The sequence below is a fragment of the Hemitrygon akajei genome, chromosome 24 (genome assembly GCF_048418815.1).
Source record: "Hemitrygon akajei chromosome 24, sHemAka1.3, whole genome shotgun sequence".
Lineage (NCBI taxonomy): Eukaryota > Metazoa > Chordata > Chondrichthyes > Myliobatiformes > Dasyatidae > Hemitrygon > Hemitrygon akajei.
Genome location: NC_133147.1, coordinates 713,911 through 844,056, shown reverse-complemented (window position 1 = coordinate 844,056; position 130,146 = coordinate 713,911). Strand labels below are relative to the sequence as shown.

General features: G+C 43.7%; 1 protein-coding gene across 3 annotated transcripts; it reads right to left on the bottom strand.

Moving 5' to 3' along the window:
* Positions 1-11,082: 11,082 nt before the first annotated feature.
* LOC140715788 (uncharacterized) lies at positions 11,083-129,935 on the bottom strand. Of its 3 annotated transcripts, none has more exons than XM_073028176.1 (7): positions 129,149-129,935; positions 36,433-36,594; positions 25,167-25,243; positions 23,291-23,441; positions 21,132-21,248; positions 16,560-20,111; positions 11,083-15,341 (listed from the first exon to the last, which is right to left on the bottom strand). In XM_073028176.1, exons 1-7 carry the CDS (start codon positions 129,318-129,320, stop codon positions 15,292-15,294), a joined length of 4,281 nt encoding a protein of 1,426 aa, XP_072884277.1. In that variant the 5' UTR covers positions 129,321-129,935; the 3' UTR covers positions 11,083-15,291. The 3 variants fall into 3 exon arrangements, with proteins under 3 accessions (XP_072884277.1, XP_072884278.1, XP_072884279.1); XM_073028177.1 differs by lacking the exon at positions 129,149-129,935 and adding an exon at positions 84,714-84,880; XM_073028178.1 differs by lacking the exon at positions 129,149-129,935 and adding an exon at positions 50,377-50,499.
* Between the last annotated feature and the right edge of the window lie 211 nt (positions 129,936-130,146).

The window sequence follows — 130,146 nt, the reverse complement described above, 5'->3', positions numbered from 1 at the left end:
TAAGTGAAGCACGGGTAATGTGACCCAGGTTAGGGTTAGGCTGAAGCTACTGTTGGGGTTGGTCACCAACGCAGATGAATGAAGCAGCTTTGAATGGAGTGTTTTACCTTCTGACAGACATTGAACTGTGTAAAGGGAATTACCAGTTCTGTCACAGAATTGTCTCCAAAGGGGGATGTGGTTAAACTGTGGCAAGGAATCACCTGCTTCCTTGACAGATGGAAGGGATCATTTCAGAGGATCTACATACTGTACACTACTCTGGGAGTTTTTCACCATTTGGTTCATCAGCATATTGTTCCAGAAGATCGTCTTGAAAATATTTCATAAATTCATCCTCCACCTTATTGAAATAAGGTGTAATGTATATGGATTTCAGCAAAGCATTTAACAAGGTACCCCATGCAAGGCTTATTGAGAATGTAAGGAGGCATGGGATCCAAGGGGACATTGCTTTGTGGATCCAGAACTGATTGCCCACAGAAGGCAAAGAGTGGTTGTGGACGGGTCATATTCTGCATGGAGGTCGGTGACCAGTGGTGTGCCTCAGGGATATGTTCTCGGACCCTTACTCTTTGTGATGTTTATAAATGACCTGGATGAGGAAGTGGAGAGATGGGTTAGTAAACTTGCTGATGACACAAAGGTTGGGGGTGTTGTCAGTGTGGAGGGCTGTCAGAGGTTATAGCGGGACATTGATAGGATGTAAAACTGGGCTGAGAAATGGCAGGTGGAGTTCAACCCAGATAAGTGTGAAGTGGTTCATTTAGGTAGGTCAAATATGATGGCAGAGTATAGTATTAATGGTAAGACTCTTGGCAGTGTGGAGGATCAGAGGGATCTTGGGCTCCGAATCCATAGGACACTTAAAGCTGCTGCGCAGGTTGACTCTGTGGTTAAGAAGGCATACGGTGCATTGGCCTTCATCAATCGTGGGATTGAGTTTAAGAACCAAGAGGTAATGTTGCAGCTATATAGGACCCTGGTCAGAGCCCACTTGGAGTACAGTACTGTGCTTACTTCTGGTCACCTCACTACAGGAAGGATGCAGAAACCATAGAAAAGGTGCAGAGGAGATCTACAAGGATGTTGCCTGGATTGGGGAACATGCCCTATAAGAATAGGTTGAGTGAATGCAGTCTTTTTTCCTTGGAGTGACGGAGGATGAGAGGTGACCTGATAGAGGTGTATAAGATGATGAGAGGCATTGATCATGTGGATAATCAGAGGCTCCCAGGGCTGAAATGGCTAGCACGAGAGGACACAGTTTTAAGGTGCTTGGAAGCAGGTACAGAGGAGACGTCAGGGATAAGTTTTTTACACAGAGTGATGAATGCTTGGAATGGGCTGCCAGAGATTGTGGTGGAGGTGGATACGATAGGGGTCTTTTAAGGGGCAGGTACATGGAGCGCAGAGGGCAATGGGTAACCCTAGGTAATTTCTTAGGTAAGAACATGTTCGGCACAGCTTTGTGGGCTGAAGGGCCTGTATTGTGCTGTAGGTTTTCTATGTTTCTAATAACTTTGATTTGCCCAGACTGTAGGTTAAAGTCTTGACATGGCGTGGTAGTGTAGTGGTTAGCACAACACTTTATAATAGCAGCAGCCCAGGTACAATTCCTGACGCTGTCTGTCTGTAAGTTAAAGTCACCCATGAGTGTCCAGTCTGTCAGTTAAAGTCACCCATGAGTGTCCAGTCTGTCAGTTAAAGTCCCCTGTGAGTGTCCAGTCTGTCGGTTAAAGTCACCCATGAGTGTCCAGTCTGTCAGTTAAAGTCCCCTGTGAGTGTCCAGTCTGTCAGTTAAAGTCCCCCTGAGTGTCCAGTCTGTCGGTTAAAGTCACCCATGAGTGTCCAGTCTGTCGGTTAAAGTCCCCCTGAGTGTCCAGTCTGTCAGTTAAAGTCCCCGTGAGTGTCCAGTCTGTCGGTTAAAGTCCCCCTGAGTGTCCAGTCTGTCGGTTAAAGTCACCCATGAGTGTCCAGTCTGTCGGTTAAAGTCCCCCTGAGTGTCCAGTCTGTCAGTTAAAGTCCCCGTGAGTGTCCAGTCTGTCGGTTAAAGTCCCCCTGAGTGTCCAGTCTGTCGGTTAAAGTCACCCATGAGTGTCCAGTCTGTCGGTTAAAGTCCCCCGTGAGTGTCCAGTCTGTCGGTTAAAGTCCCCCTGAGTGTCCAGTCTGTCGGTTAAAGTCCCCGTGAGTGTCCAGTCTGTCGGTTAAAGTCCCCCCTGAGTGTCCAGTCTGTCAGTTAAAGTCCCCCTGAGTGTCCAGTCTGTAGGTTACAGTACTGAAAGCTGAGCTGTAGTCGATAAAGACCATCCTGATATATGCATCTTTGATGTCCAGATATTCCAGGGTTGATTGATGAGCCAGTGAGATGGCATCTGCTGTGGACTTGTTGCAAACTGGAGCGGGTCTAAGTAAATTCTCAGGCAGGAGCTGTTATATTTCATCACCAACCCTCTCAAAACACTTCATCACTGTGAATGTAAGTGCTTCCGGAAGTGAACGGAAAATTAATTAAAATGGAATTGGGCACTGGCTCAGCTATTTCAATCTTTCCACAAAATGAGTTGGAATGGCATTTCAGATATAATGAACTGAAGCCTGCAAATATCCTAGTAAGAGCCTATAGCAGAGAAAAGATAACACCTGTGGGAATGACATTTGGAACAGGTTGAAACCAGGGTCCTATATAGCTGTAACATTACCTCTTGGCTCTTAAACTTAATCCCACCATATGTCTTCTTAACCATAGCGTCAACCTGCACAGCACTCTTGAGTGTCCTATGGACTCAGAGCCCAAGATCCCTCTGATCCTCCACACTGCCAAGAGTCTTACTATTAATACGATATTCTGCCATCATATTTCACCTACCAAAATGAACCACCTCACACTTACCTGGGTTGAACTCCATCTGCCACTTCTCAGCCCAGTTTTGCATACTATCAATGTCCCGCTGTAACCTCTGACAGCCCTCTACACTATCCACAACACCTCCAACCTTTGTGTCATCAGCAAATTTACTAACCCATCTCTCCACTTCCTCATCCAGGTCATTTATAAAAATCTCAAAGAGAAGAGGTCCTGGAACAGATCCCTGAGGCACACCACTGGTCACCGACCTCCATGCAGAATATGACCTGCTTACAACCACTCTTTGCCTTCTGTGGGCAAGCCAATTCTGGATCCACAAAACAAGGTCTCCTTGGATCCCATGTCTCCTTACATTCTCAACAAGCCTTGCATGGGGTACCTTATCAAATACCTGGCTGAAATCCATATACACAACATCTACTGCTCTATCTTCATCAACATGTTTAGTCATATCCTCAAAAAATTCAATCAGGCTCATAAGGCACAACCTGCCTTTGACAAAGCCATGCTGACTATTCCTAATCATATTATGCCTCTCCAAATGTTCATAAAACCTGCCCCTCAGGATCTTTTCAATCAATGTACCAACCACTGAAATAAGGCTCACTGGTCTATAATTTCCTGGCCTATCTCTACTCCCTTTCTAAAATAAGGGAACAACATCCACAACCCTCAAACCCTCTGAAACCTCTCCCATCCCCATTGATGATGCAAAGATCATTGCCAGAGGCACAGCATTCTCTTCCCTTGTCTCACACAATAGCCTGGGGTACATCTCATCCGTTCCCGGTGACTTATACAATGATGCTTTCCAAAAGCTCCAGCACATCCTCTTTCTTAATGTCTATATGCTCAAGCTTTTCAATCCATTGTAAGTCATCCCTGTAATCGCCAAGATCCTTTTCCATAGTGAATACTGAAGCAAAGTATTCATTAAGTACCTTTGCTATCTCCTCCAGCTTCATACACACTTTTCCACTGTCACACTTGATTAGTCCTATTCTCTGACGTCTTATCCTCTTACTTGTCACATTCTTGTAGAATGCCTTGGGGTTTTCCTTAATCCTGTCCGCCAAGGCCTTCTCATGGCCTCTTCTGGCTCTCCTAACTTCATTCTTAAGCTCTTTCCTGCTAGCCTTATAATCTTCTAGATCTCTATCATTACCTATTTTTTATTAACCTTTCGTAAGCTTTTCTTTTCTTCTTTACCAGATTTTCAACAGCATTTGTACGCCACTGTTCCTGTACCCTACCATCCTTTCTCTGTCTCATTGGAACGTACCTATGCAGAACACCACACAAATATCCCCTGGACATTTGCCACATTTCTGCCGTACATTTCTCTGAGGACACCTGTTCACAATTTATGCTTCCAAGTTTCTGCCTGATAGCCTCATATTTCCCCTTACTCCAATTAAACGCTTTCCTAACTTGTCTGTTCCTATCGCTATCCAATGCTATGGTAAAGGAGATAGAACTGTGATCACTATCTCCAAAATTCTCTCCCACTGAGAGACCTGACACCTGACCAGGTTCATTTCCCAATACCAGATCAAGTACAGCCTCTCCTCTTGTAGGCTTATCTATATGTTGTGTCAGGAAACCTTCCTGAACACACCTAACAAACCCCACCCCATCTAAACCCCTTGCTCGAAGGAGATGCCAATTAATATTTGGAAAATTAAAATCTCTCACTATAACAACCCTGTTATTATTACATTTTTCCAGAATCAGTCTCCCTATCTGCTCCTCGATGTCCCTGTTACTATTGGGTGTTCTATAAAAAACACCTAGTAGAGTTATTAACCCCTTCCTATTCCTAACTTCCACCCACAGAGACTCAGTAGACAATCCCTCCATGACTCCTCCTTTTCTGCAGCCATGTCACTATCTCTGATCAGCAGTGCCACGTCCCCACCTCATTTGCCTCCCTCCCTGTCCTTTCTGAAACATCTAAAGCCTGGCACTCTAAGTAACCATTCCTGCCCCTGAGCCATCCAAGTTTCTGTAATGCCCACAACATCATAGATCCAAGTACTGATCCACGCTCTAAGCTCATCTGCTTTGTTCATGATGCATTAAAATTGACACATCTTAAGCCATTGGTCTGAGCACATCCCTTCTCTATCACCTGCCTACCCTCCCTCTCACACTGTCTCCAAGCATTCATTATTTGTGAGCTAACTGCCTCTTCCTCCGTCTCTTCAGTTCGGTTCCCACGCCCCAGCAATTCTAGTTTAAACTCTTCCCAATATCCTAAGCAAACCTCCCTGCCAGGATATTGGTTCCCCTCGTATTCAAGTGCAACCCATACTGTTTGTACAGGTCACGCCTGTCCCAAAAGAGGTCACAATGATCCAGAAATCTGAATCCCTGTCCCCTGCTCCAATCCCTCAGCCACACATTTATCCTCCACCTCATTCTATTCCTATTCTCATTGTCGCGTGGCACAGACAGTAATCCCGAGATTACTACCTTTGAGGTCCTGCTTTTCAATTTCCTTCCTAACTCCCTGTAGTCTTCTTTCAGGACCTCTTCCCTTTTCCTACCTATGTGATTGGTACCAATATGTACCACGACCTCTGGCTGTTCTCCCTCCCACCACAGGATATCTTGGACGCGATCAGAAACATCCCGGACCCTGGCACCTGGGAGGCAAACTACCATCCGAGTTTCTTTCCTGCGTCCACAGAATCACCTGTCTGAACCCCTGACTATAGAGTCCCCTATCACTACTGCCTTCCTCTTCCTTTCCCTACCCTTCTGAGCCACAGGACCAGACTCTGTGCCAGAGGCGCAGCCACTGTTGCTTCCCCCAGGTAGGCCGTTCCCACCCCCTCCCCAACAGTACTCAAGCAGGAGTACTCATTTCAAACAGTTTTGGGCCTTGGAGAGGATTGAAATGAGTTTCATTAAAATGATTCCAGAAATGAAAGGCTTATCACATGAGGAGCTCTAGGTCTGTCCTTGCTGGGATTTAGAAGAATGAGGAGTGACCTCATTGAAACCTATCAAATGTTGTAAGACCTAGACAAAGTGGATGTGGAGAGAGTGTTTCCTATGATGGAGGAGTCAAGGGCTCAAGGGCACAAACACAAAATAGAGGGATGTCTATTTAGAACAGAGGTAAGTAGGAATTTCTTTACAGGTGAATCTGTGGAATTTATTTCCACAGGCGGATGTGGAGGTCAGATCATTGGGTGCAGTTAAGGCAGACGTTGATAGATTCTTGATTCATCAGGGCATGAAGGGATGCAGAGAGAAGGCAAGGGATTAGGGCTGAGAGGAAAATGGATCAGCCATGATCAAATGGTGGAGCAGACCCAATGGGCCAAATGGCCCAATTCTGCTCCTATATCTTGTGGTCTTATGGACTGTTGCCCAACACCAGATGCAGTGCAGTCTTATGGGACCATCTACATATTGATTTAAGAAACCCTTATAACAAATTCTGTACCATCTAAACCTCTTGAATTAAGAAGATCCCAGTTTATATCAGTGAAGTTGAATTTCCCCATGACATCAACACTATTCTTTTACACATTTCCTTACTCTGCCTGCATATCTGTTCCTGAATGACCTAGTGGCTAATGGGGGAATGGGGAGGGGGGGTCTGTACTACAATCCCATCAAGGACTGCATCCTTCCTGTTTCTGAGTTCCACCCATATCGTCTCAGTTGATGAGTCCTCCATTATGTCCCTCTGAGTGCAACTGTGATATTTGTCCCTGATCAGTAGTGCAACTACTTCTACCTTCCTCTCCATTTCTCCACTTTCTGACCTGGTGCTCTGTTCTCAATTCCCCTGCCAAAGAAGTTTAAACCCTCCCAAGGAGCACTAGCCAACCTCCTGGCCAGGTTATTGGTTGCCCTCCAGCTTAGATGCAATCCATCCCTCCTGTACAGGTCACCCCTGCCCCAGAAAAGGTTCCAATGATCCAAGAAACTGTAACTCTGCCCACCCCCCACACCATTTCCTCAGCCACCTATTCATCTGTACTTTCATCCTATTCCTGCCCTGACTAGCACACGGGCACCAGGGATTACTACCTAATTCTACAGGCACACTCTCCTGGGCTCCAAGAGAGAATCAAGAGAATGGGAAGACACAATGGGAAGTGGGGGGGGACACCAGAAGTCATTGTCGAGCCCTCCAGAGAAGTAGTGGGCTAATCAATGAAACATCGAGGAAGGAGGGTGCTCACTTGAAAACCCCTATATGTTAACCCTGTGCCACTCCCAATGTCAAGGCAGTCTCACAACCCCATAGGCACGAGGGATATTAACATCTTACCCTGCATTGTTTGATTTTTTTGCTTAGTATCTTTATATTCCATTTAAATCTCTTCCTATTTATCCAAATTCAGTGGTTGTCTCTTGACTTCTAAAACCTCTGATTAATCATAAAGATATTATCTTTCAAGAGCCTCATGATAATGTTGCAGCTCTATTAAACTCTGGCTAGACCACACATAAATATTGTGTTCAGTTCTACTCGCCTCGTTTTAGGAAGGGTATGGAAGCTTCAGAATTACATTTGGAACATTTAAGAGACTCTTTGATAGTCACATGGATAAAAGAGAAATGGAAACTATGTGAAAGGGAAGAGTTAAATTGATGGTAAAGTAGATTAAAAGGTCAGCACGACATTGTGGGCTGAAGGACTTGTGCTGTACATTTTAAGTTCTATGTTCAATGTCCTATGTATCTGCTTAGTTAAGGCTGGAAGGATAAAGAGTGCTCAAATTAGTAGCTGATCATAACTTGAGATGAGGTGTACCCCATTGAGAAAACTATTCCATTGAGAAAACCCTGCTCTTTCCTATTTTTGAGATGTGGGTGTCTCTCCAGTGCACTGGCTTTGCACCAGTAGGAGATCCCCCGCTATATTATGAGCACCACAGCTTTATTAAGAGCTTGCCTTTCCATTACCACATACCACTTCCTTCTTCACCACTCTGTCAGTATGAGGGTTGAGGGTGATGCTGAGGCCAATATGTAGTCACTATTACTCTATGTTACAGAGGGCCCTGACTTTACAAGAGGGGGCAGTGAATAAGCATTCTTGCAATAATAGAAAATTAAATATTCCACTCCTCCCACCTTCTCCCCAGATAAATAATGGGGCAGGGTGGGGGTTGTGGGGGCAGAGAGATAAGACTGAGTTTCATGCTTTAACAATGCTGGTTTGGAAAATTAAATTCCTAATTACTTGTTTAGTACTGATATCCCCTTCACAAATGAGATTTCTAACCTTGTTGAGAAAATGAATGTAGTTAATGTGACAACAAAACTTTTCTACCAATATAAACGATGTCTCTGATACATGACAGAGGTAGTGTAGGGGTTAGCGCAGGGCCTCAGAGTTCGGAGTTCAATTCCTGTCTCCTCTGTAAGTAAGTTTGTACATTCCTTCCCACAAGTGCATGGGTTTCCACCAGGCATTCCAGTTCCCTCCCACATTCCAAAGATGTACCGGTTAGTAGGTTAATTGGTCACTGTAAACCGTCCTAGGGTTAAATCTGGGAATTGCTGAGTGGTGCAGCTTGTTGGGCCAGAAGGGCCTGTTCCACTCTGTATATCTAAATAAATAACTATTTCCATCTGTCCAATGTGACCATATCAACCAAAACTTCCCCCTTTCTGGAAACTTACCCCTTCCAGAAACTTACCATTTTCATAACTTTCCCCCCTTCTGAAACTTTTCCCCTTCCAAAACTTCCCCCTTTTTGAAACTTCCCCCCCCCCCTTCCAGAAACTGAGCATTGAGGGAATGAGCATCTGCAGTGCTGAACAACCTCTAACTCTTTTAAGACCATTTTTCTATGTTAAAGTACCGGGGCTGCTCCAGAGAAATATGGTTATGCACTGAGTTAAGGGTGAGGATGATGAAGAGCTGCTGAATAATCCTCTAGAACAGCGTATCACTGGCCCAGCAAGGAAGGAGATATTGATGCTATACCATAGGACCTAGGATCTCTGTAGATCCAAAGTAAAAATAACTAATTTTTAATTCTTATTAAAAATCTCACAAGAGATTTTGTATTCGTAATCTCTTTATAGTCATCTAGGGACTCACTCCACCGCAAGCTCCTAAACCCAATGTATCCTTCCTTCTATCTTCCTGGTCAGAGCCTGAATATCCCTTGTTAGCCTGGGTTCTCCAAACTTGTCAGGTTTACACTTCACCTTAACAGGGACTTGCTACTCCTGGACACTCAATATCCTCCATCTTGTCATTCATTCCTGTTGCTCCCCCATTGACCTCTGCTAGCCTGTCTAATTCCCCCAAAATGAGGCCTGCTCCAGTTTGGACCCAACCACTGGACCTTTGCTATTCTCTTCCATCATGATCTTAAAAGTAATATAATTATGGCTATTAGAGCCAAAGTTCTCCCTGACTCACTTTGGCTGCCTGCCCTGCCTCACTATAGGAAGGATGGCTAGGCTTTGGAGAGGGTGCAGAAAGAAGTTTACTAGGATGCTGCCTGACTTATTCCCTAGAGCATAGAAGACTGAGAGGAAATTTAATCAAGATATACCAAATGATTAGGGGTATTTATGGAGAGAACCATCCAGAAAGATCAGCAGGATTGACTACATCTTGTGCCACAGGAGATGGGAGGGGCTTTTAAGGATTCTCCTCTGGGTTTACTGAGTTCAACACTGGGACTCAACTACTGTCCCTAGGGACAAACTCTCGATGCTTACGGCTGCTCGTAGCATTATTAAAGACCCATCCCTTCCCAGGCACGGTCTGTCCAAACTTCTGCCATCTTGTAGGAGACACAGAAACATCTTAGCCAAGACAGTGAGACTGAAAAACAGCTTCTTCCCAAGGGCTGTTGGGCAGCTGAATAATCCAACAGCCCAGCTTGCCAATGACCTTTGAGTGGCATGGACTATGGACACTTGTTCATGTAAATATGGGATTTTTTTTGATTAAGCCATACCACATGCATTGTAACTATCTGTTTTGCACAGTCTGGAGTAGCACCACAATCTTATTGTCTTGAGGAATGACAAAGTTCTGTTCTATTCATCTGGGAAGGAAGTATTTGCAGCCTTACATGGTATTAAGTTAGATCAATCTCCAGGGCCTGACCAAATGCATCCTTGGACTTCGGGGGATGTTAGAAATTGCAGAAGTCTCTGTGGAGATACCTGCTTCATCATTGGCCATTGGCGATGTTCCTGAAGATCGGGAGGTGGTTAACATTATTCCATTTATTATTTTGAGTAGCAAAGACAAGCCAGGGCAGGCTTAGGGTGAGTTGGGAAAGACCCAAGGAGTAGTTTTTTCTCACAGAGGGAGGTGAGTAAAAGTGATGAGATGCCAGAGGAAGTGGTTTTGCCTGGTACACTAGTATCACTTGGATAAGTACATGGAGAAAGATGGGCCAAGTACAGGAAATTGGGACTAGCTGGGTGGTGAGTGATCAGCAAGAAATGGTTGGGTAGATAGAGTGGACAATCATCTGGGGCAGCGATACCAGAGGGCATTCTTTTATGGAGGGATGTCAGAGTTTTTCTTTTACACAGAGAGTTGTGGTTGCGTGGAACACGCTGCCAGGAGTGGTGGTAGAGGCAGATACATTTGGGACATTTAGGAGATAGGCACACAGATTAAAGAAAATGGAGGGCTATGGGCTGTGTAGGAGTTAGATTGGTTGTGCAGTAGGCTACAAGGTCAGCACTGAAGTATCCGTAACTGTGGTGAACTGCTGTGTTCTGTGTTCCATGATATGGTTCTGTCTAGGCAAGGTTCATCCAACTGGTCCTTCTCCAGGTGTGAATCCAGAGGCTAGATTCTAGACTGGGGTCTGAAGGGTTCTGATGAACTGGCTCTTTAGCACCAGGACTGACTCCCTTCCTTATCTAATCATCAAACCCAAGTTCCGTACAACAAGCACTACAAAGCCATCCTTTTTCATAATACAACATCTTTCTCCTTGTGGTTCTAAGGCTCCCAGTCTGCAGGGAAATGCAATTTCAATTCTCTATCTGCAAAAGTTCAGAGAGTGTTTAGAAGTGCATAGGCTTAGTGGAGTAGTTAGTTCTAACTTATTAAAGATATCAGTGGATGTGAGTCCAGGACTGATTGGACATCTGTGATTTTTTCAACTTCCTGTCATTCACAGGATAAATACGTACAGACAACGGGTTTATCTCACATTCAGTTCTTCAGTGCAGACACATTAAAGTGACACAGGTTGGAAATTCATTTGCTAATTTATTATCAGTACAGAAATATATATATATTATGTCATTGCACAAGTGAAATTTCCTAAAAATATTTGAAAATCAGTTTATACCCTTAAGTGATTAAGTTTAAGGCCACAGCCCACTTTAATTCCCAGCTAGGCTGGATCTACAATGCAATATCAAATATACAATGTGCAGAAAATGCTCATTCCTTTGCGTTCATACTGCAGTTAGGACCCAGACCATCGGCAGTGCAGACAGCGGAATGAGGGAGCTGGCCAGTATATCCATCAGAACAAACTGGGAGAACTTTCTCTGCTTATTTTTGTTTACTGATGGGTAATGACAGGGATAATTGTAAAAACATTCACATTCATGGGCAAGTAATTCCATTGATGGGAAATTCCAGTTTACACATTCGGGGGAACGTGAGCATCCCAGTGATTATGGCATTCAAAGGAACCTCTGACAATGATTTGCCCCTCATGAATGGCATTACCACCTAATGGCCCTGAAGAAGCAAATGGATGGAGCTCACAGCAATGTCAGAAGAATCATGAGGCCCAGTCTCTTTGGTGTGAAAAGTAACAACTCCCTCATTCCTTTTGGGAAGTTTAAACCAAATTGCAACCATCGGAATAGTGCAGAGTGTGGAACAAAATATCAAATGATTCTCAATAGATATAACATCATCCTATGGAACTTTTCCAATAATACTGGTTACAGTAGGAAACAGGGAAACCCCATCAGTATATAGCAATTGTAATCCTGAATATTGAGATCTTTCTTTGGGACATCCCATAGTCATGAGTATGGGGAAGGGTTGAACTGTTCACAACCCTGAATCCTGCCCTTTATGACTGTAGTGTGTCAGGAACGGAGTAGACAAGGCACAGCTCTTGAAAGATATCAATTAAAAGGCAGAGTTCTTGCATAAACAACTACTGGTCCACAGAGAGCATGAAAAATTGTTCAATGCAGTATTGATTTCAGGTTGGGAAACTGCCTTGAGCTTTGAAGAGCACCCTGAGAGATTGGGGATTATGTGTCAAATATAAGACATAGCCATGTGGATTAAATTCATCCCACCCCACCCACAGCCCCTGCACTGCCCACCCTACCCAATCCCCAGCCAAATCACATCAACCCTTTGGCCTGTAAACAGTTTGGAAATACTAGCCTGTAATCGTTTGCCATCTGCTGATCTAACCTTGTCCACATCCCCCACATAAATAGGCCTTTCAACTGAAGAAAACAAAAGTTTTAATTAAATATTAATTTATAATAGCCAAATATTAACACTCTTGTAAGTGCATTATTTAAAGAATTTTCAGAACTTGTTGGTACTTCTATTCTGTTCAAGGACCCTGTAAGGGTCAATAATCAAAGTTAGTTTCTTTGACACTTTCTCAGCACTTGAAATAAAATTTAATGTGCCTGAAGAAAAAATAATTCCCATTTTAGCTTAGCAAGAAAATCAATTTACAAAGATGCATGCCCATTATTTAATGAAGGTTAAGCTCTGCTAAAATTATAAGTTCCCCAGAGATAAACCATACCCACTTATAGATTGTTCAAAAGCTAAATCAAACTGAAAAGTTGTAACAAGTTCTACTATACAGAATATTGATTATGTACCTGTATGAAATTTGGCAGTGAGCAAACTCTGGTTCTGGTGTGTATTAAAAATCCATGCATTTCTTGTTTCATTCTTCCACTGAATATTTTGATATGAACATTTTGATAGTAAAGGCGAAGCACAACTGTACGTTGCACAGTAACGTTCAAGATGAACAGAGAGCAGCAGCACTTTGACTCATGTGCATTAACACAATGGAATACAAAGATTTAGATTATACTTCTGAACAAGTTCTCCTGAAGTCCAATCACTCAGGTTACGCTCATACTGAAGCTCCTCCAATATTAAACAGAAAGCTAGTGGGTGTGCTTCAGAACTACTTACTACAAGCTCGATGGTCAGGGTTCCAGGATTATGTTCATAGTTTAACTTTCTCTGTCCCTATTTCTAGACATTTAGCTGATAATCATCATGTAATTCAATTCAATCAGAAGTCTTGACAATAACTCAGGGCTTCATTCAAGACAGGGTCTGGCTGAGTTCTTAGTTACCCCACTGCACATTCACAGAAAATGATAGGAACCTGGGAGGAGATACAAAGGGAAAAGTTCAAAGATACAGCATAGATAGGGTAAACTGAGGTTGAGTGATTCTTGATGGAACTAGAGGTCACAGGTTAAGAGTGATAGGTGAAATGTTTAAGGGGAACTTGAGGGAGAACTTCCACATTCTGAGGGAGGTGAGAATATGGAACGAGCTGCCTGCGAAAGTGGTGGATGTGGGTTCGATTTCAACATTTAAGAGAAATTTGGATAGGTACATGGGCTGGGAGGGGTATGGAGGGCTATGATTCAGGTGCAGGTCAATGGGACTAGGAAGAAAAACAGTTTAGCATAGACTAGGTGGGTCAAAGGGCCTTTTATGTAGAGTAGTGCTCTATGACTGTAAGATTCAAAGGAGGAGACCTAAAGCAAAAGGAAATGACCTTCTGTTCCCACCTGTTTGTAAAGAGGAAACAGTTGAGGACTGAGCACACATGGGGCTTCATGTGTGTTCTCTTTGGAATCTATGAAGTTCAGGAAAAGCTGGTCCATTTTGGAGAGGACCTTTCTAAGATGTGTCGCATCAGTAATGCTGTCTAATCTTCACTGCCTGTCTACAATCAAGGCAAAAGCAGTTGCAATTCTAACTGTGCAAAGTATTTGTATTTCAGGAAGACATAAGTCATTTGCTAACAGAATATAAAGATCAGTAGTGAACGTTTGGTCCAGTTTTTTGGAGTGTTTTCAGAAAGCTCCAGATAGCAGCAGGAACAATTTCCATACCGTTCCTTCTCCAGTTCAACCAGGACACTGGTGAAATAAAGTTTGCACATCATTGGTCCCAACCAACTCCAATTAAAGTAGAAAATTCAGTGAAGGATGAAAAAACTGTATAGCCTCATCTTCCAACCATCTATTAAATGAGATAAGCATTCACATTAAGTTATGTGTGTCAGGTGAACATACCATCCACCAGTTTGTAAAAAAGTCGAGAATTAGTCAATTTATGGCTGGAATTCTGCAGATCATAAACAGCAAAACTGAGCCCCTCACTTAGCTGTTCCCTACAAACTTTGTGCTCACTTAGTAATCAAATGCTTCAGCTCTTTCCCACTGTTCATTTTGAAACACTGATCTCAAGAATCAAACCAACTTGCTACAATCCATTGAACACTGTTAAGTCACTAGTTAGCTAATTGTCTGAAGACATGCAGGCCAGTCCTTAAGCAGATCAAACCTAAATCATTAGGTCTGTTAAGACTGCCAGCTTAAAGCTCTCACTAGCATCAGGCATAGCAGCTTGCTCACCCGTTCACCACTCCAGTGCCCAGATCATCCAATCCTGCAATACTGCAACATAGGTGGGAGACATACCACCATCTTCAGCTGAAGGCACAATGGCAGAGTGGAGGAGCTGCCAGTGGAAAGGACCAGCAGTTTGTGACAGCCCCGTGTCTTTAAACATCTTATTGGATGAGGGTCAGATCGTATAGTGGGCTTGTGGTCAAACACTGGCTCATTAGAGCACCTGACTCCTTGATCTGAACCATGGGGGAACTGTCAATGTGACAGGACATCTTACTTTCCATTTTAAGTTATTAGTTTTTATGTAAAAGTTAATAAAGGCAATAGGTTTCTAAATCATGAGCAGCTGTTGATTCAGACATAAATCAATCCCAAACCCCCCACTTGATAAAAGTGTGCTTCCTACTGATTTTTAAAAAACTTTTGATTTTTTTTTAGGCAAGATATAATGTCCTCAAGGTCTCAGACCAACCGGTCTGTGCATCAGCCGGCAGTCTAAGCCATACCACACACAGCCACAAAGGGGCAGAGAACTGCAGAGTGCAGAACGAAGGGGCAGTGGCTCCCCCAGGAAAAGTCTTTCATCTGCTGAACTGTAACCCCAGCAGTCACTACTCAGAGAATGCATAGCTACAGTATAAAGTCAAAGGTGCAGCAAACATGGCATTTTTTGCATAAAAAGGCTATAATCTTTTAGCAATAAAACTTTTCTGAGAAATGTTTCTTTGGATTTAAGGCCAGGTATTCCAGGGAAGGTGTCTTCTGTGATATCCTGAGGATTGATGTGTCCTTCAGTCACCCTTACACAGTGACACCTCTCCATTGCCAGTCTTCACCTCACCTAAGTAGAGGAAAAATAATCTTTAAATGACAGTGTTCCACACAATCCTACAATGACCAGTCACTCACCGTTACAGCAAACCTAAGTCACCTGTCCATTCAGGCAAACTTTACCTAAACCTGGTTTTGATTATTTTTATGTAGCATCATTAAAATACCAAAGAGTACAGTACAGGCCCTTTAACCTCCTCCAACATAGATCTAACACTTCCCCCTGCATATCCCTCCATTTTTCATTCATCATTGTACCTATCTGTTAAATGCCCCTATTTGCCTCTACCATCACCTACCACTCTCCGTATAAAAAAAACCTCTGACATCCTGACATCCCCCCTATACTTTCCTCCAATCACTTCAAAATTATCCCCCCTCATATTAGCCATTTCCACCTTGAGAAAAAGTCTCAGGCTGTCCACTCAATCTATGCCTTTTATTGTCTTTTAAATCTCTCACCTCTGATCTTATATCTATGCTCTATTGTTTTTAAGCATCCTCTTCCTGGGGAAAAACGCAATGTGCTTTCAGCCTGTCTATGGGCTGAATGGCCTCAATCTGCTTCAATGTCTTATGGTCCATGCCCCTCATGATGTTATACTGAATATCTCCGTCAGGTCAACCAACAATGCTTGTACCAACAAGCATTCCACAGTCAAAGTCACTTAGATCACATTTCTTCCCCATTCTGATGTTTGGTCTGAACAACAACTGAATCTCTTGACCAGGTCTGCATGCTTTGATGCATTGAATTGTTGCCACATAATTGGTTGATTTGATATTTGTATTAATGAGCGAGGTGTGCAGGTGTAGCTAATACAATGGCCATTGAGTGTATACGAAACAGGAAAAAAAGCATTCTTGATCAATTTGAAACATCCACTGCAGAAAAACCATGAAAAACATTTGTCTGTGTCTCCACCTGGGTTTGGGCAGGGAAAGAGAGGGAGAAATGAACAGTATTTGAATGGCAAACAGAGAAGCCAATTCCCAAATACTTAGGAAGCAAGAGATGAGCGTGGTCTTTTATGAACCATCAGCCTCAGACTGAATCCTGGCATTAACATGTGTAGGGTGCCTGATGTGTAAATAAAGTTGCTCTTCTAAATGGAGTTCAGAGCCATGAAGGAATGATGGAGCAGACTTGATGGGTGAAATAGCCTAATTCTGCTACTAAGTCATGTGGTCTTATGGTCTCATCTACACCCTTTACACTGACAATTACCTTTCTCCTCTTGGACATCACTGGTTACTTGAAGGGTCTGTGATGTTTCCGGTGCATCTGTCACTTTGGTTGATGTGGAGGGCAGTCTCTGAGAACCTGACAGGAATGAAGGTTTCTTAGCCACGGGTGGTGGGACTCTGCCAGCTTTCTTCTGTGCCTCTGGGACTGATGAACTCCTGGACTCAGTCTTTGAGGCTATTCGTCCAGACACTGAGGCCAGCTCAGCCATAAAGTTCCTCTTGGCCTGGGCCTCTGCCTCCGGTGATCGAGGGGTTTCGAACACCAGTTTCTTGGGACTGACATTCTTTGAAAAGATGAAGCTGGCGGTGGAAGCCGGAGATTTGAGTGGAGTCTCGTTGTCTCCTGGTTTTAGCAGGGCATGTCCCTGAGCTGCTGCTCCTGTGTTACTGTGGAGCGGGGTCTTCACAGGGAGAGGAACGCTGGCGTTCAATGCAGGCTCCGAGTCAGATGAAGATGATAGTCGCTGGGACAAGGACTTGCGAGCAGGTTTACTGGGGGGAGTCATGTTACTTTTGTTTGGCTGCTTTGCATCATTTTGGCTCCGGTTCATTTGGGGTTTGCTATCTGGCATTCCCACAGCAGAGGCATTCATCTGTACTGAGCGCAATCGAACCATCTGTAGCAACGAGGGGGTGACAATGGGAGCACTAGTTTGTTCATCAGGACCTGCTTGTGATGAGGGTGAAATGTCCTGTCCCTTAGCCAAGTCCTGACTGGGTGCACTTGGTGGCAGACCGGTTTCTGGGAAGCCGGAAGTGGCTCCCTCTACAGCTTGAGTCTTTGGCTGAAGTTGCTTGGTGGCTGAAGATGGAGCTAGTGTGAGGGGCTTTGGCGATGAAGTGGTGGTCCCTGAAGGCAACAGGGGAGGAGGGGGCGGTGAAAGCCCCGTAGGGACAAAGGGTGGGAGCGAAGCAAATACATCTTCAGGAGATCTGTTTCCTTCTGCTGCGTCCTCCAGCAGGGAGGGGGGTGGTGGGGGGAGCAGGAACTCAGCAGCAGCTCCCTCAGTAACTGGCAGCATTTCCCCCAGAGACAGAGGGGGTGGGGGGGGTGGCCAGTCCACAGGTGGATGTTCCAGTTTGGTTGAGGAGGATGGAACTGATGGTTGTTCAGTATCTGTTTTCATTGGTGGTGGAGGCGGATTGTGGGAAGGAGGGGGTGAAGGTGGAGGAGACAACTGCTTCACCTGGAGTGGAATGACTCCGATCTGAACCTGCTCGGTGGTGGAGGAGGAGACAGAGGTGGAGATAGATGTGCTCGGTGCTACACTGGGTCCTGAGGCTGAGGCCAACAAGCCTGGAGCTAGTGAACCAGTGACTATTGGAGCCCCAGATGTGGTGACCAGTGGGGTCACAGTGGGTTCAGAAGTGGTGACCAATGGAGTCAGAGTGGGTGATGATATGGTGACCAATGGGGTTGTAGTAGGTGCAGATGTGGTGACCAATGGGGTTGTAGTAGGTGCAGATGTGGTGATCATTGGGGTTGTCGTGGGTTCAGATGCAGTGACCAATGAGTTTGTAGAGGGTGCAGAAGTGGTGACCAATGGGGTTGTAGTGGGCTCAGACACAGTGACCAATGGGGTTGTAGTGGGTGCAGATGTGGTGACCAATAGAGTAGTAGTGGCTTCAGATGCATTGACCATTGGGGTTGTAGTAGGTGAAGTGCTGACCAATGAGGTCACAGTGTGGGCAGATGTGGTGACCAATGGGGTTGTAGTGGGTTCAGAAGCATTGACCAATGGGGTCACAGTGGATGCTGATGTGGTGGCCAACGGGGCTGTAGTGGGTTCAGATGCACTGACCAATGAAGTTGAAGTAGGTGCAGACAGGGTGCCCAATGCTGTCACAGCAGATGTAGATGAAGTAACCAATGGGGTTGTAGTAGGTGTAGATATGATGGTGGTATGAGCAGATGCAGTGATCAATGGAGTGGTGCAAGCAGGCGCAGTGACCAGTGGGGTGGTGTGGGCAGGCACAGGAACCTGTGGTGAATGAGGGTGTAAAGAGCCAAAAGCTGGGATGTTGAAGAGGAAGGAAGGCCGTTTTGTTGGTGGCAACGGTGCAGGCCCTGGTGGAGGGGGTGGGATTGCCTCTAGTGCCCAGCGGCAGGTCACAGCCGCTGGAACTTTAAATGGTTTTACATTGGGAGGGGGTGGAGCAGGAGTGGAAGGAGGAGGGGGAATTATAAACAGGTGGGCATATTTTGACACAGAAGATGGTGATGGGGCTGAAGATGCAGAGGCAGACCTTGCTGGGGCAGAAAACGATGATGACCTCCCAGGTGCTCCTGGCCTGGACTCTCCAGTGGGAGATGGAGGAGGCACAAGAACTCTCACCGGTGCTGGACTTCCACTAGATGGTGACGTTGTGGGCTCAGACTGACTGGCTGAGCTTGTATCCTGAGGAGGAAGAGACTTCCTGTTGGATGTTTCATTGTAGGTGGGCACCAACCTCTGACTGAGAGCAGGGTTTTCATTGTTTCCTCCTGCTGGGGACTCAACAGACAATTCAAACCTTGAGCCGCTTGTTTGACCAACATCCCTGGGCAGTGCAGGACCCTGAGCTCTCAGCTCTGGGTCCTGCTCCTCCCCGTGCTGTAAGGAATGCATTCTCCTCGGAGGAGCGGGGGGCTTCTTCATTTTCCTGACTGACAGGCTTCTTGTAATGGACCGTTCACTGGTGATGCTCTGTGTATCTGAGATATCAGTGATGCTGCATGTGCTGTGCGCAGGAGAGAGCCACTGGTTAGCATAGCCATTGCTGTGGAGCTCAGTGGGTTTACAGCTAGTGTTAAGCTGAGCAGAGGGACTTTCGGCCTCTGGTAGAGCAGACTCAGCAGTGCACACACTAACCCATCTGCTGGTGTTTGCTCGGTGATCCAGAGGTGTATCTGTCAAGTTATGATCAACCCTCACTTTCTCTCCATCTGTTTCTGTGGAATGATTATTTAATGCAGTTCTGGTGTTTCCCTGTGATGAAATAGTGGAATTGTTTGATACAATGGTTTCTGAAGACTGGGAATTACTCCATGCATCACTGGAAGCACAATCCCTGCCGTCGTAATTCTGTAGGGAAACAGAGCGGGAGCAGGCAGGAGAGGGTGCATACAGCACACTGCTGTTACTGAGCCTGCGCAGGCAGTTCTGGCTATTGCTGATCATCACCATGTCCACCGTGGGGGGCAGGATGGCATTGGGAATGATCTTGGACAAATAGGTTGCCTGAGGTGACATGGACATGACCGGACTTTGAAGCAGTTCACTTGGTACAGATGACTTTGGAGCTGCTAGTGACTTTGGTCTATCGGAAGAATCCATCGGTGTCCAGTTGTGCAGGTAATGAAGTCCTAAGGTGCTTTTAGATTCATTATCTTGCCGTGATGGATCAGAGAAAGTTATAGATCGCAAGGAGCTCCTAACCCGAGAATGGGACAGATTGTTGAAACAATGGTTTTCATCTCCCCTGGATACCAAAGTGGGGCCAGTGCGGTCTGTCCCATCAGCCTTTGAAGGACGAGGCCCTTTTCCTAGCCCTGTGTTGGAACCAGAGATGAAAAATATGAAAACTCTGTGCTATGGATTTTGATATTTTAGTCATTCTCAAACAGAAGTGAAATTCGGCCCACCACATCTGTGTCAACTGCTGCAGCCATCCAATCCAATTTAACCACATTAGGTCATAATTTCTCATTAAAATAACTGGCATTTTGGCCCATCTACTCCATGCCACACTGCTATTCTGCCTTGCTCCTTCAACCTGCATTTGGACCAGAGCCCTCCCATCCATGTACTTATCCAAACTTCTCTTAAACAGTGCAATGTTTCCTGAGGTAAAGCCCAACAGCCACCATTGCTTGGATCCTCGGAGTGCCTGCTCACCAGCCAGGGTTGTGTCCTTTTCCAAAATCTCCACTGAAACTTTGGTTCCCAAAGGAACTGGATTCCCGGGAAGAACATTTAAGTAGAGTACTGTGCAAAAGTCTTAGGCACATAGGCACGTATATTTTTAATATATATAGCTAGGACGTTCAAAGACTTTTGCACAGTACTGTATTAGTCAATGTGGAGTGGAGAGTTACTTTGTAAACCTGGCAGGAACAAAGGATGTTAGGCATGGCGAGGATGGAGCACTGTGAGAGGGGTGTGGGACAGGTGGCAGAGAAGGAATGCCAGGGCAGGGGGTGTCTCAGGTGCAGACACACCCAGCTGTGAGACACCAGGCAAGAGCACTTGATTCCAAACAATCGATTTGTTGATCATTACAGAATGTCTCTCTGGTACTTCCCAGTCCCTCCTCTTACCCTTTTCCCAACCATGTCCCTTTCCCATCCTCAGTCCACAATAGAGACTCGTATCAGTATCAGGTTTATCATCTCTCACGTGTCATGAAATTTGTTCGTTTTTGTGGCAGCAGTACAGTACAATACATAAAATTACTACAGTCTTAGGCACCCTAGCTATATAAATGTGCCTAAGGTACTTCCACTATACTGTACTTACAAAGTACCCCATAAATGCAATCTAAAAATACCCCCAATAATGGGTACACAAACCGAGTTCCTGCTGAATGTGTTGGGGAAGTCCCATTATGGTTGTCCTCCGAATTCGTTTCTCTTTCAGTTTAGGGCCTTTGAAGGATGATTGCATTTTCTGGGGCTTAAATGTTGCTCCTGGTTTATTGAAAAGAAAAGTTCAGAAACTATTCATTTTAAAATAATTAATAATGAAACAAACTATACTTCTCTTTCATCTGTTTGTGTTCCCAGACATGTATTCCAATCTGGGATATAATGTGTCCGTAAATCAAATCTGCTACTTCCCTCACATTGGACGCCAGTCAATGTTCCTGCTGAGACTAGTTTAGCTGATACAGAAAATCCATCCAAGGAAATATGAGTGGGATTCAAGTTCAGAATTGATAACATTTAACAGAGTTGATTTCTTCGGGATTTCCGGTCTGTAGCAACCAGACCGAACCACATTCTGTGAAATCACAGGCTGGCACATCTTTCATTCTTACAGTTAAACCAGGGATAACCCTGGTTTAAGCTCAGGTGTACTTAATGATGAGGCGTTCAGGTCTACCAAATAATGAGCTGAGCCCCACCTTCACCAGGTGATTCTCCCTACCTTCACCAGATGAAACCCCGCCCATCTCACCAGGTGAGTCTTCCTCACCTTCACCAAGTGATTCTTCCTCACCTTCACAAGGTGATTCTCCCCCCATCTCACCAGGTGAGTCTTCCTCACCTTCACCTGATGAAACCCCGCCCATCACCACCAGGTGATTCTTCCTCACCTTCACCAGGTGATTCTCCCCTCACCTTCACCAGGTGATTCTCCCCCCATCTCACCAGGTGAGTCTTCCTCACCTTCACCAGGTGATTCTTCCTCACCTTCACCAGGTGATTCTCCCCCCACCTGCACCAGGTGATTCTCCCCCCATCTCACCAGGTGAGTCTTCCTCACCTTCACCTGATGAAACCCCGCCCATCACCACCAGGTGATTCTTCCTCACCTTCACCAGGTGATTCTCCCCTCACCTTCACCAGGTGATTCTCCCCCCATCTCACCAGGTGAGTCTTCCTCACCTTCACCAGGTGATTCCTCCTCACCTTCACCAGGTGATTCTCCCCCCACCTGCACCAGGTGATTCTCCCCCCATCTCACCAGGTGATACTCCCTCACCTTCACCGGGTGATTCTCCCTACCTTCACCTGATGAAACCCCGCCCATCATCACCAGGTGATTCTTCCTCACCTTCACCAGGTGATTCTCCCAACATCTGCACCAGGTGATACTCCCCCCATCTGCACCAGGTGATTCTTCCTCACCTTCACCAGGTGATTCTCCCAACATCTGCACCAGGTGATTCTCCACTCATCTCATCAGGTGAGTCTTCCTCACCTTCACCGGGTGATTCTCCCCCCATCTCACCAGGTGATTCTCCCCTCACCTTCACCAGGTGATTCTCCCCCCATCATCACCAGGTGATACTCCCCTCACCTTCACCAGGTGATTCTCCCAACATCTGCACCAGGTGATACTCCCCCCATCTGCACCAGGTGATTCTTCCTCACCTTCACCAGGTGATTCTCCCAACATCTGCACCAGGTGATTCTCCACTCATCTCATCAGGTGAGTCTTCCTCACCTTCACCGGGTGATTCTCCCCCCATCTCACCAGGTGATTCTCCCCTCACCTTCACCAGGTGATTCTCCCCCCATCTCACCAGGTGATTCTCCCCTCACCTTCACCAGGTGATTCTCCCCCCATCTCACCAGGTGATACTCCCCTCACCTTCACCGGGTGATTCTCCCCCCATCTCACCAGGTGATTCTTCCTCACCTTCACCAGATGATTTCCACCACCTCTGTGAGGTTTGGCCTGTCAACAAAGCTCAGTGATGTGACTTTGGAAAAAGAAATGTAATATATGAAGAAAAAACAGAAATGTGATTAGCTCATCACCTCTAACAAATTATGTGCACCTTACCTGGTAATATTCCCTATATTGTTAGTGATCACCCTTTATCCTTGCAGAGCCAAGGGCTCATTATAATATCAATTTTGCAATTGCAGATGTTAAATAAATATATTCTATGAGAACAAACTCTAGCTAGTGAGCAAATTGTTTTAATTGCAAATTTATTCAAATCCAAACCTGACAGTCAGTTGAGAATCAGATCTGTTGCCTGTTGTTTGATCCATACCTGTTGAACTGACGGCTGGCTGGATCGCCAGTGTATTCCTCCGGATTTCGTCGGGAGTCGGTGGTGGGAGAGACCGAGTCTTCGTCCAGACTTCATCGCCAGGACCGCCTGATGCTGAATCTGGGAGATCAGGTGAATCTTCATCCTGTGACTGTAGACCACATGTCACAGGAGTCAAACCTTTGAGAAAAATCCAGTCTGCACACTACTTCCACTTCCACTGCCCCCCAGTTGCTGTAGGATTTGTGTAGGATTGGTGTAGGGTTTATGTAGAGTCGGTGTAGGGTAGGTGTAAAGTTGGCATAGGACTGATGTAAGATCGGCGTAGTTTATGTAGGATTGATGTAAGACTGGTGTAGGATCGGTGTAGAATTGGTGTAAGACTGGTGTAGGATCGGTGTAGAGTTGGCGTAGGACTAGTGTAGGATCGGTGTAGTTTGTATAGGATTGGTGTAGAGTTGGAGTAGAGTTGGCATAGCACTGGAACTACAAGAGCCTGAAGACCCCTCTTCTCATTACTACCATCAGGGAGGAGGTACTGGAGCCTAAAGACAAACACCCAGTGTTTCAGGAACAGCTTCTCCCCCTCTACCATCAGATTTCTGAATGGATAACGGTTGCAACACGCACAAAATGCTGGAGGAACTCAGCAGGCCAGGCAGCATCTATGGAAAAAAGTCAATGTTTTGGACAGATATCCTTCGGCATTTTGTGTGTGGTGTTTGGATTTCCAGCATCTGCAGATCTTCTCTTGTCTGTGATTGGTTCTCTACCTCACTATTTTTGCTCTCTTTTTGCACTACTTAGTTAATTTGATTTTTAAATATAACTTATTATTGCAATTTATAGTTTTTTATTATTATGTATTGCAATGAACAGCTGCTTCAAACAACATATTTCACAACGCCTGCCAGTGATATTAAACCTGATTCTGATTCTAGTAAGATTGCACCTAAGTAACTGGAAATCTGATATTTAAGAGCCACATTCCATCTGACATGGGGGGGGGAGGGGAGGTGGCATGGATAAATCTTTTGAATGATCCCAGACTTTAACTTTTATCCCAATACAAAGAAATATCTGTAGATCGTTATTCAGTTGCATGGAAAGGCATTCTTAAAAGAGTTACTTGTATTTAACACAATCATTGATTCCCAAACAAAACACATGAATATAATGGGGAAAACAAGCTCAGCAAGTGTTAGACACATGGTCTTTTTCACAGGGCTGGGGAATCAAGAAGAAAAGGACACAGGTTTGAGTCGAGAGAGATTTCACAGAAACAAGGGGCAACTTTTTTTTAAACACACAAGGTGGGTTGAGGTGGGTACATTACTAACATTTAAAATATAATAGACTACTACATGGATTGGAAAGGCTTAGAAGATTATGGGCCAGACACCGGCAAATGAGACTAGCTTAGGTGGGGCATCTTGCTCAACATGGACCAGATGGGCAGAAGGGCCTGTTTCTGTGCTGTGGGACTCTCTCACTCCATGAACAAACTACTGGAAGAACTCAGTGGGTCAGGTAGCATCTGTGGAGCAGAGGGATAGCCGGAATTTTGGGTTGAGATCCTGTTGTCATGGAGGGTCTTGAAACGTCAACTATCCCTCTGCCTCAACTGATGCTGCTTGATCTGCTGAGGTCAGCCAGTAGGTTGTGATTATGTCATATATTCCAGTACCTGCAGCCTACTGTGTGTCCATGGTGATGAAGATCTATGTGGAACTCCAAACCCAGTCTTCTGCCTGGAACTTTCAGCAGTAGCGTCTCACCGAAACACAGAAAAACACTGGACATCCAACCTGGTACCAACTGTAGATGTGACTGGGAGGTGTGACCGTTAATTCAATAATAGACTGTGTATACTCACAATCTGACTGCAGTTGTCCATGCTGTCCTGGCCATTTCCAAGCCGTAGCTCTGAGCCGCCGTCCAGGGATCCTGACACTACAATCACACAGATGCAGAACAGAGATGGTTTGTCAATGGGTATTTCATTCATTGGTCTACAATGCAATCACAAACCAATCAAAAACCATTGACCGATCAAGATCAATACGTACATGTCATCAACCCTTCTACAAATGCAGGCCTGATTCGTGCCCAACCCCGAATCCTTTGCCCACTGCTGGGGATAATTGTATAGAACTCATGGGCTGATAATATGCAAAACCCTAAAGCACAATACTATATTTCTATCCTCACAGATGCCATGAGACCTGCAGAATGTGTCCAGCAATTTTTAAATTCAATATGTGTTCATTCTATAAACAGAAAACAAAAATATTGAGCAGAGAGAACAAACAGAAACGCAAAAAGCAATTCTGATCCTTTTAAATACAGAATATTGAATAGGGCCTTCACAAAGTCCAATTCCTTCCTTTATTATCACTGACATATGTATCATGAAATTTGTTGTTTTGCAGCAGCAGTACATAAAAAATTACTACAAGTTATAAGAGAAAGGTGCCTGCGTTTGAATGGTCTCTGGCTCGATGATGCTGAGGATGGTATCAGAGTCCTGGGTCTTTGGCACAGTTTAATTGATGCAGTTTGTGGACTGGACTCTGACGGTATAATGTGTTTCTGGTTACTCCGTTTTTTAATTGTTGCTTTGTGCGACTTTGATTGAGACGGACCAGCTCTGCATCCTGTAGTCAATGAATGATACCAAGCTGGATTGAACTGAGCCCAGTATGCCTGGACCGGTTGGATGATTTGTGGTTTGCTGTTTTATATTCTGTGTTTCTCACTCCTTTTTTCACTGTTTGCATGACTTGTTCTTTTTATTGCGCATGGAGGGATGGTTTTCTTTGAATGGCTTTCTTTGTTCCGAGGCTGTCTGCGAGACAAATCTCAGGGTTGTATACTGCATGCATACTCTGATAGTAAGTGAAGTTACAATAAGAAATATTTTTTTAAAAGTGCAAAAGCAGAGCAAAATAGTGAGGCAGTACTCCTGATTATCTAAGAGCTTGTTATTCGCCTCTATCACATCTACATCCAACATCACCCTGGAGTGAGTATTTCAGGCACCCTCTATCGTCTGTAAAAAAAAATTCCCTCGCACATCTCCTTTGAACCTATCCCTCTCATTTAAATACATGCCCTCTAGTATTAGACAGCTCTATCCTGGGAAATAGTATTAAACAGTTAGATAGTATTAGACAGTTCTATCAGCTGTCTATTCTATCTCATCATCATCATGTGCCGTGTCACTGGGTGACCATGATTGTTCTTGACTAATTTTTCTGCAGAAGTGGTTTTCCATTGCCTCCTCCTGGGCAGTGTCTTTACAAAATGGGTGACCCCAACCATTATCAATAGTCTTCAGACTCAGTGGTCGCATAACCAGGACTTGTGATGTGCACCAGCTGCTCATATGACCATCCACCACCTGTGCTAAGTAGGTACTACATCTTCAGGTTAGTGGAGGGAAGGAGTGCGTTACATCTCCTTTAGTAGAGACATATCTCCACCCCACCACCCAACTACTTTATCTCTGCCTCTCATAATTCTGTAAATCATATCACATCTCCCCTCACCCCCACCACTCCAGAGAAAACAACTGAACCTCTCCTTGTAACACATGCTGTCTAATCTAGGCAGCATCCTCTCCAAAGCATCTACCTCTTTCCTGTACTCAGAATTTAAAGCAATATTCCAGATGTGGCCTAACCAGTTTTATAAAGCTGATATAAAATTCCTGACTCTTGTACTCTATGACCTGCGCCTCTGGGTCGGTGAGGGCCGCTGGAATGTACATAGTGATCTAGCAGCAGTGTGTGTGGGGTGGCTACTCAAACCTGACCACAGCCTGGAGACAGAGCACTAACCCTAACCCTAACCCCTCAACAGATACACTGTGAAAGAGCGGACTGAATCTTTTCAAAGAGTGACTCACTACCTGTTAATCATTGAGTAGGGTGGAGTTTTGTCATGCTCTGCATTGCTTGGCTGTGTGAAAACGTGGTCTGTAGATCAGCCACTGTCTTGCTGCCACAAACTTCACTTCCTCAGGAGACAATCCCAACCTTGCAGTCTTACAGCCCACACCTGCTCCCTCTTATGCTAACACCCAGAGCAGGGCTGTCCACGTAGACAGACTGTCCAACACCCACAGCAGGACTGACAATCCAGACAGATTGTCCAACACCCAGAGCAGGGCTGTCCACGTAGACAGACTGTCCAACACCCAGAGCAGGGCTGTCTATACAGTCGGCCCTCCTTATCCACGGGGGATTGGTTCCAGGACCCCCCGCGGATGCCAAAATTTGCGGATGTTCAAGTCCCTTATTTAACATGTAACAGTATGGTGTTCTTTAGGACCCAGCGGAACTCCAGACTTTATTTAATATGTCTCCGTGCGCTGGACATTAGGACCTGGCGGTGCAGCTCTGAATCCGCAGTGTTTCTGTTCACAAAAATAATCACAATCACGATTGAAAATAAGGTGGACGTAATAAAGCCATCGGAAAGAGGTGAAACGCCATCAGTCATTGGAAAAGCGTAAGGCTACAGTCGGTCAACGATCCGAACAATTTTAATGGAGAATGTGAAAGGCCCTGCCCCGATGAAAGCTACAATTATTACTAAGCAACGCAGTGGTTTAATTATTGAAATACATATGTTTCTTAAGAGTTTTATATGCATAGAAAGGTAAAATATGTACTATATACTCAGAAAAATGGTTGACTAACTGACACTAAATAATACCGGATGTACCTGTTCTGACTTCAAATCCGACTTAAAGACTGACTCAGGAATGGAACTCATTCATAACCCAGGGACTGCCTGTACTTTTAAGTCATTTCTAGATTATTTATAATACCTAATACAATGTAAATGCTATGTAAATAGTTGTTATACTGTGTTTAGGGAATAATGAAAAGAAAAAATAGTCTGTACATGCTCAAACAATGAGTGCTGGAGAGAGAACTTCCGGGTTTTCCCAATTCACGGTTGGTTGAATCTGCACATACTGAATCCGCGGATAAGGAGGGCCGACTGTACAGACAGATTGTCCAACACCCAGAGCAGGGCTGTTCATGCAGAACTATTGTCTCCATCCTGATTCAGGGGTTTTGACCCAGTAAGTCAACAAATGATGCTCGACCCATTGAGTTACTCCATAAGACTGTTTGCTTCACAAATTGTTTCAGCTTTTCTTTCTTCAGAGAACTTATTTCTTCCTTCCTTGTCTTCATTCTCATCCTCCCCTAGTCCAGTCCTTTCCCACATCCATTCATGATCCTTCTGATACCCTTCACCGCCTGTCAGTCTCCAACCACCTGTCTCAGCTTACTGTGAGGAGACATCCCTGGTCATCTCCAGTCCACACCAGGAGGGTCCAAGACTCCACACTCATTGAACCGAGCCACTGCTAGCTCCCCCAACTCACACAATAAATCTGATTGACAATTTCAACTGAAAGTACAGAACTGCTACAAACTTTCTGATCACCATACGGAAATCTCAGTTGTAATTTATTTCTTAGCTTCAAGGATTCAAAGCACATTTATTATCAAAGAATGCATAAATTATACACCTTGCAATTTGTCTGCTTACAGGCAGTCACAGAGCAAGAAGCTCGAATAACCCAATTTTAAAAAGGCCAAAATCTACCTCACAGAGGAAAACAGAGGGAAAATAAACTTTGTGCAAACAAAAGAAGCAGCCAGCAGCTTCCTTAACCCGAATGAGTCCCAGGTCCACTCCTGGAGCAGCCAGAGTAGGCCCAAGCCAAGCCTCGGCCCCCAGTTTCCTTACTGTATTGGAAATCTCATGTAAATCTCTACAGACTACTTGATCTCCAATACTGAACAAAGCACCTCCGGCAAGTGCAGCCTTTGTAAAAGCACAGAGTTAGGTGAAGTCTGGTAACTGTTAATGAAATAATTCATCAATTCCCTACAGATGATTTCATTCACCCAGGGCTCTTGTTGGCCTGTGAATCAGAACAACACGATTATAATGTAATTAACTTTGGTTCTGTTTTGAAGCAACTCAAAGTGAGTTTAACCCCAAAGCATTTTTACAGATCTTTCTATCTCTCCATTCCATTGCCTGCCTGGGAGCTTCTATCACAGGGGTTCCCAACCTAGGGTCCACAGACCACTTGTCAAATGGTATTGGTTCATGGCATATTAAATAGCAACTCCTGCTTTATCGGTTCTGTTGGGCATTTGGCTTGGTCTCAGGTTTCAGCAATTTCACAGCACAACAGTGCCCTTGTTTATTTGCTATTTCACAAGAACACTCATCAAACCATCAACCACACGAGTCTGTAAACATTTGGATCACTTTGGTAATCCTGGCCTCACCTATCACAGATATTTCATCATTCCCTCCATCCCTCCCCCACCCTTTCTGCAATTTAGAACTCATTTGTTTTCTCTTTTTCATAGTTCTGATGAAGGATTTCAGATACAAGACATTAACAGGTTCTCTTCAAACAGACACTGCCTGGCCGATTGTGCTCTCCACAGCTGAACCGTTGACATCCACTGTGAATGGCTGGGGCAATTGGTCACATCCTGCCAAATGAGAATGGTCTGGCTATGCTCTCTTTTCATGAAACAAACTAGTGATGTTACTGTCTCCTGTAGGACTCAGCGAACTTGACTTTCGAGAATGAAGGTCCAGGCATTGCTGGGAATCAAAGCACAAGAGTTCAGCACCATTAAAACGTCAAACTGAATTTAAGCATCAAGGCCTGACAGTAGAAAACAAACTGGTGTTCAGTTCCTGTACTTAAAGTACATTTATTACCAAAGTACAGAATGTACACCATATACAACCCTGAGATTAGTCTATCAGTCTTCCCACAGGCAGCCACGAAACAAAGAAACTATGGAACCCATTTAAAGAAAAACATCACCCCGCCCCCACAACATGCAAAACAAAACCAAATCATGCAAATAGTTAAAAAAACGAGTGAAAAACACAGAATAAAAAACACAAAATCGAAAGAGTCCAGGCACATTCTGTTCAGTTCTAGCACTGTGTTGTTTGTTATCTGCAAGTCACCCTGCAGATAATTCTCCAATACTAAACTAAGCATCTCTTAAGTTATTTAACCCATCTCCCTCTCTCCTCACTATTACCATGGCGTGGGGGTGCAGCATTCATGGGTCCCACTCCATCAGGTCTGGGGGTAGTTGTTGCCCTGAAGTCATTGGGCTCCTGGACGGGTATCACTCGCCTCTGCAGCTGAACTTTGAACTCTTTGCTTTTTGTCTGACAACGCTGGACAACAGATTTTTTTTTGAAAGTGTTGCCTCGTCAGAGTTTTTTTTTGTTTATGATAGACCACTTGAAGCTTCACAAAAATATAATTTCAGACTACTTGTATACATAGGAATTTGGAGAAATAAGAAATCAACCTTTATTGAATATAATGTATTTAATTGCATAACAATACTGACACTTTCCAATAGTTCAACTAAGCCAAAAATGTTTTGTTGATGATTTTCATTTGTACTCAGTGTCTGAGGCTTCTCGCTTAAGTGTCCAATTGAGTGAACTCGGCCTTTTCTCCTTGGAGCGAAGGAGGATGAGAGGTGACCTGATAGAGGTGTAAAAGATGATGAGAGGCATTGATCGTGTGGATAGTCAGAGGCTTTTCCCAGGGCTGAAATGGTTGCCACAAGAGGATGCAGGCTTAAGGTGCTGGGGAGTAGGTACAGAGGAGATGTCAGGGGTAAGTTTTTTTACTCAGAAGATGGTGAGTGCGTGGAATGGGCTGCCAGCAACACGGGTGGAGGCGGATACGATAGGGTCTTTTAAGAGACTTTTGGATAGGTACATGGAGCTTAGTAAAATAGAGGGCTATACGTAAGCCTAGTAATTTCTAAGGTAGGGACATGTTCAGCACAACTTCGTGGGCCGAAGGGCCTGTATTGTGCTGTAGGTTTTCTATGTTTCTAATCAGCCAGCACTGATGGATTCTAGTTGTAACAGGGGGTGGTGGATAAAAACATAATTGCAATGTTTGAAAGGGACTTGGACAGGGACCTGGGTAGGAAGGGAGCAGAGGGGCTATTCGCTAATGCAGGCAGATGGGATCAGTGTAGGTAGGTACTATGGTCAGCATTGATAAGAAGGATCAAAGGGCCCATTTCTCTGCTGTACAGCTCTGTGGCTCAGTAAGGATCCTGGACAAACCCACAGAGGCTATGAACCAAGTGTGGTGTAGAATGGCTGGCATTGGCACAATGGGCCAAAGGGCACATTTCACTGCTGTAGAACTCATTATCTCTAGAGTTAGCCACAAGGTCCATGAAAGTTGACTTCAGTGCAGAACTGAACTTCAGACAAGTAGGTTGAAAATATCACAGAACACATTTCTAGTTGTACCATCTCCAACCTCGAAATCTAATCCCAATGGAACAATGTAAGATCTGGGCCATGGCAAATCAGATCATCAGTACATCTCATGGCATTCATTCCCAGAAACACTGTGACTGCCGGGATCCCTGGTAAATCTCAATGGGAACATTCCCAAATGGGTTAACAAAGTATGCGTTCAAAAATAACTCTTCCCAATTCAAACCAATGAGCTAAAAACGGGCTTTCTTAACCTTCTCCACAACCTCTTCCGGCTGGTCAAGACCTATCATTTCGTGGCTTCTCTCTTCCTGAGAACCAATTGCTTGATTTGATTAGGACTGAGATTGAGTGTGACCCCATAATCAATATCAGACAGAGGCCCGACCTACACGTCAATGGAGAGACACACAAACTGGAATGGTTTAGTAGATTATAGCAGTGAATTATCCCAGTTCAAACATTTAGTCATTCCTGTCAGTCGTAAACTACAACATCATGGAACAAGACTTTCAGCACATGCTGACCAAAGCACCCTCCTTGTTTGTCCCAGTTTCCTGTGTCCAGCCATAAATTTCCAAACCCCTCCCCTCCATGTACCTACCCAAATACTTTAAATATTTCAATTGTACCCACATCGACCCCTTCCTCTGACAGATCATTTCGAGTACTCACTACCCTCGGTGCAAAGAAGTTACAGAGATCTCAGGTCTCTTTTAAATCTCTTCCTTCGTATCTTGCAGGGCCCTTAGTATTATCAAAGATCCCACCCATCCATCCAACATCCTCTTTGACTTTCTACCATCAGGCAGGAGACTACAATGCATAAAGACAAGACCAGTCAGAAGGGGGTATATCCTGGCCATTCCCTCTGAACTCCCAGCCACATCATATTCAAAGTGTTATTGGTTAATCTGTTCCGTACCTTACAAAATATAATTTATGCACTTTAGTTCCTTATTTTTATGTGATTCATCTATAGATTTTATCATTACCTTCATAAGGTATTGCATGTTCTGTGTACTACTGTGCTTTACACCCTGGTACAATAAGACCATAAGATATAGGAGTAGATTAGGACATTTGGTCCATCGAGTTTGCTCTGTCATTTCATCATGGTTAATCCAACTTTCCTCTCAGCCCCAATCTCCTGCCTTCTTCATGTATCCCTTCATGTCAAGAACCTATCAACCTCTCTAGCAAAAGAAATTCTTCCTCACCTCCATTCTAAAAGGACACCCCTCTATTCTGATGCTGTGTCCTCCGATCTTAGGCTCTCCCACCATAGGAAAGAACCATTCTACATCCACTCAATCAAGGCTTTTCACCATTCGATAGTTGTGAAGGAGGTCACTCCTCACTCTTCTGAATTCCAGTGAATACAGGTCAGAGCCAGGTAAGCGCCTGCAAATTAACCCTTAGGGAATCCTGCACAAGGGCTCCCAAGTCCCTTCATGCCTCACTTTTTTGTATTTCAATTTAGAAAATATTCAACACTTCCAGTTCTCTACCAAAGTGTGTGACCATGGTTCGTACTCTGCATGGAGGTCAGTGACCAGTGGTGTGCCTCTCTGTTCTGGGACCCCTCCTCTTTGTGATTTTTATAAATGACCTGGACAAAGAAGTAGAAGGGTGGGTTAGTAAGTTTGCTGATGACACAAAGGTTGGGGGTGTTGTGGATAGTCTAGAGGGTTGTCAGAAGTTACAGTGAGCATTGACAGGATGCAGAACTGGGCTGAGAAGTGGCAAATGGACTTCAACCCAGATAAGTGTGAAGTAGTTCATTTTGGTAGGTCCAATTTGAAGACAGAATATAATATAAATGGTAAGACTCTAGGCAGTGTGGAGGATCTGAGAGATCTTGGGGTCCGTGTCCATAGGGCACTCAAAGCTGCTGCACAGGTTGACAGTGTTGTTAAGAAGGTGTATAGTGTATTGGCATTCATCAATCGTGGGATTGAGTTCAAGAGCCGTGAGGTAATGTTACAGCTATATCAGACCTTGGTCAGACCGCACTTGGAGTACTGTGTTCAGTTCTGGTCACCTCACTACAGGAAGGATGTGGATACTGTAGAGAGAGCGCAGAGGAGATTTACAAGGATGTTGTCTGGATTGGAGGGTGTCCCTTATGAGAATAGGTTGAGTGCATTTGGCCTTCTCTCCTTGGAGCGACAGAGGATGAGTGGTGACCTGAGAGGGGTGTATAAGATGATGAGGGGTATTGATCGTGTGGATAGCCAGAGACTTTTTCCCAGGGCTGAAATGGCTAACACAAGGGGGCATAATTTTAAGGTACTTTGAAATGGGTACAGAGGGGAAGTCAGAGGAATGTTTTTTTACACAGAGAGTGGTGGGCGCATGGAATGCACTGCTGGCGGCAGTGGTGGAAGCAGATACAATAGGGTCTTTTAAGAGCCTCTCAGATAGGTACATAGAGCTTAGAAAAATAGAGGGCTATGCACTAGGGAAATTCTTGGCTGACTCTAAAATAGGTTACATAGTCGGCACAACAGTATGGGCTGAAGGGCTTGTAATGTGCTGTAAATTTCTAAGTCCTATGTTCATACGCTTCCCGACAGTGTATTCCATCTGCCACTTCTTTGACCATTCTCCTAATCTGTCTAAGTCTTTCTGTAGCCTCTCTACTTCCTCAAAATTATCTGCCCCTCCACCTATCTTCATTATTGTCTGCAAACTTTGCAACAAAACCATCAATTCCATCATCCAAATCATTGACATAATATAATAAGAATCAGTCCCAACACAGAGCCCTGTGGTGCACCACTAGTCACCAGCAGCCAGTCAGTAAAGGCTCCCTTTATTCTTCATCTTTGTCTCCTGCCCAGACACTGCTTTATTAATGCTAGAATCTTTCCTGTAATACCATGGGCTCGTAGCTTATTAAGCAGCCTCTTGTGGCATCTTGGCTAAGACCTTCTGAAAATCCAAGTACACAACATCAAGTGATTCTCCTTTGTCTATCCTGCTTATTATTTCTTCAAAGAATTCCTACAGATTTGTCAGGCAAGATTTTCCATTGAGGAAACCATGCTGACTTCAGCCTATTTCATCATGTGCCTCCAAGTACCGAGACCTCATCCTTAATAATCAACTCCAACATCTTCCAAGCACTGAGGCCAGATTAACTGGGCTATAGTTTCCTTTCTTCTGCCTCTCTCCCTTCTTGAAGAGTGGAGTGATACTGGCAATTTTCCAGTTTTCTGGAACCAATCCAGAATCTAGTGATTCTTGAAAGATCAATACTAATGCCTCTACAACTCTTCAGTCCTCTTTCAAAACCCTGGGGTGTACACCATCTGGTCCAGGTGACTTATCTACCTTCAGACCTTTCAGTTTCCCAAGAAACTTCTTTCTAGTTATGATAACTTCACACACTTCCAGCATCATTTCCCAGCAGTCCAATATCCACTCTTGCCTCTTTTTTACTCTTTAGTAATCTGAAGAAACTTTTGGTATCCTCTTTAACATTATTGGCTAGCATACTTTCGTATTCCATCTTTAGCTTCTTAATGACTTTTTAGTTGCCTTCTGTTGGTTTTTAAAAGCTACCCAATCCTCTAACTTCCCACTAATTTTTGCTCTATTGTATGCTTTCTGTTTGGCTTTTATATTGGCTTTGACTTCTCTCGTTAGCTATGATTGTGTCATCTTTCCTTTAGAACGCTTCTTCCTTTTTGGGATGTATCTATCCTGTGGTTTGGAAAAGTGTTGTCTCGTCTCTACATACATTATATGATTATATACACCATATATATGTATATGGTTAAATGGTAGTAAACTTGACTTGACCTGTATCTGTGCAATGCCATCTTGGACATATGATGGGCTTCTCAGGGGTTGTTGTAATATACACAGGGGTAGGATGCCATGAGGTCACCAGGCTGCTGTACACTGCATTACATAAGTTGTAGGCTGCACTTGAACTTCCTGTCACTGTTCCTCAAGCAACAATTCTACCTGCATCACCCACAGCCTTCTAAACCTCTCCTATCCATGTAAGTATCTAAATAGCTTCTAGTTATTGTTGATGCTCCTGCCTCAACCACCATTTCTAGCAGCTCATTCCAAACACGTACCACCTTTTGCATGAAGATTAAAGACGAAAGATTAGCTTTATTTGTTACATGTATATTGAAACATTGAAGCACACAGTGAAATCCATCATTTGCATCAATGGCCAACACAGTCCAAGGATGTGCTGGGGGCAGTCCACAAGTGTAGCCACCCTTCTGGCACTAATGTAGCATGGCCACAATTTACTAATCCTAATCCATCTTTGGAATGTGGGAGGAAACCCATGCAGTCACGGGGAGAATGTACAATATCCTTACATACAGCAGCGGGAAAAAGTTACCCCTGATGTCCCTTATACCGTAAATCTCTCGCCTCTGATCTTAAACCAATGTCCTTTCATTTTTAGCACCACATCCTTGGGAAAAAAGAAAATGTTCGTTCACCCTGTTCATGTTTCACATGACCTTATATACTTCCATCAGGCCATCCTGCAATCTCCTACGTTCCAGAGAATAAAGTCCTACCTCCTGCAACTTCTCCTTGTTACTCAGGCCCCCAGATGTGGGCAACATCCTCATGAATCTTCTACTAAAGTCCTAGACTTCGGCTGAAGTTCTAGCCCATACAACTTCACCTTGTTACTCAGGCCACAAGAGTCCAGCTGCTCTGTACCCTCCTGCCCTCTGCCGAGGTCCTACCTCTGGTTTTTTGCTAAGTTTCTACCTTCAGCTATCTGCTGTGGTCCTACCTCTACCTTTCTGCTGAGGTCCTACCTTGCTCCTGGAGAGATCTGAGGCCAAACTCAGCTTCTTTGTGCAGATCCTCAATGTGCGCGGGCCTGGATGCCGGCTGGAATACATTCTCCTGACGGTGCTGGTACAGCGACGGTTTGAAGCGCAGAGCCCAATTCGTCTCATCGTCAGATTTAGAAGTATCTGCAGGAAAATAAGGAAAGACATCATGCTCAGAGATAACCATCTTACTCACTAAATGATTTCTAAACTTCTTTAGACCATCTCTTTAAGCTGCTCAGTGTGCACAGTTTTCTGCATTGTATTATGTCTGAGGGTTTAACAAAGGTGTGTTATTATTGAATGGGAACTGTAAAAGTGAATATTTTCTTGGCCAAAGGCATTTGAGCAGGTTATCAGTGATAAATTCTCCAGGTATTTTGCAATTGGAATGTTGCCCTGTTCACAATAACATAGGGACTACAGAGCAGGAGGAGGCCATTCAGCCCTTCAAGCCTGTCATACCATGGCTGATTGATGTTGGCCTAATCTCTTCTCTGTGGCAGTTTCCCAGTACCCTCAATTCTTCAATCTTTCATATATTTACCTACATCCACCTGAAGAATATTTAATGATCTGATGTCCATTGCCCTTGGGGCCAAGGACATCGCTCCCCCCATGCGCAAGAAAGCAAATCACGCAAACGGTAACAAGGACATCAAACCCCACCCTCCGCACAAAAAACACATTGTGCAAACGACCACAAGAAAGAACAAATGAAAACACAGAATATAAAATATAAAAACAAAGAGTCCACATTCAGTTCATTATCTCTACATCCTCTACATAGCACCATCCAGAGACAGAGAAGCAGTTTCAGTGACAGGTTACTATCGATGCAATGCTCCTCAGACAGGATGAAGAGGTCAATACTCCCCAATGCCATTAGGCTTTACAATTCTACCGCCAGGACTTAAGAACTTTTTAAAAGCTATTATTAATGCTTTTTGAGATGGTGATTTAGATACATATCATATTTTTTTACTGAGTTAAGTATTGTATGTAATTAATTTTGCTACAACAAGTGTATGGGACATTGGAAAAAAGTTGAATTTCCCCATGGGGATGAATAAAGTATCTATCTATCTATCTATCTATCTACAGGCCCCCTATTCAAAGTTGCCCAAAATCAGCAACAGAAACAGAAGCAACTTTAAACCAGAAACACGTCATAATGTGAATGACAGTCCAATCCACAAACTGCATCAGTTAAATCTTGCAAACACGAGGAAATCTGCAGATGCTGGAAATTCAAACAACACACACAAAATGCTGTGTTCCACCAGCATTTTGTGTGTGTCAGTTAAATCTTGCTCCGGCACCAACCTCCCACTGTATCAAGGGAGAGAGACCATCTGAATGCAGGGGCCTTCCCTCGGGAGAGCGAGTGAGAGGGAGAGAGAGGGACAAACCATCACATACAGACACCTTCCTCTGGCAGCAGCGAGCGAGAGGCTGGTAACAGTGCTGAACACTCGCTTCCCTTCCACATTCAGAAACATGAAGGCAAACTTCTTCACTCAGAGGTTGGTGAGAGTGTGGACTGAGCTGCCAGCACAAATGATGCATGTGAGCTTGATTTCAATGTTTCAGAGATGTTTGGATAGGTACATGGATGGTAGGGGTATGGAGGGCTTAGTCCCGGCGTACAGAGATGGGAGAGGCAGTTTCAATGGTTCAGCATGGTCTCGATGGGCCAAAGGGCCTGTTCATGTGCTGTACTTTTCTATGGATCTATCTTCTGGTAACTTACTGGAATCAACAGGTTTTGAAGAGCTTCCCCCCAATGGCCCCATTATCTCTGTCTCCCTCCCCTACCTTCCTTTAGCCCCTCGGGTGCAGATCAAAGGGTCCTGGCAAGTTGTCCACCTTTAACCCACTGGGTCATTTTTCTCAGAGTTCTGCTTCCAGTACACCCTTCACTACAGTGGATATGGGAAGGGTTTCATTAGAGAAACCGAAATAGGCAAACAAGCCGGCATTTAAACAATGCAACAACTTACAATGCTCACCACAAACCAACCAAAACTTGAGTGAGTTCATTCTGACAAAGACCTTCTCCTTGGTAGGAGAGCTGGTTAATCATCTACACCTAATCTTGGAAAATAAAGGTCACTGTCTGTTAATTAATAGCTGATGGGAACTTAGAGTTCACCAGAATTGAAAGACAAACTAGTGAAGCAATAAATTCACTCAAGTATTTGAGGAATGCTTTTGATATTGTGGTCCGCTCTGAATTCTTCACAACCAGCCACTGCTTTCTGTGGCCAAGAGGGAAATGTGTTATTTAATCATCTCATTAAGGTTCAGACTTGAACTGCAATCCGAAATGTAATGGAATGTTTGCACAAACACTTTCCAAATTCATCCATAAGATCAAAGAGGAACAAGAGTGCAAAAGGGTGCAAAACCGGGCAGCTAGAATCTGTACAGCAGCCTGGGAAGCTGAATGGCCTATTCTCCAGTTACTGAAATGAAACATACAAGATGGTTTCCTGGAACTCTGAGCTCTAACAGATAAGAAGAGAACATAGAGTACAATAAACAGAAGCAGCAGGAGGCCCTTTGCCTCGGGTCTGCTCCACATTCAAGAGATCATGACTTGTTTTGTGCTTCAACAGCACTTAACTGCATTATTCCCCATGGCCATGTTCCCTTCACATCCAAAATGCAATTGAATCAGTGACCAAATGTGTGGTTAAGGAGGTTGCTTGGGTTCTAAGCTACCATCTTAAGGGCAAAGTCAACTGGGTTGTGGTAAAGGAGTGACAGATCTAGGAGGTGGGAGGAATGAGAAACTCCTTCCTGTGACCTGTGGTCCAAGGACTTGGTAACAGACTTTACAACCAGTTAATTACTCGTAGATAAAATCATTGTCTTGTAGATTGTGTTGACGGTTGTCGAGGGTTACAACAGGACATTTTCAGGATGCAGAGCTGGGCTGAAAGGTGGCAGATTGGGTTCAACCTGGAAAAATGTGAAGTGATTCACTTTGGAAATTCAAACTTGAAGGCAGTATACAAGGTTAATGGCAGGATGCTTAGCGTTGTGGAGCAAAACAGAGGGATCTTGAGGTCCAAGTCCAGAGATCCCTCAAAGTTGTCATGCAATTTATTGGGTGGTTAAGAAGGCACATGGTGTGTTGGCCTTCATTAATTGGGGAATGAGATCAAAACCCTCAAGATAATGTTGCAGCCCTAGATCACACTCGGAATATTGTGTTCAGTTCTGATTGCCTCATTATAGGAAGGATGTGGAAGCTTTAGAGAGGGTGCAGAGGAGATTTACCAGGATGCTGTCTGGATTAGACAGCATGTTTTATGAGGATAGCTTGAGCGAGCTAGGGCTTCTCTCTTTGAAGTGAAGGAGGGTGAGAGGTGACTTGTTAAGAGGCATAAATGAATTGCACAGCTAGAGACATTTTCCCATGGCAAATGCTAATATGAGGGGGCATAATTTTAAGGTGATTGGAGGAAAGTATAGATAGTTTTTTTTTTACAGAGAGTGGTGAGTACTTGGACAACCCTACCAGGTAGATGCAGGTACATTAGGGACATTAAAGAGACTCTTAGATAGCCATATGGATGATAGATTTATCTTGGATAAGGTTAAAGTGTTGGCAAAGCATCGTGGGTTGAAGGCTGGTACTGTGTCATTATGTTCCGTGTTCTAGACAGACACTGCAGCCAAAGAACAGAGTTACAGACAGATACACCATGGGAACAGGCCCTTCAGCCGATCGACTCCATGTTGACCAACACCCAACAGTTTACACTAATCCTACATTTCCCCTTTCTATAATTCCTGTCAATTTGCACCACTTTCCCAATACTACACCTCACCCACACACAGGGGGCAATTTACTGTGGCCAATATTCTACCTACCCACACATCTTTGGGATGTGGGAGGAAACCGGAGCACCCGGAGGAAACCCATCTGGACACAGGGAGAGCATGCAAACTCCACCAGGACAACAAAAGACAATGAGACATAGGAACAGAATGAGGCTGTTCAGCCCATCAGGTCTGCACCACCATTCTATCATATCTACTATCCCTCTCAACCCCATACCTCTGCCATCTCCCTGAATCATCTGACGCCCTAATTAATCAAGAACCATTAAGCTTCACTTTAAATATACTGAATGTCTTGGACTCTACAGCCATTTGTGGCAATGAATTCCACAGATTCACCACACTTTCACTAAAGGAATTCCTTTACATCTCTGTTCTAAAGAGACATCCTTCTATTCTGAGGTTGTGCCCTCTGATCAAGTGTGTTTAATTATCATTCAACCATACATGAATACTGTCAAACAAAACAGCATTACACTGATGCCAAGGTGCAAAAACACAGTACCAACAGTCACACAACACAAGGCACACATAGCACCTAAGTCAGCAGTAAAACACAGTCACATAAAATGCAAGTTAGTCCAAGTACCTGAGTCCATGAATATTGCAGCAGTCTGCAGTCGAACACAATACATCTTGTCTTCTGCTGAGTGATCACTAGGGGGCAGCACTGACCCCAACTTGAATACCGCGCCACAACATCTCCAGTGGAGCGCACTGACTCCAACATCTCTCTCCTGGATGGTTTGAGACCGAGTCCTCACTACGACTGAGGCCACGCAGCTCCCCCGGCATTTGCCAATAAATCAGCGAATCGGACTTGCAGCATTCCACATTACGAATGTCCAACAATGTCTTACGATCATAAGAAAAGTGACTAAAAGCATTCCAGTTGATCTTTTATTCATCCTGTTATAGCTACTATTCTATAGATTTGCTGAGTATGCCTGCAGGAAAATGAATCTCAGGGTTGTACATAGTGACATATGTGTACTTTGATAATAAATTTACTTTGAACTTTTTTGGCGCACCAACTCCTCCAATACTTCTCTGATGCAGGCAGCAACACAATTCACACCAAGTCCAGCTCCTTCAGTTTCTCCATCAAAGAGTAGCTCACTGATGGGGTAGACCTGCAGTTCTTTGTTCTTAATGCCCAGCAGGATCTTATGATCATAAAAAAGACAATAACAACTTTTGTTGGTCCCTTAGAAGCCGCTACATCTGAGTGTTCTACCATCTTACCAGAAGCAGCAAAACTCCCCTACTCTGGGAAACATTCTCTCCAGGCTGTTCAAGAGATTCCTCATTCTTCTGAATTCCAGCAAGTACAGGCCCAGAGCACTCAAACACTCCTTATACGATAACCCTTTCATTCTGGAATCAGTCTCGTGAATCTCCTCTGGACCTTCCCAATGTCAACCCATTCCCTCTTAGCTAAGGACCCAAAATTGCTCACAATACTGCAATTGTGATCTGACCAATGCCTCATAAAGCCCCAGCATTACATCCTTGCTTTTATATTGGGTGTTGTAATTCCTAACAACAGGCCTCAGATAGTCAAGATGCACAACTGCTTCTCCCTCATCATCATCCTCAACACGGGTGCCCCCAGGGCTGTGTGCTGAGCCCACTGTTGTACACTCTGCTGACACATGACTATACGGCCAAACACCTGAGTAATCACATTGTCAAATTCACCGATGGCACGACAGTGGTGAGACTCATCACCAACAACTATGAGACAGCCGACAGAGAGAAGGCAAAAGAGCTTGAGGCCTGGTGCTAGGCAAATAACCTTTTCCTCAATGTCAAGAAGACAAAGTAGAAGGATATCGACTTCAGCAGAACTCACATCACTCACACCCCTCTTTACATTGTCGGCATTGAAACTCCTGGGAGTGCACACCACACACAACCTCTCATGGTCCCAGAACACATCCTACACCATCAGGAAAGCTCACCAATGCCTCGACCTTCTGAGGAGGGTGAAGAGAGCTGGACTTCGCTCATCCATACTCACGTCATTCTGCAGATGAGCAGAATAGAGCATCCTAACAAGCTGCATCACTGCATGGTACAGAAACTGCACTGCAGCAGACAGGAAGACTCTACAACAGGTAGTCAAAACTTCCCATGCATCACTGGCACAAGCCTAATCACCATATACAGAAAGGTGCTGGAAAAGGGCCAGTAACATCATAAAGGATCCCACTCACTGTGCTCATGGACTGTTTGTCCCAATCCCAACAGGAAGGAGGCTACGTAGCATCTACACTAGGACCACCAGACTCAAAAACAGTTACTTTCCCCAAGCAGTGAGGCTGATCAACACCTCCACCCACTAACCCACCCCTCCACACCCCCAGCCACCATTATTATTCCTGTCAGAGTGACCTCATGTACAGACACTCCAGTGCCTCGCATCACCTTATGGACATACAATCATTATGTCTATAAGTTATCTTAAGTACTTATGTTCATTGTGTTTTTATTACTGTTAATGAGTTCTTTATCTTATTGTGCTCTTTTGTGCTGCATGGGATCCAGAGTAACAATGACATTAAACAATCTTGAATCTTCATACTCTAGTTCTCTCAAAATGAATGTTAACATTGCATTTGCCTTTCTTACGACCATCTCAATCTGCAAGTTAAGCTTTAGGGAATCCTGCACAAGAACTCCCAAGTCCATTTGTACCACTGATTTCAGAATTTTCTCCACCTTTAGAAAATAGTCTACATCTTTACTCCTTCTACCAAAGTACACGACCATACATTGTATTCCATCTGTCACTTCTTGGGCTATTCTCCTAATCTGTCCAGTCCTTCAGCAGGCTCCCTGCTTCCTCAACACTACCTGCCCTTCCACCTATCTTCATATTGTTCACAAACTTGGCCACCAATTTTAAATTCCATCACCCAAGTGACATACAAGATGGAAAGAAGCGGTCCCAACACAGACCCTGTGAAATATCACTAGTCATCAGCAGCCTCTTTATACCTAATCTTTGCCTCTTGCCAGTCAGCCAAGCTTCTACTCATGCTAGTATCTTTCCTGTAACACCATGGGCTCTTATCTTGGTTAGCAATCTCATGTGTGGCACCTTGTCAAAAGCCTTCTGAATATTCTAACAAACAACATCCACTGACTCTCCTTTGTCTATTCTGCCTATTATTTCCTCAAAAAATTCCAACAGATTTGTTAGGCAAGATTTCTCCATTAGATAACCATGCTGACTTTGGCCTATTTTATCATATCCCAAAACCTTATCCTTTTAATGGACTCCAACATCTCTGAAATCAGACTAATTGGCCTATCATTTCCTGTCTTTTGTCTCCCTTCCTTGCATTCTTTAAAAGGGAGAGTACCAGGTAAGGCTCCGAAAACCTGTGCCAACCAGCTAGCGGGAGTATTCAAGGACATTTTCAACCTCTCACGGCTACGGGCATAAGTTCCCTCTTGCTTCAAAAAGGCAACAATTATACCAATGCCAAAGAAGAATAATGTGGGCTGCCTTAATGACCATTACCCTGTAGCACTCACATCAACAGTGATGAAATGCTTTGAGAGGTTGGTCATGACTAGTGTGAACTCCCCCCTCAGCAAGGACCTAGACCCATTGCAATTTGCCTATCGCCACAATAGGTCAATGGCAGACACAATCTCAGTGGCTCTTCACATGGCTTTATACCACCTAGACAACACAAACACCTACATCAGGATGCTGTTCATCGATTATAGCTCAGCATTTAATACCATCATTCCCACAATCCTGATTGAGAAATTGCAGAACCCGGGCCTCTGTACCTCCCTCTGTAATTGGATCCTTGACTTCCTAACCGGAGGACCACAATCCATGTGGATTGGTGATATCATATCCTCTTCGCTGACGATCAACACTGGCACACCTCAGGGGTGTGTGTTTAGCCCACTGCTCTACTCTCTGTATACACATGACTGTGTGGCTAGACATAGCTCAAACAGAATCTCAGGTGGTGACAAGTCAAGTCAAGTCAAGTCACTTTTATTGTCATTTCAACCATAACTGCTGGTACAGTACATAGTAAAAATGAGACGACGTTTTTCAGGACCATGGTGTTACATGACACAGTACAAAAACTAGACTGAACTACGTAAAAAAACAACACAGAGAAAGCTACACCAGACTACAGACCTACACAGGACTGCGTAAAGTGCACAAAACAGTGCAGGCATTACAATAAATAATAAACAGGACAATAGGGCAAGGTGTCAATCCAGGCTCTGGGCATTCTGACAGCTTGGGGGAAGAAACTGTTACATAGTCTGGTCGTGAGAGCCCGAATGCTTCGGTGCCTTTTCCCAGACGGCAGGAGGGAGAAGAGATTGTATGAGGGGTGCATGGGGTCCTTCATAATGCTGTTTCCTTTGCGGATGCAGCATGCACTGTAAATGTCCGTGATGGCGGGAAGAGAGACCCCGATGATCTTCTCAGCTGACCTCACTATCCGCTGCAGGGTCTTTCAATCCGAGATGGTGCAATTTCCAAACCAGGCAGTGAGAGGGCATACAGGACTGAGATATGCCAACTAGTGGAATGGTGCTGAAGCAACAACCTGGCACTCAACGTCAGTAAGATGATTGTAGACTTCAAAAAGGGTAAGACGAAGGAACACATACCAATCCTCATAGAGGGATCAGAAATGCAGAGAGTGAGCAGCTTCAAGTTCCTAGGTGTCAAAATCTCTGAGGATCTAACCTGGTCCCAACATATCGATGTAGTCATAAAGAAGGCAAAACAACGGCTATACTTTATTAGGAGTTTGAAGTGATTTGGCATGTCAACAAATACACTCAAAACTTCTATAGTTGTATTGTGGAGAGCATTCTGACAGGGTGCATCACTGTCTGGTATGGAGGGGCTACTGCACAGGATCGAAAGAAGCTGCAGAAGGTTGTAAATCTAGTCAGCTCCATCTTGGGCACTAGCCTACAAAGTACCCAGGACACTCTGAAGGAGCGGTGTCTCAAAAAGGCAGCGTCCATTATTAAGGACCTCCAGCACCTAGGGCAGGCCCTTTTCTACAATCAGGTAGGAGGTACAGAAGCCTGAAGACACACAGTCAGTAATTCAGGAACAGCTTCTTCCCCTCTGCCATCCGATTTCTAAATGGACAATGAACCTATGAACACTACCTCATTTTAAAAAATTTATGTTTTTGCACTACTATTCTTAATTTAGCTTTTTAATAAAAATATATAGTAATTTTTTCATTTATTTGTTTTTTCCATATTTTATCATGTACTGCATTGTACTGCTGCACCAAGTTAACAAATTTCGCAACATATGCTAGTGATAATAAACCTGATTCTGATTCTAATTCTTCACGTTGCTGCCTTCAAGAGAAGGAGGGACAAAAGCCAAAAGACACACACTTAACAATTCAGGAACAGCCTCTACCCATCTGCCATCCGATTTCTGAATGGACATTGAACCCATGAACACTACCTCACTGCATTTTTATTTCTATTCTTGCACTACTTATTTTATACATATATACAGTAAATATTGCAATGTATTGCTGCCGCAAAACAACAAATTTCATGATATATGCCAGTGATATTAAACCTGATTCTGATTCTTAAGGAGTGGAGTGACATTTGTAATTTTCAAGTCATCTAGAACCATTCCAGAATCTAGTGATTTTTGAAAGATCATTACTAATGCTTCACAATTCTTCAATTCGTCACTGGAGTTCGAAATTGAACCCAAGTCTGAAACAGCAGCTCTACCAGCCGCTCCACTGTGTTGTACATTTCTTTGATTCCATAAGGACTTGCGAGAGGTACTTCCAGAGTTGTGTGCTTTTTAATTGTTCTTAAATTCTATTTTACATGTTTTAATCTCCAAGAGAACTGATGGCAAGGTGGGGGTGTAGTTGGTGGGATGGAACTTCAAAGATGGTCGAGGTTAATATTGTTAAAATACCGAAGTTCAAAGATCTGACAGGAAGTCATGGGAAAAGGTGAAGTTGGCCTTAGAGCTGAAAGTCCTACAACAGGAGAGGGCTGATTTCCATGGTTTCGGGCAAGTCTGATCAGAAGGAGATCAGGAACAGCTGCTGTGGGTGGGGGGAGGAAGGGGGGGAGAGAAAATGAGGGAGGTTGTTAAATGTGAGACAGAGTTCAGATTCAGCCTGCCCCTTTAAGGATCAGAAGTAAAGGTGGGAGGCTCAGTGAACCTTGGTTTGGCACAGAAAGCTGAACATTTGATCAGAACCAGAAGAAGATGTGTAGGACTGTCCTGCTGCTCAGGACCTTTTGTATCCAGTGCACACAGGAGCCAGTGTGTGTGTGTGTGTGTGTGTGTGTGTGTGTGTGTGTGTGTGTGTGTGTGTGTGTGTGTGTGTGTGTGTGTGTGTGTGTGTGTGTGTGTGTGTGTGTGTGTGTGTGTGTGTGTGTGTGTGTGTGTGTGTCCTTGAGTGCACATCTGTCTGTGAGTGAATGGCACATCACACTGAAACACTGTTTACACCGATCTACACACTGAAACACTGTTTACACCAATCTACACACTGAAACAATACACTGAAACACTGCTTACACTGATCTACACACAGAAACACTGTTTACACTGATCTACACACTACACACTGAACACTTTGTACACAACGTGTTACAGCTACACCCAGGTGCAAGTTTTAAGAGGTAACAGTATACTTTTTAAAACAAATAAGCAGTTACCATATGCCATCCCTGCTTAAACACAGGGCAGCAAAGATTCAGTGCAATGCCTGCAGCATTCATCCAACCCCAGTTAATGACATACTCGAAGGAGGTGCCTCACCTTGATTACATGTTGCTAAAAGGTGTTGAGAATTTCTCCAGTGGGAGTTCCAAGACTCAATACTGCACCCACCACAATCTGAACTAAAAGAAATACTGGGAATTCCCAGCAAATCAGCTATCAGAAGATGGGAAAACAACATTAATGTCCTTGATCAGCCAGAGATGTAACGATGCTGCCTGATCCATGAGTGTTTCTAGCAGTCTCTGTATTTGTTTGAGGTCAGTTTAACATTCTCACTAGCAGGGTGGCACTGTAGTGTAGTCCCTAGCGTAGTGCTTTACAGCACCAGTAAACCAGATTCAAGTGCTGCTGCTATTTGTAGAGTTTGTACGTTCTCCCCATGACCACGTGGGTTTCCTCTGGGTGCTCTGGTTTCCTCCCACATTTCAAAGACGTACGGGTTAGAGTTAGTAAGTTGTGTGCATGCTATTTTGGTTCTGGAACAGATACTGCCCCTCAATGATCAGGCACTTGAACCAGTGAGGATAACTTCACTCACCCCATCATTGAACTGTTCCCATAACCTATGGACTCATTTTCAAAGACTCTTTATTTATTGCTTATTTATTATTGTAATGTCCTGGTTAAGATTCTTACTGCCAATTTAGTAGCTTTCTGTAAAAGTAGTGTGTCCTGCTAGTGGAATGTTTTGGTTTCGGCTAAGGGGCAAAGATAAGAAGTTCAAGTTAGGAATGTTGTGGCAGCCAATTTGGATGGTGGAATTGGGAGAAGATTCTAGAGAGAGCTAGATGGAGAGAGATTTGTGACAGACACTGCTCGTGGTCTTTTGGCAGGAGAGGTAGAGAAGAGAAGATAAGGATGACAGCCTGTAGGATTCAGTCTGATGGGAGGATGTGATTGCAAGGAGTACATTGCCAGATGAAGGAGTCCAAGATGGGAAGTTCTGCTGGTGACATTTGAGCACCATGAGTAACAATCATACCCAGCTTTTGGACAATACGAGCTCCAATGGCATGTGCATATTTAAATTGGTTTAATTGCCATGGGCCCGTTTGTCTTTTTCTTTTCTTTCTCTTAATAGCTGTTTGATAGAGCTGAAATTTGAAAATACACTTTCTTTATAATTGTATGCAGTATACAATCTGTTCTTTCTTGTCAACTGATGATTGTGTATGGTCAGTTTTTAGACAGCATTCACTCAAATCGAGGTTCTATTAATCAAAACATCCCAACTTTCCTGTCTGGCGGAACCCAAATCATACTGACCCCCAGACGTATATTGTTTACCGATGACCTCCTCACCGTGGAGTCAAGTGGTTGTTAGCAAAGTTCACTATCAAGCCAAGTTTGCACACAAGTGGGTTACGTTATTATTATTTCTTTTTTTCTTTCTTTTTGCATTTTCACAGTTTGTTTCCTTTTGCATACTGGTTGCCCACCCTGTTGGTCTTTCATTGATTCTATTATGGTTATAGGATTTATCGAGTATGCCCACAAAAAAAAGGACTTTCTTCCTTCAAATGTAGAAGATTAAGGGGAGATTTGATAGAGGTATACAAAATTATAAGGGATATAGGGCAAGCAGGCTTTTTCCACTAGGGTTGGGTGAGACTAACCAGGGGTCATGGATTAAGACTGAAAGCTGGAACGTTTAAGGGGAATATGAGGGGAACCTCTTCACTCAGAGGATTGTGAGAGTGTGGAATGAGCTGCCAGCACAAGTGGTGCATGTGAGCTTGATTTCATTGCTTAAGCGAAGTTTGGATAGGTACATGGATGGTAGGGGTATGGAGGGCTATGGTACTGGTGCAGGCTGATGGAAGTAGGCAGCTTAAATGGTTCAGCATGGACTAGATGAGCCAAAAGGTCTGTTTCTGTTCTGTACTTTAATATGAATCTATACACTGAAATGAATCTCAAGGGTCGTATATAGTGACATATACAAGAGAAAATCTGCAGATGCTGGAAATCCAAACAACACACACAAAATACTGGAGGAACTCAGTAGACCAGGCAGCATCTAGGAAAATAGAACAGTCAACATTTCAGGCCAAAACACTTCAGCAGAACTGGAGAAATAAAGCTGAGGAGTAGATTTGAAGGGTGGGGTGAGGGGGAGAGAGAAACACCAGGTGATAGGTGAAACCTGGAGGGGGAGGGATGAAGTAAAGAGCTGGGAAAATAATTGGTGAGAGAGACAGAAGGACATGGAAGGAAGAAAAGGGGGGTGGGGAGGAGCACCAGAGGGAGATGATGGGTGGACAAGGAGATAAGGTGAGAGAGGGAAAAGGGGATGGGAAATGGTGAAGGAGGGAGAGTGGGGGGACATTACCGAAAGTTTGAGAAATCAATGTTCATGCCATCCGGTTGGAGGCTGCCCAAACGGAATACAAGTTGTTGCTCCTCCAACCTAAGCGTGGCCTTACCATTACAGTGGAGGAGGCCATGGATGGGCACATTGGAATGAGAATGGGAAGTGGAATTAATATGGGTGATCAGAATGGGAATGGGAAGCGCTCCTGCTGTGGATTCCTGTATATTGGTGAGACCCGACGTAGATTGGAAACCGCTTTGCCAAGCACCTATACTCTATCCGCCAGAAAAAGCAGGATCTACCAGTGGCCACCCACTATGCAAACTTAACTCTGTATCCCATGTCAGAACCCCATTGTTTAGACTGCTGCAGATTACATCCAATGTGCAACTTTCAACATCTCCTCAATTCACTGAAAATTACCCAACTCTTTACATATGACATGGCCTTTCCTAAAATCCATATTGTCTTTTCTTGATAACCCATCGCTCTCAATAACAATATACAAATTCTAACCTTACGAAGCAGAAGACCACATCATTTAATAAGATTGTGGGTGATCTGTTGATAACCTCAACCCTGTATGGCAATTAATCTGCAAAAGTTTTCAACCTTGATTATTGAGAATCCATCTACTTCTTGCCTTTAAGAATACTCACTCAGCTTCTATAGCCTTTAAGGAAGAGAGTTCTGAAGATGACTCTCAGATTATGAAATTTGTTTTTTTGCAGCAGCAGTGGCAGTACAGTGCAATATATAAAATTACTACAGTACTGTGCAAAAGTCTTAGCTATATCAATGTGTCTAAAACTTTTGTGCAGTACTGCATAACAGAGACAAATGCAAACAGTAGCTATATAAAAATAATTCCCATACATATAAAAATTTACATAAGGTTAAACAGTAAAACCTGTCAGCCAACACTGGTGTATCCTCCTCGACACTCAAACAAATATACACTCACCATGCATTCTATTAACGCAGAGCAAGTCCAAACTTTCCACATCTGTCAGATCAACACGGCACATCCACATGAAGTTCTCGAGAGCATCTACACTGGACTAATAGAGTCCACCTATTCCACCTTCCAATAACACATTCATCCGCAAAAGAATGAAGAAAGATCTCCTTACAATATATAATGGATTAACTTGCTTTTATTAAAATCTGCACATGCCAAGTCAATGCCTAACACATACAAGTCCCAACCAATAAACTGCACAAAACCATTAAAACACTCGGGCAAATTCCAGAGTCCTTTTCCTTGAGTCAATGCTTAACCAGGATAACTCTATGGCAGCTCCAAACTCACTTACACAGTGGTTAAACTTTGAACACTAATGAATTCAATCAGACTTGGAAGCCAAAGTCTCTCTTGTCAGGCGGCGTTGCAGAACTCCTCCTCATATTCCCCCTCTAAACTTCCCACCTTTCACCTTCTTATCTCAGACAGTCCTGACACTGGATACAGATTCTGACAATCCTGTCTATCCGTCTCATTAGTCCTTGCACCTTTGTCAGGACCCCTTAAAGCCTCCTCAGCTTCAGGATAAACAAACTCTGTCTCTCTAGCACCAACCCTGGTGAATCTTTGCCATGTGTATGTGCTGGCCTTATAACTCCTCCCAAAATGTAACCTTGTTTTTGAATTTCATTTGCGCATCTTACCAACTCATCAGTATCCTTCTGTGATTTCAGATAGCCCTCTTCACTGCCAACATTATCAACCCTCATGCCAACTATAAACATTCCAATCATACCCCCTTTGTTCACATTCCACAACAGACAACATCACTCCCCGTGCTACACCACTGGTCCCAGGCCTCCATTCACAACATCAATCTCCCATTCTTTGCTCCATCACTGGCTTTGAGGGAGGTGTGGCACGCACATCCACACATATAGAAATGCCCAACGAATCCTCCTAAATCCACTACTGACACTGGACTCTGTTCTTCCACCTTGTGCTCCACTCCACCCCACTGCATTGACTCCACTCTGGCAACATATTGCTGGATAGCTGGCCTTAATTCCCAGCTTTGTCCTACCCTCTGTTCTCAGGGAGCTACATTTTACAGGACATTTCCAAGTGCACAAGACCTTTCCAGAATCTAGGAATTTTGGAAGGATATCCTGCTTTATATGCCTTATAAGTCTCCATCAAAGGAGGTGTAAGACACTCCCTCCGTCCTCAAGCTGCAGCACCTGCTTATCCCCCCGGATCAGGGTCACGTGAAGCCATGGGAGCAGGTGGTGGATGGTCATAAGAGTAGCCGGTGCACATCACAAGTCCTGGTTATGTGACCACTGACACCAGGCAGACAATCTCTGAAGAGTATTGATAATGGCTGGGGTCACCCGTCTTGTAAAGACACTGCCCAGAAGAAGGCAATGGCAAACCACTTTTGTATAAAGATTTGCCAACAACAAACATGGTCGTGGAAAGACCATGATCACCCACATCATACGACACAGCACATAATGATGCTGATACTGATCCTTACATAAATACATGTCTTACTCCTGCTACAGTCTTCCCAAGCCTCTGAACACCTGGAACACGGTTTCTTTACATTCTTTTCCCTTGCAGTAAAGACCATCACCGACCTTTCAAACTTTTGCTACAACTATATGCCCACTCTATACACTCACACCTCTTAGAACCATTTCACTATTGCCCTTACCCCTTCACCCACCTCTCAGCACCCATTTGCCTGCACACTATGTCCTAGATCAAGGTCATTCCGTTCTGTGTAATTCCATTGCACACCTCTTCCTACCTGTAGCAACAGAAAGAATTACCACACTGGACCTCTGTCCAATATCGTAGATTTTGGTTGTCCGCACTGGACCTTTGTCCAGTATCGTAGGGTCTGGTTGTCCACACTGTTCCTCTGTCCAGTATTGCAGGGTTTGTTTGGCCACTCTGGACCATGGTCCAATATCGTAGGGTCTGGTCATCCAACCTGGACCTCTGTCCAGTATTGTAGGGTCTAGTTGTCTACACTGGACCTTTGTCCGGTATTGTAGGGTTTGTTTGGCCACAGACTGGACCTCTATCCAATATCACAGAGTTTGTTTGGCCACACTGGACCTCTGTCCAATATCATTGAGTCTGTAGTGAGTCCTGACGAAGGGTTTCAACCCGAAACATTGACTGCTTCTTTCAACGGATGCTGCCCGACCTGCTGAGTTCATCCAGCTTTTTTGTACGTCTTGATCATAGAGTCTGGTTGTCCACATTGGATCTCTGTCCAGTATCATAGGGCTTGTTTGGCCACATTGATCTTTGTCCAGTATCAAGTAGGTTTGGTTGTCCATGCTGGATCTCTATCCAGTATTGTAGAGTTTAGTTGTCCACACTGGATCTTTGTCTAGTCTCAAGTAGAGAGAGGTTGGCCATCCTCGATCTGTATTCCCTGGAGTGCAGGGAAATGAGAGAAGACCTTATGGAAGTTCATAAAATCATGAGAAGTGTGGACCTCATGACTGATTGACGATTCAGGTGCCTTGCCGTTCGACGTGGACAATCATGTCTCTCCATCCATCATAGTCCCTGGCCCTCCAAATTGTAGTTGTTGCCTCCCCTGTTTCTAACTGTGATGTTAATCCATTCATCATTTTCACTCTCTGTCTGCCTCTGCTTCTTTTTCCTTCCAGCTTTCCAGTTGTAACTAAAAGTTCTAATGTCTCTCTTCACATGATGTGTAAAGGTTTGATTGCTGTTTTCTGATTTTTTTAAGTAATGTACATTTTGTTTTCATTCTCTGTAGAACTTCATTGGTTATCCTGTCCATATTTGATATCAAATATGGACCTCATGAGAGGGAGATTTAAAAGAGACCTGAGAGATAACTTCTTTACACAGATGGTAGTGAGTACCTGAAAATAGCTGCCAGAGGAAGTGGCCAAAGTGAATACAATTGCAATACTTAAGAGGTAATTGAATAGTTACATGGGGGGAGAGACTCGGAGGTTATGGGTTGAATGTGGCTAACTGAGACTAGCAGGGAGGATGCAGCGAACAGCATGGACCAGTTGGGCCAAAGGGCCAGCTTCTGTGCTGTATCACCCCATGACTCTAAGTCTGGCAAATCTTTTTGAACTTTTCAAATGCCTAAATCATGAAGTCATGGAGATTTACAACAGGGAAACAGGCCCTTTGGCCCATCGAGTCTGTACAGATCAGGTGGCAAAAGGCAGTCTGGTTTGCTGAGGTCCAGGACAAGGGATGGTCTACCTTACACCTCTGGGATGAGTCCAGACTCCACACACCCCTCTAGCCTGAGTTTAAATCTGGCTATAAATACACAGGTTTTTAAATAGATTTTATTTGAATAGAAGTGTCCCACTGAACTCACTAAACAAACATGGCGAGCTAAATATTGAAGTTTAGCAAAGTGCATCAAAATAATTTCTTATTCAACAGCAGATTCGGGTCTGCCAGATTCCAATCCTAGGTTCTATACCCTGCTGTGACACCGAAAAGCACAAATAATAAATGCCTTCTGTGACAATCACTCCCACACTGAGTACAAGCATGTGATAGTGAAACTTAGAATCCTCTAGTTCTGTCAACTTTGCAACTTGACTGCACTGAAGAATTTTTCTCAGGTTGATCAAAGGTGACAGAGCTGATTAAGTTCCAAAGCTGATGTCATTTATCTCTAACCACCCCTGCAGAACTCTTAACCTGTAACACAGGTATTAACCCGTGTCAAGTTAATGGATTAAATTTACAAATGAGAAGTGGTGGAGGCTTGTCCAATTAGAGTTCAAGGTTCAAAGTAAATTTATTATCAAAGTAGATGTCACCATCTACAACCCTGAGATACATTTTCTTACGGACATACTCAGTAAATACAAAGAAACACAACAGAATCAATGAATGACTGCACCCAACGGGGTAGACAAACAATCAATGTGCAAATGTGCAATGGGTTGATTGTATTTAATGTATTTAAACTACTTAAGAACTTTTTTAAAAGCTATTATTAATGTTTTTTGAGAGAGTGATTTAGATGCATATCATATTTTTACTGAGTTAAGTATTGTATGTAATTAGTTTTGCTACAACAAGTGTATGGGACATTGGAAAAATGTTGAATTTCCCCATGGGAATGAATAAAGTATCTATCTATCTATCTATCTATCTAAAAGACAACAAACTGTGGAAATACAAAAAAGCAATAATAATAACTAATTAATAAAAAATAATATCAAGAATATGAGCTGTAAATTCCTTAAAAGTGAGCTGATAGGTTATGGAACTAGTTCAGTGTTGGGATGGGTGAAGTTATCCACTTTGGTTTATGAGCCTGATGGTTGAGGGGTAATAACTGCTCCTGAACCTGGTGGAATGAGTCCTGAGGCTCGTGTACCTCCTTCCTGATGGCAGCAGCGAGCAGAGAGAACGTCCTGTGTGGTGGAGGTCTGAGATGATGGATGCTGCTTCTCTCCGATAACACTCGATGTAGATGTGCTCAGGAATGAGGAGTGGTTTACCCGTGATGGACTGGGCCATTTGCACTACCTTTTATAGGCTTTTCAGTTCAAGAACAGTGGCATTCCTGTTTAAACTACATTTGGACAGGTACAACGATAGGAAAGCTTCAGAGTGATATAGGCCAAATGCAGACAAAAGGAACTAGCATTTTTCTCAGCATGAGTAAGCTGGGCCACAGGGTCTACTTCCATGCTGTATAACTCCATGGGGATTGAGGTTTGAGAGAGAGAGCAGAAAATATCATGAACTGCCTTGAATTTGCCTAGAATTTACTTTGAAGAGCTTGGAGCAATGTTGTGCAGTTGCAGGTACTTCCAGGGCCGCCAGGGAAGATGCGAACACAGGTAAAGGACTGCACAGGTTAACGGGCCGGCAAATCTGGAAATGGGCCAGCAAACACGGGAATGGGCCAGCAAGCATGATTAACAACCAACAAATACAGGTAACGAGCTGGCAGACACATGTAACAGGCTGCATAGGTAATGAGCAGTACAGGTAATAGGACTTTCCAGTACCGCCAGAGGGGAATGCCAACTCACTCACCTGGCCTCAGTGGTGACTGGGCCTATTGCTCCTATTAACTCCTGTGTTTTTGATTTTATTTAGAGCAACAGCACAGTATCAGGCCCCACCAGGCCAACCAGCCTGCACCACCCAATTACACCCATGTGACCAATTAACCTACTAGCCTGTATGTGGGAGGAAACCGGAGCACAGGGAGGAAACCGGCACATTCATGGGGAGAACGTACAACTCCTTAAAGACAACAGCTGTCAGTCAGACAGCTACAGTCAGTTACAGTCAAACCGCTACAGTCTGTCAGTAAGGCAGTTACAGTCAGTCAGACAGCTATAGTTCTACTACAGCTCTAGACCTGTCAGTGACAGCTGAATCATCCTTGCTAACATTGGAGAGTAAGATCTCAACACAACAATTGGCAACTGATGATTTCACAATATGTGTTCTTTATCTAAGTCGTCCACTTCACTTTCCCCATCAATGTCTGCACAAAGCCAAGGAATTTCAGGAGATGTAGGATCAGGGTACAATGACCAAAATCATCTTTTCCATAAACACTCAACACAAAAAAAAACAGACAGAATTGACACTGAGAAAACGGAGAGTCACAGCAACAGTAACCATGGTACTGTGTGAAATAATCCCTTCAGCCCTGGCCTTTGTCCAGGCTCCTCTGGGTACTCAACCAGCCCAACCCATGCAGATCAGGTGGATTTTACAGGCAGCACATGAACTGGGCCTCTCCCCCTGAGCTCTGGCTGCTTTCCCATTCAAAGCTTTGCATGTTTGCTCAAACAAGCTGGAACTGGATGGGAACTGTAGGCCGCATTTCTATTCTGTGACTTGTGGAGGAGATTTCACCATAGATGATTAACTATATGTAGTTTTAACACATGGTGGAATTTATGTTTTGAAATAGATTTTGCAAATAAAAACCTCTACAGACCAGTGATTACCTAGGGTGAATAACAATGTTTCTTGACTGTTCTGTCCTTATGGATGAGTTGTCACTTCCGACATCCACACCCTGCCACCACATTCCCATCCACTCCAGAACTTCTGAAGATCACAAAAGGACATCTGATCTAGCTATCCCCAACCTGCCTACAGCATTTGAAATGGAGTCTTTGAGCCTGCGCCATTCCCACTGCATATGTCTACGCTAATCATATAGAGAAGGTCTGTAGCTTTCTCCGTCTTGTTGATTCAAGTCTGTCCTGATGCTGCTTAAATGTTGTGGGCTCTTGACCTCCATCACACAATGTTTTGCTTAGGTCAACATGGTGGTGCACAGAAACAATTTGTTATGTTATTGAGCCCCTCAGGCACCGTGCTCTAGATTCTTGTTGGAAACAGTCCCCCTTCAGATCCCCTCTGTAAATAACATCTTAAACTCATGCCCTCTTATCTGAGACACCATCAGCATGGAAAATAGATTCTTACTATCTACCCAATCTTTCCAGTTGTTAGGGCTTGTTACACATGGGACCTCCACAGAGATCAGTGCAGGCAGCAGTCATTAAGGAGAAGCAGACTTCTGTCCAGGAGCAGGAGATGCGTCAGAACACACCAAAACCTGCAGACAGCCATCGTCAGTACAACCGTAAAAGGTGGTTCCCCACGCAGGTGTTTCAGAATGCTGAGGTGTTCTTGCCAATTGTCATGTGTTCCCAATGTAAATATATAATTCTACATAACTATCTGTCTACACCCAGTGTGTGGAAATAGACTGTAATTATTGAACCTGTATTTAATAACTTACTGTAATCATTGCACTTAAAGAATACATAACTTCAGTGTTTGAGTTCAAAGGAATTCTTCAAGAACGGCTGCTTGTTATGTTGAACAAAGATCTTTTACATCCATGGCTTCAATCTCTGTCAACCTCATTCACAATTACGATCTCCCTAAACAGTTTATATTCTTCTAGTGGTCGGCGCTAAGCTTCCTTCACTCTAAAATAATTTAACCCAGCATATCCCATCTCTCCTAATAACTGAAATGCTCCAATCCAGTCAACACCCTAGAGTGGTCTAACCAGTGTGTTATCAAGTTGTAACATCACATCCCAATTCTTGTTAAGATCCAACTGTATCTTTTCTAGTCTACTTTTAAAACTGCAGTCATTGGTGAGATCAGATAAAGCATGGGTTCAGTTTCTGCAGAGCATGGAGTTTCCAGCCAAGTCTTGACACTGATGTTTGTCAACTATATCAATGGCTTGGATGAGAACACTCAAGGCATGGTTAGTATGTTTGCAGATGATACCAAAGTAGGTGGAGTCATAGACAATGAAGTTAGATATCAAGTCTTCCAGAGGAATTAGATCATAGAACATAGAATAGTACAGCACATTACAGGCCCTTCGGCCCACAATGTTGTACCGACCCTCAAACTCTGCCTCCCATATAACCCTCCACCTTAAATTCATCCATATACCTGTCTAGTAGTCTCTTAAACTTCACTAGTAACTGGGTCAACTGGGTAAGTGAACCAAGGAATGGCAAATGCAGTTTAATTCAGATATGTACGAGGTGAATGGTAGGGCTCTGGGAAGTGTTGTAGAACAGAGGGGTTAAGGAGTTCAAATACAATCAAGTATCACAGATAGTGGTAAAGAAGGGTTATGCAACACTCATCTTCATGCAGGGCAATGAATATAGAAGTTTGGATGTTGTACAACACTTTGATGAGACCACCCTGGAAATGTGGTGTTCAGTTGAGGTTGCCTTGCTATAGGAAAGATGTGATTGAGATGGAAAGAGTGCAGAAAAGATTTACAAAGAGGTTGTGGAATGAGCTGCCAGCACAAGTGGTGCATGAGAGCTTGATTTCAATGTTTAAGAGAAGTTTGGATAGGTACCTGGACGGTAAGGGTGTGGAGAGCTATGGTCCCATGTAAATCAATAGGAGTAGGCAGCTTAAATAGCTCAGCATGGATAAGATAGACGGAGAGGCCTGTTTCTGTGCTGTATTTTTCTATGATTTGAATAAGTTGTAGAGAGAGGTTTGGACTTTATTGAGATTGATGTTATTAGATGTATGTAGAATGAACAGACATATAGATAGGGTGTGCGTGCCAGTGGAGTAGTAGCATCTGCAGGTGGGTGGTTCTGGGATCGAATCCAGCCGGCTCCTTGCACGCTTTCCAGTCATGCTGGGTTGAGCATTGAGCTAGCAACTCAGCCTCATAAAAAACAGACAAATGCTTAAGAAGTGGCAAAGTTGCCACCCAATGCACCACAAAGCACAGTGAGGAACAACAAACAATAGATAAGGTGAACTCACACAGTTTATTTCTAGGGAAAGGGTATCAAGAACTTCAGGGCATAGGTTTAGGATGGGGGGAGATTTGCTAAGAGCCTAAAGGGGCAAAATTTTCACCCAAAAGGCGGACAGTATATGGAGTAAGCTACCAGAGGGAGTGGTTGAGGCAGGTACAATAACAACGTTTAAAATATACTTGGACAGGGACATGGACAGGAAAGGTTTAGATGGGTGTGGGACAAATACCGGCAAACGGGACCCTTGCATGGGAATCGTAGTTAGCATGGATTGGTTGGGCTGAATGTCTGTTTCTGCTGTATACCTCTAAGAAGAGCAGAGCCCATTCCTACAGTGAGTTTGCCCATTCACCATATCTCAGCAAGCATCTGCCAGGGCATTCATGAAAGAAACTGTAGCCAACTATCAAACCGAATGGGATAATTTCTGGAATGAGATGCAGCCATGGTTCCTGAACACTGCCCAAGTTCAGAAAACAGTTAGTGTAAGATAAAATCTGCCATCCTCCACACCATGGTTTGATTTTTGAATCTTCCTTTATAAATCTGGAGCAAATCTGGAGAAGTGAGAAATAAGTTTAGCATTGAAATGTTTACCAAGAAATAGCAAAGAAAATGATCACACTGATGTCATGTACTGATTACAGACATAACCTCAATACCAGTGCTGAACTTCAAACACATACTCTTTCACACACACACACACACACACACACACACACACTCACACTCACACTCACTCACTCTTCTGCCTGCTGTTTATCAAGCCTAACCAAAAATATAAATGTCACTGTGCCAAACAGGTTTTGGGCTCAGTGCAGACTGCTACATTCCACAGTTCTAAGTGATGGCCAGGAAATTGTCATTAGTGGCATCTCAGACATTACTGCAGGCATTAATGCAGCAAGCTGTGTGGCACAGCCTTCTGTGTTCAGATACTCTACTAGCTGCTCTCAGGCATCAGTTCCAGAAGGTACTGGCACCCAGTACCCAACTACAGAGTGGTCAATCCCAGTCACTAACTTCACAGTGAGGAAGTAATGCAACTTTATAGCTAACCTTTTAAAACATTTTATAAAATATATATTGTTATGTACACACATAAACACATTTTAGTATGTCACATCTTTAGAACACTTTTGAAATGTACTGCATGTTGAAATAATCTGAAATTTACAAACCACACAACACTTGGCATAATTTAATTCACGGGCTTGCAAAAGTGTTTGTTAAGCAATAATTAGAGTTATAGAATCATAGAAAAGTACAGCATAGAAACAGGCCCTTCAGTCCATGCTGAACCATTTAAACTGCCTATTCCCATCAACCCGCACCGTAATCATAGCCCTCCGTACCCCCACCATCTTTGTACGTATCCAAACTTCTCTTAAATGTTGAAATCAAGTTCCCATGCACCACTTGTGCTGGCAGCTCATTCCACACTCTCACCATCCTCAAGTTCCCTCTCATTTCTCCCTTAAACTTTTCACACTTAATGCATGACCTGTAGTTGTAGTCCCACACAACCTCAGTGGAAAAAACTTGCTTGCATTTACCCTATCTATACCGCTCATAATTTTGTATACCTCTATCAAATCTCCTCTCAATCTTCTACATTCCAAGGAATTAAGTCCTAACCTATTCAATCTTTCCTTATAATTCAGGTCCTCCAGTCCGGGAAACATCCTTGTAAAATTTGTCTGTACTCTTTCAACCTTGTTTACATCTTTCCTGTAGCTAGATGACCAAAACTGCACACAGTATTCCAAATTAGGCCTCACCAATGTCCTATACAACTTCAACATCCCATCTGCTTTACTCAGTACTTTGAGTTATGAAAGCCATTGTGCCAGAAGCTTTCTTTACAGCCCTATCTACCTATGATACTACTTCCAATGAATTATCGACCTGAATTCCCAGATCCCTTTGATCTACCACGCGCCTCAGTACCCTACTGTTCACTGTGTAAGACCTACCCTGATTGGTTGTACCAAAGTGCAGCACCTCACACTTGTCTGCATTAAATTCCATCTGTCATTTTTCAGCCCAATTTTCCAGCTGGTCCTGATCCCTCTGCAAGCCATGACAGTCTTCCTCACTGTCCACTACACCCCCAACTTTGGTGTCAACCACAAATTTGCTGATCCAGTTAACCACATTATCATCCAGATTGTTGATATAGATGATAAACAGAAAAATGCACCCAGCACTTCATGTTTAAAAGCTTACATTCCTTGTGTAATTGAACATCACATCTTCAGCAATATTATGAGAAATTTGTTTGTAATCTGTAAAGGTGCTGTTGGAGTACTGTGTGCATTTCAGTTCTGGTCACCGCACTGTGGTTGGCTGTGACAGCACTGGAGAAGTGTAGAGAGAGATAGACACAATGTCTCAATTCAATTACCCTTGGTCAAGACACTTTGAATACAGTGATCTGCCAGAACCTCTTTGCTGGGTTGAGATAGAAAAGGCAAGATGAGATATGAGTTGCCAGTTAAAATCTGTGTCTGGAAATGTAATTCAGTGAGACTCTCCCTCACTGCTCCCCCTCTGTTATCTCTGTTGTCCCTGGAACCTTCAACCTCAGTGAGACCCTCTGTGAACCCTGCTGCCCTCTGACCTTCAACCTCAGTGAAACCCTCTCTTACTGCTCCCCCTCTGTGAACCCTGCTGCCCTCTGACCTTCGACCTCAGAGACTCTTTCTCACTGCTCCCCGTGATCCCTGCTGCCCTCTGACCTTCGACCTCAGTGAGACTCTTTCTCACTGCTCCCCATGAACCCTGCTGCCCTCTGACCTTCAACCTCAGTGAGACCCTCTCTTACTGCCCCGTGAACCCTGCTGCCCTCTGACCTTCAACCTCAGTGAGACCCTCTCTCACCGCTCCCCCTCTGTGATCCCTGCTGCCCTCTGACCTCAGAGAGACTCTTTCTCACTGCTCCCCCTCTGTGGTCTCTGCTGCCCTCTGACTCTCCAATCTCAGCGAGACCCTCTCTTACTGCTCCCCCTCTGTGGTCTCTGCTGCCCTCTGACTCTCCAATCTCAGCGAGACCCTCTCTTACTGCTCCCCCTCTATGGAAGACCCCTGCATTTGATGAAGCTCCATATTTCCACCCGACCAATGCCACACCCTCACTCCTGATTGTACCACCCTCTTGCTGTGGCTCCATTTCAGTCCCATACCAGCCACCCTTGGTGCTGGTCTCTTGCTTTCAATCCACCCCTCCACTCCCAGTCCTGTGTCGCAACCTGATCCTCTCCAGGCCATGACGGGGACTCAGAAACATAACAAATCGTTTCCATGTATCTCCATGTTTTCCTAAGCAGAACATTGTGTTAAAAGCAAAAAGATCAAGATGGCGTTAATTACCAAAACTGGAACATTCAGGTAATGTTCAGAAAGTTTATCTCTCAATTCATTTAAAGTAGGGCAGCAGGGACTGAACTTGTCTCACCACCTCAGGGGTCAGTGGTCAATAAGGACTGGGATGGGGAAAAGTCCAGTCCCTATTGTCCACTGACCCCTGAGGTGGGGAAATGCCCAGTCCTTATTGTCCATTTACCCCTGTGGTGATGAGGTGTCCAACCCCTATTGTCCACTGATCCCTGAGGTAGGGAAATGTCCCTATTGCCCACTGACACTCAGGGGTCAGTGGGCAACAGAGACTGGACATCTCACCACCTAAGGGGTCAGTGGGAAATAGGGACTGGACAATTCCCCACCTCTGGGGTGAGTGGAAAACAGAAACTGGGCTTCTCACCACCTCAGAGGTCAGTGGGATTTGGAAATGCTGATCTCTCCTTCACAAGAAACGAGCAGAAAGCCATTTGGCCTCTCAAGTCTGCTCTACTGTTCACTGAGATCATGTTCAATCTGATTTTGACCTTAGCTCCACTCTCCTACCTGAACATACACAATCCTACGGTGAATCAGCACACATGGTGAAGGAGGCAATAAGCACCATCAGTCAAAGCACTGAGCACAGGAGCTGGGATATTCTGTTACTGCTGTAAAGAGATTTGTGAGACCAACACTGGAGAAATGTGCTGAATTTTGCCAGTTGGAAGGATGTCATTAAATTGGAAATAATGCGATTGTTGAGGACGTAACCAGGACTGGGTGACTTGAGATATAAGCAGGGACTTGATAGGCTGGAGCATTTTTCCCTGGATCGTCGGAGTGAGTGGTGACAATATAGAGTCATAGAGAAGTACAGCACAGATGGTAATAAAACCAAGAGGGCTGTAGATAAGAAGGTGGTGGTCATGTGTAAAAAAAACTGCCAGAGGATGTGGCAGCTCCTTTGTTGAAATGGCAGAGCTCTCTGTTATTTCAAGGGTCCTCTCCTTTACTAATTGAATAGTGGGAAAGATAAACAAGTTCAAAGTTTTAAGAGGATATCTTCCACTAAAAAAATATAAATGAATGCTAAATATTTTGATCTTCTATTAGCTTCCGTAATTCCTTGTTGACGTGTACACTCTTACATTCAGTATCTCCACAGGAGTCTCATGGAAACGGAAGCCATCATTCGTCACCATTTGACAGGTATTTTCAGTGTCGACAGATCATACCACTTCTCCAGTATAACCCCACTCACTGACTAATACAGGGTGCTAAATGCCTTCTGGATCACCCCGTCTAACTGTGACACCACTTTTAATTAACTATGTCCTTGTACTCCCTGGTGCCTAACTTTTCCTATGTGGTATATCATTTATACCTACCATTCATAGTATGTCCTACGCAGAGCCATTGTCCCAAGCAGAAATAATGTTACAGGTTAAAGACCCTTCCTTGGTGTTTCTGGTGGATTTTATTTCTGTTTCAGATCTCTATCCATTTATTTTTAGTGAGCAAAATCAGTTGACAGGAGAGGACACAAATAATTCCCAGCACCTGGAGCTAGCCATATTAACATGGTAATGTTTAAAAATTTTAAACAGACTATAAAGTTTTTTTCCCAATAACTCATTCCCTCTACATGTTGCCTCCCTCAAATCATTCCTCGGAACTTTCCATACATACCAATGTGCAAAGTTCAAGGAGCAAAGAAGGTCACGAGCTGCAGTTTCATTAGCTCACATGCTGAGAAATCAGCCTGTGCATGTGTGGGTCTGTCTCTCATAATCCCCCACAAACATTCCCATGTCCAGCTCACCAGCCTGTTACACCATTCTTAAATCAAGGCACAACATCACCCACTTTTCCCAGTCTCCCTGAATCTCACCAATGGCTAAAAATGGTACAGGTGTCTCTACTAGACAATCTACCCTCCCATTACTACACATCATTCTACCCCCGCACAATCTACCATCCTATTACCATACAGCAATCGTCCTACCCCCCCACAATCTACCCTCCCATTACTGCACAACAATCATTCTACTCCCACAATCTACCCGGCATGCAAAACAGTTTTTCACTGTACCTCAGTTAATGTGACAATAATAAGCAGATTCACCTCATGAAAGCTTTCTGTGTTATGCAGCTTAAAGACATCCTTCAACGGTATGGCAACAGAACTGCCCACAAACCCCATGTGCAGTCTCACTAATACAGCAGTAACATAATGTCCTAACTCTCGTCAGCTCATGACAAAGATCTTCTCTGCAGCCTGTCAACTTCTGCTGTCACATTCAAAGAACTATGTACCTGTACCCCTGGGTCTCTGTTCTACAACACTCCCTGGGTCACTATGTACCTGTACCCCTGGGTCTCTGATCTACAACACTCCCTGGGTCACAATGTACCTGTACCCCTGGGTCTCTGTTCTACAACACTCCCTGGGTCACAATGTACCTGTACCCCTGGGTCTCTGTTCTACAACACCCTGGGCCACTATGTACCTGTACCCCTAGGTCTCTGTTCTACAACACACCCTGGGTCACAATGTACCTGTACCCATGGGTCTCTGTTCTACAACACTCCCTGGGTCACAATGTACCTGTACCCCTGGGTCTCTCTTTATTACAACAGACTCAGCGCCCTGTCCCTTATTTTTCAAGCCCTGCTGTGTCTTATTTCCCAAGCTGCAACAGTTCACACTGGTTTGAGTTAAATTCCATCAGCCATTCCTTTGTCCATTTTCCTGAACACAGTCGGTGCATTTTCCTGGACGTTGTCTGTATGTCTCCATTTCCCTGCCCACTCATGTATTGCTACTGTATCAATTTCCACCCCCTCCCCATGCCGTGCATTCCAGGCACCTTTCCTCATATATCTCATTCCATTGTTCCTCACTCATCTTAAACCAGTACCCTCTGATAGTCTGTATTTCCACTCTGGGAAAAAACCTATCCACCCTATCCATGTGCTGTCAGATTTACCAGGCCACCACTCAGCCTCTGACATCCCAAGTTTGTCTAACCTCTACTTACAGTTTTGCGAAAATATCCCAAGTTTGTCTAAACTCTCTTTACAGCTAATACCCTCTAAAGCAGGCAATATCCACGTGAATGTCTTCGGCACCCTCTCCAAACTCTCCACATTCTTCAGGTAACGTAGTGACCAGAAGAGCACAAGGTACTCTGCACCCTTGTGAAGTTTTACTCATCTGTAACATGACTTGCCAGTTTTTAAACTTAATGTCAATGAAGGCAAGTAGGCCATACACCTTCTTAGCTCCCCCTACCCCACCCCCATCCCCACATCCACTTGTGCTGCCACTTGCAAGTTGTTATGGACTTACACTCCAAGATCTCTCCGTATATCCGTGTCTGGGTCCTGCCAGTCACAGTAAACCTTCCTCTCAAAGTTCACCTCCCAATGTGCAACACCTAAACTCCTCCTGCCATTTCTCTGCCCACATTTCCAGATGGTCTATGTCTTCCTCAATTCATTGACAACCATCTTCACTATCCACAACTCCATGTTGTTTGAAACTTACTGATAGACCCATCTACATTCTCATTCAAGTCTTTATATATCAGATAAACATCAGAGGTCCCAGCACTGTTCCCTATGGAACATCACTGGCCAGGGACCTCTAGTCAGAATAAACTCCACCACTCCCCACCACTGGCCAGGGACCTCTAGTCAGATTAACAGCCACGCCCCACCAGTAGCCAGGGACCTCCAGTCAGAATAACCTCCCACCCTCACTAGTGGTCAGGAACTGCCAGTCAGAATTACACCCCTCTACAACTACTTTGTCTTCTTTTACCAAGCCAAATCTGAATCCATTGTTCATCAGAAGTCTCCAAGTAGGAAGTGCCATCGGGCCAAAGAATTACATGGCCCAGAATTGGCCCTTTGGTCCAACTCATGTCCAATTTGGTGTTTCTGAAGAATCTCTGGGAGTGGGTTCTCCACTGATGGACTCTCAAACATGCTCACTGACCATCCAACTGTGGCCAGACTGGTGCCTGCAGTTATGGGAGCTGCCAGTAGGTGTCACCGCTGAGGAAAACAAACAACCAAAACTGCTTGTGTAACTTTGGGCGTTGTCCTTTAATGAATGCAGCGTGTGACCAGCTGCACTGCTACAGTGTTCAAGGAGAAGGTTCTGGAAAGTTCCTCACACTGTATGGGTGCTCAGTTTGTTCCTTTCACTTCCTAGCTTTTCACCATATTATCAGTGACACCAACACAGGAGCCACAATTGTTGATTAAATACTGTAAATCATCTCCATCCTGAGCTAACACAAAAATGTGTAGTGTGAGGTACTCTATGCTAAATTGCATCCCCTGTCCACCTAAACCAGGCATCTCCTGCCCATCAAATCAGGCATCACCTGCCCATCCATCCAGTATCTCCTGCCCACCCAACGGCATCTTCCATTCACCCAAGCTGCATTTTCTGCCCACCCAGCAGATATTTCCTTATTACATGACCAGGTTGTTTCAGACAGAGCAAGGAAATCATGGAAAGGTTCCCAGGAAGACCTCAACAAGCAAACCTCCCACCAGAATGGATGAAAGATGTTCAGTACAGACCTAGTAGATCTAAGTGCCTCTGTCCATGCTGGGTCTCCGATGTGACTCCGTTAATCCAGGGGACAGAAGAGACCAGATACCCTAGGTGTGACATCATCTCTATCCAGTGCAGTAAAAGTCCTCCACACCACTGAGCCCACCAACAATGGCACAAGAAATCAGCATCCATCATTAAGGACCCCCACCATCCAGGCCATGTTTTCTTCTCTCTGTTACCATCAGGCAGGAGATACAGGAGTCTCAGGTTCAGGAACAGTTATTACCTCAACCTTCAGACTCCTGAACCAGCATGGATAACTTCACTCTCCTCAGCCCTGAACTGATTCCACAACCTGCAGACTCGCTTCCAAGGACTCTACATCTCTTGTTCTCAGTATTATATATTTACATATATAATTATTATTAGCAGTAGTATTCGTGCTTTTTTGTATTTTCACAGTTTGCCTTTTGCACATTGGTAGTTTGTCAGTCTTTGTGTGTAGTTTTCATTAATCCTATTGTATTTCTTTGTTCTACTGTGAATGCCCACAAGAAGATGAATCTCAGGGTAGTAAATGGTGATGCAGGTGCAGTTTGATAACAAATTTCCCTTGCACAGTTGTATACACTGAGAAGCAGAGATGAAGCTGGGCTGCTGCTGAAGGCAGCCTGAGTGGAATTGATTTCATCTAAAGCATCTTCTTGATGCTGAGAAAGTTGCTTTAAAAAGCAATATTGCTGCACAAGGCCGCACACTGACACATGCACAACTTTGAAATGGTATGTATTGTTCGATCACATCACGACTGAACTCTCATGACAAGAAGGTATGAGTCATCATGAGCAGGAAGCAAACTGTGTGAAGTGCAAAATTAATGAGTAACTGGTCCTCTCCAAGGGCAGGCTGCAATGTGTTCTGGCCCATATCTAAATAAATCACTTCTCAGTGGTTATGGTGGTGAGGGTGAACAATATTTGAATGATGGGGGTAGTTCAAGCACCAGCACAGAACAGCAGAGCAAGTAGGACTGACATGTAGTTTCTGTTCAATGTGAAAATCGGCAGCATAAAATATCACCTGAACCTATCAGTCACTGTTTGCCCTTACGCCCTCTCACAAAACAATCCAAAAGCTATAGGTACATCAACTAAATCATTACATTGCCCACAGACCTAACAGCAAGCATTCAGGTGTGTGTAAACCAATATGTCTGCATCTTTCAACATACAGTGAGGAATCTGGGTGGTGGGGTGGAAATACGTCTCTACCAAAGGAGGTGTGAGGTGCTCCTTCCCTCTGCTAGTCTGCAGGTCACCCCTGGACAAGGTGTTGCACCTGCTTAGCCCCCCCCCCCCCAATCAGGGTCACATAAGACCATGGGAGCAGGTGGTGGATGGTTATATGAGCAGCTGGTGCACATCACAAGTCCTGGTTAGGTGACCACAGACAATCTCTAAAGAGTATTGATAATGGCTGGGGTCAGCCATCTTGTAAAGACACTGCCCAGGAGAAGGCAATGGCAAGCCACTTCTGTAGAACAATTTGCCAAAAACAATCATGGTCATGGAAAGACCATAGTGGCCCACATCATACGACATGGCACATAACGAACGAGTGAGAAACCTGGCAAATTCCTAATTGTTCTCAGCCGTCATTTTCTCTCCTGATTGGATGGGCATCTGTGTGGTCACATCTGCCCAACATCAGTCTGATTCATTCATACCACAGTTTAGCTGACAATGAATGAATAACATTTTAGATACTTAATAGAGGTTTTTTTTTGGTGACTATATTTTATAGATATCTTATAGTGCTTGCATTCTTAAATGTGCTATATGTGCCTCCCTGCTCCCACTGCTATATGTAACAGTTTGTGACTGTTGTTACTGTGTTTTGTACTTTGACCCCATTGTAACACTGTTTTGTTTGGCTGTAATCATGGGTATTCATGTATGGTTGAATGACAATTAAACTTGAACTATTTGTGTGATGAAGGGTTTCGGCCTGAAACGTCGTTATTACCTCCTCCCATAGATGCTGTCTGGCCTGCTGAGTTCTGCCAGCATTTCATGTTTTTTTATTTGTGTGTGTGATTTGTTTGTGTGTAATTTTTTATTAAGTCTATTGTATTTCTCCGTTCTACTGTGAATGCCTGCAAAAAATGAATCCCAGATTGCATATGGTGACATAGATGTACTTTAATAAACTCACTTTGAACTTTGATATTTAAAATAATATTCCAAAGTTTGAATCAGATCCTTCCCGCAGGAAGCTAGAGTCATATTCATAGAAAAGTACTGTACAGAAACTTGCCTTTCAGCCCATCTAGTCTGTGCTGAACCATTTAAACTGCCTACTCCCATTGACCTTCACAAGGACCATAGCCCTCCATACCCCTACCATCCATGTACCTATCCAAACTTCTCTTAAACGTTGAAATCAAGCTCCCATGCACAACTTGTGCTGGCAGCTCATTCCACACTCTCACCATCACCTGAGTGAAGAAATTCCCCTCATGTGTCCCTTAAACATTTCACCTTTCACCCTTAATCAATGGCCTCTAGTTGTAGTCCCATCCAATTTCAGTGGTAAAAGCCTACCTGCATTTACTCTACCTATACCCCTCATAATTTTGTATACCTCTATCAAATCTCCTCTCAATCTTCTATGTCCCAAGGAATAAAGTCCTAACCTATTCAATCTTTCCTTATAACTCAGGTCCTCCAGACCCGGCAACATTCTTGTAAATTTTCTCTGTACTCTTTCAACTTTATTTACCACTTTCCTGTAGGTAGGTGACCAAAATTTAGGCCTCACTGATGTCTTATACAACTTCAACAGAACATTCCATCTCCTGTACTCGGTATTTTGATTTATGAAGACTAATGTGCCAAAAGCTTTCCTTGTGAACCCATTAACCTGTGACACCCTTTCAATTAATGATGGACCTATATTCCCAGACCCCCTTTGTCCTTTTGCACTCCTCAGGGCCCTACTGTTCACTGTGTAAGACTAGTCTTACCAAAGTGCAACACCTCAAATGTGTCTGCATTAAGTTTCAACTGCCATTTTTTAAACCATTTTTCCAGCTGGGCCAGACCCCACTGGAAGCCAGGATAATCTTCCTCACTGCCCACTACACTCCCAGTCTTGGTGTTATCCATAAAATTTGCTGATCCAGTTAACCACGTTATCCTAATCATTGATGTAGATGGGTTTTCACACACAAACACTATCTCTGGTCTTACAGTCCTGATCAATGTGGACTTCAGGAAGGGCTTTGTTACAGTTCTACATGGTAGGCTGCTATGTAAAGTTTGATCGCATGACATCCCGAAAGAACTGGCTATGAATAGCAGAGATTCTGGAAATATAGAGCAACACATACATGCAAAATGCTGGAGCAGCTCAGAAGCCAGATAGCGTCCATGGAGGGGGATAGACAGTCAAATTTTCAGGCTGAGACCCTTCCTCAAGACTGGAAAGGAAGATTGTGATAAAGATGCAATGAAAATTCACCAGATTGATTCTTGGAATAGAAGGTCATCTCATAGGAGTAATGAAGCAGACTATGACTAGACTTCAGTTCGAACACAGATACTCTCATTGTGATTATGACAATTCCTTTGGTTCTTTACAGGGTCAGTGATTCACTACTGATGTGCGTAAAACCAGGCTCACAAGAGGTCAGCTGTTCAGGAGTGATTTAGGAATTATTTTTTCACCCAAGCAGCAGCCAATCAGATCATGGCCCTCAATTCAAGAAAAGGAATAAAACACTAACAAAGAAGCAAATGCATTGGCCCAGCCAAGCCAGAACAGCTCAGCATCACATCCCAGCACAGGATTACAAAGATACGCCACATGTATAGAATAAATATTTATACAAAATTTACTCTTCAGCAGACAAGTAGGTCAGGTTCATCAGTTTACAATGCGGTAGGCTGTCTCGAACCAGTATCAAAATAAACAACAGTGTCATTGGAATAAGTGCAGATGTTTTACAGGATAGCTGGATTAGAGTTAATCCTCCCCTTCGGAATCAGGTACAGATGTTTCCCAGGAAAGCTGGATCAGAGTTAATCCTCCCCTTCGGAATCCGGTACAGATGTTCCCCAGGATAGCTGGATCAGAGTTAATCCTTCCAATCAGTTGCCATCACTGAGCTGCTGTCTACAAGGGCTCACCCTGAGGGATGAAAGCTTTGGCCAGTGTACCATGTGTAGTGGGAAAGATGGGATTACTTCCATCAAATGACAAAACCCAAGAGTTGAACTCCTGTTCGAATTCCTGACATTAGTAGCATTGTGTATCCCAGACCACAGCAAAGTGCACTTCCTAACATTCTTCACCACTGTGCTATGAAACAGGTCTTCTAGGATGTGGGTCCAAAGTTGAAGAACCCCAACCCATGGGTGACACTGTTTATCCATGGCATGGCTGCTTGTTCCTGGACAGCACTGTATCTCGAGGTAAAGAATGCCAGTGGAGGTATGAACTCTTGATGTTTAAAAGTGCAGTTCCCCAAGGTCTGTGAGTTTGGATATGATGACATTGAAGAAACCAATCCTTCCCTGTAACAAAACGACTGAGCTCTGTACACGGCAAAGATCTGCTGTAAATTACACCGGCAGATTTAATGCTTGGAAGATGGTTTCCAAATGGCAAGCTGACAGATCTTCCTTGATTTACACACACATTTTTTTGTTTGTAAAGAGCTCCTAAATCAAAGCTTCCTCCAGCCAACAAACAAGAGCAACAGAAGAACTCCTGCCTCACTCGCCACTTCAGGCTGAATTCCAATTCCATTGCCATAGTTACAACCCCAAAGCAATTCTCCAAGATTCACACAGGACAGTAATCTAGACTTGACCTGAAATCCAAACTCTTTAGTAAAGAGCTGAATCTACTTCAAAAGACCCAACACCTCCAGCTAACAAGCACATCCACAAACTCTTCATTAAAGAGCTGAACCTGCTTTGATAGATCTAACACCCCAGACAATCAACACCTCAACAAATTCTTTATGAAACAGCTGAACCTGCTTCAAAAGACCCAACACCCACAGTCAATGAGCACTTCAACAAACTCCTTGTGAAACAGCTGAACCTGCTTCAAAAGAACCAACACCCCCAGCCAACCATCACCTCAACAAATGCAGCAACCCCTGACAACGAAGACCCCTCATCACATGACTAGCAATACTTGAAACAGCAGACAAATAAGGCGGGTCTGTCATTGGTGAATTTCACAGAAACTTATTTTACCCTGATTAATTCAAATTTTGGAGAAGTATTTATGATGAAAAAGTCAATAAAAAAAGGTAAAGATGGAATACAAAAGTAAGCTAGCCAGTAATATTAAAGAGAATACCAAAAGCTTTTTCAGATACATAAAGTGTAAAAGAGAGGAGAGAGTGGATATCAGTCAGCTGGAAAGTGATGTTGGAGAGGTACAGGTGCCCCCCGCTTTTCAAACGTTCGCTTTACGTCAACTCGCTGTTATGAAAGACCTATATTAGTTACCTGTTTTCACTAACAGAAGGTGTTTTCACTGTTACGAAAAAAGGCAGCGCGCGCTGAGCAGCCAAGTTCCTCCCCAGGAACTGCATTCTAGCCAGCACTGCTTAAACACGTGCCTGTGAGCATCTGTGATTTTTTTGTGCATCCGTTAGCAAGATGAGTTCTAAGGCATCAGAAAAGCCTAAAAGAGTGCGTAAGGGTGTTACACTTAGCGTAAAACTAGACATAATTAAGCGGTTTGATCTTGGTGAACGAAGGGTTTGTGAAAGTTGACGAAGATGATGTTGAAGAGGTTTTGGCATCCCATGACCAAGAACTGACAGATGAAGAGCTGATGAAGAGGAAAGGATAACAATTGAAGCCAAACACAGTAGCAAATGGCCCAAAAGTGAAGTCATCCAGGAAATGAACGGGAGGCAATTGTGTGAGATTTTCACTGCAATTGACAACGCTGCAATGTTGCAGAAAAGTATGACTTTAATTTTGAAAGGGTACGTAGGTTTAGGGCATATTTCCAGGATGGTTTGAGTGCTTACAAAGAAGTGTATGATAGAAAGATGCGCGAGACTAAGCAGTCAAGCATAATGTCGTTTTTCAAGCCTTCCACATCAGCCACAGCAGACGATGAAACTCGACCTTCGACATTGAGGCAGGCAGACATAGAAGAAGGTGACCTGCCTGCCCTGATGGAAACAGACGACGATGAGATGATACCCCAGTCTCTCTACCTCCCACCCACCCCAACCTCCGATAACTCAGCCTAACACACCATCATCAGTGTGCTCACTCTCTTCTCGATTCTGGTAAGTGACCCTGAGAGTCATTTTCCTGTGGGCATGCTCAGTGAATCTATAGAATAGTAACCTAATAGGATCAATGGAAGATCAACCAGAGTGCAGAAGACAACAAACTGTGCAAATGCAGATATACATAATTAGCAATAAATAATGAGGACATTAGGTAATGAGATAAAGAGTCCTTAAAGTGAGATCGTTGGTGTGGGAACATCTCAATGGATGGGCAAGTGAGTGCAGTTATCCGCTTTTGATCAGGGGTTGAGGAGTAGTAACCGTTCTTGATCCTGGTGGTGCAAACCCTGGGGCTCCTGTACCTTCTACCTAATGACAGCAGCAAGAAGACTTGGATGGTGGAGGTCTCTGAAGAGGAATATTCCTTTCCTATGATTGAATTTCATGTACAGTGGTGCCTGAAAGTTTGTGAATCCTGTACAATTTTCTCTATTTCTGCATAAATATGACCTGAAATGTGATCAGATCTTTATGTAAGTCCTAAAACTAGATAAAAGGAACCCAATTAAATAGAAAATACAAAAAAAATTATACTTCTACAGGGTTCACAAACTTTCTAGCATCACTGTAAATGTGCTCAGTGGTTGGGAAGACTTTACCCATGATGTACTGGGCCGAATCCACCACCCATTGTAGGATTTTCACTCAAAGGCATTGTTTTTTCCATACCAGGTTCTGATGCAGCCAGGCAATACACTCTCCACGGCACACCTATTGAAGTTTGTCAAAGTTTCAGTTCTCCTGCCGAATCTCCACAGCCTCCTAAGGAAGTAGAGGCGCTGCCATGCTTTCTTCTCAATTGTACTTATGTGCTGGGTCCAGGATAGGTTCTCTGAAATAGTAACATCCAGGAATTTAAAGTTACTGATCCTCTCCACCTATGATCCTCTAATGAGGACTGGCTCTGGTTTCCCTCTCCTGAAGTCTACTGTCAGTTCCCATATCCTACATCCAGAAGGCATGTGGGTTGGTAAATTAATAGGCCGATGTAAGTTACCTGTAGTGTGTAGGTAGGTAGTAAAATCTAGGGGCAGTTGATGGGAATATGGGGCTTAGAGGTTACAGGGAAAAGTGAGTGGGATTTGGCATCTCTCAAACATCACAAATACCAAAGTATCTAACAAGTATCCAGTAAGCAGCACAAGGCAATGACGGTAGAGTTGTGGGGTCCTTACTTACACCGGATCAATACTGCTGTTCAGAAATAAGCAGATATTGCAATGATCAGGTCTGCATGGCCGAGAAGACTCCAGAGGCAACAAGCAATAAAGAGGTGGTTTCAGTGTGTGTCCTCCCCTAACAATCACCTTGGAAGTACAGTTAATTTGTGATGGTAAACATGTTTATTCTCAGTCCAAACCACCATTGATTGAAAACAGATCCCAGTGCCCACCCATCCCAAATGACCCAGTGTAGTCACTCCCTAACGTTCGAAGAACCAATATTGCAAAACGTATTTTTCATCTAAAAACCGAGATCAGTATGGACCAAATTGCAGACAGCACTGTGGTGGACTTTAGGAGATCTAGGCTTCATATGGAGCCAGTGATCATTAATGGAGAATGTGTGGAGCAGGTTAAGACCTACAAGTATCTGGGAGTACAGTTAGACGAGAAGCTAGACTGGACTGCCAACACAGATGCCTTGTGCAGGAAGGCACAGAGTCGACTGTACTTCCTTAGAAGGTTGGCGTCATTCAATGTCTGTAGTGAGATGCTGAAGATGTTCTATAGGTCAGTTGTGGAGAGCGCCCTCTTCTTTGTGGTGGCGTGTTGGGGAGGAAGCATTAAGAAGAGGGATGCCTCACGTCTTAATAAGCTGGTAAGGAAGGCGGGCTCTGTCGTGGGCAAAGTACTGGAGAGTTTAACATCGGTAGCTGAGCGAAGGGCGCTGAGTAGGCTACGGTCAATTATGGAAAACTCTGAACATCCTCTACATAGCACCATCCAGAGACAGAGAAGCAGTTTCAGCGACAGGTTACTATCGATGCAATGCTCCTCAGACAGGATGAAGAGGTCAATACTCCCCAATGCCATTAGGCTTTACAATTCAACCGCCAGGACTTAAGAACTTTTTAAAAGCTATTATTAATGCTTTTTGAGATAGTGATTTAGATGCATATCATATTTTTTACTGAGTTAAGTATTGTATGTAACTAGTTTTGCTACAACAAGTGTATGGGACATTGGAAAAAAAAGTTGAATTTCCCCATGGGGATGAATAAAGTATCTATCTATCTATCTATCTATCTAAAAAGGCATCAAATTTAGATCATCAACAGTTGGATTTTAGCTGAAAAGTTTAGGTGAGATGAACATGTTTAGACAGAGCTTTTCCAACATATTCGATCACACCCAGCTTCTCCTGAGTCATCTGACTTTTCAAATGCACTCAATCTATTTTCTCTGACTTCATTTGGACTCAATCTTTAATTCAAGTGTAAGCCAAAATAATAGCACAGAAACATTTCTGAAATCCTAAATTTAGATCTAACCACAACCACAATAGGCAAGCTCTGTAGAAATGGAAACTGTGAACCCTGATCAATATTCCCAGATTTTCAAAAGCAAAGGTTAAGACTTATGTTAATGATCAATCAGTGCAAACACAAGCCCACCTCAGCACTAGGAGAAGCCTGGCTGAGCACATTGATAACACAATGTAACTCAGCACATACAGACTACAATGTAACTCAACACATACAGGCTACAATGTAACTCAGCACATACAGACTACAATGTAACTCACCACACACAGGCTACAATGTAACTCAGCACATACAGACTACAATGTAATTCAGCGCACACAGACTACATACAATGTAACTCAGCACACTCCATACCAATTGATGCTTTTCTAACAGGGAAGTACCGAGGTCAGAAATGCTGGGAGACATGTTTACTGGGATAATCTACTTGCTGCTTCAGAAAGCAGCTTTGGCCCTTTGTTCTGTTAAGGAGATTGGCTCAGAAGCCTGCAGAGAAGAAGAATGAACCTTTGATCAGAACTTTCTAGTTTCTACCTGCTGTAAGGTTCCCAATTGTTCCAAAAGTTTGTTTCAATGTGATTAACGTGCTGTCAGAATGTAACTATGTCTGAAACAGAGAGTATCACAGAGATGGAAATCCATTGTTTAAAGCAACAACACCAGAAATCTTTATCTCACAAATGAGTGGAATATGAAGCAGATTTACTTACTTAGGAAGAGTGAAGGGTGAGGACAGCAATGATTAGCAATTTAAGACAAGCTGAAACACAACTGAGATTGACAACCCCCTTACAATATTCTGTGACACTAAAGGAGATTTGTTTTTCCAAAGGAGTTTTCCAGAAAAAAATCCTGCTTAATTTCCTTTAAATGAAGCCATTTGCCTCTTGCTCAGTATAAGGCCATTTCTGTTGAAACGGAGAATAAATATTTGAACAGAGACCCTAAGGTCTGAGATCTGTGCATCTAAATCAACTTATTCAACACCACTGAAAGCAGGTGCATCTTTTTAGAGAGGAACTCAGATTCATTTACCAACAATGTGAAGTTAAACTGGCACACTGCCCTTCTCCTGTGCAGGGAGTTTCTACCATTTTGTCAAGTCATTACAGAGTAACCATCACTGAAGGAAGATTAGGGGACAGAGATAATGTTCAGGGAAGTGTTCTATCTGCTCCTCAGGGCTCCTTCTTAAGCTTTTGGCTTCATTAGTTTTAGTGTTAATAATCGCTCCAGGATATACCACCAACTCCACTGAGCACAGCTCCAAGAAAGTATTAAACTTATAGCAAAAATCCTTGCATTAAATCAAAGCAGCTTTAGCAGATACTGCCTCTGAATTAAATGGGTAACTGTTCCATCCAATCTCTTCAAGAGCAAGAAGACAAAGTACTTTGCATCCAGCCTGGCACGTGCAAAGGGCACTGACCTCTAATGTTCTAGGCAACATGTTCAGTTTTATAACTCCAAAACATACAATTAATTTGAAGAAAAAGATAGGACCCATACAGCTGAGTCTCGGTTTGTTCTTCACTTTAATTGAGGTGTGCATGTATTATGCAGTAGCATCATGGCGCATGCAATTCACATAAATTTTCACATATAACCCGTAATTCATTATTTAAACAACAAAGAATTGCTTAATAAAACAACATATTTACAATATTACTCAAATATTACTGATATATTAAATACACAACATTACATCATCCCATTCACAGCAATATTAGAAAGATGAATAAAACTATTGATTAACAGATTGGTTCTTAAAAATGAAATGCAAAGAAATTGCTGAGTCAACTTGAGAGCAGATGACACCTGACAATCAGGACCAGGAGCAGGAGTTGGCCACCCATCCCCTTGAGTTTTCTTCACATCACAACCACTTTCCCACAAATTATCTCTTTTCTCTCAATTCTCCTCATGACCCTAAATCAATCAACTGCTGGCATGAGTAAGAATTCCAAAGGTTCATTATTTTTTTAAGTAAAGCAAAATTCCTCATCTCATTCCCAAATAACCTATCACCTGTTCTCAAACTGTCCACTGACTGCTGGTGTTCAGTCAGGAGGAGCATTCTCCCTGCATTTGGCTAGTCAAATCCTTTTAAGACTCGTTGAGATCTCTCATTTTTCACAACTTGAGAGAATGGAGTCCACATCTTCTCAACCTCCCTTCATGTAGCAAACCTGCCATTCCTGGATCAGTCTTGTGAATCTTCACGCACTCCCACCATGGTCTATTCTGAGGCAAGAGGTCCAAACCCGTCCACAGTTCTCCAAGTACAATCTCACTAAGACCCTCTCCAATAGGTACATCTCTTTATTTCAGTGATGAAACCATCTCATAATAAAACCCATTTGCTGTACCTATAAGTTAGCCCTCAGCGACCTGTGTATTCATGTCCACCTGATCATCAACACTACCCAATCTCTCACCACTTAACCAACTACTCCAGGTTTTTGATATCCGCACCAAAACAGGTAACACATTTTCCACCTGATACTCCCTGTTCCGTATTCTCACCCATTTACTGTCTGTGTCCCATGAAGCCTTTATAAATCCTCTTCCATCCTCACAGTCACACCTCTTCCAAAGTGTGAACAAAGTTGGAAAAAATTAAAATCACTTCCTTAGTCCCAATCCTTGTATACAACAGGGGCTTGAGTTATGGAAATCTGACTTGCAGCAATCTGACTTAAATCATTTTCCAAGATAGTAATAATAACTTATATTAATGACTGGATACAGTATACATTCCATGCTAATGACTGGATACAGTATATATATTCCATGTTAATGACTAGATACAGTATATATCCATGTTAATGACTGGATACAGTATATATATTCCATGTTAATGTCTGGATACAGTATATATCCATGTAATGACTGGATACAGTATATATATTCAATATTAATGATTGGATACAGTATACATTCTGTTATGTTTTGTAATTCCAAAACAAAATTAATTGAAAGGAAAACAAAGGAGTCCAAAATGCAAGTCTGACTTGGCTTTTACATTAAGCAAGCGTGCATGTATCACACAGTGGTGTAATGACATATGTCCTTTACTTACTTTTACATATTAACCTGCAGTGCATTATGCAAACAACAAAGAACGCTTAATCAAACGATATATCTACAATATTACTGAAATATTAAGTACACAACACTGCTCCTTACTGTGCTATAAACTCCAACTCAACAGAGAATGCATCTCAACTGTATACACAATAGACTGTATAATATAACCACTATAGATATCCACAGCATAGTAAATTGCAAATTATCCCATTCAGGCCTAAAGATTTAATTGCTGTGGAATTCTTACTCTTGTGGAATAGCATCTTTCCTGACTGGGGGTGGGGGGCAGGTGAGGCTTGTGGCTATGAAACAATCTCAGGTTCTGGGGCCTCCTCTGTAGAGGTTGTAGGAGTTGACTCTGGGACTGAAGGAAGTGGTTCTGACAGCTCTGGCCACCAACAATTAACTCTGCCCTCCTCTACAGATCAGTATGTCATCTCCAGATGACAACAGATGTAATGTCCATTGTGCAGGAGAGTGGTCCAGTTCTGTCTTTAATCTTTCCAAGTACCCACTTCTGATCACCTCTGTAGCCCCTCACCAGGACTGCTTCTCCAGGAGTGAAATATCAAACCTCCTTGTTTGAGGAGCCTTCAAATTGTCTCAGCTGTTTGTCTTGCATATTCCTTTTGAGATTGGGCTGAGGAAATACAAATGTGAATGTATGTGATATGCAAGGAGGAAAAAGCTTCTGATTCACTGTGTTCTGCTGTTGTTGCTTGTAGTATGTTCTTTAGACTCTGGACAAACCTTTCCACCAAGCCTATTGTAGCTGGGGGGTACGGTGTGGTGGAAATATGTCTTATTTCACATATTTTCAAGAATGGCTGAAACTGTTCCACAACAAACTGTGGTCCATTGTCACTGACTAAGTGTTCTGTAACATCAGTCCTTGAGAAGACACTTCTCAATACATCAACAGAGGCTGTAGTGGGGGCTATTGGAACACTTCTGATCACTTTGTAGCTGCATCCACTACTACCAAGAAATTTGTGCCCATGAATGGTCCAGCAAAATCTGCAATGCAGGCCATTCCCAGAATCTCTTGGCATCTTCTGGATGTGTTGGCAACCTGTACAGTGCATCTATCCCAGGCCTCAGGCAAGTCCACTTTGCTGAAATGTTTCCTCCAGAAGGGTTTGCAAAGGTATCTCTATCCTGCACAGAGAGTATTGATCTACTTTCAGTACACAGTTGATGGTGACCTCAAAATCATCACAGATCCTGTCAGACCGATTCTTCGTAGCTATTGGGACCACTGACACTACCCATGGGCTCCACTCAACCTTGGAAAGAATTCCTTCAGCCTCCATGCAATCTGGCACACTAGCTACTTTATTTCAGATGGCATAATGAACCAGACAAGTTTTGTAAAACTTGGGTGTGGCATTTTCATTTAACATTATTTTACCCTTGATATGTTTCAGATTTCCAATGTCATCTTTGAACACTGCTGTGGCATCATCCAGTACCTTCATTAATTCATTTTCAGTTGTCTCTATTGCGGGGGATGTGGCATTTCAAATGGTGGACGGATCTCCAATCAAGTTGTTGTTGTCACAGCCAATCACGTCCCCAGAAAGCTGGCCTTCCCATTTTTACCACATACAAGCCCAATGTGGCTTTTGGCTGTTGTATTTCACTGTTACAAATGTCATTCCCACAGGAGTTATCTTTTCTCCAGTAGAAGTTCTTAGTTGGATATCTGCATGTTTCAATTTGGCATCTTTGAAATGCCATTCAAACTCATTTTGTGGAAACAGCCAAGCCAGTGTCCAATTCCATTTTAATTAATTTGCCATTCACTTCTGGTGTAAGCCATATTGCTTGCCTATTGTTCATTTTCACATTTTAAATCTCAAGGCTGCGCAGTCCTGTGTAACTCTCATCTTTATTAGATTTTCCATCAACAGCATGCAGTTTAATGCTCTCTTTGAAACTACAACTTGACTTTTTTTTTCTCTTCCCCGTGCATCCATTCATTTTTGTCTGTCGAACATGCTCTTTGTATGTGTCCTACTCTGTTGCATTTTTCTGCAAGTTTCACCTTTAAAACTGCATTGGTCTAGTACATGTGAGCCCCTGCCACAACAGTAACATAGTTTCTGTTTAGACATTATAAATATGTTCATGCTCACATTCATTCCAGACTTCAACACAATTGTGTCTTTGTCTGCTGTTTCAATTGATACAGCTATGTCAACTGCTCTTTAAAACCCAAGTTGTGCTTTCTTGAGAGATTCCACAAACTAAATGATCTCTCAGTGCATCATTAAGCCCATCATTGAATCGACAATGCTCAGACAATCTCTTTAATTCAACCATGTATTCTGAAATGGACTTTAATTCTTTAATTCTGCTCATGAAACCTAAGGCATTCTGCAATCAATGCTGGTTCTAAATGTTCCTGCATTACTTTCACAATACAGTAAAGCTCATGTCAGCCAGTTTGGTTGGTGCAGTTAAACTTCGAAGCATACTGTATGCCTTAAACTCAGCAAAACTGGTACTCGCTTCTCATTGGCTATTTCATATGCTTCAAAATACTACTCAATTAGCTCAGTATACACAAGCCAGTTATCCATTGAGCAATCAAATGCATCAATCTTTCTGATGTAGCCAGCCACTTCTGCTCTTTTTTTATGATTATTATCACCCAGTACTCACAGTTAATGATCCCGTGAATTTGTCCATTTTCTACCTTTTGTTAACTCGAGCACATACTACGTTACTTTTTATTAACTCAACCATTTCTCGTTGTGTTTTTTTTTTAAATTGAATGTCTTGCTGCACTTCAACATGTTTGTTTCAAGTTCATTTAAAACTTCCTCATCACCAGTGTTATGTTTTGTAACTCCAAAACATAAAAATACAGTCGGCCCTCCTTATCCACGAGGGATTGATTCTGGGACACCCCGCGGATACCAAAATTCGCGGATGCTCAAGTCCCTTATTCAACCTGTCTCAATGCGGTGGATCTTAGGACCCAGCGAAACCCCAGACCTTATTTAACCTGTCTCAGTGTGGTGAACATTAGGACCCAGCGGCAGAGATCTGAATCCACAGTGTTTCTGTTCACGAAAATAATCACGATTGCAATTGAAAATAAAGTGGAAATAATAAAGTGATCGGAAAGAGGTGAAACGCTATCGGTCATTGGAAAAGCGTTAGGCTACAGTCAGTCAACGATCGGAACAATTTTAATGGATAAAGTGAGAAAGGCTGTGCCCCAATGAAAGCAACAATTATTGCTAAGCAATAATTGTAGCCTTATTGGGTTTTGGGTTTTTGATCCTCACATCAACCCAGCATGGTGGAGAGTGCACTCGATAGCGGTCTGTCGCTGGATCGAACTCGGGAAGAAGTTACCGAGCCCGGCACTGGAACATACGTTCTTACGTGTTTTATATGCATAGAAAGGTAAAATATATACTATATATTAAGACAAACGTTTGACTAACTGACGCTAAATAATACCGGATGTAACTGTTCCGACTTACTGAGTAAGAGAACTTCTGATTTTTTTCAATCCCGATCCACGATAACCCACGTACATCCTCCGTATACTTTAAATCATCTCTAGATTACTTATAATACCTAATACAATGTAAATGCTATGTAAAATAGTTGCTATGCTGCATTGTTTAGGGAATAATGACAAGGAAAAAAAAAGTCTGTACATGCTCAAAAAACAAGTGCTGGAAGAGCAATTCCAGGTTTTCACGATTCGCAGTTGGTTGAATTCACGCATGCAAAATTCGCGGATAAGGAGGGCCGACTGTAATTCAAAAGGAAACAAAGAAGTCCGAAATGTGAGTCTAACTTAAGTTTTCACTTTAACCAAGGTGCACATGTATCACGTGGTGATGTATGCCATTTACATACTTTTACATATTATCCACAATGCACCATGTAAACAAAGAATGCTTAATCATATGATATGTTTATAATATTACTCAATTAAATACACAATATATTCCATTTCAGTGACTGGATAAGGTATATACTCCATTTTAACAAATGGACAGAATACACATTCCATCAGTTTAATCATAGATTGTTACAGGATGAATTTTCAATGAACAGAGAACAGTCCAGCACAGGAACAGACCCTTCATCTCATAATGTTCTATCAAACTAATTAACCTAATTATACCTATTTAAATGATTTCCTTCTGCCTGCACATGGAATATATCCCTCCATTCTCTGCACATTCAGGTAACTGTCCAAAAGTCTCCTGAACACCTCGATCATATCTGCCTCTGCCACCACCCCTGGCAGCACATTCCAGGTACTCAAAACTCTTACTCTAATGCACTGGGCAAGATCTTCTCAGTTGAACCCACCCCTCTGAATTGAAAGGATTATTGGTGTATATAGTGCAGAATGATACAGATTGCTGTCATAAACATATATTTCTGACTTAGGAAGAAATTGGTTTATGGACAGCCCTCAAGAATGGGACTGCCTGTTTGATATTGCAGCATTTTCAAATGTTGAAATTTAAATTATGAACATAATGTATAATCTTGTGAATTCCCTGTTAAACTGCAGTTACCTGGACTTCAGCAGATCAGCAGCACTTTGAAGGAAAATTCAGCCACAAATCTCCTGGCCTTTCACCCTGCAGTGAAGCCAGCAACATCCATGTCCCCTGTACAAAAGCTCCTCAAGACCAAGGTAAATGGTTTCCACCAAAAATGGTTCTCATTAGAAACCACCTCCCCAACGGCTGGTAATTACAGTATTCCCAAAGTGCTACTTACTAACGCACTTGAGGACAGATTAGATGACACTAATGTGGATTTTCCGACCAACATCACAAATCCTGCTGGTGTAGAATTCTATCAGGCATTCTTGTTTGATAAATACCAGGACACTGTGACCTTGCATCGTACACAAACACCAGACCAGCCTGTATAATTATTTGGTTCCCTGCTCCCAGTCAGCAGTTGTCCCAACACCTGGAACTCAAGCTCCAGCAAAAAGGTTTACCAAGGAAGACAGATTTTTCAGCACATTAAATTTGAAACTCACTCAAAAAGAAATTAAGATTATCCTTCACAAGCAGGCTTCATTAGTATCATGTGGCCAACAACAGGACCTGGTAACACACACGTGCCTTGGTTTTACCAACAATACCCTCAATGAAGTGGATGATAATCAGGGGGGAAAAAAAGATGTAATTGTGTAAATGCCTCATCCCTGATCCTGTCTGTTCTAGCTTTTGTATGGGGCGTGTTATGATTTTCACGTACGCAAGCGCAGGCATGTTCTGCAATTCCAGTATCCTGCGTTAACACAATAGTTACCTTTCATCTCGGCCTAGCCAGGTTTACAAGACTCAGCTCCAGACTCCCTGGGGATATTCAAGCACCTTGCTAAACACAACAGCTTTCTGCTCAAACATAGTTTTCTGATTCAGTGAGCCGCTGAATAGAGACATTTTCATCAACGTACAGATCAGGAGCCCTCCCCAATAATAAACCCACCACTGAACTCAGAACAAAAGGCAGCACAGCCCTCCATGAGAGGAGAACACAGCACAGGGGAGAGTTCGGATGTAGCGCACTTCAAAACTAGACCAAACCTGTCCTACCACTTGGTTAAAAAAACAAATTCAGCTCATTTTCCTGCTAAAGTGAAGTAGTTCTACTTACAAAGTGGAACATTGGCAAAATCAAACACCTTGTGACCTAGTTACTAGTCTGTGCTCACAACAAAATCCAGAACTGGTTCAGAATACCAAAGAGAAAACCTGCAGATGCTGGATATCAAAGTAACACACACAAAATGCTGAAGGAACTCAGTAGGCCAGGCAGCATTTATGGAAAACATTAATCCTAATGAAGGGTCTCGGCCCAAAACATCGACTGTTTGCTCTTTTCCATAGATGCTGCCTGGCCTGCTGAGTTCCTCCAGTATTTTGTGTGTTGGTTCCAAATACAACAGCCCACAGGATGACAATTTAACAATTACAATCTCACTTTAAAGCTGCAAGAACCAAGGATATGTAATGTAAAACGCAATTCAGTGTACATCATATTACCTCTCAATAACTCCCAGCAAGCGTGTGTGCACACAGATACACAATGACCAGGTCTCACTGGAGCTTTTCAATCGGAAGCCACATTGTCTAATGTTAACAAATCAGAGTCTACCTTTTCTCTGCTTGTCTGGGCGACTGCGGCCAAAGTACCAAAGAGGTCGGGGCTTTGAACAATGGGCTACTTTCTTCTTATGGTGAGTATTGCCCATTCTGTGCCTGCTCGTCTCGAAAGCTCCACACACTCTCCTTCATTGCTGCACTGGGTGACAGCTGGCAGGGGGCCAGGTACCAGATCCAGCAGCAGCACACACAGACACTGCATCAGTCAAAGCTGCTGTAGCCAGTGGGATGTGGGGAGGGAGGGGTTAGGCACTACCTGCTCACAGCTCAGTTCCCATTCGTCCTGCTCAGATCTCAGCCTTTTTGTCACAGCCCTCCACTCCCACACAGCTCCCCCGGTTCATCCTCACTCTCTCCCTGTTCTCCCTCCCACACAGCTCCCCCAGTTCATTCTCACTCAGTCCCTGTTCTCTCTTCCTACAGCTCCCCCGTCTCTTCCTCACTCTGTCCCTGTTCTCTTTCCCACACAGCTCCCTGTCTCTTCCTCACTCTGTCCCTGTTCTTCCTCCCACACAACTCCCCCGTCTGTTCTACGAGTCTGTGGTGGCCAGTGCTATCATGTTTGCTGTTGTGTGCTGGGGCAACAGGGTGAGGGTAGCAGTCACCAACAGAATCAACAAACTCATTCGTAAGGCCAGTGATGTTGTGGGGGTGGAACTGGACTCTCTGACGGTGGTGTCTGAAAAGAGGATGCTGTCCAAGTTGCATGCCATCTCTCTTCCCGCACAGCTCCCCCATCTCTTCCTCACTCTCTTCCTGTTCTCCATCCCACACAGCACCCCCGTCTCTTCCTCACTCTCTCCCTGTTCTCCCCTCCCACACAGCTCCCCCCCCCATTTCTTCCTCACTCTCTCCCTGGTCTCCCTCCCACACAGCTCCCCCGTCTCTTCCTCACCCTCTCCCTGGTCTCCCTCCCACACAGCTCCCCCATTTCTTCCTCACTCTCTCCCTGGTCTCCCTCCCACACAGCTACCCCGTCTCTTCCTCACTCTCTCCCTGGTCTCCCTCCCACACAGCTCCCCCCCCCCATCTCTTCCTCACTCTCTCCCTGTTCTCCCCTCCCACACAGCTCCCCCATCTCTTCCTCACTCTCTCCCTGTTCTCCCCTCCCACACAGCTCCCCTGTCTCTTCCTCACTCAGTCTCTGGTTTCTCCAGTTGTTTCCTCACATCACCTGGCAGGATTTTCCTTTTTAAGTTCATAATTGTCACTGGTTTAATATGATATTTCCTGTTAAGTATTCAATTGCAGTAACATGCAGCTGTTTACAGGAGCCATTAAACTTGTGAAAATTATGAAATCCTGTAAATACTGGAAGTATTCGGCAGGTCAGGTAGCATCTGTAGAGACAGATATGTGTGCAAATCTTTGGGCTCCATAGCGCACACCTAATTACATGATGTTGGTGGGGTCAATGCCAAGGCCAGCAGGCAAGCAACAGAGAAAGGACCCTGAGCAAGTTTATACAGTGAAGGATTCCAAGGAGCTGCGATGGTCTATCTGGGAGCTGGCAAAATGAAGCCAATGAAGGAGTATCCTGAGGATTTCGGACTTCTCCCCAAGCTCAGCTTGTTCAATTGTCCTGCGTTGTGAACAGGGGAAACCAGATGATGCAGTTTCACTCATGAGATCACTATTCAGATCTGTTGTACAAGTGTAGATGTTTACCGACTGGGTCTTGAAGAGTTAATCGGGTTTGAAAGACCCAAGACATTCTACAAGGCTGGATGTATGTTGGAAGAATTAGCCCCTATGTGCTGACCTCAGGAAGACATACAATTAAAGGTTAACTTATTTGTCACATGTACATCGAAAACGTCAAACGCACAGTGAAATGCATCGCTCGCATCAAACACCAACACAGTCCCAGGATGTGTTGAGGACAACCCATAACTGTCGCCACGCTTCCAACAAGAGATGCAAACTCACTAACCCTTACGTCTTTGGAATGTGGGAGGACACCGGAGCATCTGGAGGAAACCCTCCTGGTCACAGAAAGAACATACAAACTCCTCAAAGGCAGCGGCTGACATTGAACTTGGGAAGCTGGCTTTATAAAGAGTTAGTCTAACCTCTACATTACAGTGACAAGTCCAATGGAAAGATCTTAGTGTTTTTTTAAATTCTCAGCCCCAAATGTCCTTGTGGTTAAGAACAATCTGCAGGCATTTTTGTTTAGAAACCAAATTCCAGAATTAACCACTGCTGTCAACACCAAAGGATACCGGTGTTAGCTGCATGGATGGCCTGGTGTGCTCTCAGACCTGTATAAACGTTTTTTGATCACTTCGACAACTACTCAATTCCATTACTGCCTATAAACCCATTGAAAGTCTGCTTTCTGACACCCGATACATCACAGGCACTAACTAAATTTACAGCATTCCACATGGAGCGGTTGCCATACTCTGAAGCTGCAGAATCATGTGATGAAAGAGAGGGTATTCACCGTGTTTACTGCAATAAATTACAGACTTACGGCAATCCCTTGTTTCTGCAAATTCCCCTCGACCCCCTTCAGTTTATTAGCATGCCTGTTCTATATCTGCCACAGGCCACTAATGAAATGAAGAAGAGCAGTGACAACCTGAAATTTCTCTCACTTAGTATATTCGTTCTGATTAACTGCAAGTTAGCACCTTTCTACAGCATTATTCTTCACAGTCTGAGCTAGACAAATAGTTTCTCAGAAATATTGAACATGAATTAATATTCTCATTAAATGGAATCGATCAGATACTGGGAGTTCTGCCGGCAAGTGTTCTATCATGATAATAACCAGTTTGTGGGATTCAAGGCTGCCCTCTTGGTACTCTCCCCATCCTCACTCTGCACAACCTGTCAAGCTCATAATTCTACCTAGTTTTCTCTCTCTTCTTGTCTGTTCTCTTGGGCTTCTTCCCATCTTCTCCCCTTCCTCTCACCTCTGACGTGCCTCCTTCACAGGGTGAAGATTGATGCCAAACAGGCAAACTCCGCGCCTTCAACACTTCTCCAGCCACCTCAGACTAGACATGTGCTATGACTGTGGCTTTGTGGGTCACTGCTTACTGTATCTAACTGCTCTCTCTAACACCACTGCAGCCGCTGGATGATTTCCCCCGCGCTCTGATCTTGCAATCACTGACCTTCTCCAGCTCCTGAGAACAGCATCTGGCCAAACATCCACTCCCTGGCCACCGTGATGATAATTGCCTCCTCAGTGAGGCCTCCTGAATGGTGGCCCTTCTCAAGCTGAAGTTATGGCAGGGGGGCGGTCAGTAACCATAACCTAACCAAGGCATGAGGCATTGGATCAGGGAGGTGATGCTGGAACCATTTGCTACAGCTTCAGAAGTGTGTTTGATTCTGGACACCAGATTACATTTCTCAGCAGAGTCCTGGGGGTCTTCACAAGAATGTCGCCGGGAATGGAAAATTGCCACGATTCTGGTCCATGCCTAGGTAAAATAAAGTTGCTATCTTTGAAATGGAGAGTGAGTAAGGGGAGAACTGGATTGGGCTGATGTAGAGTCGATAGGAAGAACTTCTTTCCTCTTGGCGAGGTGGAACATGGATTTTAAATGCTTGGCAGAAGGATTAGTGAGTAGATACAAAGTTTGAGGGGGGGTTGCGTGGAACACATTGTCCAATGGCATGGTGGAGGAAGGAATGCTAATGGCGATTTACAAGTATCAAGGAGCTGGGAGCTGGGATTCAGCTCCAGTGTGAGCTGCGCGGCCTCTTGTTCTAAGTTTTCCGTGATAAGTGGAATTGAAACCCACCACTGCTATCAGAGAGTTTACTCACAAATCCCTCTTGACTCTGCAGATGGGTGACACAAGCACAGCTGTAAATGCATTCACAAAAGGTTCCTCACATTGAACTGACCAAAGTAACTGTCACAGCAATACCAACAATAATCTGCACAGGTGCAGCAGACTCTGGGTAACTGGCCCTGAGGGTGGGAGGGGGAGGGGGAGGAAAGATGGGGAGGAAAGATGGGGAGGAAAGATGGGGAGGAAAGATGGGGAGGAAAGATGGGGAGGAAAGAGGGAGAGGAAAGAGGGAGAGGAAAGAGGGAGAGGAAAGAGGGAGAGGAAAGAGGGAGGGGGAGGGAGAGGAGGGAGAGGGGTGGAGAGCTGTTTTTGGCTTGGTCTATCAAATTGCTGGGAAATGCACCTATAGTACAGACCTTCAGCCCAGGTAAGTCACATCCAGTAATGAAGTGGTTTCATTTGGGAAAATACAGATCTAAACAAAGGGCTTTTTTTTGTTGTTTTTTTTAACCAACAGCTGAGGGCAGTTGCGCTGGCTCACAGACACAAATGGAAAATGTTGTCATGTAATCGATAGAAACAGAACCCTGAAATAACCACACAAAATGAGGCTGATGAACAATAAAACTGAACTTCAAAAAAAAGCTAGCATTAGCAGAACATCATTCACAAGAAGAAAGCTCATTGTAAATTAAAATTCCCACAAAATATATAAGCTACACAGAAAACAACAACTGGTTTGGATAATTCAAATTCAGAATCAGGTTTATTATCACCGGCATGTGACGTGAAATTTGTTAACCTAGCAGCAGCAGTTCAATACAATACAAACTAGCAGAAGAGAAAAAAATAATAAATAAAATAAAATAATAATACATAAATAAGTAAATCAATTACATATGTCAAATAGATTTTAAAAACGTTCAAAAACATAAATACTGTATATTTTAAAAAAGTGAGGTAGTGTCCAAAGATAGTGAGGTAGTGTTCATTATTAAAAACCAGCTACCCAATCTTAGATTTCAAGAGAATGTGTATGTTGAAGTGATCTTCTCCAACATCACTTTTGGGTTTAACACCTCATGTCATCCTTTCAAATTCTCAAGCTACTTCATTAATTATAACTAATATTGACAGTGTGCTCATTAGAATAACTAATATTGACAGTGTGTGCTCATCAGAATGGCTGAGGAATGACAGAGACATTCAGTTTGATAGTATTGTGATATGTACACTGGTTTAGATTTCTATGGTAAGGTTCTTCAATATCCAATTACAGAGCAAAAATATTTCGTAGTGCGGCAGTTAGCGTAACGCTACTGCAGTGCCAGCGATGCGAGTTCTGTTCTTTTGCCATCTGTACGTTCTCCCCGTGACCTGGCGTGTTTTCTCCAGGTGCTCCAGTTTCCTCCCACATTCTAAAGACATACCGGGTTAGTAGGCTATTTGGACACAAGGTGTAATTGGGCCTGTTACTGTGCTGTATCTCTAAATTAAATAAAAGCAGGGTATTTCTACCCACAAATACAGCAGTAATGAAAAGGTTGGATATAAACTAGTCCTGTATCCTCTAGAAGATCAAAGTCCAAAGTAAGTTAATTATCAAAGTGCATATTTATCACCAAATACAACCCTGAAGTTAATTTTCTTGCAGACATACTCAGTAAATCCAAGAATCATAATAGAATCAATGAAAGACCACACCCGACAGGACAGACAACAAACTGTGCAAATACAAAGGAAAGAAATAATAATCATAAATAAATAAGCAACAAATATCCAGAACATCAGATGAAGAGTCCTTGAAAGTGAGTGCATAGGTTGTGGGAACATTTCAGTGACAGGGCAAGTGAAGTTGAGTGAAGTTAACCCCTCTTGTTCAAGAGCCTGATGGCTGAGGGGTAGAAACTACTCCTGAACTTAGTTTTGTGGGTCCTGAGGCTGCTGTACCTTCTCCTGATGGAAGCAACAAGAAGAGAGTATATCCTGGATGGTGGGGGTGTTTGATGATCGATGCTGCTTTCCTGCGACAGAGCTCAGTGGTAGGGAGGATTTCATCCATGATGGACTGGGTCATATCCAATTATTTTTGTTGGTTTTTCCATTCAAGGGCATTTATGTTTCCATATCAGGCCGTGATGCAACCAGTTAGTATACTCTCCAACTCACATCTATAGAAGTCTATCAAAGTTTTAGATGTCTTGCTGAATCTTCACAAACTTCTAAGGAAGTAGAGGTGTTGCTATGCTTTCTTTGTATTTGCACTTATGTGTTGGGTCCAGGGAAGATCCTCGGAAATCATTTAAAGTTGCTGATCCTCTCTACCTCTGATCCCTGATGAAGACTGGCTTATAGACCTCTGGTTTCCTTCTCCTGGATCAATAATCAGCTCCTTGGTCTTAATGACATTGAGTAGGAGGTTGTTGTGGTACCACTCAGCCAAATTTTCAATATTCCACCTATATGCTGATTCATCACCCCCTTTGATTCGGACTACAACAGTGGTGTCATCAGCAAACTAGAATATGGCATTGGAGCTGTGCTTAGCCACACAGTCATAAGTGTAAGGTGAGCACAGCAGGGGGATAAGCACTCAGACACCTGGAGCACCTGTACTGATGAAGATTGTGAAGGAGATGTTGTTGCCAGTCTGAACTGACTGGGGTCTACAAGTGAGGAAATCGATGATCCAATTGCACAACAAGGTGTCAGGACCAGAAGCAAAAGTTGGACCGGTCTGCTTGTTACCCCACGATATTTACTCCACACTGCACTGAACTGAGGCTGAGGTCTTCTACAGCTGTTCTGGGCTTCGTGTCTGTGGACTCACTTTCGTAAATTTCAGTTCTGAATGCTATTTGCTTACTTTTCTTGTTTGCACGATCTCTCTCTTCCCCCCTCCCCCCCCCCCCCCCATATTTGGGTGTTTGATGATCTTTTTTATGGATTATTTTGGGTTCTTTGATTTGTGGCTGTCAGGAGACAAACCTCATTTATATAATGTATACATACCTGTACTTTGATAATTAACGAACTTTGAGGCCAAAGTCTTGAAGCTTATTGATTAGGTTTGAGCGGATAATAGTATTGGAGAGCTTTCATGAGCTTATGTTAATCACCAAGGCAAATGTTGATACAAGAGTTCAGTTCGCCAGATTGTGAGCATGCTATGTTGCCACTAGAATGTGTGGCAACACTTGCAGGCTGCCCCCAGCGCATTGTTAGATGTGTTAGCTGTTACAGCAAATGACACATTTCACTGTTTGTTTCGATATACACATGATAAGTAAATGTGAGTGTAAAATTTCTGCTGTATTATTGAGCAAACACCCCCTATTGTGCACTCACTGCCCAACAATACTGGTCCACGGGTTTGCAGCTCACATTCATTTTTTTGCAAAGGTTTGCACTGACACCATAGATCTATAATCCCTATTGATGTCACTGGCTCCAACTGTTCAACTAACAACACTGACTTCACAGCTAATGAAACTTCTCAGACCCAGTAACCTGTCGATGTAGTGAAATGGAATGAAACTGCTATCAGACCCAGTAACCTGTTGATGCAGTGAAATGGAATGAAACTGTTATCAGACCCAGTAACCTGTCAATGCAGCCCGGGTATAGAAATGATCGTGTAAATCCTCCTCCATGGAAATCTGTTCCTTCGCCATCCTGTTCCTCCCCTTCTGCCCCTTCCCTCTCTGTGGCACTGAGGTCTGCACCCCCACAGATATTTGGATAAGAAGTTTCTTCTGAATTCCCAGATGGATTTCCTGGTCATAAACACAACACACTTGGCAGATGCTGGAAATCATGAGCAACACACACAAAATGTTGGAGGAACTCAGCATGTCAGATGTGATGTTAGCATTCATTTCAAGAGGACAAGAATATAAAAGCAAGGATGTAATGTTGAGGCTTTATAAAGCATTGGTGAAGCCTCATTTGGAGTATCATGAGCAGTTTTTCAGATTCAGATTATTGTCATTTAGAAACCACAAATGCAATGCAGTTAAAAACTGAGACAATGTTCTCCGGAATGATTATTTAAGAAAGGATGTGCTGACATCGGAGAGGGTCCAGTGGAAGTTAACAAAAATGATTCCGGGATTGAAAGGCTTGTCATGTGAGAAGCACTTGATGTTCTGAGCTTCTAATCACTGGAATTCACAAAAAATGAGGGGGAAATCTCATTGAAACCTATCAAATGCTGAAAGGTCTCATTAGAGGGGATGTGGAGAGGATGTTTCCTATGCTGGGATAGTCTAAAACCAGAGGACGCGGTCTCAGAATAGAGGGGCATCCCTTTAGAAAGGAGATGAGTAGGAATTTTCTTAGCTAGAGGGTGGTGAATCTGTATAATTTGTTGCCACAGGCAGCTGTGAAGCCCTAGTCATTGGGGATATACAAGGCAGGGGTTGATAGATCCCTGATTAGTCAGGGCATGAAGGGATACAGGGAAAAGGCAGAAGATTGGGGCCGAGAGGGAAATGGATCAGAAATGATGAAATGGCAGAGCAGACTCGAAGGGCCAAATGGCCTAATTCTGCTCCTATATGGTCTTATGATCAGGCAGCATCTATGGAAATGAGTAAACAGCCAAGACCCTTCTTCAGGACTCAGATACTGCCTGACCTGCAGAGTTCTTCCAGCATTTTGTGTGTTGCTTTCCTGCTGATGCCTTTGCATTGATGAGTTCCAACACCACTCTCCCACTGCATTCTCCCCACAAACACTCACTCGCAGTGAAATGCCTCATGTGTCAAAGAACCCTGTTAACTCACTCTTCTCTTCTCAAGAGAAAAGGATCTGAGTTTGTTCATCCTTTCCCCATTGTGAGTTGAACTGCAAGCAGTAATCTAAGTGCAATCCAACCAAGGTTCAATACTGTTTGACATTACTTTCATTTTCTCAATTTTATTCCTCTTGAAATAAATTGTACTACTTGAATTACTTTTTTATGACCTGTCTAAGCTGTAGCTGTATTTTCTCTCAAAAATCCTTCTAATCCTCCACCAGAACAAGATTTGAATCTTGTAATAGGTGCTGAAGTCACTACCAAATTGTTCTAAATTACCCATAGCAAAACTTGCAAGGTCCAAGTGGTACAAAATGATTCAGCTGAGAAGGAAATGGTAATGGAAATAGACATGCCAAATTTGAAGATCATTTTAATAAAACAATGAAAATACAAAAGCTCAATCAACCCAAAAGCCTCTTCTAGCAATAAACAACAGTAGTTCTGTTCTGAACATGTAACCAAAGGCCTGGATTAATAAACCAGAAACAGGTGTTCACATCTAGCTACAACTTAGTAATGAAGAAAATTTAAACCACAGAAATCAACCAGTGTTGGCAGAACCTCTCTCTTGCCTTCATAGCTGTCCCCTTTCTGTAAGGCTATTTGGATGTATAGGTCAACGTCCTCTGTTCTTACCCTTTCTGCAACATCCTCCCATTTAACTTTTGTAACTTTGTCCTGTTCTTTCTGTAGAAAAGCAGCATCTCACTCCTTTTGGGATTAAAAGCAGTATCTCACTCCTTTTGGGATAAAACTCCATTTGGCATGAGGATTTGAAACTTGAGGAGGTTGAAAAGTGGACAGGCCTCCCTGACTACACCTTGTACATTCCTGCTAGCTTTTGTCTTCCTGCACTAAGGTAACCTCCTAATATAACTAGCAGTGGCTTCCAATTTCTCTGTACTTCCAATTTCACAGGAGACCTCCTTCCACCACGGCCAGATCTCACAAAACTGGAGTACTCCTTTCCTTCTCCCACAAACCACACAATTATCTGTTCGAACTTATGAGAACATATGAATTTTGAGGTGGTCCAGGCCATTTTGCACCTCGAACTTGCTTACTATTCAACAAGACCAACGCTGACCTCCCCTGCTAAAACATCACTTCCCAGAACACAAACAGAGCAATGCTGTGAACGTCAATGTGGAAGTACAGACCGGGTGCAGCTCAAACACTTGGGCAGCATGTTAACTGTAACCTTACTTTGAAATTAACTACATTAGAATCTTTGTTACCATTATTCTTCACCTGTCTGTGGCAGCTACACAGTTAATTACCTGGTGACACAGGTTTCCAGATACGGTCAGCTCAGGCTGAGTCAGTAGTTGGCAGCATTAATGTGGTCGGTGTCTGTCGCTGTGTGGGAGCCTGCTAACTGTAGAAGAGCAGTAATAACCCCAGCCTTCCATTGTGTGTATGTTACCGTAAGAAGTTGAGTTCGTCAGGGGATTGGACTGAGATAAAACAATGTGGCTGTCGATTCCCTGCCATGTGATGACATTATCAATGTTAAACACTTCCTGGTTGTAAATTCAAAGTTTACAACCAAAGCCCTTCACTCAGTGAAACCCAGAACCACGTGAGGCGAAATGACCCCTCTACAAATTTACTTGAGTTCATGATAGTTCCTCGTTGTTGACAACTAAAGCCCAGTGAAACCAGGTATTACGTGAGGTGAACGAAACCCTCTCCAATTTTACACTAGAGAGACTAGTCCTGGCTCACCTCTGACCCCTGGTCAGATCAGCCCCCAATCCCCTGCAGTTTGCCTACAGGAGCACACTGGAGTCGACGCTGCTGTCATCTACCTGTCCAACAGAGTCTACTCCCATTTGGATAAGCAGGGCAGCAATGTGAGGATCATGTTTTTTTAACTTTTCAAGCGCCTTCAAAACCATACAGCCCTCATTGCTGGGGGAAAAGCTCCGTTCAATGCAGGTTGGCAGTTCCATTGTATCCTGGATAATGGACTACCTGACTGACAGACCACAGTTTGTGCCGCTTCAGAGCTGTGTGCTATAAACAGCAGCAGGATCCCACAGGGGACTCTATTGGCTCCATAAGACCATAAGGTATAGGAGCAGAGTTAAACCATTCAGCCCATTGAGTCTGCTCCACCATTTCATCATGGCTGATCCCAGATCCCACTCAACCCCATACACTTACCTTCTCGCCATATCCTTTGAAGCCCTGATCGATCAGGAAACGACCAACTTCTGCCTTAAATTTACCCGAAACACTGCCTCTCCATTTCCCTCCACAATGTTGCTGATCTGCTGAGCTCCTCCTGCTATTTCCTTTTAGCATCACAGTATATCAGTGCAGGAGGCTGCAATCTGTGGCTCCTGTAAGTACTATGGCAACAGACTGATCACCGGGGGGGGGGGGGGGGGGGGGTGGAGGCGGTGTGGCACAGAGTGTGGGTATCAATCTCAGAACATGGGAACCAACCACAGAACACAGGAGCCAATCACAGAGTGAAGGAGCTAATCTCAGAACATGGGAACCAATCACAAAGCACAGCAGCCAATCCCATAGATGGTAACCAATCAGAGAGTGAAGGAGCTAATCTCAGAACATGGGAATCAATCACAGAGCATGGGAGCCAATCCCAAACATGGTAACTAATCACAGAGTGAAGGAGCCAATCACAGAGCAAGGGGCCCAGACATCCCTCATCACCTGAGTTTTTAGTTACTGAACCCCTTCTCCCCCTCCCTCTGCATCTCCTTTCATCTCCAATTCAGCCACGCATGCTGGACAAACACAGAAACAGTTTGCCAAACTTTTGTCCTCTCCTATCAGGTTTCCCCCTTCTCCAGCCCTGTATCTCTTTCACCAATTAACTTCCCAGCTCTTTACTTCACCCCTCCTGATTTCACCTACCCCCTTGTGTTTCCTCCTCCCCTACCCCCACCTTCTTACTCTGACTCCTTGTCTTGTTTTCTCTCGTCCTGATGGAGGGTCTCGGCCCAAAATGTTGACAGTACTCTTCCACAGACACTACCTGACCTGCTGATTAACTCCACAGATGCTGCCCGACCTGCTGATTAACTCCTTAGATGCTGCCCGACCTGCTGAGTGCAGACTTTGAAACAAACGCAGGAATACACAAGGATTGTGTCAGCCTTCACCTCACAAGTGTTGGGAAAGGAAATTGAGGAAAAGATACCAGATCAGCCAGAAAACCAAATGGCTTTGATTTGAACCAGACTTGTGGCCAAAGAAAAGGGGGCCACATCAGGGCTGAATCTCTGTTAGGCCCACTTCCTCAAAAAAACAAACTACGTCATTGATCCTCGATACACCACACAGAGTGCACAGCACCACAACAACAAACTGTAAAAGGTTTTCATTAAAGTTATTTCTGGAGTTGGGTTGTCTTAACAACGAGGAACTACCCTCTCGAAGGTGGCTGGAGGGCAGTGGTGGGTGGTCTTTGGAATGTTGAGAAAGCCTAGTCCTTCGGGAACTGATGGGAAATGGTTGTCATGAACTTAGACAAATTTTTCATTGATTCAATTGTGTTTCTTGTATTTGCTGTGAATGCCCACAAGAGAAGGAATCTCAGGGTTGTATATGGCGACATATATGTACTTTGATAATAACTTTACTTTGGGGAGAGGGAGGGGGAGAGAGAGAGAGAGAGCGAGAGAGAGAGAGAGATCAGTTCTGTTGCTGTCTGTACATCATCCTCTGCTACAGCAGAAGGAATTACTGTGTCTCATAAACAACCTGCTGGGAATTTGTGTGAAATGAGTAATTATCTGTTGCTGCCATTAAAAGAACAGTCCAAAAAAATTAACCCTTTTTGGATCTTGGAGTGTTTATGAAAAAGATCTAGAATAAAGTCCACGTGCTTTCCTATTTAACCATTTCCTTGAAGGCAGCCATCTGTATTAGCAGCAGTTCCTTACTCAAAATTCCAATCGTTAGTGGCAAAGAACACCTACCACACTCACCACTGCCCTCCGGCTGTTTTCGAGGGGGTGGGAAGAAGCTGCTCTCTAGAGCTACTACAGAACCACAGCAGGCCTTTCAGTGAAGATAGGAGCCCCAACGTTAGACCCAGTGTCAGTGGAGGAATGGTGATACGTTTCCAAGTCAGCAAGCTGAATGACCCAGAGGGGAACCTGTTAGTGGTGGTGCTTTCCTGCCCCTGCTGCCCTTGAACTTCTGGTTTGAGAGGGGCTTTTAGAGGCCCCTGTGACAGGGGAGTGACAGTTTGGGGCCTGATTCAATAACTGCGGTGTATTTTATAGATGCAGCCACATTACGCAATGCTGGAGGGAGGGTAAGTGGCAACTGGGCTGCTTTGTCCCAGATGGTGGATGGGCCACTGATTGGTTGGGCTGCTTTGTTACCCTTGCTGAGAGTTGTTGTTGGAAAATTGGAGAGTGTTCCATCACATGCCTGACTTGTACCTTATAGACAGTGTAAAGGTTTGGGATGTTGAGAAGTGAGTCACTCACAGATTACCCGGCCTTTGAAACCAAAGTATTTACAGTATGTGGCTGGGACAGTTAAGTTTCTGGTCACTGGTAACCTCAAGTATTGGACTTAGTAATGGTAACACCATTGAGTGTCAAAGATTGGTAGATAGACAATTTATTTTTATTGGAAATGGACATTGCCTGTGGTGGAATGTTAATCACTGTTTGCTACTGAACCTGTCTGTACCACTTTGCCGAGCACCTACCCTCCGTCCACCAGAAAAAGCGGGTTCTCCCAGTGGCCACCCATTTTAATTCCACTTCCCATTCTGACATGTCAGTCCATGGCCTCCTCTACTGTTGTGATGAGGGCACACTCAGGTTGGAGGAGCAATACTTTATATTCCGTCTAGGTAGCCTCCAACCTGATGGCATGAACATCGATTTCTCAGACTTCCAGTAATCCCCTCCCTCTTTCTCTCACCATTCCCCATCTCTCTTTATCTCCTTATCTGCCCATCTCCTCCCTCTGGTGCTCCTCGCCTTTCCCTTTCTTCCATGGCTTTCTGTTCTCTCCTATCAGACTCTCCCTTCTCCAGCCCTTTATCTTTCACCAACTGACTTCCCAGCTCTTTACTTTGAATCGTTGACTGCTTACTCTTGTCCACAGATGCTGTCTGGCCTGCTGAGTTCCTTCAGCATTTTGTGGGCGTTGCTGTCTGTACTCTGTTTCATTTACCGTGGGATTGTGAATGGAATTGAATACCGTGCAATCACCAGTGAACATTCCCACTCCTGACCACATGTTGGAAGGAAGATAACCAGCTGTGATGATTGGGCTTAAGAACTTCCTGAAGACGTCCCGTACCGATTCCTGGGCTGTGACAATGAAGCACCACCTTCCTCAGTGTTTTGTATAAAATCACCATCAAGAGTGTTTCCCCTGACTCATGCTGACATCAGGTTAAACTGGCTGCTTTGATGCCCTTTATTTCCCGCAGAGCATCAAGAAAACTCACCTCTGTCCCAGGATACTAATGGGCTTTTGCCACTGTACCATTGAGAGCATTCTCACCAACTGCATCTCAGTGTGGTATGGCAACTGTCCGATATCAGACCACAAAGTACTCCAGCGTGTGGTGAAAACTGCCCAGCAGATTATCGACACCCAATTGCCCACCATTGAGAACATCTATCATAAACACTGCCTGGTCAGGGCGAAAAGTATTATCAAGGATGCATCTCACCCTGACCATGGACTTTTTACTCTCCTCCCATCCGGTAGGCGCTACAGGAGCCTCCGCTCCCGCACCAGCAGGCACAGGAAGAGCTTCTTCCCTGAAGCTGTGACCCTGCTGAACCTCACATCACAGCGTTAAGCAGTATTGCACCCATGTTGTACTGTCTCAGTACTTTTATATTTTGTGCTGTAGCACTTACTTTTTATTTGCAGTTCTTTGTAAATAACACTATTCTTTGCATTTCTGGTTAGATGCTAACTGCATTTCATTGGCTTTGTATCTGTACTTGGCACAATGACAATAAAGTTGGATCTAATCTAATCTAATTACTCACTCAGATGCTGCTTTGATGTCAAGGACATCTCCACCCTAGAATCCAGTTGTTTGGTCTGCATTTTGACCAAGGTTAGAGCGCAATAGATCTGGGATACCACAATCTGTGCATTGGTAAGAATGTTACTATTGAGGGTTGTCCATCTGATTGAGTGCTGATGGTAATTTCCATTGGTTTGCTGATGGTTGAGAGTCGACTAACTGAGCTGCAATCATCAGATTAGATTTGTCCCAGTTTTTTTTATAAACAGGTCATATCTGGGTAATTTCTCATGCCAGACAGTGGCCTGTGTTGGGACAGCTTGGTCAGAGGTACAGCTAGTCCTGAGCACAGGTCCTCAATATGATAGCCAAGATATTCTCTGGTCCCATAGACATGAAATGAATGGAATTGTCTGGATCCAGACTGCTGTGATATTGGGGATTACTGGAGGGAGCAGAGGTGGGGCAGACCTTGCCTCTTCTGATGGAATATGAGGAGGTACAGGAGCCTGAAGACCTCTCTTCTCATTACTACCCTCAGGGAGGAGATACAGGAGCCTGAAGACCCCTCTTCTCATCACTACCATCAGGGAGGAGGTACAGGAGCCTGAAGACCCCTCTTCTCATCACTACCATCAGGGAGGAGGTACAGGAGCCTGAAGACCCCTCTTCTCATTACTACCCTCAGGGAAGAGGGACAGGAGCCTGAAGACCCCTCTTCTCATCACTACCATCAGGGAGGAGGTACAGGAGCCTGAAGACCCCTCTTCTCATCACTACCATCAGGGAGGAGGTACAGGAGCCTGAAGACCCCTCTTCTCATTACTACCCTCAGGGAGGAGGGACAGGAGCCTGAAGAGACACACTCAATAATATAGGGACAGCTTCTTCTCCACTGCCATCAGATTTCTAAAAAGTCCATGAACCTTCTTATAGCAAGTTTTACATCTTTGCACTGTACTAATGATTGAGAACAAATTTCACATCATATGGCAGGGATAATAATCCTGATTCTGAAGTGTGAGGATGGGAAATGCCCAGCAGAAACTGTAGGAAACAGGGCAGCCAGCTTACTAAAGATAACATGAGAATGAGTAAGAAAACTGTCTTAGGAGGTGGTTTAGGGATAAGCATTGGCCTCAGGTACACAACCATAAAACACCTAAGAGTGGGGAACCACTACTTCTAGAGGGAGTGTGGCTGCCCCCTGCTGCCAGGCACAGAAACTACAACACTGAGAAGAATGTCTCTGCTGGCTAAAACAGCGTCAGTTTACTCCGGAATAAATCTGTTACAGTGTTACACCATTACAGTGGCCGGGTTTGGTCAGCAAGTTTTCTCATGTAAACACGTCCCCAAGAAGGGTCTTGGCCCAAAATGTCCACTGTTTATTCATTTCCATAGATGCTGCCTGGCCTGCTGAGTTCCTCCAGCATTTTGTGTGTATTAACGTGTTTTCTCAACTTTGATTAAGCGAAAACACGTGGAAATATTTACAGACTAAATGGAGGCAACATCAGATTGAATTAATCCCATTTTGTTGACAAAATTCACAGCCTACCTATCACAGATATTCATGGCCAAAGCGTTTCCAATCTAGGAGATAATTTATAACATTTTTACAAGCGTTTTATTGTCTTGTTTCCTGTTGAAAGATTTATAACATCGATTTGTAGGTCTCAGGAGGCTGAATATACTAAATCAGCAGCTTGGGTAAAAGCCATAAACATACTGCACTTTGTTTGTCACATACAACGCTGTCATTTCTGCTCCATCTGAAGTAAAAAGCTAAGCCCCCCCCCCCCCCCCATATGTCTGGAGTTACATGTATGTCAGACCAGGGCAGGCAGTCGATTCCCATTCCTGGTTCATATTTTGGAATGGTCATTTAAGGTCCAAATGCAGAATTCCAAGATTTGAAATCTTCAGCAGCCACACCCTGCCAAAGGAGGGCAAAACAAGGCATTAGGCAAGAATATGAACATTTGAAGAGTCCGCTCACTGCATTGTTTGCAGTGACTCACTGAATCGTTGAGTCTCCTGTATCTTCTCCCTGATGTCTAATCTTGTTCCAGACTGAGTGCATGTTCTGCACTAGCTGTAGGAGGAGATTCCCAGTTTCCAATGTCAGCTAGTGCAGAACATGCACTCAGTCTGGAACAAGATTAGACATCAGGGAGAAGATACAGGAGACTCAACAATTCAGGAACAGTTTCTTCTCCTCCACCATCAAATTTCTGAACAGACCGTGAATCCATTAATACTACCTCGCTATTCCTTCTTTCTGCAGTATTTATTTGAGTTTGCAATTTACAGTCATTTTATATCTTTCCACTTTACTACTGTCATTAAACAACAAATTTCATGCAAATCAATTATATACCTGAGAAAGACCATGAGGCCTAGGAACAGGATTAGGCCATTTGGCCCATCGAGTCTGACCCACTATTTCATTATGGCTATCAACCTATCAACGAAGTGAATGTGTACCTCAGAACTCACGAAGTTGGAATATTTACCCGCCCATATTAAGTGACCCCCATGAGAAGGGAAAGATGCAGTGGAAATCGGCCAGGATTTCTCACTCTCTGCCTCTATACAGTGACCTGTGCCATCAGACAGGTCGTGCATAACTGAGAAGAGAAAGGATGCCACTAACCAATAATACAAGAAATCTCAATGAACGGTTATAGGTCAATCCCAGACATGAGGCCAGGAAATAATCAAGACTTGGAGAATTGCCTTGGTAATAGCAAAACAGATCATTCCACAATGATCTTAGCACAATGCAGATATCACTTCTAGGAAAGCATGATCTTATTGGGGAGATGTCAGCATGGCTTTGTGTGGTGGAGTTGAGTCTTACAAAATTGATTGGGATTTCTGAGGGGCTGAAGATGATGTTTGATGATGGTGGAGCAGTAGGGGCTGTCTGCATCCATGCCATTTCATGTAGGTAACATTCACCATCGAAGATCCTCACCATCCGGGCCATCTTCTCTCAGCTATCATCGGGCAGGAGGTACAGAAGCCTGAAGTACCACACTACCAGGTTCAGGAACAGCTACTTCCTGTCAACCATTCAGTTCTCGGACCATCTAACTCAATATAACAACACTGGCCACTTCGATCATTTTGTACTAAAATTAACCTTATGTCTGTTTTTTAAATTTCTAATTGTATTATTTATTGTAAATATTATGAAAATTTATGTTGAATTGTTTTTTTTCTTGTGAATGCTGCTTACCTGACACTCTGTGCCTATGATACTGCTGCAAGTAAGTTTTCCATTGCACCTGTGCATGGATGGGTTTGTGCAAATGACAATAAACTCAATTTTGACTTTGACTTTGGTGAACGGCTTGACCACAGAAGACAGAAGGTAATGCTGGAGGGGTGTTATTCTGCCTGGAATGTAGTGACCAGTGGTGTTCCACTGGGATCAATTTTGGGATCTCTGATGTTGATAATATAGACTCAAAGAGAATTACAAGAGGGATACAGGCCATTCAGCCCACTGACTCCATGCTGAGCTAGTCCAAATTTCCTGCGTTTATCCCATATCCCTCCAAGCCTCACCCCTCCATGTAACTATCCACATGTTTCTTGAATGCTACTATTGTACCTGCCTCAGCCACCTCCTTCTGGCAGCTTGTTCCACAGACTCACCACACTCTGTGTGGAAAAGTTGTCCCTTGGGTCCCTTTTAAATATTACCTTCTCACCCTATCCCCATGTTCTCTAGTGCTAGACTCCCCTACCCTGGAGGACCTTATTCATACCCTCAAGATTTTAAATACAGTGGACTATGGTGAATTAGCCTATCAGTTAATCAGGGCAGCCACTTGTTTGGGACAACACTTAAAGAACAATAACTAATCAAGAAAATAGCTGGGTTTCCATTCATTTATTTGGGACACTGTGCTGCTCAATTGGGACAGGAGACTGCTGCTGAATAGAATCTAACTATTGTCAGTCACGTGCATTTGTCTGGCCAATAGACAGAACACTGTGCTTAGAAGTGCAGTTTTTAAATAGCATCAGATGTGTGTGTTTGTGTTCAAAAAGCAGTAATTTTTGTCACTGATAGTTGGTGAGAAATAAGCAGCAAGACAATTCAGAAACTGTTTTGCTCACTGCGGTTTCAAACAGTCAAGCTCGGAGATGCCAGAAATGGCTGGGAGTGAAAATAAATGATTTCATTACTTCAACAAGTTAGGAACTATGAAGAATTTGAAGGTATTGTCAATCATCATAAGCATTTTATGAAGGCGGTCCATTATCTGCATTAGGTGTCTGCACTGATTTTGTTCATTTACAGTCAATCAGAAGACACAGCAGCATACACTGGATGAACTCCTCTGACGATAACTGTTCAGAACTAATGGATAGTTTTATAGTACTGCATAATATTGGTAGTGTTCTCATTTATTCAGTATTTCATTTAAATTCATAAGTTGTTACTCAGTTAAATTGTAGCTAGTCTTTTTTATACCTTTTTAATTACTTCCTTGAAACTTCAGCTAGTTAGGGGCAGCCCTTTAATTGGACCAAAATGTACAGGTGCCGATGTGGCCAAACTAACCAGAATCCACTGTACATCTGTAAGGTCACCATCATTCTCCTACATTCCAAGCAATAAAGACCTCGCTTGGCCAACCTCTCCCTGCACCTCAGACCCTCTAGTCCTGGCAACATCCTCATCATTTTTTCTGCACTCTTTTCAGTTTAACCACGTCTTTCCTATTACAGTAAACAAGACCATAGACAATGCTCCAACAACTTATACAACTGACCGTCTCCTATACCAAGTGTCCTGACTGATGAAGGGTGGCATTTTTCACCATAATGAACTATGCACTCATACTCCTGTGTCACTCTGTTCCATTACTGCCACGGATCTTACCATTCAAAAGATGAGTTTGAAGACAGGTGGGGGGGGGGGGGAGATGGAATTATTCTGTGGGGGGGGTGTCTGGACATGCAGCCGGGGGGGGGGGGGGGGGGGTTGATGGAAAGGGCTGAAATGGTTGCCACAAGAGGACACAGGTTTAAGGTGCTGGGGAGTAGGTACAGAGGAGGTGTCAGGGGTAAGTTTTCTACTCAAAGAGTGGTGAGTGCGTGGAATGGGCTGCCGGCAATGGTGGTGGAGGCGGATACGATAAGGTATTTTAAGAGACTTTTGGATAGGTACATGGAGCTTAGAAAAATAGAGGGCTATGGGTAACCCAAGGTAATTTCTAAGGTAGGGACATGTTCAGCACAACTTCGTGGGCCGAAGGGCCTGTATTGTGCTGTAGGTTTTCTGTTTTCATTCTCTGCGTTTTCACACAAAGACTGGGAGAGGGGTGTCTGGAACACGCAGACGGTGGGGGGGGGGGGGTGATGGAATTATCCTGAGCACTTTGACAGAGATCGGGGGGCGGGGTTGTGTATTGGTCTGGAACTCACAGCTAGAGGAGGTGATGGAATCATTCTGTGTATTTAGACACAGACTGGGGGGTGGGTGTATTGGTGTACACAGACAGGAGGATGATGGAATCATTCTCTGCATTTTTACACAAAGATGTGGGGGGAGTCTGGAACATGCAGACAGGGGAGGTGATGGTATCACTCCGTGTATTTTGACAGAGACTGCGGTTGGTGGGGGGTATCTGGAACACGTTTCCATGGTGATGGAAGCAAATACAATAAGAGGCACTTTGATGGGCACGTGACCAGGCAGGGAGTGCAGGGGTACAGATATAGAGTTTAAGCAGATATAGAGTTTAAATTGACATTCTGATTGTTACAGCCATCGTGGGCTGAAAGGCCTGTTCCTGCCCAGTCCTGTGTTCTATTTCTGGTGACAGGCTCCTCCCTCGGATTGGGATGAAATTCAAACTCTGTGTACAGATCACTACCTGCTGGAACTTTGATGATACTTGAAAGGGTTGAGTCCTTTTGGGCACGCCTTAGGACTCCCCATTTCCCAACATGAATTATTATTTCTATGCTAGATAAGGTATCCAACACTAAATATAAACCGAGAGAAGAATCTTACATGGGAACTCTGTTCAGTTTATTCTGTCATGGACTCTGGAAATCAGAATCACATTATATAAAGCTCTGGAAAGAATGTCAAACTTAACTCATCAGACACACGCACCAAACAGCTCCAGGCAAGTTCACTTCTGAGGTCGTGCCAAGAAATTTCAACACAATAATACCACATGAACACTGAAAATGAAACCTAGAACTTGGTGACTTAAAGCAGAAAACACAATGAGATTTAGTTTAACTGCGATAGAAAGGCATGGCTGACAAGACCACATGAACTGGCTGTGCCTCGTTGTCCTGAGATGCCACTCTCAACAACCCAGTGGCTTGGTTCAGTCGAGCCTCTTGCTGAGACACCTCACTGCCATCAGTCAGAGTGAAACAAGCCATTCTGCCCATCTCACCCTTGCACAGCTGCTTACTGGCCAAACCAGGTGAGAATGGCAAATTTCAAGCTGGTTTCTTTGGTCATTTCACAGCCAATTAATGAGAAAAGCTTTATTTAAATATATTTAATTACTTCTTTGAAATTAAATTCCCCAGTTGTCATGTCAGGCTTTGGACGCACATCTGCAGAGCTCTGAGTGACCGATTGAGTATTACGCCCCTACCCTGAACCCCTTCGTTTAACTAACACAAATGGTTCAGGAGAACTTCACACCCACAGGACAAGGCCCAATATCTCTCCCCTGTAACTTTTAACAGCTTACGTCCCAGTACTGTTCTCTCTACACTGACCATGAAGACACTCATCAAAAATATATGAGGTCGCTCTGGAAGTTTTAACAAAGAAATTGTGCTTAATTGTGTGTCAAGGCTTTCATTAGCCCGTTCCACTGGGACGCGGAAACAATGACACATATCACATTACTGACTGTAAGTGATCCTAGTTAGGTCAATTAACACTAAACAGCAGCAGATATTACAACAGTTGCAAACACAATCCAGTGGGCACAGAGTAACAGGGTCACTGCCCAGCACCAGAAGTGGTGAATGCTAGAAAATATATCAGACTCTTACAGCAATGTGTAAATTAAATGTGTAATGTTCAGAAACACATCATATCTCAGCTCCCCATTCTTCGGAAATTCAAACCTAATGCTCCCTGTCAATCCTGTGTTTCAATTCAACAGCGGAGGAATGAAAGGTACAGGCTTACCCTCCCGATCAAACCGCACAAGACTGGAAATTCCGAGCAACACACACAAAACACTGGAGGAACTCAGCAAGTCAGGCAGCATCTATGGGTGGGGGGGGGGCAATAAACAGTCAATATTTTGGGCTGAGAACCTTCATCACGACTGAAAGGGAAGGGGGCAGACAGTCAGCATTTCGAACTGGGACCTTTCACCCGGACTGAAAGGGAAGGGGGCAGAAGCCAGAATGAGAAGGTAAATAATTGCATTGTTCTATTTAATTCTCCCTTCAGTGGGTGCAGATGTTCACATGCCCATAGCCAAGCTGGTGTTGAGCGGCCATGCTCAGTTGGTGAGCACGTTACTCAGGACTGAACTGACTGTTAACACCCGACTGTGGCAAGTTTCATCCAGCTGCTTGAGTAATTCTGTAAAAACAAATTCTACACTCAAGTGACTTCTACCTGTCTGTTAACACAGCTTCCCAGTCCAGGGATTACCCAGAACTGATTGATTGCACAGAGATTCTTCCAATGGCTGTTTTATCACTAAATCGAGCGTGAGCAGTAAGTCTTTCCCTAGCCTGCTCTGCTCAGTTAACGTCCCATCCCAGTGATACATTCATCATTTTCAACATCATTCCCCAGCCAAGTGCATGAAGGTAATCCCTATTTAAAGCACCAGTGTTTCAGTTCAGCATCTGCCCTGCATGTTCCACAACTGTCCCCAAATGAACTCACCTGCCGTTCGGAGAGCAAGCTGAACACTAAAAGAATCACAGTCTCAGAATGGTCAAAGTTTCACTTACTTTCCAGTATCTTCCTCCCCTCAAATGCAGTGAGGGATATGACCGTGGTTCTGAGGCACTGTCCGTGGCACACAGCCCGCGGCATGACAGTTCAGATCCCTTATCGGAGCTACAAGCAAATCCAGGTAAGTCCCTGCAGCATTACACGTGGGGGGAGGTGTTGTAAGAGTCGAGAAGGAACACTTTTATTAGTGCCAGGGTGTAGATAAGCCAGGCATAGTGCAAGGCCAATGTGGAACTGGCAAGAACCAGCTGGCTGCATCATGGTCTGCTGCAGAAATTCAAACACACACGAGTGTAAAGAAACTACAGAGAGCAGTGGACTCTGCTCAATACATTATCAATACATCCCTCTCCACCATCAGGAGTATCTACAGGAGGCACTGCCTTAGGAAGGCTAGCTCATCATTAAAGACCCCCACCTTCCGAATCATGCCACCTTCTCACAGCTCCCATACAGAGGCCTGGAGCTCCACACCACCAGGTTCAGGAACAACTACTTCCCTTCAACCTCCAACCAACACGACCCTAACTGGCACCTCAGTACAGCAACACAATGACCACTTTAATCACCTTGCACTAAAATGGACTTTGACTTTTTTCTTTTAATTGTGTTATGTCCTGTAAAAATTGTGAGTAATTTATGTCTTTCTCCTGAATGCTACTTATCTGATGCTGCTGCCAGTCAGTTTTCACGTGGACTTGTGCATTTGACAATAAACTCAACTTTGACCTTGTTGTTCCCTTTTTCCTTCCCCTGCACTCACTCTGATGAAGTTGTTTTCTGCCGGACAGTTCCAGTTAGCACAGTTGTCCTTTCACTCATCAGCCTAATGACTCAGCAGTGGGCATTCAAACAGGCAGTTGAGGTCCAAGCACTTATACATCCAGCTGCCAGACACTGAGGGCCACGAATCTCCAGATGATTGTTCCGTTTCCCTTCCACACCACAGCTCAGAGACACATGTGCTCCATGGCCATTTGCACAGATCCTGTCATGGTCCCGTCTGGCAATTCCCCATCTTGCTATCACCTCCTTAATTGGGCCTTAGCCCCCTCGTCTGATTTCCAATCATTCCCAGTTCCAGTAATTACAGCACACCTGGTTCCCATTAGTGAACACAGGATAAAACTCGGATGTCACAGCCATGCTTTGCCAGTTCATTGGTTAAGTCTAGTGTGAGCAAACCTTGTTTCCTGACTCCTTAGGACTGTCAGTTCTAAGCTCTGCATCATTTCCTGGATACTCTACATAAACCCTGTCTCTGTGTAAAGACTCTCCTGGATACCGGCTCCCCGTCTGTGACGGAGCTAATGCCTCACGACTCTGCCTCCGTGCCTGCATCCTGCACTTGGATTTGTCCTCAGCCTTGTCCTTGCAACAGATCCAGATGTCACCTTGACCCTTCCCCTGCTAGGCAGTTGCTAGTAGATGGCTTGGAGGTGGGGGGAATATCAGCTGATGAAGTCTGTTGGACTTTTCTTTTTAATGTGCCCCAGTGGATAACAACAAATGGTAACCCTGTCATCCAGCCCCTAAGAGCTCTTGCCACAGATAACAAAGGTAGGTGCTGATGTCAGTATAAAGCATCAAGTCCACTGCATAGAGAACTCCATCATTACTCTCAGCCTGACAGTTACACTTCTCACAAATGACTTTCATTCTAAAGACTTATAATTTCTCAATCCCTTTGTTTACTGTGAAATAATACTGTTTAGCTGTATCAGAGGGAAGGGTTAGCACAACATTGTGGTTTGAAGGGACTTTACTGAGTTCTACTGTTTATGTTCCATATTCTGACAGTGGTTCACAAATGTAAGCCTCATCTTGGCATCAGTAAGACTGGATACTCCCATCTGCCCATACTGAGCCATGATTACAACTGCAACACCCTACATTGTCAAAACCAACACAATCATTTCACCCAAAGATGTAGATCAGAATCTAAGAAGGGAAACTAGCCAATAATATAAAAGAAAATATAAAAAGCTTTTACAGACATACAAAGAGTGAAGGAGAGACGAGGGTGAATTTTGGATTTCTGGAAAATGATGCTGGAGAGATAGTAATGGGGGACAAGGAAATGATGGATGAACTGAATAAGTATTTAGCATCAGTTTTTCACTGTGGAAAACACTAGCAGTATGCCAGAAATTCAAGAGGGTCGGGGCAAAAGTGAATGTCATTGCTATTATGAAGGAGAAGGTGCTTGGAACACTGAAAAGTCTGAAGGTAGATAAGTCACCTGGACCAGATGGACTACCGTCAGGGTTCTGAAAGAGTGGCTGAAGAGATTGTGGGGGCATTAGTAATGATAGTTCAAGAATCACTAGATTCTGGAATGGTTCTGGAAGACTGGAAAATTGCAAATGTCACTCCACACTTTAACGGAGTCAGAAGAAAGAAAATATAGGCCACTTAGTTTGAGTTCAGTGGTTGGAAAGATGTTGGAGTCTATTATTAAGGATGAGGTCTTGGGGTGCTTGGAGGCACGTGATAAAATAGGCCAAAGACAGAATAGTTTTCTAAAGGGGAAAGTTTGCCTGATAAGTCTGTTGGAATTCTTTGAGGAAATAGCAGGCAGGATAGACAAAGGAGAGTCAGTGGATGTTGTTTACTTGGATTTTCACGAGGTCTTTGACACGGTGCTGCTCATGAAGCTGCTGAACAAGTTTTATCCCCATAATACCCCATGGAATCAGGGAAAAAATATACTAGCATGGATAGCACATTGGCTGAATGGCAGGAGGAAAAGACTGGGAATAAAAGGGACCTTTTTTGGTTGGCTGCTGGTGACTAGTGGTGTTCTGCAGGGGTCGGTATTGGGACTGCTTCTTTCACATTGTATGTCAATGATTTGGATAAAGGAATTGATGGCTTTGTGGCCAAGTTCACAGACAATACAAAGATAGGTGGAAGGGCAGGTAGCTCTGCAGAAGGACTTAGACAGATTGGGAGAATGGGCAAAGAAGTGGCAGATGGGATACAGTGTCGGAAAGTGTATGGTCATGCACTGGTAGAAGGAATAAAACCATAGACTCTTTTCTAAACAGGGAGAAATTTAAAAATCTGAGATACAAAGGGACTTGGGAGTCCTCATGCAGGATATCCTAAAGATTAACTTGCAGGTTAAGTCAGCAGAACGGAAGGCAAAATGCAATGTTAACATTCATTTCAAGAGGGCTAGAATATAAAAAAAAGGATGTGATGCTGAGGCTTTGTAAGGCATTGTTCAGACAGCACTTGCAGTATTGTGAGCAGTTTTAGGCCCCTTATCTAAGAAAAGATGTGCTAATTTTGGAGAGGTCCATGAGAACGATCCTGAGAATGAAAGGGTTAATGTATGAAGACAGTTTGATGCTTTGGACTTGTATTCACTGGAGTTTAGAAGAATGAGGTGAATCTCATTGAAACCTATTGAATATTGAATGGTCTAGATGGAGTGGATGTGGAGAGGATGTTTCCTATAGTGGGGGAGTCTAGGACTAGAGGACATGGCCTCAGAATTGAGAGACATCCATTTAGAACAGAGATGAGGAAAAAATTTCATAAAGCAGTGAGTGGTGAATCTGTGGAATTCGTTGGCATATACGGCTGTGTAGGCCAAGTCATTGGATTTACTTAAGGCGGAGGCGGATAGGTTCTTGATTAGTCAGGCATGAACGGTTATGGGGATAAGGCAGGAGATTGGAGTTGAGAGGGTGCATAAATCAGCCATTATGGAATGGTAGAATAGACTCGATGGGCTGAACAGCCTAGTTCTGCTCCAGCGTCTAATGGCCTTTTGGTCTGCAGGGAACCAGTGCTGCAGGTTGTACTGCTGCCCTTTCATCGAGTTTCTCATCGGGGAGGGGTCAGCTCTCACGTAAAGCAAAACCAGGAAAGCATTCAAAGTCTGCAATATGCTAGGGGCAGAACAATCCTGCAACATGTGACACACTTTACACCCCCACAGTGACTGGGTAGATGACTCAACAGCAGCTGGGTGTATATACACACACAGCTTGTGGAAGGTCTGCCTCAGTCTCCCAGCAGCTCTGCCTGTCGAAGGGCCTCCTGAATGTCACTAATTGATCTGATTTGGCAGGAATCAGTGCAGGCTCTGCTGTTATATTAATGATTTGGATGACATCATTAGTAAGTTTGAGGATGATATCCAAATTAGTGGTGTGGAGGACATTGAGGAAGCTTGTCCAAGATTGAGATCAGCTGGGAAATTAGGCCAAGGAATGTCAGCTGAAATTTAAGTCTGTGAAGCATGAAGCGTCATACTTAAACCAAAGCATGGCTTACAGAGTAACTGGCAGGGTGCTGGGGAGTGTTGCAGAGAGGGGTACCAGTACATAGTTCACTAAAAGTGGTGATGGTGTTAGAGAGGGTGGTGAAGACAGTGTTTGGCATACTTGCCCTCAGCAGTCAGGCCATTCAGTTTAAGTACTGAGAGGTGATATTACAACTGTACAAGACCTTGGTGAGACCACACTGTGCGGACTGTCACACTGACATTATTGAGTGTAACTTTGGTACACAACCTTGATGAGGATTGTCATGCTGACAATATTGGGTGTAGCCCTGATACAAGACTGATACAGACTGTGCGGACTGTCACACTGTAGCTCTGGTACAAGACCTTGGTGAGACCACACTGAGAGGATTACACTCAGCCGAAAATGTTGCAGAGCAGATTCACAAGAATGTTACCGGTACTGGAGGGCTTGAGTTACAGGGAGAGATAGGACAGGCTGGGGCAAGGAGACTAAGGAGTGACCTTATAGATGTACAATCTCATGACAAGCATATATAAAGTGAAAGGTCACAGTCTTCCCCAGGGTAGGGGAGCCTAAAAGACTAAATAGATTTAGGGTGAGAGCGGAACATTTTAAAAGGGGCCTGAAGACTTTTTTTTTTTACACAGAGGATGTGGAACAAACTGCCAGATAAAATATTAGAGGCAGGTACAACATCAATTTTTAAAAGACAGTTGGGAAAGCTTAAGCAGATATAGGCCATATCAGCCAAATGGGGCAGGACAGGTGGACATCATGGTCAGCATGACAAGATGGGCTGAAGGGACTGTTCACTAGCTATGCTACTGTGTGATTGTCTGAGTCTTTCTATGATGGTGTGTTCCAAGACCCTACCCAGGGTGATGTGACGAATCCTAAAGGCATAGCAAGGTGAGAGGTAAATGCTTAAAGCTGAGATACAAGCAATTTCCAAACAGAAATCTGAAAACATTTTCTCTTAATTCAATACTTTTTAAAATACAACTTGGCATGTATTTTTTGGGATTAGCCACTTCACAAAATGTCAGACATCCCCAAGGACACCCTTGGTTCTGTCTTCAGACAGGAGCAGAAGTCAAGCCTGGCAGAGGCAGGTGATGGCAGCAAACCTGGCCCCTGACATAAATGGAGACTCGGCCCAAAATATCCATCTCACCTGCTGAGTTCCTCCAGCATTTTGTGTCTGTGGGAGAGAGCTGTACACCAAACTGGCAAAGTGCCCACAGGAAGTTGCACAATGCACCATAACCCTCACTACTGGCATTGACCTTGTCACAGCAGAAACATCAGGTGCACCTTTTAGGTGTAAACATCAGGTGTACCTGTTTCCTTCCAGGATTCCAGCCACATTATTCTGTTGGAATTTACTACATTCCCAATTTACCCTTGGAGACTCCAGAATACTTGTACACAGCATTATATGGGGTTAAGAAATCCACCCAGAAATGTCTTCATGTTCTCACTTCACAACATTTAATTGAAGATTTAATGCTTCAATTGTCTGCTTGGAAATCTAAAGCTCTAACCTAAATGCAACCAATCTCAACACAAAGAAAACTTTCCTGATGTCAGTCTTTAATTTATCTTTTACTGGTTTGTACACGTCTCCTTAGAGTACTCTCGTAAATTTAATTTAAACTTCAATATCACTATGGTCTATTGCATTCTGTAAACTGTCAAATGTTTCTTTACAACCAATTAATTTCCCATTGACAAGCAGAAAGCTCTAAATCTTGACTGTTTCCTCATCACTTAGACTTTCAACATTGACGGCGGACCACGATGCTTCTCAACGCCGTGTTTGATGCTGGCATCACTTCCTTGTAGAACTACAAATCCGGAAGAGGTCAAGGTAGCCACTTTGTGCCCGCACTGGTGTTCCATAACATCAGTGCTGGTCACCTGTCTCAAGTTCACTTTGAGTCTCCAAATCTCTCAATCCCCTTTGCTCTCCAAAATCTGTTTTTTTATTTGAATATGTGCCTGTAAAGCTGCTACAAGTAAGTTTTGCATTGCACCTGTGCATATACGTACTTGTGCAGATGACAACAAACTTGACTTTGACTTATACCACTGCCCCTGAGGTAGAGAATTCAAAGGACTTAGTACCTCATGAAGGAATCACAAACAAGAGTAATTTCCCCTTCATCTCATTTCCAAATGGCCAGATGTCACCCTGACATGAATCTTCCTAGTACTGAAATCTGCAGGCAGCCGAGAAAGCTCTCAGTATCCCACCAAAAGCTGTATGTTTCTCACAGGCCATCCCTCAGTCATTTGAACACAGAGAAAAAAGGGCAGCATACTCAGAATTGATCAATGGGCAGACAGCCCTTCATTTGAGCAATAAGTCAAAGAAGTATTCACTATATCAGATATCATGGCAAATCTCCCTTCATTCATCACAGAAACATACACTGCATCCAAAAATCCAGGTATGGTCCCCCAAAGTCTTCCTTCCTTCAGCATAGAGACCTACACTACATTCAATACCTCAGGTATGGTCTCACCAAAGCCCTACACACCCTCACCAAGATCTCCTTACCTTTGTACTGCATTCCACTTGCAGTGAAGCCCAACATCTCACTTGCCTTCCATTTTGTTTGGTATATATAAGAACATAGAAGAATTAAGCCACTTCCATCATTTATCAAGATCATCTTTTTCCTAGTGCCAGTTTCAAACTCTCCCTCTCTGTACCCCGGAACATGAAGCTTCCAGTTCTGCCCACCTCTCAGTTATAGTTGTAACACTGTAGTTCCATGATTCTATCCATGGCCTGAGTACATCTACTTTAAAATAAATGCAATTTATTCCAAGCTCCCCTGGGCACTATCATTTGCTGGGTCTGTTCTACCATGGAGTAACTTCCCAAAATGCACCACTCTGACTGGCTTCTCTCTCCATGGATGCTGTCTGACATTCCTAGCATTTTCTGATCTAATACCAGAATAATAACACAGATCCTTCCCTTTTGCCAACAAATGTCTAAGCACCCGAGGATGTTTATTATCAGACTAAATTCTCGGTATTGCAGTTGTGCAGAAGGTGAACCTCTGGTTCCACACAGTCGAAATGGGGCTAATATTTTGCTGCTGTTTCAGAAAGAAGGAAATGAAGTTTGCACAAATATTGCTCACTACCAGCAGGGTGTCTGTGCCATGTTCATTCCAGGTATGAAACTCAAGCTTGTTCTCAATAAAAACTTCCACAAACTGAAGGATAAGGCTCTCGGATCTGTTACAGGGCTGGGTGTAACAGTCCACAGTGACAAACCCTGACTAATCCCTAGTACTGCAGGGGAATCAAAGGTACTGGGCGTGTCAGAGCAAGTCCCATGTTATTTATATATCAAACTAAAACTGAACAAACATTGTAAAATCACCTCCCATTGAGCAGTTTGATCTGCGTTTTGCTGCCTGAATACTTGGCAAAAGTAGATTCAGAAGGAAATTGTGTAAATAAAGAGGCAAAAGTTGCTGACATGAAGAATGTGGAGGAGAGTGGGAATAATCTACAGAAAAGATGAATCCTGATGAAGGGTCTCAGCCCAAATCATCAACTCTTTACTCTTTTCCGCAGATGCTGCCTGGCCTGCTGAGTTCCTCCAGCATTTTATGTGTGTTGCTTGAATTTCCAGCATCTGCAGATTTTCTCTTGTTTGCAATTAGATTGACTGGCTTGGCTAGTCCAGAGGTCAGAGGCCTGATGTCTGTAAGTCTGAGTTTGGCTGAGGGTCTGGAGGCTAGAGGCCCAATATCAGCGAGTCAAAGAGTCCGGGTCCACAGCTTGGAGGCCTAAAGGCAGCCTGTCCTGGAGTTGGAGGGGTGTGTGTGTGTGTGTGTGTGTGTGTGTGTGTGTGTGTGTGTGTGTGTGTGTGTGTGTGTGTGTGTGTGTGTGTGTGTGTGTGTGTGTGTGTGTGTGTGTGTGTGTGTGTGTGTGTGTGTGTGTGTGTGTGTGTGTATCTGCCCTTCCGGCTATGTGACCACATCTGTGCCTGTGTATCTGCCCTTCCGTCTATGTGACCACATCTGTGCCTGTGTGTCTGTGTATGTCTGCGTGTGTCTGTATCTGTACCTGTGTGTCTGTGTCTCTGTGTGTATATGTGTGTGTCTGTATGTCTGGGGTTTGTTTTGCTGCTGTTGTCTTGTTTTCTTGTTGTGGACATGCTATACAGGTGCCAGACTCATGCAGGCTGCCCTCTGCAAATCCTTAGGTTGTGTTGGTTGTTAATGCAAACAAAATGTTTCTCTGTAGGTTTTGAAGTACACATGATAAATAAATGATACTGAATCTGAATGCAAGGAATGGACTGTGGACTTCAGGAAGGGGAAACCGAAGGGACACACATCAGTCCTCATCGAAAGAATAGCAGTGGAAACAGCAAACAGTTTTAAGTTCCTGGGTGTCAACACCTCTGAAGATCTACCCTGAACCCAATATATTAATGCAATTACAAAGAAGGCACGACAGCAGCTATGTTTCATTGGGAGTTTAAGGAGGCTTGGTATATCATCAGAGACACTTGCAAATTTCTACAGATGTATCATGGAGAGCTTTCTGACTGGTTCCATTACCATCTGGTATGGAGGAGCCACAGCACAGGATTGGAAAAAGCTGCAGAAAGCTGCAAACGTATCCAACACCATCATGGGCACTACTTTTCCAAGCATCGAGGACTTCTTCATAAAGTGATGCCTTAAAAAGGTAGCACCCTTCAATAAGGACCCCCATTACCCAGGAAATGCCCGCTTCTCATTGCTACCATCAGCGAGGTGGTACAGGAGCCTGAAGGCACACATTCAGCAATTCAGAAACAATTTCTTCCCCTCCACCATCAGATTCCTGAATGGTCAATAAACCCATGAACACTAACTTACTATTTTTTTTACTCTCTTTTTGCACAACTCATTTAATTTAATTACCGTACATTGAACAGCAAAGAGTTGGCTTCCTGAATACTTTTGAGTGTATCTTATGGATTTTGGGCTGCTGATCATGAAAATCACCATGAAATTTCCCTATCATGCACCATTTTTAAAAGTTGCCTATATTTATTATTTCAATTCATAATTCAAGTCAATTAAAGTGTTGTCAATTAAAGCTGAAGAGTTTTCTATCTTGTCCAGGCTATCCTGGGCAAGCTTAGGCAGGGCAGATGCTACATGGCAGGACAGGTTTTAGAAAGGCTATAAAAGTACCTTCATTCTATGCATTGCAATCACATGTATATCGGTTTGTGATCACGTTGATGTGCATGCTCGATGCACACAGTATATTGTGTGTACTCATTATAAAAAAGTAATTGTATTTTCCAGAGTATTTATGATAGCAAAATATCTCACCAATGTTATATTCATGGCAAATATATCCTTAAATCTCAAATACAAAGCATGACTCCTCTTTTAAGAAAGCCTATGAACTCTATTTTGGATGTAAGATTGGTGACCTAGACAAAGACTGGGCTCTGACATTTGCTGTTGATCTCAGAGCTTGGCTCAGAGGTACTCGTAAGTCAATGCTGTTCGCTGTCCTGATGATATGGATCATGAGGCAGACTGCTACTTCTGTCTGACCAGTGTATCTGGTTTCTCTGCTAAAAACAAAATATCCTTTGAATACCATAATCTCGCTTCAGCCATGAGACCTGTACTGCATGAAAAATGTCTTCCAGTACCAAAGCCACCAGAGACATGGAGCCTAGAGGCGGTAGATGCAGATGCCATGGTGCATGAGCCAGGAATGGAAAAAGACACTCATACAGATTTTGAACTCTTTATGTGCAGCAAGCCTCATCTGAGAACTCAATCTGAATAAAGTGACCTGGGTTTGTCAAAGGCAAAAGCAGAATTACTGGGTTCAAAACTGCAAGGATGGAATCTGCTGGCACAAAAGTTTCCATGAAAGATTTCAATATTTGAGACAGATGTTTCTCAGAATAACCAATGCCATAATTAAGGAAGGCATTTTTGTTGGTCTACAAATCAAACAGGTCATCAATGACAGCCAAATTCAAAGAACTTCTAACCGGACTGGAGAAAATCGCATGGAAGGCATTCAAGGATGTTGAAAAATTTCTTGGCAACTGCATGCACCTAATTCAATAGGTTCAATAGATACATTTCTCTGACATTAAACGTACCTATTAAGCTGGCTGACAACATGCTGCAAGCATACAAAACCATGAAGTGCAATATGTCACTAAAGATTAATTTGTCTGCATTCCCATTTAGACTTCATCCCTGCAAATCTTGGTGCTGTCAGTAATGAGCATGGTGAAAGGTTTCACCAGGACATTGTGGTCATAGAGAAACTGTATCAGGGCAACTGGAATCCATCAATGGTGGCTGATAATTGTTGGACACTTGAGCAAGAAGACTCAGATACTGAGGACAAATGAAAATCATCAACAAAACATTCTTGGCTTAGTTGAACTACTGCAAAACATCAACACTGTTATGCAATTAAATGCATATATTCAATAAAAGTTAATTTCTTGTTTCTCCAAATTCCTACATGATACAGGCAGTCTGAAATTATATTTGTGTTCAGCCTCAAGTGGTCTATCACAATCACATATAAATTCTGAGGAAGCAACACCTTCGAAAAAAATTTGCAGTCCAGTGTTATTTTTCTACTCCTATGCCTTATGGACTGCACTACCTTGACGAATGCCTTTGTTCTCCCCCTCTCACGCACTCTCTCACAGCCCTCATTAATCTATCATCTGGATGGTTTCATAAGCATCACATCATGTGCCTCTTACATCATATCTCAATGTCAACCCTGTGCCTCTTGCTATTGCAGATATTCCTTTAGTCCTGTCTTTCCTTCCCCTAACCTCGCTGTAATTTACAACTAACTTCTTTTCTCACTACCCAGTTCTGATGAACAATCATCGACCTGGAACAGAAATTGTTTCTCTTGACTGAGCTGCTATCTGACTCTACATTTTTCTGCTTTAATTTGTGCAGTGAGTGGAAGTGAACTGACAGGGACTGGGTTCTTAGCACAAAGGAGATGGAGAGTTAATTAAACTAAATGAAATAATGAACAGTCTGGACGGAGTGACCAGAAATATGTTTGTAACAATAACAGAGAGTTTCAGGCAGTGAGCTCCAAAAACCAGGACTTATCGAGCTGAACTTTCAACCAGTTAACAGGACTCTCCCCATGATTAACAGAGAGGGAGGGGACAAAGATTTAATAGGCTTTAAGAGAGAAGAAATAGAAATTTCATTTTAACTCATTATTTGCAATGGGAGAGATAGGTGCTGTAGAGTGAGGGGAAGATCTCCCTGGTCAGTGTATTTGGAATTTGAGAGATGGGTGATGTAGAATGAAGGGTAGGTCTCCCTGATCTGTATGTGTTACTGAATTCACTCTGTCTTTGCATATTGAAATAGTGGGTCCAAGTCAATGCATCTGGTTTTGTAAACTTTCTTCTAGATTCCAGAGTTAAACTATGCAAAGTATAATCTCTGTTTGGCAGAGTTTCATAGTGGGATCATGCCGGTTTTAGCAATAAAGGTGATTACTTGTAAAGGTTAGTGGAGACCGAACCAGGCTGACACACCCAGAATCTGAAAGGATTCACAAAGTTCACCATTTGCTTTGTAAACTGTAGAATGAAGTTTTGCATCACCCCGTGCAACAATGCACCGGGGTGACCTGTGAACTGTGGTCTGGGATTGTTCAGCACTTCCACACAGTACTGGTTCGACAACATCCCTTGCTGACTCATTTCCTCTTTCAAGTTTAACCAAATTGGAGAAAGGGCTTGAACAGTTCAGGTAAGTAAAGCATCTGACTCCAGAGCAACACATTCAGAATGCTGGGGGGTCTCAGCAGGTCAGGCAACATCTACGGAACAGTCAAAATGTTATGCCAAGACCCTTCATCAAGACTGGAAAGGAAGAGGTCAGAGGCCAGAATAAAAATGGTGGGGGGAAGGTGCAGTATGATCTGATGGGTAATAGGTGAATCCAGGTGAGGGAGAAGGTACTAGATGGGGAGGGGGTGGAGAAAGTGGATTGATGCGAGAAGCTGGGAGGTGATAAGTGGGGATGACTAAGGATTAAAGTCACAGTCACATTTCTGTGCCCCTTATCTCAGAGAGGATGTGCTGACTTTGGAAAGTGTTCACAGCAGATTCACAAGAAATATTTCAGGATTGAAAGGCTATCGTACGAGGAACATTTGATGGCTCTGGGTCTGTACTCGCTGGAATTTAGAAGAATGAGGGGGGATCTCATTGACACCTATCAAATCTTGAAAGGCCTAGATAGAGTGGATGTGGAGAGGATGTTTCCTATGGTGGGGAAGTCAAGGACATGAGGACACAGCCTCAGAATGGAGGGGCGTCCATTTAGGACGGAGATGAGGAGGAATTTCTTAGTTGGAGAGTGGTGAACCTGTGGAATTTGTTGCCGCAGGCAGCTGTGGAGGCCAAATTATTAGGTATATTTAAGGCAGAGGTTGATAAATTCTTGACTAGTCAGGGCATGAACGGTTATGGGTAGAAGTCAGGAGAATAGGGCTGAGATGACAAATGGATCAGCCATGATGAAATGGTGGAACAGACTCAATGGGCCGAATGGCCTATATTCTGCTCCTATGGTCTTAAGAACATTAATGCTCAGAAAGTGATTACTGGTTATTGCACAATGACAGTAGTGTTGTGCTCTCATAAATAAACCTTGCCATGTACAAATATGTTGTCAGAAGTAATGTTAATTTTTTATTGAGGTGTTAACTTTAGATGTTGAACATTATGATAATGATCACTGTGCCCACTGCATCCATGCCAGACCTCGAGAACAAATCCCATACCCGGCCTGCAGCTTTCTTACCAATGGTATTTCAGGTTCTCGTGTGAAAAGAGTGGAGACTCACACAGCCTCTGTGTCCTGGATAGTATGTTCCAGATTCCACTCACCTTCTGAGTGAAATTTCCTCTCCACATCCCCTATTTACAGGCACCTCTGTAGAGAGGAACATTTCATTCAGATCTCCTTTAGCCTTTTCCACTCCAAACCCAGCATCTCCACTCTCTCCATCTCCTGGTGAATCTCCTTTGCACCCTCTCCAGTTCAATTGTGTACTTCCTATCGTATGGGACCAGAACTGTACACAGAACTCGAGCTGTGGCTTAAACAACACTTTATAAAGTTGTAGCAGAACCTCCCTACTGTTATGTTCTGTGCCTCAACTAATGAAGGCAAGTTTCCCATCAGCCAACATCACCACCTTATCTAGCTGGGCTGCCATCCTCAGGAATCCTTGTCCCCCTGTTTTTCAGTGCTTCATAAGAGTCCAACCATTCATGGTGTGTATCTAGCCAATTTACTGCACTCAAGACGCATTGTAGACTACTGGAGCACAGAGACAGGCTAGTCAGCCCAACCAGTTTGTGCTGACTCAATCTGACCCTTAATGGAAACATTTGAAGGCTGCAGTGACTGAATCTCAGAGGGGCATTTCAGAAGGCGAAGTGCTGCCACTGAGTCTGAAATGGTATCCTTTGTTCTTGTGAAGTTCAGAGTAGATGCCAATAGTTTGAAATAGAAACAGTTGCTGGTATTTGATGTGACACTAAAGATGCTGCAGATGCTGGAAATCTGGAGCAACACACACAGACTGCTGGAGGTACTCAGCAGGTCAGGCAGCATCTATGGAGGGAAATGGACAAAGTTTCATCAAGACTTCAAAAAGTGAGGGCAGAAGCCAGAATAAAAGGATGGGAGGAGCACAAGCTTGGTGGGTGATAGATGAATCCGAGTGAGAGGGGAGAGGTAGGTAGGGGGATGGGGTGGAAATGGGATTGATGTGAGAAGGTGAAGTTGATTGGTCGGGAAGGCAAGGAACTGAGCAAGATGGAACCTGATAGGATTGGAAATTAGCCCTCTTAATAGGCCCTTAAATGTCCCTAATGTATCTGCTTCTCTCACCACCACCAAGCAATAACGCTGTATGTATTAAACCTACCCCTGACACACCCAATCACCTTAAAAGGATGTCCTCTTGTGTTAGCCATTTCTGTCTTGGGAAAAATGGCACTAGCTGTCCACTCAGTCAATGTCTCCTATCATTTTATACACGTCTATCAAGTCACCTCTTCAAAGAGAATAGCCCTTGCTCACCCAACCTTTCCTCAGAAGACCTGCTGTCTAATCCAGGCAGCATCCTGATAAATGTCCTCCGCATCTTTCATAGTCCTTCCCAAGATGAGGTGACCAGAGCTGAACTCAATATTCCGAGTGTGGTCTAACTAGAGCTGCGACATCACCTCAAGCTGTTGACTGACCACTGCACTGCCATGTCACCCTCAAGATGTCCAGCAGCTGAAGTGAACAGGCAGTGTAAAGCTGTAAGCACCCAGTTTCAAATGCAGCATGATGGTTAGTTGGTTAACAGCTGGCTTCTCCCTCCCAGGGACTGACTGGGGGCCAAGTCAGTTGAGTTCTGTTCTTAGTTTAAGACAGAGGTACAGCTGGAAATGAACATCAAAAACAGCCCTCATGCCTTCTCTGACATCCACTTATTTATTTCAATACCATTCCTTTCCATATAATTTGATTCCCTGAAGTGTAGTCATGTCAGATGGAGACCAGGCTAACGACAATGCCTGCTCACGTACGGTCACTTGGTGAAGCAGACTGACCATCTTGGATAAGGCAGAGGGACGCAGGTTCTACCTGTGGGTGACACTGGGACTGGGGGAACATATTTAAAATTCTGGACCGAAGATACAGTGAGTGTGAGTGTTTTCTATTTTACACAGACAATAACTGTGCACTGGAACTCTCTGTCCATAAGGATGGTGAAAGAAAATCATGATGACCTTCAAAAAGCAAAAATCTGCTGAGCTGGAGCTGTGGAAACACTCAGCAGGTCCAGCAGCATCTGCAGAGGGAGAAGCACAGTTAATACTTCAGGTTGATGACATTTTACCTGAAGTATGAGAAAAGAGAAAGTAAGTATGCTTTAAATTACAAAGGAGAATGGGAGGCAGGGAAAACAAAGGCAATGTCTGTGGGAGGCTGGAGCCAAAGAGAATCCAGATGTCACAAATACTTTCAGAGCCTTCAGATTGAAGTGGTGAAGGCTGCTTAATAACAGCTCTCTGGGGACCATATAAATCGAGGAAGATGATCAAGGGCAGATGAGAAAAAAAATCAGTACTGAAACTGTGAGGTACCAAACATGGCAGTCATTGGAAATCAGAAATTAAAATACATGCCGATAACTGGCAGCCCCTGGAGAGGCAAACTCAGCTCATTAACATCAGAACTGGCCAGAACAAAAATGACCTTACATTGGGCAATGTTGTGTAGAGTCAGAGATTTATCCCCAGGGTGGAGGAGACTAAAACTAGAGGAAACAGTAAGGTGAGAGGGAAAAGATTGAAAGGGGGCCAGAGGGAAATGTTATTCCACACAGAACTCGGAGGAAATCTGGAACAAGCTGCCAGAGGGAGTGGTTGAGGCAGGTACAATTGCAACTTCTAAAAGGTATTTGGACAGGTACACAGATAGGAAAAGTTTGTAGAGATATGGGCCAAACACAGGAGAGTATATGGACTGGCTGCATCGCAGCCTGCTATGGAAACACCAATGCCTTTGAATGGAAAGGTAGTGGATTGAGGTCAATCTGGCTCTGATCAATCCCTGAGGAGAGAACAATGTTCAATAGGTCAGTCAGTACCAATGAAAAGAGAAACAGAGGGAAAATTTCAGAGGAAGACTTTGCATCAGAATGGAGAAAGTAAAGAGACCCAAAGAAGGGCCTCGGCCTGAAACACCGACTGTTTCCTCCAGCATTTTGTGTGTGTTGCTTTAGAGAATGTAAGCCTGCTTGAAGTTGCAGGGGAAGGAAGGATTTTGCTTCTAAGGTGAAACCCAGAGTGTCAAGCATCAACTCAGTTCATCTCCTCACAGATGCTGCCATGACAGCCAACATTTGCTGCTTTTGGTTTCTATTTTCATACAGTAGATGCCAGTTAATTGGGCCAAAGATTAATCAAGTCAGCCACTTATTTGGAACAACTCTTAAAGAACAAAATCTAATTGAGAAAACAGCCAGGATTCCCTTCATTTATTTGGAAGACTATGCCTCTTAATTGGAACAGGAGACTTACCGAATAGTTTTTAAACTAGTGTCAGACATATGCATTTGTGTAGCAATTAGACATTGCACAGTGCTTAGAGTGAACAGATTTTAAATAGCGTCATTTGTGTGTGATTGTGTTCTAACAGAGGTGCTTTTTGCCACTGACAGTTGACGGGAAAGAAGCAGTAAGACAATTTGAAACTGTTTTGCTCACCGCATTTTCAAGCATTCAGGCTTAGAGATACCAGAAATGGCTGAGAGTGAAAATGAAACTATTTCACTATTTCAACAAGTTCAAAGTAAGTTTGTAATCCAAGTTCATATATATCACCATCTACAACCCTGTGATTCATTTTCTTGTGGGCAATCATAGTAAGTACAAGTAACACAATAGAATTAATGGAGGACCGCACCTAACAGAACAGACTACAACCAATGTGCAAAAAAACCAACAAACTGTGCAAATACAAAGATTAAAAATAATAATAATAACAAATAAAACAATAATAAATAGCAGCAGAATTAGGCCATTTTGGCCCATCAAGTCTGACCTGCCTTTCAATCATGGCTGATCCTTTTCTCCCCCTCCTTAGCCCCACTCCCCAGCCTTCACCCTGTAACTTTTGATGTCATGCCCAATCAAGAACCTATCAATCTCTGCCTTAAATACATCCAATGACCTGGCCTCCACAGCTGCACATAGCAACAAATTCCACAAATTCACTGCCCTTTGGCTAAAGAAATTTCCCTACATCTCTGTTTTGAAAGGGCACCCCTGTATCCTGAGGCTGTGCCCTCTTGTCCTACACTCTCCCACCATGGGAAACATCTTTTCCACATCTACTCTGTCCAGGCCTTTCAACATTCAAAAGGTTTCAATGACATGCCGCCTCATCCTTCTGAATTCCAGCGAGTACAGACCCAAAGCCATCAAATATTCCTCGTATGATAGTCCTTTCATTCCTGGAATCATCCTTCTGAACCTCCTCTGGACCCTCTCCAATGCCAGCACATCTTTTCTAAGATAAGGGGCCCAAAACTGTTCACAATACTCTAGGTGAGGCCTCACCAGTGCCTAATAAAGCCTCACATCCCTGCTCTTGTACATGCTGACATTGCATTTGCCTTCCTCACCACCAACTCAACCTGCAAGTTAACCTATGGGGTGTTCTACACAAGGACTCCCAAGTCCCTCTGCATCTCAGATTGCACATTTATTTCTACTACCCAAGTGCATGGCCATGGATTTTCCAACATTATATTTCCTTTGCCACTTTCTTCCCCATTCTCCTTTAGGTCTTTCAGCTTTTAGAGCATCTTCTCCCTTATAATAATAACTGCACTCACTTCTCTTCCCTCACACCCTTCAATACCTGGAATACTGCTAGTGTCTTCCACAGTGAGGACTGATGCAAAATACTCATTTAGTTCATCTGCCATCTCCTTGTCCCCGTTATTATTTCTCCAGCCTCATTTTCTAGTGGTCCTATATTCACACTCACCTCTTTTACTTTTTATATACTTGAAAAAGTTCTCTCTATCCATCTTGAGATTGTTCACTAGCTTGCTTTCAAATTTCATCTTTTCCCTCCTAATGATTCTTTTAGTTTCTTTCTGGAGGTTTTAAAAGCTTTCCAATCCTCTATCGTGGGGATGGGAAGAAGAATTGAAATGGTGGCCACCGGGAGTTTCATTTCTACTTCCCTGTCCCATTCTGACATGTAGTCCATGGCCTCCACTACAGCCATGATGGGACCACACAGGTTAGAGGAGGAATACCTTATATTTCATCTGGGTAGCCTCCAACCCGATGGCATTAACATCAATTTCTCAAACTTCTGATAACTGAACCTCACCCCCTCTCCTTCACCATTCCCCATTCTTGTTTTCCCCTCTCTCCTTCTCTTCTTACCTGCTCATCACCTCCCTCTGGTGTTCCTCTCCCTTCCATTTCTCCCATGGTCTTCTGCCCTCTCCTATCAGATTCCCCCTCCTCCAGCCCTTTATCTCTTCCACCAATCAACGTTCCAGCTCTTTACTTCACCCCCTCTCCTGGTTTCACCTATCACCTTGAACTTCTTCCTCCCTTACCCCCTTCCTTTCCACTCCTGATGAAGAGTCTCGGCCTGAAACATTGACTGTTTATTCCCATCCACAGATGCTGCCTGAGCTGCTGAGCTCCTCCAGCACAATGTGTGTATTGCTTTAGATTTCCAGCATCTGCACTCTCTCTTGTGTCTATGACTTAAAACATATTTCCCATTTAACTCCACCATGGATGGTCCCAAGCCCAGCTGCGAAAGGAGGAGGGTTGGGCATAGGACTAGCAACCCCATCCTGGAAAATCCCAGAGCTACAGAAACGCCAACAGATGCTCCAGAGACCTCAGCCCGAGAGGAAGGATCTTCACCTAGAAGGAGTTTGAAGTTGTGTGCTGAAAGTCCTTCTATCGACCCAGGACAGAGGACGATGGAGGAGCTATACAGGACATATAGCGGATATAGAGGACGATGGAGGAGCTCTACTTAGGCAGAGGAGCTACTTATGCTGGCCTATACCCAAGTAGGGGTGATGGGCTTAAGAACAAGAAGAATGATTTTCTATTTACATTTATTTCAAAAGACAACAGTTCTATTCTCATTATTCCTGCCTCCACCAGCCAGAGATGGAATCAGCAGATTTGCTTGTTCTACTGATATTGAACTTATCCTCTGTAGTTACAAATTATAAACGATATAGCACTGGTGGGGTTAAACCAATCGATGGCTGAAATGGGTGTTTGGCCATTCTAGGTACATGCAAGTTAACAAAAAAGATTTGCCTTTTCTTCCTTGCAAAACCACAGTTACACTTGTACAGAACTCTCAGCTGCCCTCATCTCGGAAAGGCTGGTGGTTACAAATGCAAATGGCTCTTTTACACAAAAACTTAAATCAGATTCAATTCAAAGTAGTTTTCACTGATACCGCACAAGCAGCTGAAAGGCATCAGAAAGTTAGCTCTGACATACCGAGTTGAACTCGCCACACTGCCAGGGTATACAGATACAATGAATTATGCAAAAACTGCAATCAGGAGATATTGGACCCGAGCAAGGTGACAACCATCACCGTCATCAACCTACAAGCTACATTGTAAATGGAGTTTCTCAATGCCCACTTTGGCATGACACCATGCATATCTGTACACAATCCAACCTAAAGATAATGTGCATATCTGTACACAGTCCAACCTATAGACAACGTGCATATCTGTACACAGCCCAACCTTTAGTATTGATGAAGGGTCTCGGTCCGAAACATTGACTGTTCATTTCCATGGATGCTGCCCAACCTGCTGAGTTCCTCCAGCATGTTGTGTGTGTTGCTTTGACCACAGCATCTGCAATGTACTTTGTGTTTACCAAACTACAGCAAATGTGCATATCTGTACACAGTCCAACCTATAGACAACGTGCATATCTGTACACAGCCCAACCTACAGACAATGTGCATGTACGTACACAGCTCAACCTACAATGTGCATATCTGTACACTGTCCAACCTATAGACAACATGCATATCTGTACTCAGCCCAACCTATAGACAATGTGCATACTCGTACACAATCTATCCTTTAGAAAATGTGCACATCTGTACACAGTCCAACCTTTAGACAATGTACATATCTGTACACAGTCCAACCTATAGACAATGTGCATATCTGTACACAGTCCAACCTTTAGTCTTGATGAAGGGTCTCGGCCCGAAACGTTGACTGTTCATTTCCATGGATGCTGCCCAACCTGCTGAGTTCCTCCAGCATGTTGTGTGTGTTGCTTTGACCACAGCATCTGCAGTGTACTTTGTGTTTACCAACCTACAGTCAATGTGCATATCTGTACACAGTCCAACCTATAGACAATGTGCATGTACGCACACAGCCTAACCTTTAGAAGTAACCCAAAGCACCTAAAATACAGTTGGAAATCTAAATATTAACTGGAAATACTCAGCAGGTCAGGCAGCATCTGTGGAGATTTCAGTTAGATGAGCATTCATCAGAACTGGAATAGTGTTAAGCTGTTCCAGTTCTAGTTTTCCAGCTCTCATTAATGTTCTGACCTGAAACATCAGCTGTTCCCCTCCAGAGGCTGCCCGGCCTGTTGTCCACAAACATCAGCCCTTTCCTCTCCCCAGAGGCTGCCCGGCCTGTTATCCACAAACATCAGCCCTCTCCTCTCCCCAGAGGCTGCTTGGCCTGTTCAGTATCTCCAGCAATTTCTGGAAATTTGATTTTATTTTAAATTCAATACAATGATTTGTCAGACTGTGAAAATCCTTCCAAAATGCTTTTGAAACCAAATTATTTGCTGTAAGTGACCAAACAACAGTACATCAAGTATAAGCCAAATGAAGTCAACCTGAAACTGTTTGCATGGACCATGGGGGTTGGGGGGGGGGGGTATTGTAAATTATTGACAATTCAAAATTAGCTCGTTTTAACTGGTTATTCATGCGATTCTCATCCTCAGGTACTGGTTCATGGTTTCCAATCAAACAATCTAAAGTTAGTCCTACATCAATCAGGTGAAAGGACTTTACTATGAAGCCAGTGCTAACAACAGTACAATTTCAGTGTGCTACCTCACCCACAGTTTTGCTTACAGCTCAGTTCAACTCCAGTGAATATCAACAGAACACCCATGTGCAAACGGCTCAGATCAGACTCCTTCTCATATCAAACTCATTCCAGTGGAAATAGTACATTCAAGATCTCTTTTCCCCAACTGCACCCCTCAGATCGATCCAGTCTTGGGTAACCAGCGGCGGGGAGACTGCACTCACAGGCCACACTGATCCGGGGCTGTCCAGTGCAGCTCACGCTTTCATTAACCAGACCCACACACACCGGAGGAACACTGAGAATGAGAAATCGAGAAAAGGGATCCTTGCAATGACAGTAATATAGAAATTGAAGGTGGTATCCCATGATTCGAAAGGTCCGCCAGAGAGTCCGAGGACAAGGTCCCCATTCCCCAGCTCTGGAACGGGTTCCTGAACAGGACAGGTCCCCATTCCCCAACTCTGGCATGGGTTCCTGAACAGGACAGTTTCCCATTCCCCAACTCTGGAACGGGTTCCTGTACAGGACAGTTTCCCATTTCCCAACTCTGGAAAGGGTTCTCTGCAGGACAAATTCCTATCCCCTAACTCTGGAACAGGTTCCTGTGCAGGACAGTTTCCCATTCCCCAATTCTGGAAAGGGTTCTTTGCAGGCAGCGTAAAGAAAAAAGACCTTTGTGCAGTTCGCTAGTTTTCAGCTCATTACCGTTTCATGAGCAGCGCAAACAAGGTCGTCAGGACCTTGAACTGTTCAAAGGAAATTTATTGGCTTGGCAATTCTGGCGCATGTTTGACACGGAAAAGATCAGCCATTACTGAATCTCCGGTTGCTGGGTCTTTGAACCTGGATGATAACAGGGGAAAGTCAAAACTTAAAAGTCGGCTCACCTGAACTTTGAGAACCTTTTCTCAGCCTGGATGCTAATTTGTCCCCTTCACTCTGCGACCTCTTTTTCTTGCGTCCTGACAGCCTTAGCCAGCTTAGTGCTCGCCGTAAAGAGTTCGATTTTGCCTTTTTTTTATTTTTCAATGTTACCTCCAAGCCGGAGAAATCATCCATCACGACTGTCCGGTGACTCCCAGGAGCTCGGCTGACTTCAGTAACAAAAGACTCCCTGGGTGTGCTCAGCCCCACGCAGAACCAACAGCAAACATGTACAAGTCAAATCCAAACGGACTTCGAAACACTTTCCACATCGGATGGTTGCCTGGATGGATCAACTTCAGAAAACAGTAAACCCTCTAATTATTTTCTAACCAAGAGTTATTTTAACAGTCACTGAACAATTTATAGCTTGTCTGACAGCTCATGGTGCTTGAAAAGTGAAGTCCACCGGCCAACGCGTCAACAGTACCGTGCTGGTGCAGAACATGGTAAAATACCCGGAAAATCCCACTCCGCCTCCATCTAACTCGGCTCTTCTTTACTTTAAACAACCAGGGATGTCAGTGTAGTTTGCTGACTCACATTAATCCCACATCATCTAGTGGTGGACGAACTCCACCCTACAGCCAACAATCACTCCCGCTGCGTGTTACAAGCTCCAGCACCCTCCGCAGTATCGGGCAGAATTATTTCCTGATCCTCTGCAAGGTCGGAGGCGCATGAGCGTGAGAAGTCCAGCCTGTTTCGCTGCTTTACACCTAACCGTTTGCAGGCAGCGAAGCAAAACCTAGACTGTCTGGCACTCCTCGCACTGGGAGGTACTAGGAAGCACTCCCATGAAATACGACACTTCACCGCAAACGTATAGATGTCTCCCCACCCCAGCTCTATTCAGCAGAAAGGACAATAAAGCAGGAATTACCAAGCCACACAAAACGGTGGTAGTGAAATGCAGTAAGCCTCTGGGCTGGAGATGATGTGATCTGTAGTTAAAGCGTGT

Excerpts from the sequence above, each read along its gene's own strand:
- LOC140715788 (XM_073028176.1), bottom strand. The coding sequence starts at position 129,320 with ATGGATGATTTCTCCGGCTTGGAGGTAACATTGAAAAATAAAAAAAAG. Across the intron at positions 25,244-36,432 it reads CAGATCTCTCCAGGAGCAAG|TGTCAGGATCCCTGGACGGC; the intron begins GTAGGACCTCAG and ends GTGTGATTGTAG. Across the intron at positions 15,342-16,559 it reads TGATGTCCAAGAGGAGAAAG|GTGAGGTGAAGACTGGCAAT; the intron begins GTAATTGTCAGT and ends TCCTCTACTTAG.